At 31.3% G+C, this 131828-nt stretch overlaps 11 protein-coding genes across 26 annotated transcripts; 5 read left to right on the forward strand and 6 right to left on the reverse strand.

Moving 5' to 3' along the window:
* Window positions 1-18226: 18226 nt before the first annotated feature.
* On the forward strand, window positions 18227-23796 carry LOC103502610 (monosaccharide-sensing protein 2-like). Of its 5 annotated transcripts, none has more exons than XM_008466598.3 (6): window positions 18227-18555; window positions 19654-19797; window positions 19905-20465; window positions 21457-22373; window positions 22529-22716; window positions 22979-23796. In XM_008466598.3, the coding sequence occupies exons 2-6, from the start codon at window positions 19719-19721 to the stop codon at window positions 23421-23423; spliced, it is 2190 nt and encodes a 729-aa protein (XP_008464820.1). In that variant the 5' UTR covers window positions 18227-18555; window positions 19654-19718; the 3' UTR covers window positions 23424-23796. The 5 variants fall into 5 exon arrangements, with proteins under 5 accessions (XP_008464820.1, XP_008464819.1, XP_008464822.1 ...); XM_008466597.3 differs by lacking the exon at window positions 18227-18555 and adding an exon at window positions 19051-19399; XM_008466600.3 differs by lacking the exon at window positions 18227-18555 and adding an exon at window positions 19056-19490.
* A 1555-nt stretch (window positions 23797-25351) lies between these two features.
* Window positions 25352-28225, reverse strand: LOC103502611 (outer envelope pore protein 21, chloroplastic). Its single transcript, XM_008466602.3, has 5 exons — window positions 27948-28225; window positions 27695-27769; window positions 27467-27619; window positions 27248-27346; window positions 25352-25629 (listed from the first exon to the last, which is right to left on the reverse strand). Exons 1-5 carry the CDS (start codon window positions 28038-28040, stop codon window positions 25546-25548), a joined length of 504 nt encoding a protein of 167 aa, XP_008464824.1. The 5' UTR covers window positions 28041-28225; the 3' UTR covers window positions 25352-25545.
* A 2337-nt stretch (window positions 28226-30562) lies between these two features.
* LOC103502612 (dolichyl-diphosphooligosaccharide--protein glycosyltransferase subunit 1A) lies at window positions 30563-34990 on the reverse strand. The gene is made up of 10 exons (XM_008466603.3): window positions 34662-34990; window positions 34326-34370; window positions 33331-33965; window positions 33093-33240; window positions 32840-33016; window positions 32334-32402; window positions 32163-32252; window positions 31830-31988; window positions 31469-31693; window positions 30563-30971 (listed from the first exon to the last, which is right to left on the reverse strand). The coding sequence occupies exons 1-10, from the start codon at window positions 34752-34754 to the stop codon at window positions 30780-30782; spliced, it is 1833 nt and encodes a 610-aa protein (XP_008464825.1). The 5' UTR covers window positions 34755-34990; the 3' UTR covers window positions 30563-30779.
* A 2892-nt stretch (window positions 34991-37882) lies between these two features.
* LOC103502614 (MLO-like protein 9) lies at window positions 37883-43521 on the reverse strand. 4 transcript variants are annotated; one of them, XM_051082054.1, is made up of 16 exons: window positions 43333-43521; window positions 42217-42384; window positions 41939-41996; window positions 41313-41566; window positions 41060-41176; window positions 40800-40857; window positions 40602-40690; window positions 40095-40169; window positions 39913-40001; window positions 39738-39787; window positions 39575-39615; window positions 39278-39451; window positions 38989-39024; window positions 38809-38876; window positions 38603-38663; window positions 37883-38481 (listed from the first exon to the last, which is right to left on the reverse strand). In XM_051082054.1, exons 2-16 carry the CDS (start codon window positions 42349-42351, stop codon window positions 38158-38160), a joined length of 1629 nt encoding a protein of 542 aa, XP_050938011.1. In that variant the 5' UTR covers window positions 42352-42384; window positions 43333-43521; the 3' UTR covers window positions 37883-38157. The 4 variants fall into 4 exon arrangements, with proteins under 4 accessions (XP_050938011.1, XP_050938010.1, XP_050938012.1 ...); XM_051082053.1 differs by having other exon boundaries at window positions 42217-42403; XM_051082055.1 differs by lacking the exon at window positions 43333-43521 and adding an exon at window positions 42509-42656 and having other exon boundaries at window positions 42217-42403.
* Window positions 43522-46455: 2934 nt separating this feature from the next.
* LOC103502615 (F-box/kelch-repeat protein At5g42350) lies at window positions 46456-49486 on the forward strand. Its single transcript, XM_008466607.3, has 2 exons — window positions 46456-46705; window positions 47227-49486. Exon 2 carries the CDS (start codon window positions 47424-47426, stop codon window positions 49164-49166), a length of 1743 nt encoding a protein of 580 aa, XP_008464829.1. The 5' UTR covers window positions 46456-46705; window positions 47227-47423; the 3' UTR covers window positions 49167-49486.
* A 1623-nt stretch (window positions 49487-51109) lies between these two features.
* On the reverse strand, window positions 51110-64134 carry LOC103502616 (U-box domain-containing protein 44). Its single transcript, XM_008466608.3, has 4 exons — window positions 63734-64134; window positions 63010-63583; window positions 62620-62929; window positions 51110-53087 (listed from the first exon to the last, which is right to left on the reverse strand). The coding sequence occupies exons 2-4, from the start codon at window positions 63562-63564 to the stop codon at window positions 51490-51492; spliced, it is 2463 nt and encodes an 820-aa protein (XP_008464830.1). The 5' UTR covers window positions 63565-63583; window positions 63734-64134; the 3' UTR covers window positions 51110-51489.
* Window positions 64135-75080: 10946 nt separating this feature from the next.
* Window positions 75081-77280, reverse strand: LOC103502651 (glycosyltransferase family 92 protein At1g27200). Its single transcript, XM_008466670.2, has one exon. It carries the CDS (start codon window positions 77187-77189, stop codon window positions 75426-75428), a length of 1764 nt encoding a protein of 587 aa, XP_008464892.2. The 5' UTR covers window positions 77190-77280; the 3' UTR covers window positions 75081-75425.
* Window positions 77281-85663: 8383 nt separating this feature from the next.
* LOC103502617 (pentatricopeptide repeat-containing protein At5g65560) lies at window positions 85664-93822 on the forward strand. 8 transcript variants are annotated; one of them, XM_051082064.1, is made up of 8 exons: window positions 85664-88877; window positions 89801-89939; window positions 90404-90460; window positions 90531-90606; window positions 90828-90963; window positions 91052-91142; window positions 92827-92945; window positions 93478-93822. In XM_051082064.1, exon 1 carries the CDS (start codon window positions 85838-85840, stop codon window positions 88655-88657), a length of 2820 nt encoding a protein of 939 aa, XP_050938021.1. In that variant the 5' UTR covers window positions 85664-85837; the 3' UTR covers window positions 88658-88877; window positions 89801-89939; window positions 90404-90460; window positions 90531-90606; window positions 90828-90963; window positions 91052-91142; window positions 92827-92945; window positions 93478-93822. The 8 variants fall into 8 exon arrangements, with proteins under 8 accessions (XP_050938021.1, XP_050938020.1, XP_050938016.1 ...); XM_051082063.1 differs by lacking the exon at window positions 89801-89939 and having other exon boundaries at window positions 92827-92989; XM_051082059.1 differs by lacking the exon at window positions 89801-89939.
* Window positions 93823-98381: 4559 nt separating this feature from the next.
* Window positions 98382-103273, forward strand: LOC103502618 (probable serine/threonine-protein kinase PBL21). Of its 2 annotated transcripts, none has more exons than XM_008466615.3 (7): window positions 98382-98750; window positions 98852-99239; window positions 99417-99595; window positions 99696-99885; window positions 101203-101594; window positions 101976-102317; window positions 102714-103273. In XM_008466615.3, the coding sequence occupies exons 2-6, from the start codon at window positions 99137-99139 to the stop codon at window positions 102261-102263; spliced, it is 1152 nt and encodes a 383-aa protein (XP_008464837.2). In that variant the 5' UTR covers window positions 98382-98750; window positions 98852-99136; the 3' UTR covers window positions 102264-102317; window positions 102714-103273. The 2 variants fall into 2 exon arrangements, with proteins under 2 accessions (XP_008464837.2, XP_008464838.2); XM_008466616.3 differs by having other exon boundaries at window positions 98948-99239.
* Window positions 103274-116147: 12874 nt separating this feature from the next.
* On the forward strand, window positions 116148-118413 carry LOC103503292 (probable serine/threonine-protein kinase PIX13). The gene is made up of 6 exons (XM_051082065.1): window positions 116148-116349; window positions 116509-116750; window positions 117203-117338; window positions 117429-117565; window positions 117667-117790; window positions 117930-118413. The coding sequence occupies exons 1-6, from the start codon at window positions 116205-116207 to the stop codon at window positions 118286-118288; spliced, it is 1143 nt and encodes a 380-aa protein (XP_050938022.1). The 5' UTR covers window positions 116148-116204; the 3' UTR covers window positions 118289-118413.
* Window positions 118414-119297: 884 nt separating this feature from the next.
* LOC103502619 (catalase isozyme 3) lies at window positions 119298-123409 on the reverse strand. The gene is made up of 6 exons (XM_008466617.3): window positions 123165-123409; window positions 120464-121612; window positions 120299-120388; window positions 120134-120204; window positions 119913-120006; window positions 119298-119797 (listed from the first exon to the last, which is right to left on the reverse strand). The coding sequence occupies exons 1-6, from the start codon at window positions 123177-123179 to the stop codon at window positions 119738-119740; spliced, it is 1479 nt and encodes a 492-aa protein (XP_008464839.1). The 5' UTR covers window positions 123180-123409; the 3' UTR covers window positions 119298-119737.
* Between the last annotated feature and the right edge of the window lie 8419 nt (window positions 123410-131828).

Raw genomic sequence — 131828 nt, forward strand, 5'->3', positions numbered from 1 at the left:
TTGATCATACGTATCGATAGATACAACAGATGTTGTACAAGAGACTAGTGTGTACGTAATTAAATTGCACCTAATTATTTTCTTTCTTTCTCCTTCACTCCAAATCCTTTTCGTCTCATGATTGTCCAGCCACCTATCGGTGTTGGGAAAAAGGAAAGAAAGAAAAAAGGAAGAACAATCCAATAATGTCAAGCCGTGTGCATAACTACAACAATGGCGGTGGCGAGGTCGGAGATGACAACAATGACAACGGTTGAGAAACATGGAACCCAAAACAGAAGGTTCATCATTTCAGTAATATAAAATAATATATAACTGTATGTAGAGGTTGTAGCCTTGTAGGTGAGAAGAAAAACATATATCTGTGTGGGAAGAAGAAGAAGCAGTTGGGCAGTCGTAACGATTTTACTATTTGCCATTGCGGCTATTTTTGCTGAAGAAGACAATGAAAACCTCATTGTTTTTCTTGGTGTTATCTCTGGTTGTATTTGCTTTTCTTTCTATTAGAGGAGAGTTTGAACGTTATTGTAAAATTAAGTGATCCGTAAGCATTTTTCCTTTTAAAGAAAATTGATAGAAATTATTCTTCGACCATTGTAAACTCTTGAGTTCTTCTTGATCAAATCATTTTAGTAGAACCTGTATCGGTAGCGGGGAATTGGATATAGCTCACGTAGGGTGAACTAGTATGAACTGGTGTGTCATCTCTGTTTCCTTAAAACTTAGTTTAGTATTGTTCTTATTTGCTTGGAAGCTTATATAATTAATTAGTTTATTTAATCTTTTCAAGTCTACAAATTATTTCAAATTGTTTATTTCGCTGTACATTATATTTAAATTTAGAATTGGAATATGGTATACTGTCTCTAAATTGGGTCACTTAATTTGGATTCATATAGTATTAATTAGCTCCTATTAATAAGTGCTATTAATTGTGAAGAAAAAAGAAAAAAGAAAAAAAAAAAGATGCAAGGAAGAGAGGGAGAAAGATTTTGACAATGGGACCCAAACAAATTTCTAAGTGTATTTTGATCTCAACTTTTGTTCTTCTGGCAACGCTTTGTGATGTGGCTTCAACATGTTTATGGAACTTATTAAGAAGTTTTGGTATTTTGGTGTTTGTGAGTTTTTGCTTTTTAATCTTTTTTTAAAAATTATGCTAGTAATCGTTACTTTTTTTTTGCAAAGGATGAAAATGTTGTTTGTTGACAGGTGGATATATACAATCTATATATATGTTTGTAAATTGAGGGATCCAATATTGATATTAAATATTATCCCATAGATATTTCCAACATCTTTTGTAAATACTCGTAAAAGATGGATGATTGGCTTGCAAAATTATATTCAAACTAAGATTATCGAATAGATAAGCGAAAGAACTTTTGAAAAGAACAACATTTGTGTTGTTGCATTTTGGTCTTCAGCACAAAAACTCGTCCAGATCCGACAGTTAAGAAAACAAGGCAGCAAATGAACGGCGGCAAAACAGAAGCTCGGGGTAAAATGGATCTCTCCTTGCTCGACGGCATATCCTTCTTTGTCTCTCCTTCCTCCTTCCAAAACTTGGGTGTCCTAAGGGTTCAAACTCATTGGCCAACCAATAGGTATATGAATGAGTCTCTACATTCTAAATTTATCAATGTAGAAATGCTTTGGAGAGTGAAATAATGTAATTTTTTCCTTTTACAAATTTTTCATCCAATAATTTGTTATTTTTACGTATACCCTCGGTAAGAGTGAGTATAATTATTACAGGGTTACATAGACAAAAAAGCAAATATTAGCTATAGAAAAATATATTTGAGAGAGTGATATTAAAAGAGAAAATTGGTGAGGATACAATAAATTATAATATGGATAAAAATATAACTAAAAAAATAGTTGAAAAGTTCTTTTCCTTCTGAAAAATAATATTATTGGAATTATCTAATATATAATTAAAAAATAATATATTTTGTTTTTTACGTTTACTTATCTTGCATTTTAGTTTTGGATTGGTTCGAAAAAATTAGTAAGCCGACCAATTCGGATTATCCAACGAACTCAAACTTAAATAAGATTTAGTAATCCGATCAGTCAAATCTAACTCGATTTTATTATTATTATTATTGAATGATTTTGCATGTAGACTTAAATTTTTGCAATAAAATTGCTATTTTTGAATGCCTTTTTATATTCCTGTTTTGAATGAATTTGAATATGGACTTTGGAATTTTACATAAATTTAGGTTTCATGCATTTGAGAGAGTAAGTACGTTACTTGTTGTTTGTTTTATTATATATATATTTTAAAAATTGATGTAACATATTTTGGTCCTTTACAAAAATGACATTTTGCGTTCACTAACAAAATTTCAACTTTTAGTGGAAAGAAAAGAACGAAAAAAGAGTACTCTAAAATTATGGAAAAAGAAAGAAAAAGCAATCACCCAGCCAAATCCAACTTATGTACACCATATTACTATGTACATAAACATAAACATATTGTTGGGTAGGGTGTAAATGGATTGAATTCGAGAGATTCTTTGGCTGTCAAAATGACTCAAATAGGATCTTCAATCCAACCGGCCAACCCAATCCTTAAAATTCGTATGGTTGGAATGAGTTGAATTATCAAGTTATTTATTTATTTATTTATTAACATATTTCTTAGTAACTTAAAATACTTATATTTGTTTTAGAATACGTATTAACAACTAAAATTTCATAAAACTTAAATATTAAATATCAAAATTCAACCTATCTATTACAAACTTCATAACAAAATATATATATATATATATATATATATATATATATATATATATATATATATGAGTTATAACATTTATAAGGTATGATATATCTTTTAATAATATTCAAAATTTAGGTTGGGTCATGGGTCAAAAATTTTAAAATTGTAACCCAACCCAAACAAAAAAATAAAATAAAATAAAAAATTCAATCCAACCCAATTCAAATTAAAAATTAACTCGATACAATCAAACTCTTACAATTTAAGTTGAATAGTTTGAATTGTTTGAATTATCGAGTAATTATTTGAACATCCCTACTACTACTTAGGGGAGCACTCTCATTTTTGTTCGAGTGTTAAATAGGATAGAAAATGGTTTTATTTTTAATTTTAGAAATACATATGCATATTGTACAAACATATTTTCGTATATGTAAATAATCATTTTTTTTTCTTTTTACAATTTTATTTATTTATATTCAAAATGTTGCTCGTAAAAATACAATAATTATAATTTGAATAAAAGTACAATAAACAAAAAAACTGAATAGTCATTTTCGTTTAGGAAATAATATTATTGAAAATCTCTAACAAGGGTGGTTTCTTCATATTTCTCTCTACTTTCTTCGCTTTCTGTGAGTTTTTCTTTCTTTCTTTTTAAGTTTTATTATCTTACATAAACCCTTCGGATTGGATGGAATTCGGATTTGATTGGAAGGTTATTTATTTATTTATAATTAGTATGAATAACTCAAATGTTAAATATCAAAATTCGACCTATCTATTACAAATTTCATAACAATAAAATGAATCAATTATAATATTTGTAGGTTTGAATATTTTAATAATATTAAAAATTCGGATTGTGTTGGATTAACTTGAATTTTTTTAAAAAATTAACTCAATGCAATCCAAAATAAAAACTAATTCCATCATTAGGTAGTTCGAATTGGTTGGGTTATTTAAACACCCTACTTTCCAACCTTTACAATTTTGTTTATTTATTAACCGAATAATGTTTAGCATTTAATTGAACATCATTTTTTGAGAAACCACATCGTATATTCCAAATATATTTCTCGTTTGTCATAGACATTCTTTCTTTCTCTCGGACACCGTTGTTGATGATCATCTCATTGATGCTGTAGGTTTTGTAAAGTGAGCAAACACATCCACGTTTTAGTTGTTCGTTGCGTTTCTTCTTCGAAGTGATCTTGGGATATTTTAATTAGGTATATTTTCATTATAATTATTTTGTGAAATTAAGACTGACATTGACATATATTAAAACATTGCTTGTACCAAAATTTGAAAAATTGTGTCCGTATTTAAGCAGACCTATTTGGCAACTTCTTTTCTTTGTAAATTTATGGTTCAAGTGGGTAAAAATTAATATACATATCCAAGTTTAAATTACTAAATACTGTTGAAAAAGTTTCCTTCTTTCGTTAGAAAATAAAATTAGATCAATGTAAATTATCTAATTAAATGATACATGCAAAAGTTTACTAAATTAATTTTCGAAACGAAGATAATGATGGTGATATTAAGAGAAAGAAACTACACTGAGTTTAATTAATATCACAATATTACATGAACAAATTTAGATTTTTGATTTAAAAGATGTTGGTAATTTTCAGATTCTCTTTTCTACATTGTGTATGCATGATCATATAATAATTAACAAATTTGTTCAGACTATATAGATAATGAATTGAGATGTTGATATCAAAATGAGTAATAAATTAAAAATACAATAATTATAATTCGTATAAAAAAAAAACAGTTGATTATATATAACAATCTAAAGAGAGAAAATAATATTTTACAATTGACTGTGTGCATGTGAGTCTGACGGCCGGTGGTAAATATCAGGGAACGAAGTCTGATATAAGATCATAATTTCAAAATTCTTTCTCTAATTTCATCATAGTTTCATACCCTCCTCCCAATCATTTCTCCAATTAAGTTTTTCTTTATTTTTTCCTAAGTTTAATTATCTTGCATTATTTTTGTTTCAATATAACAATGCATCTAATAGTAATTATGAATTATATTTAGCTTGCTTCTCATTCTCTCTTCTCTCTTCGTGACGTTCTCTTTCAAGAAGCATTAAAAAAGATGAGGATGATGCAAACAAAACGAAGTTATATAGATTATCGTTTTCAAAACCTAAAGTTCTTTTAACCAAAGTTACAACCGCTGTGAAACCATATACCATTCACCAAACATAGAAATTCAATAGTAATCATGAATTAGCAAACTTCAAATCTCTATCACCAAAAAATAATAGTGGATTGTCGCCCAAAAATACAGACGCTACTATTGTAGTGTTGTCACCAAGATGAAGCTGTTCGGATTGAAATGCTAAGAACCAAATTTGGAAGTTCCATTTTGAACGATCAACAAAATCTTTCAAAGTCCAAGACTAATTCTAATATTTGTGAATATATTGTTGTTGACTCCAAAGATATGCTCCATACAAGAACAAAGATGAGCTTCCAAGGAAGCTCTTCACAAGATCAAGTCAGTCTTTGATTTCAATGAAAATTTGGATTCCATGAGAGAGTTTGAAAAAATATTAGAGCCGGTACGAGTAAATTAATAATTAGGTATGCAATTTATTTTTCTTTACATAACTAACTTTTTCAATCACGTCCATGAAATGTTGGAAACAATTAGGTATGCAGGAATGATTTGCATAGCTATAGGACATTTAAGAACATATAAGTTTCTTTCTTCAAGTCCTAAATATAAGTAAAACACTTCTTCAAGAATGTTTAGTGATTTTTAAATTGGCAATGAACATAACTTGTAGAAAGGGGACAAAAGAATAGTGTTTATTATAAATTTTTTGTTAGCTATGTGATCCAATCAATTGATTATTAAATGTAGAAAATCATTTGCTTGACAACACATCTTTTAGCTAACTATTTGCAAGCATACAAAATCTCTTTTGAGCAATTGTGTAATTAGTTGTATATATATATGTAAAGTGAGAATTGGTGCTAGCTATCACAATCACATAGAACTTTTTTCTCCTCAATTAGATACACTGTCAAATTTGATGTAACTGTTTATATGTGAACTTCATGGTAATATGATTATTATTTTTAAATAGTAGTATACATCTTAAATTTTGGTAAATAACTATTTTCTTGGGTGCTTTGACTTTCATTAATTAAAAATAAAATTTTATTTTAATTTGCTTATAGAATCAAAGAAATAATCATCAAAATATATCAAGTCGAGATTTAGAAGAATAGTTGTACGTGTTTAAATTTGAACATTGTTAGTATTTTAATTTTACTTTGTTAATAATATTGGACATATCCCGTATATGTTAGGTTTTATGCTATTAGCCCATAGTTTGTAATTAAACTACTTATTCATATTCAATAAAATTGAGTTGTTATTTTATTTTATATTTAATTTGCATAACTTAATCAAATATGAAGTAAAGTCAAGGCTCTATAATAACATATATAGATAATATGATTATATATATAATGCTTAAAACTTCACATTTTCAGGTGTTAGTTATATTACAATTTGCTTGGTTGTTTCCATTCAGGAGGGAAAGAGTTAAAATTAAATAAACTCTAAATACAAATACATGGACCAAAATAAAATTAATGTTGAGAGTGGGATTTGAACCCACACCCTTTGAAGAAAATCTTGATGATGTTGTACAAACACCATTGCTTTGGCGAATTGTGCACGATTCTTGTAGTTTGCTATTTATTTCTGTTTTACTTGAAGTCTTAATATAGTTTTGGTGTATCTCAACACTGATAAGATATATGCATGCATGCATAGTCGTAATATATATAGCATCGAAAATTTGAAACTACTTACTGTAATGCTTTGTTCTGTCAAATGGTCAGTCATTGTTCCTTGCTTTGATATTGTTCAGTAACGTAGAAACTGATATCACAAGAATTGGTTTTCAACTTTTAAGTATCTTTTTTAACATGTTCTAAAAATATTTTGCTTGTTTTTTCTAGATCAAGTTTTTGCTTGAGAGTTGTAACGTTAAAAGAATATTCTCCCTGCATAGCTGATGATTTGTATTTTTGCAAGTTTATTCTCTACTAAAGTAGGAGTATTGAGGAGAAAAATGGGTGAATCCGCAAAAAGATTGGATGAAAAGATTTACTATGGGCAATGTTGAAAAGATGGTCTTTGAAAAATTATCATCGCTAATGCACCTTATTGCAAGGAAAACATAGACCAATATTCACACAGGATCGACAAGATGTCTTGTATTTGTATCTATGGAAGAAACAGATGAAATGGAAAGCAGTTCAGAGCCATGTGCTTATGTGGAGGTTGGAATATTCATTTATGTGTAATTTTGATTGATTGAAATTTTCCTTTTGAAGTTTTTTCTTACTGTTGTTGGTGACAATGCTTGCCGATCGGATTTTTATTAAAATGCATGCATCAGTATTTTTGTTCGTCTTATTTTATTGTGATTGATTTAGATGCATAATTATGCACTAGAAATTTGTTAAGATATTAGACTCATCTCTTTTTTTTTTTTTTTTTTTTTCTTTTTAACAGGGTTGGAAGAACCTTGGGTACGTTTTGTTAAACATATTTTAGATCGATATGTTGAAGTTGTCAAAGTGCGTCACAAGGTATAATTAATGTTAATATTACTAAGTTTTTGTCTTAAGGTTTAAGATCGTTTTATATTAGTTTTTGGTTCTCTCAATTTTCACTTTGGTCATTTTAACGATGATCTCTTTCCAAGATTGAAACAAGTTTGCAACTCTTGAAACATGTTTTTACTAGGTTTTCCACAAACCAACTTATTACATGGTGAAGCTATCAAATAGGTGATTGGCGTTTTGGTTGGGGACAACTTGCTGTAATATTTAGTTACCTTGTAGCAAAACCTTTTTATTTTTTAGGTAATAAGTTATTGTTAGGATACTTTTGATGAAAGTTAATTTCCAGATTTAGTAAAAATAACTCATACATGAAGTTGTGCTAATAAAAACTTATCATTAACATATTTTCCATCGTACAATAGTAGACCGGGAACTAACACTCACTTTATCATTAAGTTTCACTATATAAACACATTGATTCAAACAAACAAATAAACCAAATACGTATACAATTTGTAGATTCAAATATTTTGTAGTTTTTAAACAATTAGTTAACCTATCTAACATTTACTACAAACACATTTTAAAAAATATAGTAAAATATTAAAAATTATTTACAAAATATAGCAAAATTCATCTAACTTTCTCTTATTCAATTTTGCCACATAGTGTATTGTAAATATGTATGTATATATATATATATAAACTAACAATGGTATATATCTTCTTAAGAGTAGAATTTTAAAAAATAGTAAAATATTAAAACTGTTTAAAAAATATAACAAAATCTATTAAACTCATTAATATATATATATATATATATATATTATAAATTAAATAGTTTTTTCTCTTTTTTTCCTCTCTCTCTTTCTCTCTTCTTTTTTTTTTTTTTTTTTTCTATTTATAGTGATTGTCCTTTATGAAAAGTTCAAAGAATGAAAGCAGAGGCTTTAAAAATACATAAACTACAATAGACAAAATCTAAAATTACATATAATATATATATATAAAGTGAAAATGAATAAATCAAACAAACACGTTATAATTAATAAGAATTTTATAAAAAGAGAAAATTTTCACAAACTATTTACATTCTCTATAATAAAATTACTAAAAAATAAATTTTTTGTTATTGATTTTTTTTTCAAATGTTATATCTTTAGCAATTTTCGTTTAAATAAAAAGCTTTAAAAATGAATAATATGTTACGAAATTATTAGGTTTCGTGGAAGAATATTGTGGATCTTTTCAAATATTGTTGGATGTGGAGAACCAAATTAAAATAGTATATTAAAATTGTGGAATTTCTATAACTAATAAAATTATTCTTTTTATTACTTTTCTGACTTTCTTTGTGTTCATTCCAAAAGGACTCTTCTTGGGATGGGCCGTTTACGTGTGACCAATTCAATTCATCTCTTTCTTCCTTAAAAAGAAGCAAAACACATTGATGTCTACCTCAAACAATATCTCAACATACTCCAATAATTTTTTGATATAATGAAAAAAAAAAAAAAGCCTTAAGAAACAATCAAATCAGAGTGAATGATAGAATGAAGAGTGGTCTTTAAGCCACACTGCCAAATAATCTTACAGAGTATATGTCTCGCTGTAAACATCCCTTTGAAATCAAGAACAACATTTACTTTAAGGAAAGAAGGAATTATTATAATAAATATTAATTAGATGGCCATACATAATGACTTTAGAAACAAGCGACCTTCACTCACAAACCCATTTGTATAATATATGTGTCTTACAATCATACATCTTCCTGTACTTGCCATGTGTCTTTCAAATATATACTCTACTCTCCACGTAATGCACCTCACCTCACTTCCCATTTAGTCTATGAATAATCATTTTTTTCTTTTGGGATTATCTTGTGAAGAAACACACATTACAGAAGAATATTCTAAAATCTTTAAATTAATAGAGAATTTAGGAGAGAATTTCCTTGGCTTTAGTGTTAAAATAGGGCCTTTTCGAAAAGAAAATTTACAGTAAAAAAAAAAAAAAAAAAAAAAAAAAAGATAAGTTATATAAAAACTATCGAAAAAAATAGAATAATATTTTTATTTTATTGAGTCAGTCTTTGCAACAAATAAAACTGAAATATAATTTTTTTTCATTAGATTTTGTAAGTTCAGTCTGTATAAAAGACTGAAACAATCATTTTTACTTTTCTGTTTTTATTATTTTATTGCAACTCAATAATTTTATATATACATGAAAACGTTTTTCCTTTTATTTTCATTTCATCTCTTTTTTTTTTTAATTATTTTTTGAATTATTTTTTTCATTTTTCTATGTTCATTTTTTTAGAAATATATAAAATTTTCTATTTTATATGTAGGGCATTGGAACTACATTTGATATTTAAATTAATAATAAAATGCTTAATTAATTTCCTAAATTTGTGTTAAATATTAAATATATATATTTTTCTTTTACGAAATTCAGGATTTAATAATTTTAGAAGTTTAAAAGACATTTGAATCACTCACCTACAATTTTGAAATTATAAACGGTTAATTTGACAGTAGTCAAAGTTTATAATGATAGAATCAAAAAAATTTATTATATTTTATGAATACTTAAATTTATTTTATTATATTTAAAAATGTTATTATTTAATTTGTTGAGTTGCAATAAAATAATACAAATATAAAATAAAAATTAATGTCATAGTTTTTTATAAAGACTAAACTTTGAAAGAATAATAAAAAAAATTCTGAATAGATGACAGCTCATGGAAGTCGTGGACGGGGTCTATTAACACTTCATTGACAACTCAATCAAGTCGTGGACCCTGTCTACGATTTTGCTATCATAATTTTGTCAATATTTTCTCTTCTAGTCCATTTTTGATAATATTTTTAAAAATAACATTATTAAAAAAAATTCTTTATTATCTAGTACATTCTTATAACATTTTGATGTACAATCAAACACATGTGTTTTTAATTCTCAACAATCTTATTCTGATCATTTCAATTCTCTTGATCCAAACCGTCCGTTATAGGTTGTTTTAGAGAAGTGAAGAGTCTTTTCCAAAAATGGGGTGAATTTAAAATTAAAATTGAAAAAAGTGGCGAGTTTAAAAGAAATGAAAAGGGTGTTTTTTTTTTTTTGCATAAATGAAATTTTCTCTCTCAAAGTGTATTTATTATTATTTTTTTAATTTTAATGATTTCTTAATCATTATATACTTAATGATTTTTTTTTAATTTTTCATAAATTGATATTATATGCTTAATTATTTTTTACTTAATGATTTTTTATGATTTTTGTAATAACATTCCTAGTCTTTTTATTATGCACATCCATATTTTTGTAATCTCTTGGACAATTTTTTCTTTTATTTTATTAATATGTTTTTCTCTTCGATCTATTTAATAACACAATATTTATAATGATGTGATAATTTTGTCAATAATTTAGGGTTTAGGAAATGATTTACAAATAATTATACTTAGGAATATATCAAGTGAACAAACCATTAGAGACTAAGAATAAAATTAATTTTGTGTATATGTAGTCATTCAAATAACAATAGAAATTACGTCGAGATTACATTGAAGTGAAACACAAAAACACTACAATAAATCCTAGTATTTATACATTAACTATGCTTCATTTCCACCTCATTTGGGGCATTTTCGTCGATTATATCCCTCTTGTCTGCAAACAGTGCAACGCGAGGAAGCGGTTGTGTCCTTCCTATCCATCTCGTTATGTATCTGAGAAGTGCATGGTCTGCCTGCAATTCGTATTGTTGTCTCATATGGATAAATGAATGGAAAGTTTGGATCAGGTCAAACTGAAGTGAATATAACAAGACATGTAAGTGGAAGTCTTATGGTGATGTTCTAGGTAGCCCAAATAGTCCATACCAAGAGTTTTATATGACTAGGTGAAGAAATATATTATTGAATACCTCAAACAAGTGACTAGGTGAAGAAATTAGAAGAAATGAGATGTTATAAAAGAGGAAGAAGGAGAGTAGATGGAAGAAAAGATTTTTTTTTAATCGAAGAAGTAAGATGGAAATTGTGAGAAAAGAAAAAAAGAAACAGTGCTTTTATAGAAGAACAAATGAAGGGAAAGGCATAGGTCTTTTTGTGCTCGGCAGTCTGTGAAATAGTTAGATAGGAAGAGAAGGGTACGGAAAGAAGTGAAATAATGGAAGAAGTTGGATGGAAAGAAGAGAATATGAGAAGAAGTGAAATAATGGAAGAAGTCAATGAGAAGAGGAGAGTTTAAAATGATAATAAAAAGAAAAATAGAATGATTCCACTCAATGCACAAGAAAAAAAATCTTTTTATTTAATTTTTTTCAAGTATATAATAAAAAATACGAATTCAAACAAATTACAAAAATACGAATTGCATAGTAAAAAAATTAAGAACAATAAATTATTATAAAAATCATAAAAAAATCATTAATTAAAAGGTAATTAAGCATATAATAATTAATATAAATTAAGTAAATATGAATTTGTGGAAATTAAAAAAAATCATTAAAATTAAAAAATAATAATAAATTCACCAAACGAGAAAATTTCATTTTGTAAAGGGGTCTTTTAAAAAATATAAAAAAAAGTGGCAAAATATTTACGCTCTGTAAAACAATTTCAAAAACGGAAAAAGTCTAGAGGTCTACCGTGTAAAATACAAAAAATGCCCCGTCAACCATGTCGTCAACAACGTGCACGTAATATATTTGTGATCGTTTAGATTTGGTTATCGATCGTTTAGATATGACTACAATTTATCTTTTCAATTCCATCATTTAATTTTTGTTACGCTATCATTTAACTTGATTGCGTTTAAATTTAGTTACACGATCGTTTAGATTTGATCGTTTAAATTTGATTTTTTTTTCAAAAATACACGATCGTTTAGATTTGGTTACTTCAATCCAAATGATTTTTTTTTCAAGATTCTTTATACACGATTTTTAATTTTTTTAGAGATCGCTTATTCTTTTTTTAAACCATCATTTACATTTGGCTACTCCAGTCTAAATAATATTTTTTCCAAGATTCTTTATACACAATCTTTTATTTTTTACATGATCGTTTACATTTGGCTAGTCCAATCTAAATGAATCTTTTTCAAGATTCTTTATACATAATCTTTTATTTTTTTCATACGATGCTACTCCAATCTAAATGATTTTTTTAAAGATTCTTTATACACGATCTTTTTTTTTTACTTGTTTACTTTTTTACACGATAGTTTACATTTGGTTACTCCAATCTAAATGATTTATTTCAAGATTCTTTATACATGATCTTTTAGATTTTGTTATTTTTTGTACACAACATAAAAAAATGAAAAAAAGAAAGACAATGGAAAAAAATCGCAGCGAAAAAAAAGAGAGCAGAAGTAGAAAGACGATGAAAAAGCAAAAAAAAAAAAAAACAATGGAAAGATTAAACGACGTAAATAAAGAATTGAAAAATAAGAAAAGATGATGGAAACAAATTGCAGAAAAAAAAATAGAAAAGAAGAAAGACGAAATCGTAGGAAGAAGACGATGAAAGAAATAGGAGAATGAAGACAAATCGCTAGGAAGAAAAAAAAGATGGAAAGACAAACATGAAATATTTAAAAAATAACTAACTTTATAGGCTTTGTTATACGGACCGTAAATAGTTTAGTGTTTTGTTACCTTTACAAGAGTTTCCCTTTTAGAAAATAAAAAAAGGGAAACTATCGTAAATGTAACAAAAGACCAAACTATTTACGGTCCGTGTAACAAAGCACATAAAGTTAGTCATTTTTTAAATATTCCAGATTTGCTCTTCCATCTTTCTTTCTTCCTCGCGATTGGTCTTCCTCCTCTATTTCGTCTTCTTCGTTTTTCCTTGCGATTTCTTCTTTCTTCTTTTTCTTTTCTGTGATTTCTTTCCATCATTTTTCTTATTTTTCAATTTTTTATTTACGTGGTTTAATCTTTCCATCGTTTTTCTTCTTTTCCTCTTTTTTTTTTCGCTTTGATTTTTTCCATCGTCTTTCTACTTTTCCTATTCTTTTTTTCGTTGCGATTTCTTTCCATCGTCTTTTTTTTTCCTTCTTTTTTTACGCGGTTGCATTTGGGTAACCAAATCTAAACAACTTTGTATAAAACTGTGTAAAAAAAAAAGCAACATCTAATGTGTATAAGACCGTGTACAAAAAAATAGCAAAATTTTAAAGATCGTGTATAAAGAATCTTGAAAAAAAAAATCATTTAGATTGGAGTAGCCAAATGTAAACGATTGTGTAAAAAAAAAATAAAAGATTATGTATAAAAAATCTTCAAAAAAAATCATTTAGATTGGAGTACTCAAATGTAAACGATCGTTAAAAAAAAGTAAACGATCGTGTAAAAAAAAAGTAAACGATCGTGTAAAGAAATCTAAACAATCGTGTAAAGAAATCTAAACAATCGTGTAACAAAAAAATAAAAAAAATCGTGTACCAAATTAAAAAAAAATCATTTAGATTTGGGTCCCCAAATCAAAATTAACCAAATCAAAATTAAACGATGGAATTGAAAAGATAAATTGTGTCATATCTAAACTATCGCGTATAAATTGTAGTCATATTTAAACGATTGCGTTGTAGTCATATCTAAATGATCGCGTATATATTAAACCATATGATCGTCTTGTAGCCATATCTAAACGATCTCGTATAAATCACAAATATATTACGTGCGTGTTATTGACTGCGTGGTTGACAGGGCATTTTTGGTATTTTATACAATGAGTCTCTGAGCTTTTTCTGTTTTTGAAATTGTTTTAGAATGTAAATATTTTATCGTTTTTTTATATTTTTGAAAAAATCCCTTTTTTTTTTTTAAAAAATGATTTAACATAATTTCTTTTAAACCTACTTTTTTTTTTTTAAATCTAATTTTAAATCCATCCCTTTTATTGAAAAGACCGGCTTCACTCCCATAATTTGATATTTTTCAAAAAGAGTAGCTTATCAAGCGTTGTCCAACTCCCTCGCTCGTGCTTCATTCTTTTTCAAATTAAATACTATTTATTACTAATTACTATATTTTTCTTAGTTATATAATTACTAATTACTATTGTAATAATGGAGTATATTTTGGTATAACATCATATTCCATATAAAAATACATTTGGCCTATTACCTCATTTTCCTTATGAGGATGCATTGCATGGCATGATATACACCCAATTTTGACAACAAAATCTAAACTACACATGATATGACACCATCTCACTTTTAATTTGAAGTTCAAGGTTATTCCATATTATTTTTTCATTTTTGTAACAGATTTTGAATTTAAATGAAATAATATAAGTAATATGTTGGTTGAGTTATGTAATTTATTTTGACTATTACTTTGATTTCTCATTGGATCTAGAAGATTTTCATTTAAAACGAGAGGAGACAAAAAAGAGACATCTTCTAAAATAAATTATCACTTGCCATTGGTAGCAAATAATATATACCATTTCTTTTTTTTTTTTTATCATACAACCCATTCAAGATCTTAACATCTAGTCTCTTAGTCCACGATGTGATTTCTTTTAAATTATGAACGGTCGTCTACCTATCCCACAAATTTGTATAATTTTAAATTTATTTCTTGATATTTGATTAAGATTTTTATTAAAATAAATATAAAATGAGAAAGAATCTGTATTAAACATTGAATTAAAAGAAAAAAAAAAAGAGAGAGAGAGGATATTTTTTTCCTAAACTCTAATCTCGATTCTGTAGAGATGGAACAAAATATAAGGAGATATGAAAAAGATTTGAACACGTTCAAATTACAAATAGTGCATCTCCAATCCAAACTTAATTAAAATTAATTCCACACCCCTAAATTCGGGCTATAGTGAAATTAATTAGAATTAATAATATCGTCATAAGATCTTTAAAAGATAATATATATCATTTAATATCTCAATCAGTATGAAACTTTGGAAGGTTGTGTGTGTTTGTGTGTATGTATATATTATATGTATTAGAATGCTTTTTCTTCTCCACTAACAAAGGTAGAGATCTTTTTTATTTTCAAAATAACAATGAAAAGGAGAATAAATGCATAGATCTGATTGATCACACATTACTAATTAAGTTAATGGAGTTTTATTTATTTATTTATTTTAAGATCAGTTTAGCACATAAATCTTCCACGAAAATGTCATAATATCTTTTACCTTCAAATGTTTGGGTTCGGCTCTTAAAGAGATTTAAAAAAATAAACTTAACCATATATAGTTTAATTTGTTAGAAAAATTATAATTAAGGTCAACAAAATTTATGGATTTGTACTTTTTAGTTTACTAATCTCAAACTTAGAAATATATATTACAACTAATTAACAACAAGATATCAAAACTAAACTCATATTTATATTACATTTATGTTGTCACCATAATTATAGGGTAGCAACATGTTCAATTGTCTTTGTAAGTTTATTATATTACAATAGAAAGATAGTTCATATATTATATTTCAATGTATTTTTCAAGGGTGGATTTATTAAGAAGTTGGGGTATGTGCTCCACTCACATTATCGGTTTTTGTATTTTAATATTAATTTATTAATTTTAAAGTGTCATATTAAAATATATATTAAATAAAATTTCACTAAAACTAAATTTTGGTTCTCCTATATTGGTTAGCCCCACGTTATAACCCTTAGGTTGAGGGTTCAATTTTTAACTTTTGTAACTATTTTCACAAAATAGTTTTTATTCCGATGTCAATAATTTTCTTTCCTCGAATATCAAAATTTTTTCTAAATTATTTCAAATATCAAATTTTCTTAAATCGTTACAAAATAGATTTTATTCAATAAAAATTAATAATTTTCTTTTCCCAAATTTCATTTTTCTTAGTAAATTTCAATGACTTCCTTAAAAAAGAAGATATATAGTTTTTTTAAAAATAAAAAAGACTTGACTAAGATAAAATTGAAATTTCAATAATTTTCTAAAATGAAAATAAATCTTTAAAAAGAATATTTAGAAAAAAAATAAAACAAAGTCGGTAATCTAAATTTCCACCCTCCAAACGATATTCTATGAAAAAAGTATTATTCCTTTTCTTTTCTTTTCTTTTTTTGATGCAATTTTTAAATTCAAATATTTACATAAAAAAAAATCATGTGAAAATTATTGGAGTATCAGTAAAATGTCGAGATATTTTTTTAACATTTTCTAGTATGTTTATTATATAGTGCTCGGTACCCCCCTTAAAAATTTCTAGATCCGTAACTGGTATCCCATGTAATTTTGAGAACACTTTCTTTAAACCCATCTAACTCAGCTTTCGTTTTTCTTTTTGATTTTGTAAATTAACGTCTTTAATACTTGTATCCTCCGTTGACACTTTTCGTGTGTAATAATTTATAAGGAAAAGGGATACCAATACATGATGGTGAACTATCAAGTCCTTGGTGATTTAGGTTATAGATATATCACTCTCTCTTTTATATAGTTGTTATTTTGGGTGGTAGACGTTGTATCAGCAAGAGAGGTAGTTGGATTTGAATCTCCCACTTATTTGTAAAGTTGAGAAGAAAAATGGGAATTAAAATTGATATATATATATATAATTTAAGAACATGTGAGCCTCAATATTCTCTCATGTTGAAGATTGTTTTTTGTCCAGAGAGGCATTTAGATATAACACCTCCCTTGTCTCTTTTTCTTTGTCTACTCTACGTGCATGCCACTTTTTTAAATAATTAAAATTAATAATTCCAAAGAAATCTCCCCTTTTCACTAATACTAAATAATTCTATATATATATATATATATATATATATCATATGCCCTTTTCACTGTGACATGGATACACTTGTAAGTAAATATTTTATTTAAAAAATAATAATAATAAAGACAAATTGCTATTATAAAATGTGGCTATTTAATTTGGGTAATTGGGTAACATAAACCCAACTCAATGAAGGAAGTATCAACGCCAAAAACTTTAACTAAAATGAGAGACAAATTTAGATGAAATATTAATTAGGAACTAATTTATAATATGTTTAGCTCACATTATTGGTAATTATTATTTGATTTTTAGGTTTTAAGAAGATGAAAGAAAATAGTCTTAATTTTTTAAAACTAAAAAAATAACAAAATAGTTAATCAAGTAAGGTATTGGTTTTTAGTTTCCAAAAAACAATTTATTTTTCATTGTTTACGATTTTTTCATCTTTCTTTATTAAGTAGAGAGTTGAACTCTTATAAAATTTCAAAAACTAAAAGCAAGTTCTTAGTAGAAGAATTCTTATGGATAACAACAAAATTAAAACTAATAAAAAACTTAAACAAGTTGCAGAGAATTTGATAAAATTTGTTATATTTTATTAATAGTTTTTCTTTTTTTTTTTTTTATTTGTAAATGTTGTTTTTAGTATATCTATTTTTTTTAGAACTAAAATAAAGACTTTCGAGGAAAGAGTGGTTATAAACTTGGTTTTCAAAACTTTGAAACAAAAAGTCATATACTTACTTTAGCTCAACCTCATGATTTGATTCACTGATAAAGTTTAGCCATTGAACTGAAAAAAGAATGAAACTTTAGATGCCAACTCAGAAGCACAGTTTTGAATGTTTAGGAACGAAGCAAACGATTTAACAAAGAGAAGGAAGAAGAAAAATAATTTTATAGAGTTGAAACGGCAAGTTCAAACTTCAAAGAAGTGGTGACATGGATCCACATGGAAGATGATGTGACTGTACATACACTATGAAATGATTCATATTCTGCATTTAATTTTAATGATGATTGATGACTGATTGATCAATCTCCCCGCCCTTATTTGTCCCGTTACCTAATTTATATATATACATTTTTCTCCCTTGATTTTGGTTCAAGAAAACCTCTGCCAAATCTGGATCCTCAACCACTTTCCTCTCTTTTAATCAGTTCAACTCTGTTTTCTTTTTTATTTTGCATGTTCTTTTTGTTCTCTTCTTTTTCTTTGGTGGGTTCCTCTGCATCCAAAACTTGAGGAGGAAAAAGAGAGACCCATTTTGGCAAAAAGGAAGAAAAGCTAATAAACTATAAGAAAAAAAATCAGAAAAGAAAGCTTTTGTTTGTCGATTCCGCATTATCAGTATAGCAAAACCCAGGTGCTGTTTTCACTAGAAAACATACTTTCCAACTTGGACTCTGGATCTTCATCTTCATCAAATCCTCAAGGTTCACCTCTCTTTCTACTTATTGTTTGAAATGATTCTCTGTAACCCATTTGTTTATTATTATCTTCAGTTTTTTAGGGGAATGATTGAGTATAGTGAAGTTGGAGGGTTTCGTTTTCTTTTCGATTTCAGAATTAGTTCGCACATGGGAATCAGAATCTTTTGCTATCTCTGTGTATGTACGAAATGGGGGAGGGGGATGAGAGATTTGACACATTTCAAACAAGCCCACTTCCCATCTTTGATTGAATTGGTATGAAGTTGGTCAAATCACTACGCATGTGTGTGGACCATGTAAGATAGAGCTGTAGAATGAGATAAAAGGGGTGAAGGAGAATTGGGAAGTGCTGTTCGTCATTGATTGATTATTTCTTTCCCGCTTTTACTTTTTTAATGTTATTTTCATAAAGTTGGTCGATCGGATCGATCCCACATCCCACCCTGTCTTTCAAATGTTAATTATTAGTATAATAATGATTAAAAATGGCATCTGAAGCTTGTTGACGAAAGACAAAGAGAAAATTAATAACAGAAAACAGGAAGAAAGAGAGAGTTTTGTCTATATTCTCAATAATCCGTCCAACTAGCCAGTTCATAGTGCTCTCAATTCACAGAAAGAAAGATTACTGAGCCTTTTTCACTGTCCATTCTCTCTCTTTCCAGACTATTCCCCATCTTCAACCCTTTTGTCATTATGCGTTTTTCTGCCTGCGATATGTTATCTTTCCTGTCTCTGTCCCATTCCCTCTCCTGGGTGTCTCCTTTTTCTCCCTTCTGAGCTCACCTTTTCGAGTAAACTATCTTAATTTTCGAGTTGTCCACTGTTTTTCCTTTACAATTGGGCGGTAATGACTACTGCTCTGGAGTTTACTGTTTCTAGCTTAGTTGGTCTTGCTTTTCAATTCATTCTTGAAGTTTTCATTTGAAGTTCAATAGGTTGGCAGAGTGTGTAGTTTTGTTGGTTTTTGGAGGTTCCTAGGCTTTAGGGGGATAAAGGGCTTGATGATTGATTCACTGAGATCTATTGTTCAATAGTTGCCTTCTCTTCTCTGAACTTCACATCTTTCTCTTCTTTCTTCTCTTTGCTTTGGAGTTGCAGGTTTTAGCTAGAGCTAGCTATTAGCTTGGAGACTGTCTGACCACATTGGAGCTTGAATTGAATAAATGAAGGGAGCTTTGCTAGTGGCTCTTGCTGCTTCCGTTGGAAACTTTCTGCAAGGATGGGATAATGCCACCATTGCTGGTACTCCTTCATTATAACTTCTTTCACTCTTTGTATTTCTCTAAGTTTCATGCCCTTGTTGCTTCTTCCTTTAACTGAAAACTTTATTCAATGGCTTTGTATATCAGGGGCTATGGTCTACATCAAGAAAGACATGGTCCTCAATTCTTCAGTGGAAGGTCTTATAGTGGCCATATCTCTCATTGGAGCTACAATCATCACAACGTGTTCAGGGCCGGTATCGGATTGGGTCGGTCGACGTCCGATGTTGATATTGTCATCACTGCTTTATATTCTAAGTGGTTTGATCATGTTGTGGTCCCCTAATGTGTTGGTACTCTGCATAGCAAGGTTGTTGGATGGATTTGGGATTGGCCTTGCCGTCACTCTTGTTCCTGTTTATATTTCAGAAACTGCCCCATCAGAAATAAGAGGATTGTTGAATACTCTCCCACAGTTTACTGGATCAGGTGGCATGTTCATATCCTACTGTATGGTATTTTACATGTCGTTGTCAGTCTCAACAAGCTGGAGATTAATGCTTGGAGTCCTCTCTATCCCATCCGTCCTCTATTTTATACTAACAGTGTTTTTCTTGCCTGAATCTCCTCGATGGCTGGTTAGTAAAGGGAAGATGCTTGAGGCAAAAAAGGTTCTCCAGCGACTCCGTGGCATAGAGGATGTTTCAGGTTCATATTTTTATTCTTTATTTAATTTCCGTTCTGATTTTCTATGGTCTTAGAGTGTTTTAGTCATACACACATGAGATGTTTTAGTCATACACACATGAGAACTAAGATTCTTTTATTGATTAAGTTTCATATTCCCATAGCATTCTTTTTGTTTCTGCTCTCAACAGTTGCTTGTGTTAATCCTTTTTGCTGTGAGTGCTTCATTTGCATGCCACACTATTATTCAAATGTTTACACCATGCCATTTTCCGGGTAGTTAATGGACAAATATTTTAGTATGCAAACCGTCGTAAGTTTACCTAGTGGTAAATAAGGTAATGTGACTTCTTAGTCCTAGGTCATAAGTTCAATCCATGGTGTTCAACTACCTAGGATTAATATCCTACGAGTTTTCTTGACATCCAAATGTTGTAAGGTTCGATAGGTTGTCCCACGAGATCAGTCAAAGTGCGGGTAAGCTTACCTGAAACTCTCGGATATAAAAAGTTATAATAATGAATGTGTATGATATCCAGGATGAGAAGAAAGTGATAAATGTTGAGTTCTGTCGAATTTCTTAGAAATGAAAACAAGACAGGCAGTAAATCCATAAACCGTCTACTTTAGGCTCCACATCACGTTACCAATTATATATTGAAGAGTGCATGACATGGAATGAGCTTATTAAGATATTTCTTTAGCTTTAGAGAACAACTCCTTTTTTTAAACTCTTTCTTAGCATGTTTATAATATTTCTGATTTGATTATCATTTGCTTTTCTGAATGGTATCAAGAACTTGAAAATTGATAAGTAAAGACATTTGAACATCTTGGTATTGGCCTTTTGAAAATTTTCCTCAGCCAGCTTGTACTACAGTGTTACTAGGAACTATGATGACTAGTTTAAGAAATGAATGTTCTGAGTTTGTATAATGACTGATGTAGTTTCATATACATTCAAAATGCCAAAGCCATTATTTTCTTACAAGGTCTTCGTCTTCATCAACAGGTGAGATGGCTTTGCTAGTTGAAGGTCTTGGGATTGGGGGTGAGACATCCATAGAAGAGTATATAATAGGTCCTGCTGAAGAAATTGATGGGGACATAGCTGATCAAAAAGATAAAATTAGATTATATGGACCTGGAGAAGGCCTATCTTGGGTTGCTAAGCCTGTCACAGGACAGAGTTCTCTCGTGCTTGCATCTCGGCAAGGAAGTTTGGTCAATAGAAGTATGCTTATGGACCCACTTGTCACCCTTTTTGGTAGTGTTCATGAGAAGCTCCCGGAGTCTGGAAGCATGGTTTTCCCAAACTTTGGCAGCATGTTCAGCACGGCTGAACCTCATGTGAAAAATGAGCAGTGGGACGAGGAGAGCCAGAGAGGAGATGACTATGCATCAGAGGCTGGTGGAGTGGACTCAGATGACAATCTGCATAGTCCACTGATTTCGCGCCAAACAACCAGCATGGATAAAGATATCGTTCCCCCTCCTTCCCATGGTAGTATCTTCAGTGTGAGGCGCCACAGCAGTCTCATGCAAGGAAATATTGAGGGGGTCGGTAATACTGGGATTGGTGGGGGCTGGCAGTTGGCATGGAAATGGTCTGAGAAAGGAGAGGATGGCAAGGAGGGCGGATTTAAACGTATTTATTTGCACCCAGAGGATGTTCCTGGGTCCCGACGTGGATCTATTCTTTCTCTTCCTGGAGAAGATGTCCATGCAGATGGTGAGGTCATCCAGGCTGCAGCATTGGTCAGCCAGCCTGCTCTTGTCTCTAAAGAACTTAAAGATCAGCGCCCAGTTGGCCCTGCAATGGTTCATCCATCTGAAACTGTTTCAAAGACTCCAATATGGTCTGCTTTACTCGAACCAGGCGTTAAGCATGCTCTAATTGTAGGAATTGGAATTCAGATTCTTCAACAGGTACTAAAATACTTGCTATTGGTTTTACATATTAGTGCACGTCATTTTCTTGCTGGTTTCAAGTGAGGCAAAAGCTGGTTCTCTCGCAGTTTGGTTTTATTGTGTTTAACGTCGAAGCAACTGAACCTTGGTCTGTTTTTCAAACTGATTCGCAGTTTTCTGGGATCAATGGAGTTCTTTACTATACTCCTCAAATTCTTGAAGAAGCAGGTGTTGAAGTTTTGCTTTCAAATATGGGGATTGGTTCTGAATCCGCATCATTCCTGATTAGTGCATTCACAACCTTCCTGATGCTTCCCTGTATTGGTGTGGCAATGAGGCTCATGGATATTTCAGGCAGAAGGTAGTTTTGATTTTTTCTTTCATATAATGTCTTTAGAGCCCATTTAATTTAGTATTGTTAAACTGTTTCTCTCCTTTATTTTTCTTTAAAAAAAGGGTCAAAAAAAAAATGAAATTGTTTAATTTTGTCTATTTATTAACACGTAAGTGTTGAATATTCACCATCGTAGAGCCTCAAGCATACTCGCTAGCAACATTTTGTTATCACTAAATATGCATTTCTGTTTACTTATCAAATTCTAGCTAACACAGTTTTTCTGTAGGCGGCTCTTACTCGCTACCATCCCTGTGCTAATAGTATCACTCCTCGTTCTCGTCGTGTTTGAGCTTATTACAGTGAGCACCATTGTCAATGCAGCAATCTCAACCATATGTGTGGTCGTTTACTTTTGCATCTTTGTCATGGGATATGGACCAATTCCAAACATCCTTTGCTCGGAAATTTTCCCGACAAGGGTCCGTGGCCTCTGCATTGCAATATGTGCAATGGTTTTCTGGACCGGCGATATAATTGTAACATATTCTCTGCCTGTGATGCTTAGTGCAATAGGTCTTGCAGGTGTCTTCGGCATTTATGCCGTTGTGTGTATAATTTCATGGATATTCGTCTACTTGAAAGTCCCAGAAACCAAAGGCATGCCTCTTGAGGTCATTGCGGAGTTCTTCTCTGTCGGTGCGAGACAAGCTGCGAAAGGTAGTATTAATTGAGTTGAGGATGATGCAAATTGGCAGTCTTGACTCTCTATAGAAACTCCATCTGTTCCTTCCCAGATTGGAAGCAAATCTGCTCCTTGCTGCTGCATTATGAAACGATGAACAAGAAGAAGACAGCAAGTCCAAATTCTTTTCCTATGTTGAATTTTGGTTTAAGTTTATGTAATTTGTATGCATCAATGTATTGGAGATTGTGATTGGTTTAGATTTTTAAAAGCTTCTTTTCTTTGCTCTTAAGTTTTCAAGGCTTTGGTTTGATTTTGGATTTAACACAAGTTGGAGTACATATATTTTGTATCATAGATGCCTCACCAGTGAACAATAGTTCTAACTAATAAAATGGCAGTCTGGCATCATAATTTTCTAACTCCCTACTATATTAATTTTATAATAATATATATACAGATATACATTTTTTGGAGAAAATATTTAAATTCTATTTAAAAAAAAAAAAAAAAAAAAAAAAAAAAAAAAAGAGAGAGAGAGAGAGAGAGAGAGCAATGAAACTAACCTCAAGGGTTTGCTTGTGATTTTTTCATAGTTCGACATCAGATGAGAGAGCCGAGTCCGCCCATGGAGGGATGACCTCAAGCCAAACAATAGAAAATTTATATCTTAGAGCATGGGTAGTTAAAACATGCACAAAACATTACACTTATGGTTGATCCAAAAATAACCATAGATAGATCCATTTCAATGGAGCTCTTGAATGATATGAACGAAAATCTGGATTTCATTAGTGTAATGACATTTTCCAATCAAAATATTCTAAAATGGTTTCGAATCACCATCCAAATTGGAAAAATACTAGCTTTAGTGGGTCACATGTGTCACGAACAATTATATCAATTCCCATGAGACATTTAGGAGGCATTTGGCCTTAGGATTACAGGAGAGTAAAGTGGGTTATGTTAACCCATTCCACGTTTTGGGAAGAATTATGGAAAACATACATAATCATTCATTTCTCTCTTTTTCGCTATTCCACTTCTTCCCTAATCTTTTCCTAATCATTCCCTTTCTCTAATCCTCCCCCAAACATATATTATCACCCAAACGCATACTATCATAATTAGGACTACTATAATACCAAAATTATTATAACACTAACCCTTTCATAAATCAACAATTCCCCCAAACGCCTCCTTAGTTTAATTTTAATGCGACTTTCTTCGATGCTTGTTTGTGATTTCAAATAGGTATTTAATACTTTTTGCTTATTCATAGAATTTCATATTTAGAACTTAGAATATTGTTATTTAGAGAACTTCCTAAGCTAACATTAGTTTTCTAGTGGAATTTTTATACCTAGATAGGAGATGGAAGTGCAAAGACCTAATTACTTCACAAATTAATATCGATTCATCTTTAGTATTGTTTTTAATTAATTATTAAATATAAATATATTATTTAAACAAAATAATATTAAGTATTAATATTCTAATTATTTAATATTTATTCGATTATTTTATAGTAATTAAATAAAGTAATTTAATTAGGTTCAGTTAAGAAAAATTGTTTTAAACAACAAAATTGCAAAAATATTTTTAAATATAGCAAATAAGGGAGATTTTAGTGGAGAAATTCTTTGCCATTTCTTTGATTAATGTTATCTAAAAATACTCATTTGTTTTATTTTAAGTGATTAAATAAATAATTAAAATATAACAATATATTTAATAATACTAAATTAAATTGCTTTTTTACAGTACACACTTAAAACATTAATTATTTGCATATTCGAACATAAAAATTAATCATCTTAGACATTTAAATCTCAAATATATAATATCCACACCTATCAAACAATATCCATCATCCAAACAAATAGACCATAAACATTTCATGTTACCAAGTCTATGTGATTTGCTTCGGTAGTTGAATAGTTTAGTCGCATGCCTTGCATAAGAGTTGCATGAAACTTAACATAAAACTAAGTTATAATAACAATGATTATAAAGGATTTGAAAAATGTATCAATTCGTTAAAAAATTGTTGAGACAATGCTTATCGGAATAGAATAGAAACAATGGAAATGAAGGTAAATACACATCTCAGAAAGGAATCCCGCAGCTGAAATTACTACTTATGAAGGAGAAAGTTCAACTTCTATTTCTCATAAGTCGAATCTCACATTCCATCTACCATTGATGTCAGCATTCAGTGTCCAGTTATTTTCCCTGATCTGAACGTATGGTATCTGTTACGAAAATGGTGAAATTAAGTGAGAGTTTCAATATACAACAATGCAAAACAGACCAGTAAAATTTCTTAATGATATGCAAGGGTAAAGCTGCCCTGCCATGTTATGAATGATATATAGCCCCAGGTTTAAACTAGAGAAATAAAGGGACTAAAAACTACACCAATCCGCATTGGTTAAAATTCTTTTGGAAGTAGACTCCAAAATGAAGCTACAAAAATAATCGGCACTACATATTTTTGGTTTCAAAATGGATACTTTTATGTCCCAAGCTTGGTAGTTTCTAAAACCTTGTGTGACCATTTGTGGATGGTTGTGTAGACACATTTTAAACCGATTTTATTAATTTATAATAAATTTTAGTTTATGTGGCATTTTCAAAATTTTGGTTTTCTTTTCCGCTTTCCTCCTCTTCTCCATTTCCCAATATTTTTCTTCTTCGACATCATTTGCAGCCGTCTTTTGCCAGACCATCCTCACTTGCTGAGAATGTGATTCAAGTCTTCATTGGCCTTCCGACAAAGAATATAGTAAACCAGACCAATCAACGAGGCATCTTCTTCACAAGGCGATTTATAGAGCAGAAAAAATTGACTCAACTAATAGAAAATGATCAATAGACCTACGGAAAAAAGGAGCTACTCGAGGAAGAGGATCTTTTTAAAGGATTAGGCCTCCACACCCAGAAATCCTTTCTCCCTGTCTAAAAGCACCTTTAGTCTTTTAAATTTTTTCCTTTTATCAGGTAAAGATAAAGCTCTGCATCTAATAAGCGACCGTCTCCTTATTTACCAGATGACAAATATTTGCTCTATTTGACAATCCGCAAGAAAGTCTCGGATGTGATGCTCGCTAATATTTTGAATAATTCCTTATTGTTATTTTTTTTTAAGGATTCATTTGAGAGGGCAACTCAAGCGAGGGTCAATCTACATTCTTTGAAGTTTGGAGAGTGGGCTGGTTAAATATCATCTCTAGCTCCAAATTTCAGCTCTGTTTAGTGTTTACATACGTGCCACGGGATGTCTAAGTTTATAGTGGGCAAGTTCCTGTAGTATGAAAGAGCTTCATTGTAACATACTTAATAGGCATTGAGTTTGAAACAGTCCTCAAGTTTCTTTTTATTTCTCATGCCGAAAAAGATTATGCCATTATTGTAAGCTTTTATATGAACAATGAACATGATGCCTCCCCGAATACTCGATTCTGTCTTTATTCAAATTGGAAGCCATGCCCCTGTCCAACAGGCAACAGCCATCTAAGTCCAATCAACAGCCAATGTGGAAAAAGAAAAAGGAGACAGAGGTTCCCTCGCCTCAAGGCCCCAGAAGCCAACATTTCATTCCTATGTTGACTACCAACTACCAAGAACAAGGAAGATGGGCTAAGATGTGGATGACATACAAAGAGATCTTCTAAGCTATTTTTTTTTTAATTGTTATATCGTTCTGACTTTTTCTTAACTAGAGCATATCTACAAGATAATAAATCATGAGATAACATAGAGACAATCAAATAACGTATAGTATAGAAAGAAAATATACTCAATTTATGTAAGATAAGACATAACACTTGAACTGACCACTAAAAAACAGAAAAGGGTAAATTACTCTACCTTTTCGAACACTTCATAACCTACTTTGACTCTTACATCTTGTTCCCTTTGAAAATTTAATACACCCAAAGAAAATTCAGCAGCTCCTTTGTACTTAATCTGCAAAGAAAACAATGGAACAAAGTTTGGTTGCAAAGGAAAACAAAAGAAATACCAAGTTCACGCCTTTTTTTTTTTTTTTTGTGTGTGTGTCCTGAGATATAATCATTCATCACTAACCTGCTTAAAATCCTTGTCAAGATGAGATTGCCCTTTAATAGTAAATCTCAACAAACCATCGGTAGTCACAGGAAAAGACATTTTCCCACGACCAACATAATGAAGTTTCTTATATTTATCATACTGCACTCCTAAACCCGCGCTTGCAGACAACTGCATTTGATTTACAATAATAAATAGAAAAACAAAGACTTGCAGAAAGTGAATTGGTTGCCAAGAAAACCTTACATCCTGGTTAAATTGTCTAACGGAAGCAGCGAGGAGACTCGGTTCTCCTATTCTTGTATCTAGCTCGCCACGAACCTTTAAACGAGGAAGAGAAAAGGGAAAATGTAACAATGTAAGAACAAAGGTTTGTAAAATCCAAAATTCTTCAAAATCAGCACAAGGGTTCCCAATCAATGTGATAGCAGAGCATAAATCCAACCAAAGACACAGTTAAAACGGTTAAGTGAGAAAGTTAGAGAAGGAAATGGTGTACCTGCAAGAAAATGTTGGAGTCGAGAGAAATCTTCTCCTTGGCGTGGATTCTTAAGGCTCTGGAGTCTCCGGCGTATCTGAAAGAAGTATCCATGGGAGAAGAAAGGAGAAGTGAAAAAGGAAAAGAGGAGATGGAAGTGCAAAGAAATTGAAAATGAAACGATATCCCTAAAACCTATAAACCCCAAGCTGCCATGGCTATGCCCGTTTGGGAGCTTCCTTCTAATCCTTATGAGCACAAAATTTTATCTTTTTCAACATTTTTTTTTCATTATTATTATTACAAATTTTAGTGTGTTTTTTATTTATTTATTTATTTGAGTTAAAGCAACCACTAAATTAAATTTATACAATTTATTAAAGTCCTAATTGTTATCAATTTCGTATTTCAGAAAAAATAGAATAAATCTACTTTATTTTTATGAAAGTTAACCAAAATTAAAATCAAAATTGTATATTTTGGATGTACAGTGGAGTATTTTTCTCACATTTAAAAATGGATTGGTTATTATACATTTTATGTTGGATTGTACTAACACGTGTTTGAGAGAAAAACTAAAAAAATATGAGCAAAGAATAAATAATTGAGAAATTATCCTAAATAGCAAAAATATATATATATATATATATATACAAAATTTAACGAAAAAGATTCATATAAAATTAAATGATTTTGTAAATAGCTCAAATTTACTTGCTATATTCGACGGTATCCCTAAAATAATTTATATTTAGGATTTTTAACTACCAAATTAAAGAAAAGTGGAATAAAATATTCCTAATTTAATTTTCTTTTTAGTTTAGTTATGAATGAAATAATTTATTTTTTAGATAAATCTTTACCAACTTAGGAAAACAAAAATTAATCCATTGAAGCTGCATAACATCGAGGATATTGCATCCTATCATTGAATTTGATGCGTGGATGAAATATTTTTTTTTCAAGATAGTGAGAATAAAACAGGCCAAATTACTCCTAGATTGACTGGAAGTAAGCGTTGAATAAGAAATTTTGGTCAATTAAATCACGTCACGGCATCGCAACATGATAATTATAATTTGATTAGATTTTGGTAGTCAAGTTTTCTCATATCCAATCTAGTTCAAGCCCCTAACGAAAAATTGGGTCAAAGAAATAATGGGTCTGAACCTGTGCAAACAAGTGAACCCGAACCCACCAAGTGAATAGGTTCGAGCCCAAGCCTATCAAGAAAAATGGGTCCAAGAAGCAGATATGCCCAAACCCAAACCAAGAGGCAGATAGGTCCAAGCTTAAGTCCAAGCCCAACAAGAAAATGGGTTCAAGTCCACCTAAAACTCATAGAGATTCTCTATAAATAGAGATCTTCCCATTTATTTTGAAGATGTTTGGATTAGAGAAAGAACTTAAGCTCTGAATAATTGAAGACTCAAACTTCTAAAAACCTCGATTCGAGAGAAAGAATCAAAGTAAATTTTATTTTGTATTCGAGAGAAAGAATCAAAGGAGTAAAAATTAGAGACTGTATCCACAATACCATATCAATCAATATACAAAGTTCAATTCTACGAATTATATTTCTTTGAAATCTTGTGTGAACAGTAGAGGAAGTATGAGTGATTAAATTGCAATTAAAAATCAAATTAGCGAATTGGTGGATGCAGATGGCAATGCGCGAGGATGGAAAGAATGTTAGGCAATTGGTATTTAGGATGAAGAAATTGAAGGAAACTAACTCAGGGTTGTTTTAAAATATTATAATATTTTTATTTTCGCCTGTAGTTAAACCCTTTTAATTATAATTATGTACCAATTAATCAAAAGATTCTTTTTTTCTTTTGGCAGATAGTTAAATGTGATAGACTCGTCATTTTATTCACGTCATAATTCAATGATCAAGTCTACATTTCTTTAATTTAAAGTTAAATTAGGGACTATTTAGAACTATTTTACAAACATGAGGGAGTAGAATGCATCGTTTGAAACTTCAATTATCAAATAGACATCGATTTAAATTTAATTTAAGTACATTTTGCCCTAAATAATATAACAAATTGAAGTAATTAAACAATGATAACCATGACAAAAGATAGCTATCATATTTGGGGAAGCGGGTGGGAAAAAGATTCCCATTGAACTAAACAGAAACAGAGAATGCGTCCCTGTCCCTCCCTCTAGGTTAGTCTATTTATTTATTAAGTTTGTATTATTATTTAAATTAAGATTGTACATGTAAATAATTACTGAGAAAACTTAGATTAGTTTTTAAACTAAAATGGATTAATTTCAAATCATAATAAAATAAATTAGTTATAGGGTTAATTATTTAATTAGAATTTGATTTAAATTAATTGGTTTAAAAAAATTCACACAATAACTCGATCCCCAAAGAGAATTCCCATCCCGTGGAGAAATTTTCACAGATAGCGAAAATGAAGACAGAATGACATCCCAACTCCATCGTGTAGACATCTCCACTTAAAGATAAAGCCTGCCCTAAACGCCTCTTAAAACTTTTGGGAGGAGTTTGCCAATCCCAACACATCCCCTCCTAATCAGGCCATTAGTCATCCCTTCAAAGTTCAAAATTTTGAAAATGCGAATTATCCAGCACTACTCGACCGACCCACCAAAAATAAATCAGAAAGCATCATCTCTATTCCGGGCCTACACTTTCTAATTGGATCAAAACTCAAAACCTTGCAAGTCATCAGTATACAGGTCTCATATAATTTAGAAGTTAACCACCAGACTCTCAGAAAGAGAAAAAAAAAATGGCAACAAGATTTTCTAAATGAGGCACAACAAAATTTGTTCCGAAACAGGCATTGACCGATCTCAACTCTCCATTCATTATATTTCATCAATGAACTCCAGAAGATCATCAACTTCCTGCCTTAATGTTGTAATTCTTTGCTGCTGTGAAGCAACCCTGTTCTCAATTTCACGTCCCCCGAGCTTCTTCTCATAGCAGTCCACCACCGTTGTATGTTTCGCAACCAACCTCTCTTGCAGCTCTCTCTCCTTGGCCACTAGCTCTTCCACCTGCACAAGCAGCACCACTTCATACTTAACATAGATTGTTCATGACAACCAGCATCCCACTTTTCAAATCCATTCACGTACATCAAAGTTTAGTTTGAGCCAACATGAGACATCACATTGTATGTATATATATATATATATATATCTTATATTCATGAGCGTCCAAACGCACCACCTCGACTAATCTTATGGAACAATATGTCTAATCCTACAATATTTGGGTATTAGGAAAACTCGTAAGATAATTTTTTTTTTTTTTGAACACATAGGACATTAAATCTTAGGTGGTGGTCACCAGACTCACCACGCATGGAACACATTTCCTTAGCCCTTTATTTACCACTAGGCCAAACTCACGATGGTTATACCACACTATATTTTGTAGATTGTTTATTTTTTCTTTCTTATTTTCTTTTTTTTCTTTAGTTCACTATATTTTCGTTGTCAGTGCATAATATATACGCTAATCTAAACGGGCAAACTAGAAGAAATTAAACCTTGGGCAACATTTGGTTGGTCTGCTGGGATGACTGCAAGAACGAAATCAAAGGCTTCAACTCTTTTGAAAGCTCTTTCAATGAAGCCTCAACTGTTTTGCGAGCTGCTTTACAAGCTTGGATGTCACCAGTTCGAGAAAGATCTCGCAATGATGCTTCCAGTTTATCATGTGTGGTTAAGCATCTGTTGATAACATTCTGAACTTGTTGAATCACAGTTTGCACCTGAAATGAGATGGACAACACAACAAGGCAGTGAGAATCCAGTTACAGAAATGCGTATGCAAGGCATCGTCTAGTAGACGGCTGCCAAAATTCTATACATTCTTAGAAAAATACCACAGAATGCTATCTTCCGTACCTCATCCCACTGTAGTTTTGCTAAATAAGAAGCAGAAGACTTCGAAATTGACATGTCAGAATGCATATAAATAATACATGAGACAAAAAGGATGAAGAATCCAAAAATCAACATCAAGGGCTCCCTAAGCATTGAAATGCTGTTGAACTTGTAGTAGACCTGCAGAAAGCATAAGATAGGCTAAGCAAACTTCATAGTTCAGATGTGAGAAACCTTTCATTACAGGTACAACACATAGCATGATTATTACTGCGTCCATGAATTTGCCAAATGGACAGAGATAATATAGAACATCCACAACAGATAAATTTCGATTTAAAAGACAATAGATACCTGGAAATGTTGATTATGCTCTGGCACAACATTTTCCTTCTCCAGTACAACCACTGGTCTACCATTAATGTCCAAGTGTGAAAATTTTGTCTGTAACATTCAAAAAAGAGGCTTTAGGAAAACCAAATTGACACATATTTATAAAAGAATTCTGTCAATATCCCATCATACCTCATACCACTGTTTATGAGAAAATGGAACAGAGACAGATATATCACTGGAGCCCTCGGGTAAAACAACCTGGAGCATGCAAAAAACCAGTCAATTATATGAAGGACAAAAAAAAGAAAAAAACCATTTGCTTAGGTTCTACATAAACTTAATATAGATCCATCGCTTGAACATTGGAATACAAATAAGAAAATAGAAGCGGAAAGAAAAACAGGGAGTTGGAACACTATCTTGGTACAAAACTTCATACAGCATAAAAGATGGGTACTCAACCCATAAATTCGCAGTTTCACATAGCCTTCTCTGAACGTTAACTAAGTTTTAGAAACACCAAATAAAAATTCAATAAAGTGTCACCGCCCACCAGAAGAGAAAGCCATCATTTATTTTCTTTCATCTAATAAATCCCAAAATTTAGGAGGCTGTGTTTGTGATGGCGGAAAGATGACCCTATAAATCACATTTCAGCAAATAAGATATAACCATAGAGGAAAAAAGGAAATTACCATGACAATGAGCCTATCAATCACAACTTCATTTATAGGAGAACCAAAAGAGATGTTAAGAAAACGTTTTCCCTGATCCTGAAATAGAAAATCCTGAAGTGGCAAACTATATCCAATAGTGAAAGAAGTTCTCCAACCACCAAACATTGGATATCTAGGTTCAATCTCCAGCTCTGTCTGAAATTTTAGAATTGAGAAAATAATTAGGTAACATAAATGAGGTCATCATATTGCCGAAACAATTTTTTTTTACCTTCTTAGAATCACCCCATAGATGAGATGTAGAGATGTTTCCAATTTCATCTCTATAGTATACTGAATGAGTTCTAGGTGGTAGTTTTGCAACAAGATTCCTAAATGCTGAAGCACCTTTTGCATAAGGTCTGGCCTGATAATCAAGCCTGCAGCAGAAATAAGCAACAAAGTTAAATGTCCTGCTAGAACGAAGACTTGCAAGAATTAATGTAAGGAAGAAAGAAAAAAATAAAAACCTGGAAAATTCTCCCCTACTTTGAGCACCACCGTGGACAAGATTATAATGCTCTGTTATTTGAATGCTGCCCCAGTGAGAAATTTCTATCTCACGGACAAGCTCTTGAGCAACAGGAAATGGCTTATTGTTTTCAAAATGAAAGCGTATGGGTGTAAATGAATATGGGGGAAGATTCTCATAAGGACCATATTTGATCTCAGAACCATGAATCTTCGTATTTTCCAATTTTGTGTAAGACTCAATTCTTGCTTCGGGCAATTTAACACTTAATGACTGGACCTTCACAGTATAAGGAGACAAAAAGTATGCACTGTCAAGAAACACTACAAACTGAACATCACCTTGAGTGATTGTCTCTGGGAATGGACGTAGAACATGAGTGAACACAGCTAACACATCAAAAGTCAAGCTGTCACCCTTGTTCAATCCCTTTGGCAGAGACACTGAGTAAAATTTCAATGCTGGAGGTATTTCCTTGGGATAAACAACATTGACAGGGAAATTTATAGCAGGTCCTTTGGTTTTTCCTTTTCCTTCATTAAGTGTTGCTTGGATATGAGCCAAGTATTTTGCTTGTTCCTCGGGAAAGGCTAAAAGTACCTCAGAGACCACATCAGTCCCCTCATTTTCCACCTGGAACAACACAAAGAAGTTATGAAACAAAGTTTTGGGAGAAAATGATATTACTCATACAAATCATTAATGATGTGATCTCCACAATATAAATTACAAGATGAATTAAACTGAAAACTTTAGCGGAAAGCTAAACAGTATGTAACTAAAATACAATTTATACTAATATAACCAATATTATAAACGCATAGATACTCAAACGCCCGTTCCTTTCCTACACTAATTCGTTTTATTCATTAAATCCTTCAAAATTTTCCACAATGTGTCCCATTACAAAGAATGTATGAAAAACTACGCTTTTCCAAGTTCATGTTAATATCGCGAAAAAAAAAAAAGAACTGGCAGCAAGAGATACCGTACCCTTATAGTGGAAGATACGCGAACGATTTGTGAAGTCAAATCAATCTGCAAGCGGGAAGCGAAATAGTGTCAATAACACCATGGCCAGGTAGATTAATTAAATCAAGAAATAGAGTTTCAGAATTCGCAAGTGTAGCCACCATATATTATTTAAGTGAAGAAAAAGTAAAAGCTAAGTGGATTCACAAAACAATTGAGAACCAAACCCTATCACAAAACAAAAATCCCTAAGCATTACGAAAAGGTATGAAACGCAAGAGGGAAGCTGCAGAGAGTAATCGAATGAGGTACTGAAAATGATAAAATATTACTAAGAAACCTACTAAGGAAACTTACCCGACGATCAACCTTGGTGAAGATCAGATCGGAAAGTACAGGCGAAAGGATCAGCGCGAGCGTGATAAGTAATAGATCTAACCTGAATGCCATTTTTAGTTTCTCCTTGATCCTTCAAAAGATGAAATCACTCTGGATCAGGAAGAGATCGCACCATAGGGCAAAGGCAATGGGCAGTGAATACTCTGAGTCTAGGACGAGTGTGGAACGACGAGAGAGTCGACGACTAAGAGGGAAACGAAATGGTTCAAGCAGTCGTGTTTTGGCGATAAAAGCACTGCGCAAAATTAACCCCTCCTTAACTTCCTTAGAAAAAGGCTATTTTTCGAGTAAATTTAAATTTAGGATTATTTTTCATTATGGGACTATTTGTACAAATTTCCCAATATTGTTCAATTTTTAGATTCTTTTTTTTTAAATGGAGGAGAAGAAAAACAAAGAAAGTCACTATCTGAGAGTGATCGAGTGGTTGGTCAACAACAGTCTCATACACATCCACATAGGGGTGTACGGTATGTTAGATCATCTCCTAAAAGATTGATAAAGTTTAAAACTTGTGTGGAGCAAGAAAAAATTGATTGCAAAGTTCTTGTTTGTTTAGATGTTCCAACAAGATGGAATTCTACATATCTTATGCTTGAGCATGCACTTAAATTTGAAAAAGCTTTTCAAATATTAGAGGAAAAAGAGTTAGATTATCAAGACTATTTTGCAGAAGATGAACATGGGAAGAAAAATATTGGGCCACCAAGTAATTATGATTGGAAAAATGTTAAAATGTTTGTCATGTTTTTTAAAGTGTTTTATAATGTCACTAATAAGATTAGTGGTTCCTTATATGTGACTGTCAATTCTTTCTTTCATGAGATGTGGGGGATTAATGATCTTTTAATTGGTTGGAGCAACGAACATAACTCTATTTTTCGTAATATGGCTATAAATATGAAGTCAAAATATGACAAGTATTCGGGTTCAATTGAGAAAATTAACAAGCTCGTATTTCTAGCTGTGGTGCTTGACCCTCGATATAAATTGGACTATGTTGGCTTTTGCTTTGGAAGTATACATGATGATGCTACGGTTAAAGTTCTTGCTGATGGGATTCAAGCTTATTTGATGTGTTTGTATAATTGTTACAAATCACAAATTGATGCCTTTGCCTTTCGTAATGATTTGAGTTGTCAAGTTGTTGTTTGTGAACAAGTTGAATCAAGTGATAGTTTAAAAGTATTGAGTTCGGGAACTACAATGGAAACTAACGCGAGTTGTAGAGTATTATCACGCTACAAGAGAAGAAGACAAGAACAAAATACTTTAGAATTGAGGAATGATGTTGATCGGTATTTATCAGACCATTGTGAGGAGCTAAATGATCAGTTTGATGTTATAACTTGGTGAAAATTAAACGCGGTCAAATATCGAATTTTATCAAAAATTGCTCAAGATATTTTTGTCGTTCCGATGTCTACTGTGGCTTCTGAATCTGCATTTAGTATTAGAGGAAGGATTCTTGATTCTTTTAGGAGTTCCTTATCACCGTTCTGATGTCTACTGTGGCTTCTGAATCTGCATTTAGTACTAGAGGAAAGATTCTTGATTCTTTTAGGAGTTCCTTATCACCTAAAACAGTGGAAGCTTTGATTTGTACACAAAATTGGATTCGTGGCAAAACAACCTTATTGGATCTTTGTACAGAGCTTGAAGAAATGGAGATTTGTGAAAAAATTGAGAACGGTAAGTGTTGTACTCTCCAACTTTTATTTTTATTGAACATTGTATTCTTATATAGTTCTATTACACTTTATAATTTTATTTTTTGTTTTTAGATAATATCAAGTCCTCCATCACATCACAAACGTGATCTAAACATGATTTATGGGTTGACAATTTTCATGGTAAGTTGAATACTTGTGTTTTCGTCATTTCGTTTATTTTATATATTTAAACTACTAACTTGGTATGTTTTTTTTTAAATTTTCAGGACAAATTTGATTGCTTAGGATGCTTATTGGATTTTAGAAATTTATATTTGGCTTCTTTTATGTTTAAAAACTTTTTTATTCCTTTATTATTAAAGTTGTACTTAATGTTCTTTTATGAGTAATTTGTTTGGATTTATGTATCTTTCAGAACTTTGAATTTATCTATGTTTGTAACTCTTGAAACCTTCGATTTATGTATGTTTAAGAACTTTGAATTTATCTATGTTTGTAACACTTGAAACTTCGAATTTATGTATGTATGCACTTTAAATTTATCTATGTTTGAAATTTGAATGTACAATTTTCAATTTTTTAAAAGAACAAGTTTGAGCTTTATAAACTTTGAAATTTATAAATTAAAAAAAAAAAAAAAAAACAACCCGTAAACCCAACCCAACCCATATTTTATGGGTTGGGTACGGTTGGATACTTAATTTGGGTTATTCTGGTTGGTAACCCACCCAACCCGAAAATATGGGTTAGGTTGATAATATCTCCCAACCCAACCCAACCCAACCCAACCCATTTACACCTCTACATCCACTTCTCGTTTTAAGCAATACATTTTCTAGATTTACTCTAGAGCTTCTTTCATCTGACTTATTCTTATGTTATTATCTCTCAATAAAGGTTCGTTCTTTGATTTGTATAGGGAAAAATGATCTTAGTATTGATTCAACAAATTTATCATTTGAATACTTAGCAAATACGAAGTTTGAAACATGAGATTCTCTAATCCTGGATAAATAGATGATTAGTAGTTATCTTAATTTTTTAAAACAATTACACTTTTTTTTCTTAAAATAGTTCTCTAAATTTACAATTTTTTATTTAATAGATTTTTGTCTGACCAAAGAATTTAATTCAACTAATATAGGTAAATATTAAAGACTAAAAGGTTTTTGGTTTAATTATTCGCTCCATCTGATTATATTAAAAATAATTACAAATAGAGTGTCATCAACCACAAAATTTAATTAAGTAAATAAAAGAGTAATCATTGCACTTGTTGATACAAGATTAAAATTAGTTAAAGGAAATTAGTACCGAACATTTTTTAAGTTTATAAGAAACTTATTAGAGAAAAAGATTGAAAAGTTAAGCTTAAACAATTTTAAAACTAAGAGAGAAACACATCACAACTGGAAAGTTTAGTATGAAATTTATAATTTTACCTTAAAAAAATATAAAAAATGGTATATAATAATTAAAAAAAAAATGAACAAAAGAAAGCAAAAGTTTAAAGAAAGGGTTCATTGTTGAGATATTATGAACAAATGACATAACAAAGAATACAAAAAATCGGGAGAGCCATGTCGATCAGCCACTTAAGCTCAAAATGATTTACAAAAGAGCATTACAAAAGCCAAATATTTTCAAAGGTGTAAGATGTATGCAATTTCTCCTTTGGATTTGTGTATAATTTACAAACCAAAACCCTCTAGCAAATTTCTTGGCTCATAGATTTTTCACAACAAAATGAACATTTTTTTTTTTTTTTTGTTTTCATCATCTCAACTCAACAAGTCACGATTAGCATAGTTTTGTTGGTGGTGGTGGAGATCAACGGTAGCCATTACGTCGGCTGAAGGAAGCTGGGCGGAGGCTTCGACGTCGGTTGGTGATGATAATTGATTGACCGATTGATGTTGGAACTGATCATGCGAAGGTTGTATCGGTGACTCGGGGGGGCTTCCTCCGACACCGCCTAAAGTTCGCATCGGCGTTGATTCAGGCTTTCCTCCTTCGTTCTTTTTCTTCAAAGCACTTCTATGCCATTGCTTCAATGCTTTCGAAGTTTGTTCATCAAATATGGATTTCTTCATTGTTGATCCCATCTAATCAAATTCAAACCAAATTTGTCTCATCAAGGTTGGCAAAGGATATATGATAGTTGAAATCTCACTTTGAAACATACTCTTTAATTCAAAGAAAATTGCACTTGTTATTGAGAAATACCTGAGTTACAAGAGCATATAATGGGAGTGTAATGTAACTGCACAAAATCTGGACTCCAACCCTGTCAAAATTTGCCATTTTTTTTTTTTTTTTTTGGTTTGGTAAAAATACATGTGTATGTCAATTATATATCCTAAGCTATTGAAAATATTTATAAAATTTTAGGTTAGATCAAGGAGAAATATCAATAGACATCGATAACTTACCCTAGGGCAACTCTCACGATAATAAGATCAAAGTTGTCATGAAAGCACGATCTCAACCCAAATTCATACTGTACAACAACGCAAATATTGGCACAATTAGAATATATATGTATGTTATAGAAAATAAACTCTAATGTCTGGAATGAAAATATGAAAATTTGATCAGTTTGTTCTTCTTACCCATATCCAAAAGAAATATGTAATCTCAAATGCATTCTGTAAAAGTAAACATTGAATAGTAAGCTTTGTTTTACTGAATAGAAAATAATATAAGAGCATAGCATTATATTTATGCATTGTCTTCGTGTATATATATTAACTCATTGATGTGAGTATACTTCAAAACTACGTCGATCAGTTGGACAGGTGTTATATCTATTTATTATTAGGTTAATTTACGATGGTTAACTATGAATTACTAAGATAATTATAATTTATTGAAGGATAATTGAAAAATGTAAAAATAAACCTGGAAAAGGACATAGTGGATGAGATAAAGAACCAAAACGGGCCAACTAAACCAAAAGTGTCTATCAGAGACTTGAACAAGGGGAATCCCTTGAACCACTGCATGTCTTTCTTTGATTTCAAGAGCCATTTGCGTTATAATTCCCTGCAACTTTGTTCCAACGGCTAAGATCACCTTTCAAACAAAAAAAAATACTTTTATACTCTTAGAATATGATCAATGAAAAACATAAAAAGCGAAAAACGATATCAAACAGACCAATAGATTTGATGAGGATTAAAGAGATAGTGTTGTTACCACTAGAGGAAATATGGACACCCAAAACATAACTTGCCACCCTGAAAAACAAAATTAATAACAAAAATAATGAATTGTCTTGCGAATTAAATAATGTTTGATAAAATAATAAAAATTAACCATGTATTACAAAGGAAGAAAATAACTTAAAGGTAATACTAACCACTAACATTGAGAAGCAGAAAAAGCACCATTGATGCCCATAGCAGAGGACTGCATCCCAAAACAAAATGATTGAATATCAAATACAAAGCTAGAGAATTTGAGTAAGAATTCAACGTTATTTTACTTAAAAACAAAATATGATATGGTTACTAAAAGGGGTTTAAGTTTCTTACGTGATTCCCACGACCACCTTAAAGTCATCTTCTAATGACCTTTTGATGTATTTCTGAAAGTCAAATTTACTCCCAGGGGCTAAATGAACCTGTAATATGTAGTCATAAAAAAGTTCTTCAATTACGTTGTGATCAATATAAACATTTCCATTTCATAAGTAGTAATTTAAGGAAGTACTCACGGTGACAAAACCATGTCTAAGGGACAAGTAATCTGGCCTACTAACGGACCTAAAGAATTGCCTCCAGAAGGATACCTGAAAAATAAATCTGAGTATCATATTAAAATTGAAACAACTATAACTCATCAAACAAACCAAACCACAGTCGATAAAATATTAAAATGGACATTGGAATGAGGTTGTGAATCGTGAAATCGGTAGAAAAGAGGATTAGACGAAGAGAATTATAAACCAGTGTCCAAAGCCCTCAATTCAAGAATGGGTTTAGATTACAAACATGCTAGTGTTTGGGGCATTGAGTTGGTTATAGTCACTGATCGTTATTATATTCATAATTAGGTTAGGATAGTCACCAACGTTTTCAGGACAACTTATTTTTAATTATACTGTTACTGTTATGCATATTGTTCTATATATGCTCTTTGCATAATTTCTCTCTAGAATCATATTTGAAGAGTCATGAGATAAAGTTTAGAAAGAAAAAGAAAAAAAGTGGAGAGTTCTTACAAAGTAAAAGGAGAGGGGTGTTTTAGTCCAAAAACTGCTATGGTCTCTTACAAAGGATGTCTCATGAGTAAGTCTAAACCTTGTAGGATCTGAAGAGATCAGAAAGAAAATGACAAAATTGTAATGCATAGTTGGAATTAATTACAAATAAAAAAAATAAAAAACAATGAATGTGAACCCTCATCTTTCTTACTATACCGTTCATGGCATCATGTTCTTGTTCGGTCTGTCTTTCCCATACCTTCCATCCACGAATCTTAAGAGAGAGAAAAAAGCATATTACGAAAATAACATTTCAAAAGTGATTACACTATTTTGAAGCAGGTATTAGACTGCTTAAATAAATACAAGACCTAAAAGACTCGTATATACATTGAAAACATCTGAAAGTATAAAAACTAAATAAATAAATAAAAAAGTTCAAAACTTTGACAAGTATCTGTATATATACTACTTACTTTCAATCTTCCGAGAGTCATCGTTATGGCGCTAAATACAACATGGAGAACGGCTAGAAAGAAGATGAAAATATGTATTTGATGCAAACCATTTAGAGATATAAGTTGTGTATACCCCTACATTCAACCAAAATTAAAAGTTTGTGAGAAATTATGTGATTACTGGGGTTGTTAAGGATCTATCATTCACAAATTGACGTTTCAATTCAGGAAAAGTAAAAAATTGAGAGACTAAATAGAAAGCATAACTTACTGGTTTGCAACCTTCTACAGGACCACCACCAGCTAGATGTCGATGCTCGTACCAAAGAAGCCTACGATGGTGATCTGTAGTCTCTTCATCATGATCTTCGGGCTCACCACCATGGGAGCTTTTAGGTGCAGTAGTACTCCCTCTATAAGGGCAAGGCAACATAGTATTTTCATACTTTGAGGGTATGCAAACTTTAGCAATATAATTTTGCCCAAATGTTAAGAGCAAAGAAATGAATCCTAAAACCATAAGCTCTGCATGTCAAAAAAAAGTTGTAGTCAATGATGGTTTCTATTTGGTTTATAAAACAATCAAATAATGTGAACTTTAATACTCAAACAAACAAAGAACAAAGTTTTGTCAAAAATAGATACCAAAAATGTTAAGTCTCTGGCAAACTATTGAATGAAACTATATTACAATGTATGTTCCTAATCATTCACCTTCAAATAATCGATTGATAGCAATTACAAATTTACATATTCGGGGTTTCCTAATAATCATTAAATATTACTTTCATTCAATGAAATTGCATCTAATAAAAATAAAAAGTGACAACCATATATTATACCAATTGTATTTATTCGTGTGTATAATTAAGAAGATAAAAAAGAAAGTAGCTTTACCTCCTTTAACTTTCTCAAGGGCTTCATACAAGGCTTTCTTTTTCCTTTTCTGAAATATCTGATACACATTAGAAAAAAGTAATTAGACCAACTAACTCAATTGTAAAGAGTACTAAAGAGTACTGAAGTATATGATCTAATTTGAAATGTATTATTCTATTAGAAATGATTCAATGAAAATATCAATTTATTTTTGTTAATTAAAGATCTAAATATCAAAAAGAGGTGAAATATTTGGAGGAAGAAAAGGCAAAAGAAGGAAGAAAAAGAAGTTGTACCTCTCCAACCATGTGAAGAACCTTTTCCAATATGATGGAAATAAGAATGATGACTGCACAAACAGCGGCAACGGCCCATGTCGGAGTTTGATCTAACTCCCTACTCGGAGCACCGCCACCACCACCGCCACCCATTTCTTAGAGCTCAAACAAGGTTTGGAGGGCAACCTTGTGAACAATAATCAATCTAAAACATTGTTAATCATTAATCAAAATAATGGGTTAATTAGCTAGATCAAAGATAATGATTAATAAGAAAACTAGGAAGAAGTTTGTGAAAGAGAATGTATACCAAGGTCGTACTTGCGGATATCAGTCAACTTTAGTTAGATAACGTTATTGTTTCTTATGATGGAGCATTTGGTAACAATTACCAAACGCAATTCTTTTTTTTTCCAATAAGACGTTATCAAATAAATTCTATATGGCTTAGCTTATATTCTAAAATCAGAAAAGCACCTTGAACTCTTATGGCAATAACCTTCTAGGGAAATCAAAACCCTAAATGTTTTCTTTTTCTTCCCTTCTAAAAATGTGTAAAAGATGAATACGATCCCTATTTATAGACCAAAGTCAAATTTCCCAAAGTTTTCTATAACTATATATAGGTATGTGTTCTAAGAATAGTTATTGTCCAAAAAGGTCATTCTTCCATTTTCAATCACTAGTTAATATGGTCAATAACTAATTACCTATTTTAATAACACATGCTAAACAATTCCAGGTAAAAACAAATTAAAAACTTATTTCTCACCTTTTTAATCTCAAATAAAATTTGAGTTTGTGATTCGAAATTAAGTCAACAATATTTCATTCAACAAACGAGAAGGCTTTGTATATCAATAAATCATGAATAAATCATGACTTTTCATGTAGGTAGTAAGAATTTGACTATATTATATCAACTATACTTTGCATTTGGAATTTTGAATAATTCTTAATAGTATTATGGAATTGATTTGCAAGTGAATTTAAATTGAAACTCGAGAAAATCATAATAAAGGTATTACCCAAACTCTCGTAATTCGTGTATACGAAAACTTGTTTTAGGTTTATATATATACATGGACTACATGAAATATGGTAAATTAAAGAAAAGGGAAAGAGAAATCGCACCATTATATAGTGGTCCGGCCATCGGCCTATTCCACTTTTCAGGTTTATTCTCGTTTTGATGCAACTATAGTAAATTTGAATGAGAATATACCCTGAAAAACTTGATAAATGGTTGAAGCTTGTCAACCTGTGTTTTCTGTGTATATAGATACTACCATAATAACCTTCTAACAAATAAAAATTCTTACGATTTTCGATCGAAACTTTATTTGGTAAAATCCAAGTTTATTGTGTTTTTCTTCTTTCTTAATAGGTCAAACCAAAATATTCGGCCTTTAGAACCGTAAATTAATACGAGGTCTTAATCTAAGTTAGTTCCAGCCATACAATTTGAATGGTTTAAGATACTACTCTATTCTTGACCATTGTCGGTCAAATTAACCTTCTCTTACTCCAATAGAGAAAGGATAAAAAGTTGGAAAAAGGGAAATTTTAAAAAGGAATGTGAATGCAAATAAACAAAAACAAAGAAAATACAATTAAAATTTGAATACACACCCTTCAAATGTATTAATTATGATTACAAACTTTGAAACCAAACGAGCTTAATTAGTTCAATAGTAAATAACATAATCTTTCATCCTAAAAGTAAAAGATTTCGAATCTCTCCCAACCCTCTCATTCGATAGTAAATAAATAAAGTCATAGTTTCCCACTTTTGATTTTTGGCAAAGAAAAATTCTGCTCTTTTATTCGCTTTATGTTCCTTCCTTTATCTCTTTTGCTACTTCTAATTCACCCATTAACCAAATCTTCTATTTTCACTCTCCATTGTGAAACAACCTTTTCCCTCTTGTTGAGTTCAATATAACCCAACTTTGAATGGGAAGATAACTCCGAATAATGGCATCTATGTTTCGATTTTTCACACAAAATTCAAGAAAACTCGAATAATATTAGACTAGATTGTGGTTAATCATCTAAAATTATTAAAGTTAACTGTTTGGTTCACTAACTTCTTAAGTTGTTGTAAACAATTAAGTTTCTATTGTTGCACATTTATCGAGTAACTTTAGCTTTCTATTATCTTTTATTAATTTTCTTATTTATCGAATAATCAACCTTAGTTTTTTCTCTCTTATTAATCTACTTTTGACATTTATTGAGAAACTCAATTTTACAACTCTACCTCCCCAAATAACTTTGTTTTGGATCCTATCCAAAAAATCTCTTACTATTGGAGATAGTGACCTTTCTTATAAAATTTTACTGGTTAGAGATATATGTGATGCACATCACTTAAAATGTTTACAATATAATGCCTACAATAAAATTCAAATATGTTTATAATTATTTTAAAAAGTGTAGTTACAAGGTGAAGAGATATGTCTACAAAATTTGTAGTGACAATATGAAAGGATATGTCTATTTAGTTATCAAGTGAATCAAATCGAAAAGAAGAAAAAAAGAAATCATTAGAAAATGTTGCAAAGATAAAAAGGTAAAAAAAAAAATTCTCTTATTCCTAATCTTATTCCTAATTTTATATAGTATACATACGTCAACAAAAACTTAGTTCAATAGAGACATTTGAAAGTAGCAATAACCCCAAGGTTTATATATATATATATATATATATATATATATATATATAGCATACTCCCAGTAATTCATAATTAATAATGTTTTCTTAAAAAGAAAAGCATTTAAATCTCATAAATTTCTCAATTTCAAAATTAAAACTAGACCAACTTTCTTTGAATGCATATGTCTACGTAAGCTACATAAGATTTACTCAAAGAAGTATTAGATAATAAGTATTAGGTGGTGGAATTATCATAAAAGCCAAATGTGATTATTTTTAAGACTAAATATATATAATAAAGTTGTTGAGTCTTAAATTATTATAATTATTTAAAAAGGTTTATATTCAATATCCTATAAATCTATTAGTCAAAATTAAAACTCTTTTGCAAATAGTAGACTTTTTAATGAGTTACTATATATAAATTCAAAATAATAATTATACCAATTTGAAAATATAAAAAGTAATTTAGATACCTAGGAAAAGAAAGTGTCCAATTACTTCTCTTAATTAATTTCCTACAATTTGCTAAAATTTTCAATTTTCTTCTCATGGTGACTTTACTCCTTTTTTTTTTTTTTTAATTTCGAGTTTAATATATGGTAAGAAAGATTAAATAAGAAGGAAAAAACATTAAAAAAAAAAAATCCTTAACACGTTATAAAATAATATATTATTTCATTTGTATATTTGGCAAACACTTCTCATTTATTTTAATCAGAGTCTATTATGTAACTATTTGGTTTTGTTTTTAAAATTATGCTAAAAAACAACTTTTTAGAGATTTTCTTAAAATATAAAAAATTGACAACCTATTTATATTTCATAGAATAAAATCATACAAAATTTACTAGTTTTTTATGAAATATAAATATGTTTTATTTTTAATAATTTTATTTCTTTTAGCATTAATTTTTTTTTTGTTTGTATAAGTTTCTATCGATTCATTTTGAAATTTAGCTAAAAATTAAACTCTTTTATGTGCAAGATGAGTATTATATTAAAAAGTTCGGGATGGATAAACTTAATTTTTAAAAACTAAAAATAAAAGGGATGAAAAAGCGTTCAAATTGAAAATAATTTAAATTTGAAATTGTTTTCAATTGCGATCGATCGTAATTAAAATGTAACATTTTGGTATTACATATTTTTTAAAAACGATTTTACGTTAATCTAAATATATTTTTAAAAATGTACCGAAAAAAACAATCAGACAATAATAATGAGCATTTATTCGTCAGTCGTTTTTTTTTAATGTAATGAATGAAGAAGATATTTAAAAAATATATATAATAGACGTTTTCTTTTTAAATAAAAACCGACGGATTAAAATAAAACTAAAAGCTTTAGAGAATAATAATAAAAAAAGGACGGAAATAGAATTTAAAATTTGAATAACTATATATATATATATATATAAAAGAATAAAAAAGAAATAAAAAGAAAGCAAAACGCTTTTGTTTTTTTTTTTTTTTTTTTTTCTTTTCTTCTTTGAATTTATTTCCGTAAGAGGGGCCCAGGGTAGCAGGTTAGCGATGAGGAAGAATCCAACGGATGAAAAGGCAGTAGCAGAGTAAAGTAGGCGTAGAGGATCATAACCGAGGAAATGGAAGAATAGAATTTAGGAGAGATGAAGGGAAGGTGATGATGATGGTGATGATGATGATGATGATGGAGGGCCTCGTCTTCTTTAGGCTTTGTTTAGGAACATCAAATCCTTTCCTTCTTCCTCGCCTTTACTAAATTTCTACAAATCTCTCACCAAACTCCAAGTTCCGCCATTGTTACACCACCTCTGTTCTTCGCATTTCTCACTTTCCTTTTCTCCTGGATTCCTCTTCTCCTAATGTAAGTTTCCCCTTTCCTTTTTTTTTTTTCTTTTGTTTCTTTTTGTTGTTGTTGTTGTTGTTTTTTCTTTTTTTCTTTTTTCTTTTTTTCTTTTTTCATCTTGCCTGCAGTGTTAGTAAACTGTGTTGTTCTCTAGGATTTTCTTGTTTTGTTGCTATTGAGTTGGTGTCGTTGTCATCGTCGTCGTCGTTTTACAGGGCTTTGAATCTTGATTTTTTTTCGGGTGGATTTAATTTAATATGTTGTAGTTACTGAATGTTGTGGATCTGGAGTGTGTGTTTTTTTTTTTCTTCGGCATTAGAATCTCTGAAATGATTGACTTGCTGCTGTTGGTAGTTATGTTCGGATTTTGTTGTGTGAATTTTTTGAAGTCTTAGTAGATCGTACTATCACCACAAGGGAATTCGTGATTCTGTTTTTGGATGATGTCTGTGAATGAGGATGTTTGGATGTTAGTAATTGAATTTTTCTCGTTTCCTCTTAATTTACTTAGCAAGTGAATGTGGTTTATTATTGTACAGGTGGTTCAAGTGAGTAAAGAAACAGTGTCGTATTGTTGGTGAGCGGCTATTTTTTTTTTTCTCTTGTGAGACTTTTCAGTTCTTCTTAGGGTTCACATCTTAGATAGAAAAATGAAGTGTGCTAAAGGATGAGTTTTGAAATATGGTTCATATGGTCATGGGAAGACTAACTTTTACTGCAAACATTTGGACAAGGAATGTTATCCAATTTACAAGCTGAATTGGAAGACCTTCATCAAGATTTTGAGGATTTGAGCATGTCGAAACGGCTCATGAGAAGTATGAGCCAGAAATTGAGGAGGAAGAATAACAAAGGTGTTGCTGAGGAAGAGGACATTTCAAGGGGAATATCTTTGAGATGTCTTACATTATATGGTAGAGGTGGAGGTTGCAAAGTTGGTGCTGACACTGGTGAAGAAATTGGTGACCCAGGTAGTAGAAGGAGATCCAGTGCCAGTGAGGAAGGTAAGGGATATAAATCGTTATTCGGTACTGAAGAAAATGGTGTGGATTGCTTCTCATATGGTGTAAAGGAAAGATTTCGTAAGAAACAAAGCCCAAAGCATTCTGAACTTCGGGACTCGGCGAGGAACAGCGACGTTCATATTTTTCTTCCGGATGACATTCTGGAAATGTGCTTGATGAGGCTTCCTCTTACAAGTCTCATGAATGCTCGCCTCGTATGCAAAAAGTGGAGATATTTAACTAGCACTCGTCGTTTTTTACAAATGAGACGGGAATGTTTATATCAGACTCCATGGATATTTTTATTTGGTGCTGTTAAAGAGGGCTATTGCTCTGGCGAGATACATGCACTGGATGTATCTCTAAAGCAATGGCATAGAATAGATGCTGATATTCTCAAGGGAAGATTTATGTTCTCTATAGCCAGTATCCAGGATGATATATATGTCATTGGTGGTTGTTCTAGCTTGACCAACTTTGGGAAAGTAGATAAGAGCTCCTTCAGGACCCATAAAGGGGTCTTAGTGTTTAGTCCTTTAACTAAATCTTGGCGCAAAATTGCGTCTATGAAGTATGCCAGATCAATGCCTATATTGGGAACTTCTGAGGTCAACTCAGATTTTTCAGTAGTTCAGAGCCATCATAATCGGCAAGATAGACGTTATATGAGATCACGTGCCGGTGGTTCATTGGATGTTTATGAGGATCCTCACAGGCTCTCCCTAAGACGTCAAGTCAGAAATCCTGTGGAAGACAACGATATTTCAATGTTGTCTAATAGGAAGTCATATAAGTTTATTCGACAAAAGAGTGATCAGTCTCGTGCAAAGGGACATCGTAGGTTTGTGATTATTGCTATAGGAGGCCTAGGATCTTGGGATGAGCCGATAGATTCAGGAGAGATTTATGATTCATCATCAAATAAATGGACAGAAATTCAGAGGCTCCCTGTGGATTTCGGTATTATATGTTCTGGGGTTGTCTGCAATGGGATCTTCTATGTTTATTCCGAGACAGACAGACTTGCAGGTTATGACATCGAAAGAGGCTTTTGGATTGGAATCCAAACATCCCCATTCCCACCTCGTGTTCATGAGTACTACCCCAAACTTGTATCCTCTAATGGTCGGCTGTTCATGCTTTCCGTCTCCTGGTGTGAAGGGGATGGACAAATAGGGCAGAGAAACAAGGCTGTGAGGAAACTGTGGGAGTTAGATCTTGTGTACCTTGCCTGGACAGAGGTATCAGTGCATCCCGATGCGCCAATGGACTGGAATGCTGCATTTGTTGCTGACAGAAACCTTATATTTGGAATTGAAATGTTCAAAATCTTCGGCCAGGTACTAGACTTTTTGACAGTGTGTGACATCTCCAACGTGGTATCGGACTGGAATCACATTTCAAGAACTCGTGTAACTCATGAAATGGATGCATCTTCCTGCTTGACCAAATCAATGGCAGTTCTCCATCTTTAAGATCCTCTCTCTCTATCCGCCTCAGTTGCCTTGAGCTTGAAGAAATTTGAAATAATGCTTTCTCATGTTGAAGATATATGGTGCAATCCAAAGGTAAAATTTCACATCTTGTATCAAAATTTTTTTGGACGCGATTAATTCATCTTAGTTTCTTCAACAGACATTAGGGGTTATATATTGGCCCTCACTGTGTAATTTTATGTCAAATCATCTTTCTCGTAATTGATTTTATATCTCAAGTAAATTCCGTTTTGTTTCATGATATTCCACGAACACAAGTTTTAGCATAATAAACTTTTTGTGCTGATTGATTATCGTTCCAAGTTGTCCATAATGTAGTACTCTTTGGAATTTCTGTCCTCTTTCTGTTCTAGCAGTCATTTCTGGAAGAGGACAGAGTTTTCTAGGAAATAATTTTCTTTCAAATGAAACAGGCCATCCATCCTTACATTATGGGTTTGGATTTGGTTTTTGGCTGATTGATCTTGCCCTCTGGATTATTATTGGGACTAAACTAGCTATTGAAGGATAGGACTCAACCGTTTTGATTCGATTAATTGCAAAGATGATGTTGCCTTTCTATTTCGTTTATTGCGGGGTTTCAACTTTCAACTTTAAGAAAATGGATGTGTCGGTGGGTTGGTAGACTATTTAGTCATATGATTGCTATTATTTTAAATCCACGAAAGTTTTCATTGTTTGTTATGTTCGTATTTGGCAACTTGTTAGACTATTGGAAGTGAAATTATAGCGTTTGTGAAACTATCCACTAAATTTAGTATAGTCAGCAAAGTATGGTCAGGGATCGGAATTTATGAGTCTGACGCTTATGTTATAGTTTTAAAGACTTTTGTTTGTAAATTATTAGTTGTCAATATTTGTTGTTTTTTATTGTACTCATTATTTTGTAACTGAAGGTGCTCACAATTTGTGCTTTTTGTAGTACTTTTTTTCTTTTTAAAATACTTGTTTGTTGGGTGCTGTGCAAATTTTCCATGAAATATGTTAAAATGTTTGATAAAATTTATGGAATAAAAAATATTTAAAAATATAACAAAAGATAACTATTTATCAACGATGAACAAAGATAAACTTTGATAGACACTATCATCTATCACCGATAGATATGGATAGTTGTTTTTCGATGTTTGTCAACTTGGTATTTAGCTATATTTGAAAACACTTCTAGCAGCTTTGTCATTTTAAACAATTATCTTGAAGATCAACTTACCATTATTTATTTGTCTGATGAATGATAATTGAGATTGATGGTTTATGTCATAAATGAGTTGTAGGCAACCATTATTCAAGGCAGAAGTTAGGATTTCAAAGTACCATATTTTCATACTTTACTTGGCTAATAAAATATATTTGAAGAATTAAAGTTTTTCGGAAAGAACCAACACAGAGTTAATGAGTAGTAAAGTTATCATCTCTACCTACATTCACCGTCCAGTTTTCCCTTTAACATAAATGTAACATCTTTTCATTATTTTACAAGTAAGTTGTTGATGAACTTGGAGAAGCTTATTATAGAAGGCATCATGAAATGAAACCAACTTGAAGAGAGGTGTTGAGATCTGTAAAGATGAATAAATGTGTAAATCTGTAAATATCAGTATTCAATGTGCGTGCATTTATATATTCCTAATTTCTCAAAATTGAGAATTATGGTTTCATTTTAAGTCACCAAGCTAATTTGATATCTTTGTAACTTTTAAGCTTACCAAATAAGAACCCATTACTCTACAACTTTAAAATTTCTTGTCTTGTTAGGTACTTTCTATCAATATTTTCAAAAACCAAAACCAAAGTTTTGAGACTAAGAATATAGTTTTTATTTTTAAAATACGGCTAAGAATCTTACTCACCTAAGAAATATGACAACCAAGGGAAGAAATTACTAAATGGAGCATTAAAGAGACTAAATTTAGGCAAGTGGGTCAAAGAAATAAAATCTAGCAAAGTATATTGATAAATACATTGAAAAGAAATCCACCAGAAAATTAAAAACTTAGAAAAACACCACCTTTCCCCAATATTGCCTTCCCGAACTTGATATTGACGTTTATTTGATTAACAACAAAAGAACTTACATGCTATAAGAACCACTCAACAAACCAAATTTCTGACAATAAGACTAAAGAACTGAAGACTTTATACATCCAAGACCTACCTTCAATACTTAGGCTCTCTCGCAAACCAAAAGAAGAAATAATGATAAGAAGAAAAAAGAAAAGAAAAGAAAAGGGAAAGAAAATTCCATTTGCAAAGGCAACCGAAGCCACAAATAATTGGACAAGAGCACATGTAGAAACAAGGTTTATCCCATATTACTAGGATTAGGAAATATATTGGAGAAGTTGGGTAACTTATCAACATGTCTTAAGGCACGCTCAGCAATTTGTCTTGTTTTGTAATCACCATGCTGGAAGGCATCAACAAGAGCTGTACTCACATTTGGATTATTTGAGAATTTGATTGCTATGTCGTCTGAGCGCAACAGCCTCTCGACCGTCCAAACAGCTCTTCTCATCAGGTTCTCTGTACGGTTTTCGAGCAACACATTAAATATAGGCTGAACACCGTCTGCGTCGTACAAAATGTTAACTCCCTTTTCAACATCGACCCCATCGTCCAACAGCGTAGATAGTGCTGCAAGCGCTGCCTCGACGACCTTCTCGTTTGTGTGATCTAATAGGGCTACTAATTTGTTCACTGCCCTATCCTCCAAAAGACAAAAACTTTCCCTCAAAGAACATGTACCTCGGTGGAGAGGACACAGCCCTGTTAGCACTGGTTGTGCGCTGAGACATGGAAAAATTGAGGCACAAAATCCAGGTTCGGGAAGCGTAGGTATCTGAGTCAAATTCTTGGATTCTAGAGATAAGTTTTCCAATGCCAAGGCTGAAACCATCTGCACATTGTCGAGTCCATTAGACTGAAGCAGTTCAATGAATAAAGCAGCAAGATTGTGCCTGCGACAAAATACAAGAGCATCAGGCTCACGATCAGCAGACGGTACAAGGCTTGTGATCCTTGCAAGAATTCGAACGAGGCCTTCAAGGAATGGTGTTAAAAATCGGCCACCTCTAGTCTCCCCTTGGCGGAGTTGAACAATTCTAAGGTAGACCAACTCAAAAGCTCCTTCATCAAGCATCTGCCTGGAGAGGCCAAAATCCATTTCTGGGAGATCAGCTAGAAGCCCCACAGCAGCTGCTTGTTCTTCGGTGATTCCAGTATTTTCCGCTATGATTCTAAATAAACTGCTCAGCTGGCCAACTGAACCACGTAGAGCATCTGCTAGCTCCTGGCTCAAGTGTGGGGAGATATTCTGGAGGAGCTTTATAGCAGAAACACGCAAGTCCAGCTGTGGGGCTTCAATAAATTGAACCAAGCTGATAACTGCACCAGAGCTTCTAATGGCGTTAACAATACTTGAAATCGTTGAAGGAGAACTTGTAAGTCCAACAAGAACCTGGAGAAGCTTGCATTCGATAGCTGGACCGGTATTGCTAATGAGTTGTAGCAGGTTATGGATAGTATCTTCAGAGACAAGTGTAGACTGATTATTAGGTTCTACTGGAATTGAATTGAAATCACAGCCTGAGCTCACAACATTGGCAAGAATTGTTGCAGATACTTCTTTTAGCTTCATGGGAAGTTGATTCGAACTAACTGTGAAAAGATCCTTAACGAGAGGTGGAAGTATCCCTTCCTGAACCAAAACTCTTGCACTAGCCTCAAACGATGATATCTGGTTCAAGGCTTTTAATGCAGCTTCTTTTGACTGCTTATCACCACTTCTCATGATATTAATTAGAGACGACCCCACAGTCTGAGCCACAAAGAGTTTTACATCGTTATTTAGAACTAGCTCGCCCAAATGTGCAGCCATGGATTGTTTAGTTTCTGGAGGGCCTGTAACAATCCCATCGAAACATTAAAATAAAAAAATAAAAACCATCGAAACAGTATGGATATTTCCACTCCAAACCTATCCAAAAGTTAAAAACAATATCTACGATAGAGTAACACATTCATCATTTTAATGTTGAAGAACTTCCTTTGCTGAGGCAGTAATAAAAGTTAGCAATTTACCCTGTGTAGAGAATCGATTTAGAGGACTGACAAGAATGATTGAACACACTAACACAGACACATCATGAAATAACACAATCGAATGCTTCATAATAATTTTTTTAGTACTTGAAAATAAAAATTAAAAGCTTAAACACATGTATTTCTATTGCAACAAATGTTATGAAACAAAAGAAAATTTAACCTTTTAAAGTTCTCTTAGAATACAGCAATCTTCAACAGATGTCATGTACAAAAGCAATATCCAAGAAAATAAATAACAAAGCTCAAATATCACTTCCCGTTTCTACATTTCAGTTTGTTTATCGCATTCTGTTTTCAACTATCCATTTTTTCATTTTTTACCCAGTAACTTTTTTTCTCTTTCCTATGTGTTTTTTTTTTAACTACATTTGCACATGCAGGTTTATCACGTTAGTGTTGAAATTGGAAAAGACCTATCAAATTCTGAAAAAGGGAAAAGACCTACTATTAGAACTCTAATTCATCAACTTAAAAGTTGTAAAGGAAGCTCTCTCACCCTTCGACCTGGAATTCTTTGTCTTAAATGCTGAAAAGCCCTTTGCCTAGTATATTAAAATTTTGGAGCATATTTGAATCACTAGCAGTTTTTAAATTAGAAAATGGAAGAAATATCTTCTTTTGGCTTGATTTATGGTGTCCGGATCTTCCTTTTAAATGGAGATATCCTTGACTTTTCCGCATTGCTTCACTACCTAATGGAAGTACAAATGATCATCAGGACTCGGCTACTGCTTTGTGGAATTCATTCCCTCGAAGGCAACTAAAAGAGGAATTCCCAGAACTCCAGCAACTACTTTGTAGCATAAAAGGCATAAGTCCATCTCAAGTGCCTGATTCTCAGCTATGGTCATTGGACTCAGTCTGGAAAATATTTGGCTAAATCCTTGTCAAAGCACTTGATTGCTTCATCCCCTCTTGACAAAGAAATTTTCCAAGTATAAGTCAATGAGCCCCAGTTAATATTCTGATTTGGATATTAATTTTTGGTTCCGTCTAGGTGTCAAGCGTTCAGATTCATTGCAACATAAATTGCAGTATCATTATTTAACTCCCTGCATACACGCCCTCTGTTTAGCCAACGGTGAAGATTTGCAGCACTTAATCTTCAATTGCTCGTTCTCAAGCAAATGTTGGTGGAAGCTTTTCTCCTACTTTAGTTTACAATGGGTGTTTTGGGCATTTATATCGTGACATTATCTACCAAATTTTGGTATGTCCATCATTAGCAGCTAAAGCACAATTGCTGTGGTCCAATGCAGTCAGAACTTTGATTTCAAAACTACGATTTGGATGTAACCAGCAGGTCTTCCATGACAAGTCTAATGATTGGTCAGATTGTTTTGACTCAACTCGTCTACTAGCTTCTTCTTTGTGTTCTCAAACTAAGTTTTCTATGGATTATTCCATTCATGATATTTGTCTGAATTTGGATGCTTTCATTTCCTCATTGTAATCCTGTCCATATGGCGAATTACACTCCAAATTATTAGCTGTTTGTTATAGGAATATGAGAAGGGTGCTACGGGCAGTCAACCTAGTTGAAATAGCCAGGCCCTAGCTTTCATGCTTACTTTCCATACCCAAAAAAGGCTTTCATGCTTACTTTGTATCCATTTATTTTGAACGTTAGTCTCTTTTCATTTTATCAATAAGTTTGTTTCCGTTTTAAAAAAATACAATGGTTGCTTAACCAAAGCACATATTCTTTAAGAACACAATACACTACAATCCAAGTGATGAACTTCATAATCCGAAAGCATGTCTTTTTTGGACCCCATTTCTAAAAAGAACGGTAAAATGTTAGCATCATGGCAGAAAGGTTTCTTCTCCAAAGCTGGTAGGCTAACTCTAATCAGATCAATGCTTAGCGGCATTCTCATTTATTGTCTTTCCTTTGCTCACTTTGTAAGAGCCTTGAGAAGCTTATGAGAGATTTTCTTTGAGAAGAGGTGGATGAAGGGAATAGTTCTCATTTGGTTAATTGAAGGTTGTTGGGCACCCTGTTAACCAAGAGGGTCAGAATTGATAATTTAAGGGTTCAAAATAGAGCTTTGTTGGCTAAGTGGCTTTCGAGTTTTGTCCTTGAGCTTGAATCCTTGTGACATAGAATCATTGTGATTTGTGAGTAAGCACGGCACTCATCCTTTTGATTGGGTGGCTAAAGGGGTCAAAGGCAAACACCAAAATCGTTGGAAAGATATATCGCTTGAGCTTCCCTCATTTTCTCATTTGGTTCATCGTACTGTGGAGGATGGTAAGGATATGTATTTCTAGGATGATTAGTGGGTGGGGGTTATAGCCTTCTTTGCTATGCATTTCCTCATCTTTATCATTTGTATTCCTTCAAAAAAGCGCATGGTCTCTAATTTCTTGGTTTGGTCCAAAAACTCTACGTCCTTTTCTTTCGGGTTTTGCCTTCATTTTTCCAAGAAAAAAACGGTGGAGGTTGCCTCTCTTCTTCCTTTATTGGAGGAGTACATTTTTAGGGTTGAGAGAAGGGATATTCGTGGTTGTTGGATCCCTCCCCTATTAATGAGTTGGCCATTGATGTGGTTTGGAGAATTAAGATTCCAAAGAAAATCAAGTTCATTACTTGACAAGTTTTGCTTGGTTGGGTGAACACTTGATAAACTTGCTAGAAAGATGACCTCGCTACTTGATCCTTTGTTGTATTCTTTATCGAAAGGGGAAAAATCCTTTTTGGGATTGTCAGTATGTGAGCTATGTGTGGGTTACAAGTTACTTCATGTAGGCGTTTGTCAGTTGGTCTTTGATGTGGTTTGGAGGATTAAGATTCCAAAGAAATTCAAAAATTCTTTCTTGGCAAGTTGACTCTAAAGCTGTCACAGCACAATCCAAAAGGATCGAGGCTTTTTCACTGAAATAGGACCCCAAAGCCTCCACCAAAAAATCCTCAATCTTATTGGGAGGTAAATCAACATCCAGAACTCCTTTTTTATAATCGGATTATAATGATTCGACCTGATTCATATGATTCAATATTCCAAGACATGCAGTTCCTCTCAAATTAGATTCAAAACACTTTTACCTCCATCTAGAGTTAATTCGTATGATACCAACTACTGTATCGTACAATTTTGGAATCACTAGTTGCATCTGCTCTAAGTAGGACCAATTGACTTTATTGTGGGTTTTTCCCAAGTCAGGTTTCATCAAAAAGAAAAAAACAAAAATCAAGCTTCATCAAGAAAACCTCCTTTTTTTTGCTTTGGAATCACCAAATATTTGTACGCAACCAAAAAAGCATCTAGAATTTGTCATCCCCAAAAAACAGCTTGCACATCATCAACAATGGGTGGGGGATCTTTCTAAGCCTTTTAGCCAATGCTTTTGCTATAATTTTGTAATGGGAAGTAATTAGGCTAAGTTTGTTATTTCAGTTTAAGTACTCTAAGTTATCTTTTCGTAACTCCAAGGTAAAATTTCTGAAGAGCTCTCCAAGCAAAACCCCTCTCAATCAATCCAACAAGAAGAGTGAGCTTTTCTTCGACTCTCCTTTCAATGTTAGTAGTGAGGAATTTGAGCATTTAGATAGGTCAACCGAACTTGAAAGTCAGAAACATTTTAAGCCTCTAAAAACCGATCTCAATGCGCTGTTTCAATGCGAGGAAGAGCCAGGATCCGCAAAGTTTCCGTCTGCTACTCATTTTTGTCCCCGGTTTTGCGAAATACCAGATCATTTAAAATCAATAGTAGCTGATTGTGGAATTACTTTAATTTGATTTTTCAACGGTTTATTGTATTTTTCCTTAATGTAAGACCAACATCAGTCATTCTTGGAATTTCCTTTATATGGGTGGCAAGTACATCCTTCACGTCAATGCTGAATAGTGGAAGACTTCTTCGAGCTTCCTCTGGATTATGGATTATTTTGGTTAGGCAGTTTCGAGGTAGCGGGTTGCATCTTCTTGAGAGTTTTTAGTTTCAATTTAGTTCTTCATGAGAGGATTTTGCATTACGCTTTGTAATTAGATTTATTTGGATATGATTTTGTTTAGCTTGATCTCTTCTATGTTTAGCTTGAATTTGTTTTGTAGCTTTCTTGTAGAGGTAGTTTGAATTTTGTCTTTTCTCTTGCTCTTAGTATAATACTCTTGTACTTTGAGCTGAAGGCTCTTTTATTAATAATAATTTAAGAGGTTTGTCTCCTTTAGCAAAAAAAAACAAATTTTGGCCACATTGCCTCTCTTAGGGCAAGGAAGCTGTGTGTCTCATTCGTGCATTTATTAATGCCTCCCTTTTCAAAAAAATTGTGGAACACCAAAAAGTAGGTTGTGCTTCACTATGTTTCACGTTTTTTCTAAAGTCACGTGCCATACCATTTGTGATTTTTTATTTCTCAAATATGAAATCGCCTCGAAAATCTCCAACTTATTAAACCGAGATTCAAGTTTCTTCTCCAACTCAAGTCTAAAGGAGTCTAATTCAAATTATCAAATGTGAATTCATGTCCAACCGCTCTCACATACAAATTAGAAAAGTAACTAACCACCTCAGTTTCTGTATCTTGCTATGTCTTTAGCAAGTGACCCTTTGCAGTTTCCATGGTTGGAATACAACTCCTTCATTTTCTAGTTGATGCCCCTTTTTCAACCATCTAAGCTTACAATTTCGAAGCCACATTTTTTGCTCTATCAAGATCATATTAGCCAGTTCTTTTAGATTGTTTATGTCCCTCCTGAATTTTCATTCCACTGCCTGTTAGCTTTTAACACATCTGAGCCATCATAGCGTCAGAGAGTCTTTTCTTAGAGTCTTGAATATTGTTGAAGACATCTTTATGCCATTAGGTAAGGAAACTCTTCAAGTTTTTTGATGATGTGCAAGTTGAATTTGAAAGGAGAGGGACCCAATTAAGCATCTCCATTTTCAACACGATGGGTAAATGATCAAAGATAATATGATTACTTTTTCTATCAAAATTTTCTTAAAAGCATCAATCCCTTTCTTAGAGACAGAATTTGCCCAGTAAACAAGGTCCATTTTCACATTAGATAAGGTAATTAAGCTTTTACTGAGCAGAATATACACAAAATCAAGATTAAGAAATAACTTCTTCATACTCTTTTGTGCTTCTCCCTCCCCAAATTTCTCTTCCAGCATCTATCAACACTAAAATCACCACATAGACACCACAGTCCTTGACATATCCCAAAAACAACTCTAAGTTCTTGCCAGAAGTGACCTTTCCCTCGAGTGGAAGAGGGGCTATAGGTGCTAGATAACCACCCCTTAAACAAATGATTAGAACTCAAGCAGACAGACAGAGATAGAGAAAACTCCAGACATTGGTAGAGACTTCAACTCTATTTTCCTTCCACATCACTAAAATGCCTCCATATGAGCCTTAAATGCCAAAGAACATCCAACCAATTTTTCTAGACCTCCAAAGCGGTTTGATAGTTTTCTACACAGAGTATCCTTGATAAAGGCTCTTTTAGGGGGAGGGGACCCACTACTTCTACCTCTAGTTCTTTTTATAGAAACAATAACTTTCATTTGAGAGAAAAAAAAAAAGAATACAAAGGCATACAAAAAAACAACTCACTAAAACTCCTTAACTACAAGAAGTGGGTCTAATTAAGTAAAATGTTGCCAATGGAATAGTTACAGAAGGCTTCTAAATTGAAGCCCACATGAAATCTAACGAAGGACCAACCCTTGCTAAGATCCCTTTCCCTACCACAAAACACCTCATCGTTCCTCTCCCCTCAAACATCCCAAATAATAGCACACACCCCAGCCAACCACAAAAAGCGCCCTTTCTCTTCGAAAGGTGGATGGAGGAGGAACTCCTTCATCATCACACGTACCCTCTGATGTCCAACATAGCTAACTCCAAACTCCGGCAAAAAAGAACTCCACAAAGCCTACACATACTGGCAAAAAAGACGATCAAGGTCTTTCACTGCCTTTAGATAAAGCAAACAACAAAAAGGCCTAACAACTGAGGTCCTTCTCCTAACAAGAATATTAACAATGTTAAACCGACCAAGCAAGACTTGCCAAATAAATAACCTGACTTTCTTGGAAACCTTATCCTCCAAAAGTAAACTTCCTTGGGGGGGAGGGATCTAACAACAAATAGAACGACGATTTACACGTATAACCCTGACTTGGATTAGAACTCCAAGCACGAACACTCTTCTCCCCTCCCTAAAACTTCACCCCCAAGCAAAGAAAGAAAAGAGGCGACCTCTGTCGTTTCCCAATTGGTCAAATTACGACAGAACCCGAAAGAAAAGACACAGGATTCTCATACCCAACTAAGAGATCCGACATCATATAGTTTTTGGAAAAGGATAAATGGTAAATATGTGAAAATAACAAGCAAAGAGACCTCTCCCTCACCCACTAATCTTCCAAAAGATATGTGTCCTTCCTATCCCCCACAAAATAACGTATATATCGAGAGAAGGTTGAAATCTCAAAAGAGATATCTTTCCAAGGATTTTTTCTCCATTCATTCATAAGGATATGTGTCATGCTTACTCACGACGATTCGATGCCATAGAGAGTTGGGTTCAAGGAGAAAGCGCCAGAGCCACTTAGCCAACAAAGCTTTGGTGCGAATTTTTAAGTTACCAATCTCTAAGCCCCCCTACTCACAAGGCACCCCATCACCTCCCAACTAACCAAATGAGATCCACTTCCTTCATCCACCTCTACTGACCAAAAAATATTCATATACTTTTCAATGCACTTATACACCAAGCAAGGATACTGAAAAGCAACAAATAATACACAAGAATTCCACCCAGCACTGACCTAATCAGGGTTAATTTGTCCGTTTTAGAAAAGAACCCTTCCTTCCACGTCGCCAATCCTTATAAATTTCTCACAAATAGGATCCCAAAAAGTCATGGCTCAGGTTTCCACCTAGAGGAAGCCCGAGATAGGAAGAAGAGAAAGAGCCAACCTCGCAATCAATACCAAAAATATTACGTTTGCTCCTATTGATCTTTAGCCCAGACATTTATTCAAAGAAAGCCACCATATGGTTAAGGATGAGAAAGGACTCCTCTTTCCCAGAGAAAAATAATACAGTATCACCCGCAAATTGAAGATGCTTTAAAGCAACTTTGTCCTTCCAATCCTAAAAAGATCAATGATGTTTCCTTCCACCCCTTAAAAACGAGCTGGCTTAAGACATCCACGACAATTAAGATCAAAAAAGGAGACAAAGGGTCCCCTTGTATTAAACTTTTAGAAGCTTGAATCAACGCTTTCGAGGTTGCATTGATGAGGATAGAACTCTTCAGATTCCTGATCAGACCCCCAAATCAACATTCTCCTTTTGTAGCCAAAACCTTTTCTTTATCAGCAGTCTATCCAAAAAATCCCAATCCATGTGGTCACTTTTGCCACTAGTTCAACCGTCAAATCCACTTGATCCTTTTTCACCCATGTCAACAAATCCACTTGATCCTTTTTCACCCATGTCAACAGAAGGCCTTTGTAACTCTCACTTTTCTGCTACTTGCACTACCTTGGGTCTGCTGCATAATTTCCTCTTCACCTAAGCATTGACTAAATCTTGCATGAAAGGATAGTTCAGGTCTCCTTTGCATTAGAATCTCCTTCCTCCTTGTTGCCCTCAAATTCCACTAACCCCATATTTCTTAAGGTTTGCTAGGAAAAACCTGGCGACAATCAATACCCCTAAATAAAGGTTGTGATAAATCAACTTTAGCATCCTCTCTTTTATCTTTTTCTTCAGCTAGCAGATCATCATCTGTCTTGCAAGGGATACTAGATACGGAGGATTCAGAAGTCATGTCCACTTCTTTTCCTTTTCTCTCTTCTATACGATGGTTTTGTTTTATAGAATTAAGTGAGAAAAAATGAAAGAATATAGGGCATACAAAAAAAAGCCCACAAAAGCACCCTTCTAAAAAAAGAGTTTGCAACCAAGTAAGATAATACGTAAGAAATAATACAAAATGACTTTGAAGTTGAAGCCCATAGCAAAACATGAAACCTCATAACCTTACTAGGGTCCTTACCCAAACCTTTGCACACTTTATTGTTCTTTTCCCCAAATATCCTACATCACAGCACAACAGTCTAGGAAACCACAAAAGGCGATCTTTCTCTTTGAAAAGTGTATCGAAGAGGAACTATTACTTTAATTCCATAGATTTGTCGATTTATGCCAACCATAAATTCTTTCCACGTTAGATTTGAAATAAGAGGACCCCCAAAACCGTTTCATATCCATAAGTTCTCTTTGAAAGGTATGTCCCTCTACATTTACTATTACTTTTAAGTCTTTAATTCTATAGATATGTAGACTTAAGTGGATCCCCAAAACCCTTTTATTGCCAAGGCTAGATTCATTTTCCTCAAATTACCAATGCCCTAGTTTCCTCCCTCTAGTGAATATGAAACTACTTTCCACTTGATTTCCCTTGCTTGCTGCCATTCAAAGAAAATCCATTATCTTCTTTCCTAAGGACAGTACATCTTCCCTGACCATTAGGAACACTTGACATAAATTAAATTGGCAAGCTTCAAAGACTAAGGTACTCAAGATTAAAGCACTCCTCGAGAGGCACAAATTTTCTCCAGTTCCCCAGTGTCCTTGTAAACTTTTCTTCAATTGGACTCCAAAACTCCGCTTTTCCAGGTATTTGGTTGTTATCTGTCTCCACTAAACAAGTCTCTTTCATGTCTAGATATCTCTAAAATCAAAATATAAAAACTCTTTTTCAGGGAAAAGAGAAAGAAAGAAAGAAAGAATATTAGATTAGACCTTGCAAATCACATGTCCAATGTGTCTCACCGTTGGCTACATATCTAACAAGCAATATAAATATTTTTCTCAAAATAGAGGCATGTTTTATTAAGAAAGTGCTATAACTTTTTCCACAGTGGACTTGATACCAGTATAAGAGGCAAAGGTGAAGTACAGCATTCAGGAAAATATTTCCTATTGGTAGGGTCTAGGAACCATAGTCACATAAATAAGGCAAGTGTGAGAATGCCCAGCAGATAGCCAGCAGAAATATGTTTCAATACAGGTTTGACATGCACATTCTAATGGGTCTTTCAAATATAACTTAGAACAAGGATACCGCAGGATGGGGTTTGGCATGTATTTATGCAACTGTATTTCATTATAAATTTGTTGAAGTATTGTACAGAAAGCATGGAAACAAATACTTTTTTAAGTGAATTGAACCTTCTCCTGCATACAAGCAACGACAAGAAATGTTTGCTTCCTGACTTTCTTCAAAAGAAGCACATACCAAACAATAACTATTGAGAACTACTGAGAACTTATAACTGGAGATCACGCACATACCTTCAAGAATCTGTGTCAGAAGAGGCCTCAGTCTACCATATTCAGCCATTTGTCGAATGTTATTCTCACACACCTCCAGGTTTTCTAATGTTCTATCAGCATTTTCAACTGTGGTGATGTTCTCAGATTTACTGCTCGACATTCCAACTAATATAAGAATTGCCCCATTAACTGAACCGATCTCTTCACACAAGGCTTCAGACTTGGAAAGCTCATACAGCAAAGCTACAGCTTCCTCCTTCTCCTTTGAACGCTCATGGCGCAGGAACTTTACTACTGTGTGAAGAGTGTCACCTTCAGCTAACATTTCCTGCCAAATGAAACAAGAGGTTCACAAAACCCCGAATTCGACATGCCAATGAAATCATACTATAACTCGCGAATGACAACCTTACACTCACTATCTTCTTGTGCCACAATTCTAAGGGTTTCCAAAGCTCTAAACTGGACTTTTCGACTTGTGCTCTTCAACAAGCTAACAATCATAGGTATTAACCCAGCATTTCGTGCGATGTGCCTTGACAAACCCTTTTGGCAGACATGTTGAACATACTTCAAAGATCCCAAAGTTTCATTTTCTGGACTTCCCAAGTTAAGTGACTTACGAGCCTTATCTAGCTGAACAGCTTCATTCCTAGCAGTCCACTCTTCAATAGTATTCCGCAAAGCAATACTGGGATTCAATTCCGTGCTTTTTAATTCCTTAAGTGTCATAGGACAAATTGGCCTCCTTCTACTTTCCTTACATTCGTTGAACCACATTTCAATGGCCGCACGTTCGAACGTTTGCCCACTTTCTATAGTAACAGGATCCCTCATTACTTGCTTCGTTAGAGGGCACAAAAACGAATCATAAATAGGTTCAATATGCAGTCTTGCATAATAACTACTCTCATCAGATACACTTCCAGAATCCTCATAACTTCCATCCCAACTCTCTGCCATCCGATCTATAAATCAAGCCCTGAGAAACAAAGCCACCACAAGATTAACCACACAGTAGCACAAGAAACCCGAATGAACTTAAAGAAAAACAATCCCAACAATCACAAAAACGTCTAAATAACATTTCAGAATTGAGCAAATCAAAAACAGCATAACCCAGAAATCAAACCTGCAATGGCTACGACCCAATCGTGATCACGCGTGGCAGGGGAAGCTAAAAGCAAGCACATTAAAAAAAATCCAAAAGCTTGGTGATTCCTTTCAGCAGGAAAGAATCAGGGCAAGACTAATTTCCTGGAAAAACAATCCAGGAGGGCTGGTTGACCAAAGTGGACTCCATTAGAGGGTAGTTGGCTGTCACCCATTAAAGAAGGAAGAAGGATAGGAGTGAAATTGTTGATGGTGGAGATGAAATTGGGACTTTTTCTGAGGTCGGAGTGAGATGCGATGGGGGAATACGAGGTAGAAAGGAAGGGATGTGATTAGGGGAAGCAACAGGAGCTTCCAAACAACCAAAAGAAGAGAGAGAGAGAGCGAGAGGAGGGGGGGGGGGGGGGGGTGAGTCTTTGACCGTAAGAGAGAGAGAGAAAGAGAAGGCGCAAGCCACAAGAGAGAAACTTGACGAGGATGGAAGTGAGACCCCACCATTTTTTCACAGACCCGAGCTCTTAGTTGTGTTGCGGCGAGTTCCAGCTCTAACCTCTAACCACCTGTTCCCTCACACACACACACACACACACTCGTTCTTGTTTTCTTTTTTTGAAAGGTTCCCTTTTTGTGTTTTTGTTCTTATCTTTTATAAAAAAATTCTCTTTTTTTTTTTCATTTTGTTGACTTGTCAACTTAAATCTTTTTACTCAAAAGGATATTTTACGTGATTCACTCAAAAAATATATATATAATACTACTTATGTGTAGCTTGTAATAAAAGAAATATGTATAGTAAAAAATATGTTTAATTTTTAAAAGTTTCGATGATATCTCTTAGCTTTAGAAAAACCAAAATATACTTGCATTCAATTTCAAAATAGTTGATACTTTGTGTTGGGATAACTTCAGAAGAAGTCAAACTACTGGGTAAATCCAATAAGGTTGTTTCATTCTAAATAGATACAATACATGTATAAAATAGACAAATGTCAATGAAAAGTACACTAAGCAATTGGATTGCTCAACTCAATTGGTCTACATTGGACCATGAGGTTGAGGTCGAAGCTAATTTGGCTCTCTTGCTTTGAAAAATGCCAACGACGAGGGATGAACCAATTGAATCACTCGATCTATAGGAGCATTGTTCCATGTAGCAAAAGTTGACCCGTTGATTGTTGGCACCTGCTTTTAAAGCTTGTTTATATCTAAATATTGTTTTATGAGTATGAATGTTACATAATTTGAATTTTAACATGTGGAATAATTATGATTCGTTGCAAATACTGCAAGTAGATTCAAACTATTAGCATATATATCAAAATTTAGTATTTTTTATTGTTGTTGTTGAGTTAACACTGCCTAAACATCGACTTAAACTTTTTATTTCCAAATTTAATACAAAAATTGAGAGAGAGAGACCTAAATTTTCATTTGAAATTACAGTAGGTTTTGAAACAATTGCTTACAACAATAGCTTTTGTAAAATTTATTTTAATTGACAAGGAATAAGTTTGTTACATGTGTATAGTTAATAAATACTGAATTATTGTATTTTAGATATGGTAACGTGGACTTAGTATTACAAATAATACGGTAATTATTAATAACGTGATGAGTTTAATATATAAAATAAATTTCAGTTTTAGTTTATCAATTTTAAATTTTTTTATTAAATATCCTATTTGAAAAAAAAAATCTCATCATATTTCAGAAGACAAAAGATCTTAAATTCAAATATTCAACTCAAAATGGTACTTGAAAAGATATTTTCTAAGTTTTAAAGAGGTTGGGAAAGAAAAGTGAGATTTTGGAGTGATTTCAGTACATTTAACCGCACAAAATTAACACCAAATGCAATTCTAATTATCTGATTGTAAATCTACAAACTAAATTGTGAAATTTAAAATATGACCGGTGATTAAATTCATCTATTCCTCTTGCTAAAAGTATATTTGTTTAAAACTTTACTATAAATGGTAAATTTGCTAAAATATTTATAAAATATAACATTTAGATGTTTATCGATGTGTATTATTGATAAAATCTAATTTTTTTTATTATATTTCGTAAATATTTTGATTTATTGTGCTATATTTGGAAATGTCTCCATGTTTTTTAATTAATTAATTAAATGTATGAGAACAATAAATGTAGTCAGAAATTAAATTGGAAAATTGTTAAAAATAAAAAATTGACCAAATATTTATAACATATAGTAAAATTTCAAATTCTATTAATAATAAACATTGATAGATAGTAGTATACTTCTATCAGTGGCATTGATGGATAGTTTCTATCATTGATAGAATCTAAAATTTTGCTATAAATAGTAAATATTTTAATTTATTTTACTATTTTAGAAAACGTCTCAATTAAATTTGACATTATTGAAAATAAAAATAAAGATAATTAGTAACTAAACTTAATTTGATGATTCAATATAGTTACGAGATAAATAAGATTTTAAATTAATTAATTTATATAATATATTTAATGTTATATTAAAGGTTAATTTTTATAAATATAGCAAGCGATAAAATAGATACGTATAACAAAATTAAAAAGCTCATATTTTTAAAAAGATATTTTAGATTTGCTTTTCATTTCCTTCTCTTTCTTCCCTTTCTCTTTCGCAAAATTTTGAGATAGAAATTGATATAAGATATTGAAAAAAATTATTAGGATATTGGTACAAATCTAAACGACTAAAATGAGCGGATATAACTTATTTTTATAAAATAATTATATGATATTTAAAAATTTTTAAAAATAATTTTAAAGAGAATATGATTCTTGAAACACTACAAGAAAATGGATCATTCCCGACGCACAACACGACGTCGGCATAAGGAACGTCGGGAATAAGGGTTTTCCCGACGCCGTGAACACCGCGTCGGGAAAGAAAACACTCTTTCCCGACGCACCAAGAACGCGTCGGCAAGAATTCGTCGGGAGAAGGGTAAATTAAATTTAAAAAACAAACTATTCCCGACGCCGTGCACAGTGCGTCGGGAACGGCGTCAGGAAAAGTGCGTCGGGAAAACCTTTTAATGAGCGTCGGGAATGCCACTTTTCCCGACGCTTTTAGGGGGATTTTCCGATGCCGCGGCACTGCGTCGGGAAATCCCCTTTTTAATCATTTCAGTTCTGTAATTTACAGAACCGAAATCGAGAGGAAAAACGAGAGGAGAAGCCGAGAGGGGAGAAGAGAGAATCGTCGTCGTCGTTCTGTTTCGCCGCTGTCCCTTGCCGCCGTCCTTGCCGCCATTCAGCCGCCGTCTGCCACTTTAGGTAAGTGGAAAATTAAATTTTATTTAGTTTAAATTTATGTTTTAGGGGTTTTTTTTAGGAAAATTATTTTAGGATTTTATTTTGGAATAGATTTTTGTTTGTTAAATGTATTTTTGTATAGAATGTGTGTAATTTGTGGTTGAATTGAAATTTGAATGGTTTAGGGTTTAGGGTTATTTAGAAAATTGAATTGAGGGAAGAGTTTATAGTTAAATGAAAATTGAATGGGGGTTGAATTGGGGGAGGGGGTTTATTGTTAAATTGAAAATTAAATTGGGAGGGGGGGGTTTATAGTTGAATTGAAAATTGAAATGGGAGGGGAGGGGGGGATTTATAGTTAAATTGAAAATTGAATTGGGGGGGGGGGGTCGAGGGAGGATTTATAGTTAAATTTAAAATTGAATTGGGGAGAGGGAGGTTTAAGTTAAATTGAAAATTGAAATTGGAGGGGATGGGGGTTAATAGTTAAATTGAAGCCCGGGGGGTGGGGATTTATAGTTTATGTTTTGAATTGAAAATGTAAATTAAGATTTGTTTTGGCTATCCTGTTTGTGTTCAATATTTGTATTGTTGATTTGAGATGGCTATCCTGCAGTTATGATAGCTTTTTTGTTTTGAATTTGTTTATGTTTTGGATGGCTATCCTGCAGTTATGGTAGCCTTTTTTGTTTTGAATTTGCTGGTTTGAATGGTAGCCTTTTTTGTTTTGAATTTGCTGATTTGAATGGGTGATAGTAGGATAGTTTGAAGTATTTTGTTGTTAATAATTAGGCTGTGTTGGCTATCCTGCAGTTATGGTAGCCTCTGTAGTTTGGAGGGGTTTGTAGGATGCGAAGATATGTTGTTAATATTTTGAAGTAGTAGTTTGTTTTCTACGTCCATAGCCATTATGTCATATCGACGATCAAATTTTATGGAGATGGACGATATGTTCCTCCAGTTTGAGGACGATTTAGATAATAACATCGCGGGAGGGTCGTCATCTGTGGGTGACAATACGGGTGAGTCTAAGAATTTTCTTCATTTTAACTTACAAATATTTCATGTTCTTTTTCCTAACTTTATATGTTATTATCGATTTATTGAGCAGAGTCTTCTTCTCAACAAGCGACTCCGACTCCTAGGAGACGTGCGCAGTCTCGACTCTTGGAGTTAGAGTGCCACGTTGCAATAAATGAGCGCATTCCGATGACGATCGCCCCTAGAGCGGAGAAGCCTATTTCTCCACACGTCGTTCGCTTCAGTCAGGCAATAGGCGTGTGCGTGCGAAAGACATTTCCCGTCTGCTGTCTTAAGTGAGCAGACATTGAGAGAGTATACATTGAGGTCATCAAGGGCGACCTCTAGGTAATTAAATGCACTACGCATTTATATATGATTTCATTTGAAATATATCTAACTTTAACCAATCTAATGTGTTATGTTTGTAATGTGTAGCGATTGTTTGTGCTTGATTTCAATGATCAAGCGATGAACAGGTTTGTTGAGCATTAGATGCTCACGACCTTTAAAGAGTTCCGGGCCGACTGTCATAGACATTTCCAAAAGTACAGCGACCCGGAGGAGGCTCGTGCTAACCCACCAAACACATTGGTTGGACGTGATGAGAATTGGCACTTCCTCTACGACCATTATATCAGCCGTGCATTCCAGGTATTTGTCATGATTAATTATGATAACAAGTTTTAATATGTATACGAAATAAACAATATAATTGTTTTAATGTAGGAGCAATCACGGACGAACAAGGATGCTAGACAGAAGCAGCCTTACAATCATAGTAGCGGGTCCAAGTCATTTCTACAACGACAGTATGAGCTCACTGAAAGAAAAGGGCAGTCAGTCGATTGTGTGGAATTGTTTCGGGAAACACACGTTCGAGCTGGGACATTCGTGTCGCAGGCCGCCGAGGATGCGCATGTAAGTTATGCCCTTATTAATTATCCACTTTCATTATATATTTTTGCACGTTACCTAACATAGTTTTAAATTTGTTGCAGAATCAAATGCTGGAACTCCAATCCCAGCCTACCCTAGAGGGTAGTCAGCCATTCTCTGAGGATGAGATATGCGATCAGGTGTTGGGTAGACGACCAGGCTACTCAAAAGGCCTTGGTTGGGGACCCAAGCCGAAGGCCCGCAGAACGGCGAGTGCAAGCAATTCGTCGACATCTTGTTCGCCGTCCACAGAAAAAGAGATTGAATTACAAGCTAAACTTCATGAAGCTTTGGAACGGATTGAAGTACAAGATAGAAATCACCAAGCATTAGCTTCACAAGTGGAAAGTATGAAAAAGATTAAGAAGAACTAACTCGTGCACAACAGGAACCACCACATGATCCCTAGCTCTGCGGTACATATATGTCTCTATTATTCTTAAGTTTTTGCAATATATGATTATGTACTAAACTTAGTTATTTTTATACCATTTTTAGGACCGAAGGTGTAGAATGACGTGCATACGCACCTCGTTGGGAGGCTTTTCATTGTGTTTATGTTTTTTCTATTTTGAGAACTATATTTTGTTGTAGTCAACTTATTCGTATTATTAATTTTAATTCAATTTTTTTAACTTGTGTTTTGTATATTTATTAATTTATTTTAATTTATATTTAGTTTTTTTTAATTTAATCCAAAACGTCGTGAAATTTTTTTGAGCAATCCGAACATCATTGTAAATGTTTGAGCAAAATATTATAAGGAAAAAAGTAGAAATAAAATATTTAAAAATATATATAAAAAGGATTTCCCGACGTTCTTTACGTTGGGAAAAAAACGACGGCAAAAGCGGTTTTCCCAACGTCGAGATATGCGTCGGCATAGACGGCGTCGAAAAAGCCTCTCGCGACGCATTTCTTCCGACGTTCTTCCCGACCCTGTTTTATACGTCGGGATATCTTTTCCCGACGATCTTTTCATTTTTGCCGACGTATTTGTGCGTTGGGAGTACCCCCGTCTCTTGTAGTGAAAGTTATTCTTATGATTTAAAATGTTATATAGTTATTTAAAATAAAAATATAAAATTATTTAATGAGTCTTTTAACCCTATTTTCAAAAATTCATAGACTAAAAATGTACATTTTAAAAACTTAAATATTAAACGAGTCTAATATTATAAACTTTAGAACTAAAAAAAGTCTATTTTTAAAACTCTAAAACCAAATGCACATATTCATCCAAACCTATGAACTAACAGTAATTTACTCGTAATAATATTAGGGCTTTTAAAAGGTTGTTAAAATATATAAGGATTTATGTCAAAATAAATTCTATATCAAGACGTGTAAAATATTACTTTTTTAGCGATGGTATAATAGTTTTTTTATGACCTAATTTATTAAGAATTTAAAAGCCAAGAAGATCATAATACTACTAATAATAATAATAATGCAATAATACACCAAAAAAGAGAGTGAATAATATTTATTTGAAGACAACTAAAGTGTAGGAAAAACAATGGCAAATGATTGTCTTTTTTTAAAAAAAGAAAAGGTAGTTAGCAACAATACAACATTATATATATGGAGACAGCCTAGCATGAATGTTTTATAATGACACCATATGCTCATAAATGAAATAATATTGTGTATACAACCTCAAAAAACCTAACATTCTACCAATATACCCAATTAATTAAATTTAATAGGGAATATTAAACAATAATAATTTGGAGGAAAAAGGATATTCAATTTCTTAATCTTAGCCATAGAAAGGATTTGGATTCCCATATTTGACCTAGCTTCTATTAATCATTTTTTTGCCACAAGTGTGCATGGAGATCATTAGAAATTTCCCACTTTTCTCCACCCCTCTTTGGGCAGCCTGGATTCTTTCTTTTCTTAATTTTCAATTTATTTTACATAATCGATCATGTTGATGTATTGGAAGAACAAATTCATAAAATTATCAACTATATATTTCAATGTGGAAGCAAAGTGTAGGTAGGGTCGATTAACATGAATCTTTTGTATTAAAATACTTCCATAAAGATTTGTATGGAGGTCAAAATTTCGAATCATTTTTATTGTAATTTTTGCCTAATTGTAATTCTTAAGAACTATTTTTTATTTATTTATTAAATACTTTTCTGAGTGAGTGTATTAAGTTGATTTTCGATCATGTGTGTAAAATATTAAATACTTTGAGTAAGAAGTTTGGGTCCATAACATTGTTTGATTGTGTAGGTGATGCATGCTCAAAACATAATTGGATCTCAAAATGGTATGGACCGAATATTATTGTTATAGTTCGTGGTTTGAGAATTACACCTTGAGTCAAATTGAACTAAGTTTAATTTAATTGTAGTACTTGTTGTTGATGATGAGTTGTATGACATAAACATACAAGCATCAGAATTCCACTCACTCACAAGTGGAGAAACACTTTTTTGAAGCTAGTTGCACACTAGAAGGGTTTTGGCTAGCTGTCCAAAAAACTTAAAAGGTACCGATTACCAAATGAATCTTTAGACAAACAAAAAATATGTAATGATTGGTTACTTCAAACCAAACACGTAAATAATACAAGAGGAATCGTGCACATAGAAGATACTATTCCAAGTTGAGTCTCTCCTTTAAATGTAGTTTATAGCACAAGAGAGCTAGCTAACACATAAGTTCATGACTAACTTTAAGTTAAAGATCGAAAACATAATTGGTCATTACAGATCAAGAAAGCATAAAAAGCGAATGAAATCGAACATCCAAATGGGCATGAGAGAGCCAAAAACCAATTCAATTCAACTTTGATCATACCATGATTTTGTGAGCTCTAGGTCAAACCTCCTATTAATACATTCTAATTATTATACCATGAATTATTATACCATGGAAGGTAACCTCAGTATATATAATCTACAAATTAAAAGTTATGTGTGTTAGTGTTACCAATATCCTATATAAATTTTAGTGTTAACATATACTTGTAAGATTATGGTAATTTAAACTATATGTAAACCATAGTTTTTTCTTTTCTTTTCTTTTCTCATTCACATTTTTATTTGTTGACGTGAAGTTATTGTTGTTTGCATTTTTTATCCAATTCATTATTCTTATGAAAATACTTAATTAAATGTGCACTTTTTTCTTTCAATTTTGTTGTTTGGTTTTGCTATATAAAACCTAATTTTTGTTTCTATTTTGGTCATCTCTTACCCATTTCTAATTTTAGAATTTTTTTTCCCCACCTTGATCCATTTTCCATTCAACAAAGTATCTTTAATTTTATTCTTTATTAGAAGATGATTTGTTTTTTCATATTGTCAAAATCGTCCTTGATAAATCATATATTGTCTATAATTAACCACACGACCCTACAAAACATGGTCTAACTTTCATCATAAAATATAGACCACAAATTGATAAGAAAAAATGAAACTTGTGATTGGTTGTATTATGAATATTAATTAAGTTTTTTAACTTGCAATCGTAAGAAAAAGCTCCCAAAATTAAGGTATAAAAGAATATATATATATATATATAATGAAAAATTTTATTGAAGATAACAAAATTACAAACAAGCAAAATTAGTCTATTTCATTGATAGAATCTAAATTTTTACTATATATTATAAATATTTTCATTAAATTTGTCATTTACAGTAACTTTTCAATTATAAAAAGATAAATATAATGGATTTTTTTTTTCTTTTCCAGAAAAATGAAAACAAATTAAAATACCATAAATAAATTTTCATATGGCTTTTTTTTTTTTGACGGTTTTTCTAAATCAAACAAAAATTGATTTTTTTTCTAAAAGTTAACAAAATTTTATAACAAAATATTTAAAAAATGTAAACTAAAATGATTTATAGTCTTCTCAGGCCGAAGTGTAAATTAAACCAAACAAAAGAAAATGTACATTCCATTTAATTAGAAAAATTGGTATGAATAAAAAAAAATATTTACAAAATATAGCAAAAATTTCAAATAAGCTACATGAATTTTACTATATTTTTATAAATAATTTTAATATTTTGCTAAGGTTGAAAACATCTCAATAACCATTGGTTTTAGGTTTGTTTTAATTGTCCTACATCAACAAAAAGAAAATTCATCCTTATTTATATACATCTTTTAAAAAAATAAAAATAATAATTGTATTGATTACTTCTTAGAAAAAACAATGTAGTAATATAAACCCACTCCAGAAGGTGACGTGAAAACGATATAAACAAAGAATACAGAGTCTAATAAAAAATTAATCATTTGTTTAATTATGTATAGCTTTCACGTATGTCATTGTTGCCTTCTTTTTTGTTTTAAACTTTGTTTCGTCATCTAAATAAGTGAGAAAGGGAGGGAAGTTTTTTGGTTTGTCATCTTTTGTTGTATAAATAATTCATTACAATAATTGTGTATATCATGATCTATCTATCTATCTATCTATCTATATATATATATATATATATATAATTTTAGTTTTATAGGTTTGGGTATAAAAGTGGCAATAACAATCCGCTGACCAAATAAAGAAAACAAATAATGGCATCATTCAAACTCAGTTGCTTTTCTCTTTTGATCATATTTTAGGCTTTCTGTGTCTATTTGTATTTGTGTGTGTTTTCTTTTCTTTTTCTTTTTATATGTTTTCCAGATTTTCTACTGTTGAAAATTTCAACTTATTGTTCCTCAAGTCGTTGTCAAATTCAATAGAAATGTCTATGAAAATATTAACATTTCATTTTAAGTGTGAATTTTGGTTTAATTTCTCTGCCACACAAATCGTAGAAAAACAAACAATAAATAAGTAAATAAATATACAAACACAACGTATCTTTTTTAAATTGAGTAATAATTAGGTACAAATTATAAATATTCATTCATGTAAATAAAAATTTAAAATAATATCTAAAAAATTAAGTGCATATATGCATACCCATTTATTTTATTTTTTTTAGTTTTTGAAAATTAATTTTCAAAAAATTGATAACTAATTCTCCATTTAATTATCAAACGCACGAAAACAAAAAATTAAAATGGATGTTAAACAGAACATAAATTGTTTGGCATTTCATTTTCATCCTCCCAATATTGTTCTACTTTAACAAAAATTGTTTTGGAACTTTACAGAATTAAAATATTAGAATTTGACACGACTTAATGAAAAAAAAAAAAAAACCCTATTTATTTAACAAACTTGACTCATTCAAAGAAATAATAACTCTATTTGTCAAACTTTGAAAATATAATATATATTTAATTTTGGTAAAAAACAACAGCAACCTTTCAATTTTGGTTAAACTTTCCCTCAGTTATTAATTGCAAAAAATAAAAAATTAACAAAAAGACGTTTCAATTTTAAGAAATTAAAACTTCAAAACTCGATTCCCTTCAACATTATAATTAAAAAAAACCCTTCAATCTCCTCATTCAACATAACATACAAAAAGGAAAATAAGTCTCTCATTATTATTAGATAATCCATTTGTTTTCTATTTTTTATTCTTCAAAATCAATTTTTAAAAAACATGTGTTTAATAACTCAACTTTTTTATTTGTATTAGGAAGGAAAATTGAAAATAGAAAAAATAAAAAAAATGCTTTTATAACAAAATTTTTATGTATGTTTGATAACTGATTTGATTTGTTTCCTGATGTTTAAAACCAAAATGTATTTTAAAGAAGTTTTTTTTTTTCTTCATCCTCATAATTTCTAAAATTTAACTTTCAGAAAGAAAAAAAACAAAAACTAATTTATTCTGATCGTATTGTAAGCAATAGAAAATAATAATATCGTTAAGAAAATGATTAATTTAAATACAATTTTAGGTTTGCCTAATTGATGAAGGAAAAAAAGGTTTCCAAAATTCGTTTGTTGAACAAACTTGACAGAGAAGCAAGTTTTGTTTTTGTTAATTTTGTTTTTTCTTTTAAAGGAGTTTCTATTTTGTACCATCTCCTTTGTATTTAAACATAAAATGGATCTTTCCATAACAAAATTGTATATATCGAAAATTATTTTTAAATTATCAAACAAAACATTCCATAAATTTACATTGTCAACTATTTGGAAAAACAAGTTGTTAATAAAATCAGTAAAGGAAAAGTACTACCAAGAACAAAGTCCATAGAAGATTATATTATATAAAAACTATAATTATTATTATTATATCATTATTAAAACAAACACTTTCAACATACGAAAACAACTCATGCACTAAGGTCTAAATCTACATTCTCAATATACTTAACAACAAGTCGAAATTAGAGGTCGAATGTTCTATACTCTATCTCGACATTGTTATTCTAAGAATACAAAATATATTGTGTGAAAAGAAAATAAATAAAATTAATTGTTAAAAAAAATTATGAGGTTTGTTTTTGTATTCTCTGTGTTGGTGAACCCTAAAAAGTTAAAATAATATACACAAGGGGAAAAAAAAAGCAATAAGGTAAGAAAATCTACGAGGAAACACTCAATCATAAGGACTGCCATGCCATTCTATACCCGTCCGCCGTCTCAAACCCGAACCATCTTTGCGTCAGCAATCTCAACCGATCATCTCTAACCTCACAGAATTTCCTTGGCCACTCCGGCGGCTCCACTGCCCTGTTCCCCAGCCCCGGCGCCCTGTCCTTCGACGTTGGATTCGCCGAATCTTTCCAATCCACCACGTAGGCCGACACGCGCCTTCGGAACTTCATTCGAAACTCCGGCCACGCTTGGTATTTGTAATGATTTACCACCGCCTCTTCCAGCCTCATCTGCTTCGATTGAAACTCTTTTCTCAATTTAAAATGGTGAATCACATTCAACAACGAACGATCCACGGCGTCCAATAACACAATCGATTTATGTCTTTCTTCTATTTTTCTCCTGCAATTGTAGCCCTGTGTTACTCCCTCCACCGGATGCGAGATACGATCGGACGGTCCATAGTCGTTGCACATGACTGTGATCATTCCGATTCCGCTGTTCTGCGTCGGGAGTAGAGATTTCAGCATGTTCTTCGACGGTTTCAATGAGTTTAACCACGAAGGGGAAAAGACGAATTCGTCGATGTCGACGAACATCATCCATTTGCATGATTTCTTCGAATACTCAACGCTGTGAGAAAATCCAGCCTCCTGCGTTTTAGGCCAAATCCAAAAAACGATCTCGATGTTGTATCCTTCTTGTTTCAATCCCTTCGCGACGGCGGAAATTTCATCGTCGCTGCCGTTGTCGTATAGAATGAACTTCTCAACGCCGATTCTCGAGTAGTACATCACCCACTCCCTCAAGAACTTTCCGACGTTGTACACCATCGTACAAGCACAAATCATTGATTGCGCCTCAGTCTTCACTAAGCCGCCACCGTCGCCGCTGCCACTGCCGCTGCGGCGCGGTGAGTAATACGCGACGGACGGCACGAGGATGTTTTTCCCTCTCGCGTCGAGAATTTCGAGAGTAACTTTGAATTTGTCGTGATCGTCTCTGGTCGTTAAATTCGGATGACGACATCGGAACACCTCCTGCACGGAGCTGGTAACGGCAGTTCGAACGGCGCCATCACCATCGCCAAACACGCAGTTTAAATCAGTCGGTTGCCGGTTACTTCCTTGACGATTGTTCACGCCTTTGACGAACAGAACGACATCGTCCTCTGTTTCAAAAGCTTCATAAGCGAAAAAAGTCCACCTCATCAATTCCGGCGCCGGAGAAGAAGAAGACAAAGACGACGAAAATTCCTTGTCCGGCGATTTGGTTAGCAACGGTTGAAGAAACGGCCGGAGACGACGGACGGACTCCGGCATAAGACACTTAAACGTGAGCCGACCAGTAAAATCCAAAACCCCAGAGAAATTAGCCGATGAAGTAGCATTGTTCTGAAACAAACAGAGAAAGTCCCGGAGAGAATCCGGAGAAGAAAGCGGCGTGTCGATTGAAGAAATCAGAAGAACTTCCCAATCGGGTAGAAGGAGCGAAACCGTCGGAATAGGATCGAGAATGGAAGAGACGTGGCGAGTCCGGTGAGTGAGTTGTTGAGGGAAGTCGGGATTAGTTTCATGGAGAGCGTAATGAACAACAGAATTAGCAGAGCGCGAAGGAAGAAGGTTAGACGAAGACGAAGATGAAGAAGAAGAAGAAGAAAAATTTAGATCGGAGCCAAAGAAGAAGGCCTTACGGGATAATTGAAAGACAAAGAGAAAAAAGAAGGCGACGGAGAAGAGGAGGCCGGTGAAGCGCGGCTTCCGCCGCATGGTTGTGGGAGGAATTTCAAAGGATTTGGAGAGGAGAGTTGGCGGTGATGGGAGTTGCGTCACAGGCGGCGGGGGAGGGGTGGAGTATGGAGGGGGGGTTATATATATATATATATATATACGTTATTATAAAAGAAAGGCGATATACGTGGAAGGTGTTGATTGGTGGTCGTGTTTGCCTGCTGGGTTTCCGTATATTGACTTAACTCACCCACATGGTAATTAAAAGGGGAGGGGGGGATTAAGAAGGAATTAATGTAGGGATTTGAGAGAAGTAAACGCTTAACAAATATATAGGGAAAATTTACCCGAATGTTTGCACTAATCACATCTTGTTTTTCCTATTTTGGTTTCTTTATTTCTCAATTAATTAGTATTATCATCATCATTTCAAATATATTTTCTGTCCCTAACAATTTGAGTTCTTTATTTATTTCCCATCTTAACTTTCAAATGGTTAATTCTAACGTTAATTCTTAATTAGTTTCATTTTTACTATTTCTTATTACTATTAAAACTAATTTTATTTTTTCAATTTCATAATTAAATAATAAACATAGACTAAAAATTAATGTGTTTACAATTGTTTGATTCAAACCTAACATACATCACAATTTTTAAATTTGTTCATTATTATCTCTCTCTCTCTCTCTCTCTTTTTAATTAATGGATGTCTTATCTTAAATTCTTAATTAATAGACAAATATTTGAGTCTTTAAGCTACCTATAATATCATATTATAACATTTCAGATGATTAGATTATCAAATGAGTTTAGGTTTAATGGCTAAATAAAATAGTTTAGAGACCAAAAATGTAATATAATTAAAACCTTGGCTTACTAATTATTTATTTTTTGAATATTTGACTTAATTGATAATATAAGTGAATGGGAGTTTTGAACCCTAAACCAAATTTCTTAAAATAGATTATAAAAAGTTTTAAATTTACAAGCTTGGTTTTGAGTTTGTTATACTGTCCCATAGTTTTAAAAAGTTTCTAACAAAGATTAAGACATCTAATTTATTTTTTACATGAAGTTTATTTTCTCTAAATATTTTACTATGTTTTGCATTTTCGGTTAAAAGAGTTGAATCGTTAGTTAAATTCTAATAACAAAAACAAGTTTTTGTTTTCTTTTAAATACTTTTTTAATTTTCAAGATGTTGTTTGGTTTATGAAAACATTGGTAGAAAAAATATACGACGTCGCAATAGACAAAATATCTAGAAATAAAAATGATGTTTATAAACTTAATTTTTCAAAACTAAAAAAAAAAAACCAATGATAATCAAACGGTGTCTAAAACTATAATATAAGTTTTCAAGTATACTCATTTATTATTTTTAATGTTCGTGTAAAACATTGTATTATTAATTCACACGAAAGTCGACTTTTAGTAAGTTTAAGTATTTGATAATATAAACATTAAACCTAACCGAGTCAAGAGGTGGAGCCACATAGGGCAAGGGGTGCATACATGTCACCCTATATATACATATATAGTTGTGTTCCAAAACGAAGCTTTGACAAGGAGTCATATGGTCCTTTTTATCGTAATTGTGCCTCCTCCGACTATATTTAGAAACATATTTTAAAGTACGCAAGCTAAACTTTTAACCTTCTTATATAAAATTGTGCCCTCAAACATGAGTTCTAGCTCCACCACTGATCAAATCAAGAATGAAGAAGATTAAGAAAAGTAGATAATGAGACGAGAGAGAGGAAAAAATGGAATAACGTGCGGAATGGACAAAGTTGACTTGTAAAGTTTCAATTAGCCAAGAAGGAAAAAGTTTACAATGCCAAAGGAATAATAACATTAACTTCCCCACAACACTGTCCTCTTTGGACAACGTTTCATTTTCACCCCCCCCAACATACTAAATATAATTAAACCATTAATTATTTTATTAAACAATTTTTAATTACTTAGAGGAGTCTTTCTGAGTGTAGTTTTAAAATTTTGGAATGAATGGGGTGTGAAATTAATAATATGTATGAATTTTGGAATATTAGGAATTTGATTTTTTGAATAAATATTGTCGTGAGGAAGAGGAAAAGGTTCAAAATAGAAATGATAAGGTTTTGTTTACTCATGTTATTTAATTATTTTAGGGAAGGGTGTTGTGATGTCTTATTTTTTCTATAGCTGTACAAACGTATAGAAGGATGATGATGATCATGTCTTAATAATTCAATTCAAAAACAAAACAATATACAAATACATTGTTTTTATATTTTAATTTTTATATCAACATTATCTTTAAAAGTCCAAATGTGATAGATATATGTACCCGTCTTAAAAATACTATTTAAATTGTCAAAATGAGTATGAATAAATCATATTTTTACCGTTAGAAAAATTTTATTTTTACGGTTCTCATTCGTGTATAAATTGACAGTACCTTGTTTCAAAATAATAAATTTTTTATTTTAAAAGTTTAGATAATAAATTTAGACACGAAACAAAAATTTTAGTCACAGTAACAATTTCAAATTTTTGTTTTTGTTTTCTGTTTTCTATTTGTTTGTTTAGTAAAAACAAAAATTATATATGGTAATTGGTTTTTTTTTTTTCTTTTGAAAACAAAAATGTATTTTTTAAAAGTTTGTTTTTTTCTTTTCATTTCCACTATTTCTTCGTAATTTTAAAAACAATTTTTTTTGCTTAAAAAACTGTAAACTGAATCAATTACCAAACATACTTATGTCTTAAAAATTAGTTTTAAAGAATAAATGGGTTGCTGGCAACCCAATAATTTTCAAAACTTGAGTTAATTCTTTTAAAACTTTCTTAAAAGTATGTTAACGAGGTGGAGGTAATGTTTATAATTAGGTTATCCTCATTTGTAGCCGAGTTTTTAAAGATTTGGCCACAACTGAGAGTTTTAGTGATATATATTTTTTAAGTCAACAAAATCTTAACTCAACTAACATCTCATTATACTATTAACCGTAAGGTTTGTAGTTAGAATAATCCTTCAACCCGAAATTATTATATTTAACAAAATAATATATTTGTAAAATAAAGCAGAATCCAAAATTTGTTAATGAATATAAAAAATAAAACAAAAAGTATTTTTAGGAAAATCTTTGGTCCTGATCAAATCAATTTCAGAGAAAAGAATTGTTAAAAATTGAAAAAAAGAGAGACTATAAACAATAACTTTGAACTTTGAATCTTATGAGAAACTTCATTGAAAAAAAGAAAAACAATAGTGTGTCAAATGCCTTGAACAATCTTCTACAAAAAAACAAAAAAAAGAGAATAAATAAGCTTTGGAAGCAAGTTTGTGAGAGGGATTGCTTCCTTCTCCTTCGTTGATAATGCATTAATCAAAAGTGAGTAGGAAAAACGAGTTTTTTTTTCTCTCTATGTTTTCTCTTTGTATTAGATGATATAGTTTTCTATACGGTCTTCGTTTGTTCATGTGTTGCAACAACCTTATTTTAAGTTAATTTAATTATATAGCATCATTCATGAGCTGCACGAAAATGATTGAAGGAAATTATAAAATAAAAATATGTTGGGTTAGCATGATTAGATTTTACATAAAGTTTTGCATAGTTCCCTATATATATATAATAGCTTTATGTCCTCCTTAAGAAATCAAATTCTAGTGTTCCAATATGCCTTGATTGTGTATTGAGATTCAACTCACATGATTAACCTTTATTTATATATATATCATCTCCATGTATAGTACTCTTCATATACCTCTACTTGCACACACAACCTCTCCTCTTAATTAGTTTTATAAGATTCAAAAGACTAAAAAAGATGACACATTTCGTTTAAAAAAGATGAAACATTTTGGTTGAGTAGAATGGATTAAGTGAAAAATAAAAAAAGCTTAAATTTAACTCAACTATATATTTAAATATATTGTTAGGAATAAAACATAAAAACCACAATTTTATCTTTTACTTTTAACGGTTTTATTTTGGTTGCTTTAGCTCTCTGTAAATGTACTTAACTAGCATAAGAGAATTATATAATATTCATGTTTATGGAATTTCACTATATATTAGTTTGTGAAAAAAAAAAGAGGTTAATTTTATGGCAAATTTCGACGATCAGATCATCTTCGACTACTAACTCCAACCATCCATTTTGTTGCTCATCTCCAACGATTAAACTCTATCGACCAATAGCTAATACACTATAAAAGGAAAACTTGGCGGGCAAAAATATGTTTAAATACAAAATTAAAATTATCGATTATAGTGTTTAATAGTCGTCGTCTCCCCATCACAATCTAGTATTAAGTATTGTTTTATATCTGTTTGGTAGGTCAATTAGACGAACAATATATATATGTATGTATGTATATGTATATGTATTTGCACGCATAATGTTGCCTCATTGACGATGGCCATGGTTTCTCTTTGTGTATGTGATAGAGATTTATTTTCTCTATTAACAAATAAGAAAACAACAAAAAAAAAAAAAAAAACCATAAAGTTAATATTTTTTTCTAAAATAATAGTGAAAACAATAGAGATATGTTATTGGCAATGATCATTTAAATGCGAAGAAATTGATCAATGTAATTTTTTTTTTCAGAAAATGAGATGACATTCTATTAGTTACAAAGATGACAGAAAAGGTTCAATTAAGTCAAATATATATCAACGAGTGACAAAATAAAGATAAATATTAATATCAATTATAAAGATATGTTTGATATTGAACATTTAGTTCAACTAATATATTAAGGTTATTGAGTACGTGAATAATGCAAACTAATAATTCCGATTCTCCTAAGTCAAAACCTATGTAATTAACCTTAATTACCTTAATTATTACTATTTTCTTTTAATAAACAATATTTTATGTTATAGATTTGGATCATAACAACTGTTTTCCTCTTTGAAAAAATCAACAAACACGACCTTACAATTTTAATTATATTCTTCCTATAATATTTTGATTAAACAAATAAATTATTATTGTAAAAGTTGGCGTAGGAAATCAATCATAATTTTCTAAACCCAATCATATTCCTCCACACATTCCTTCATTTATTTTATATTTGTAATCAAAACACTAATTTAATTTAATTTAATTTATTTGTTTAGAGAAAGTTGTAATCAAAGTATAGCTTCACATGTGATCCTGGAAAATAAAATTATGGAAAAAAATTCCATCCTTCATCTTCCCTTTATTCTACAATCTCTCACGTTTGATATTTCAACTTGGATTTGAGATTTTTTAAAATCTTATCATAATTCAATATTTTTCTTAACTTAGGGGAAAAAAATATATCTCTTAATCTTTTTTTAAGGATGTTTTTTAGCGCGCTTGTCACATACGTGATGGATGTGTCGATGGACACAAGGCGACATACATTAATACAATATCCTCTCGTCTTCGTCACCATTTTTATTTTAGCCTTTAGAAAAATCTTCTCGCTTTCTTTCTCGTAATTTTTTGCTTCCATTAGATGCAAAAGATAAGTAGGAGAAATGGACATTTCTAGCCATATGATCAAATTTTGATATATGAACGAAAAGAGAATGAGAAAGTGGTGAAAGAAAAGTAAAGTGGGGAGGAAAATAACAATGTATCTCAAAAATATAATCTATGCTTTATATATATTTTTGTTAGGTAAGTAATGGTTAACCCAACTCTAAATACCTATTTAATTTATCATTAAAAATGTAAGTTTCCATATATGTTTTTCTTCTTCGATCTCTACATACTTTTATTTTGGGGTCTTTTAAGAATAATAATAATAAAATAAACATGACAAAAAAATCACTAATGAGCAAAAATCTACTACACTTGATTTTTTTCACCAACGGCATATTTTGTCATTTCGGACAATCTCTTTCTTTTTTTTTTCCACACATAATATTTAAATGTGGTTGTGAGGTCAAATTTTTTTCATAATATACAATATATCAATCCACAAGAGCTATATTAGTTACAAATTATATATGTAGTTTTTAAATATCGTGTTGGATCGTCATGATTTGAGTTTGTTATTTAGAATTAAACAAAAAGTCTATGGTTAAACATCAAAGAAATATATACTTCAAACTCACACCAGAAGCATTGGATCATCGAATTGAGTTATTCATAATTTTTTTTAATAAAAAAGATAAGGCTAAAGTGAATAAATACCCTTTAACTATTATGGAAAAAATGTTTGGTGAGTTTTAATCTCTTCTTGTTCACCTCAAATTTGTTTGTATGAACTAGTTTAGAAGATCGTATCAATAAACTAACACAAAATTAGTTTTCGTTATTTATTAACGGTATGTCAGTCCACCGTAAATTTAGAGTTATACTAGTAAGTAACAATGAACCTAATCATTACATGCAAGTTGTTTGTAATTAAAGTTGGGTCAAAAGTTCATTTTACCCCTAAAATTAATAATTTGTCTATGGTCCAATCTAATAATAAACTAAGCCTTCTCGAATTAGTAAGATGGTAAGGTCTCATTTCATTTTACCACAATAGTATGGTTATTGAATCAGTTACAAAGACTTGTTTTCACTTGCACAAATCGAAGGTAATACTAAACACACATCCACGTCATACATTCACGATGGAGAGCAACACCAATTAGACAACAATCTTGCAGACTGCGTATCGAACGAAAACGGTCCACGACGAGCAAGGATAAACAATGTGTCTAGGGTTTTGAGAAACATATCATGATGTGGTAAGGCATGTGTGCCTAACTGCCTTGCCGTGTGTGTGTTTGCTTATCATTGTAGCCAAACTTTGTGTTATTAATTAATGGTATTCTCTCCAATGTAGGAAAAAGGGAAAAGATAATACATCTTTCCTACCTAAGTTTTGAGTTTAATTTCTATTAGGCATATTGTTTTTTTTTTTTTTTTTTTTTTGTAAATTTAATATATTTATTTATTTATTTTTTAGTTTGATTTCAATCTAGTTCGTAGGTTTTCAATTATATCAAAATTATCGTTTATACTTGAGTTTTGTTTTAATTTGGTTTATTGGGTTGGAGATTTGAAACGAAATACACGCTTTCTATCTTTATTATCGTTGACTATTGATTCTTTAATGTTAATGGCTATTAATTACTTTAAAATAATTAAAAATTTATAATAAATTAAGTTTCATATTTTTTGTGACTATTAAAAGTAAATTTAAAATTTTATTGCACAATTATTTTAAATTAATTAATAAACACTAATGCTACCCTCAAAGTGTATATTTAATGGAAAATGTGTAAATTTAGAACATATGAAACAAATTGAAAAACAACTAAAATCTCAATAGTAAAATTGTAACATTTTGAAACTAAAAAACTAATTAAAGAAAAATAGATTCAAATGATAGAGAAAAAGAGTACATAGGCATGAACGGTAAGCAATCAAGTTATGTTTTCTTTTATCAAATTCACCTGTTTGGTTAACGATCTTAATTAATTTTAAATTTTGTGATCTAAACGATATAAATTCTATTGTTTAAAATATAATTCCAATGTATTTAAATTTTTAATTCAAAATTTTAAAATGCAAAATCGAGATTTATTTTTTTAAAAAAGGAAAAACTACTTATACAAAATAGTCAAATCCCCTTCATCTTCGTTTGCTGGTGAGTCGATTTTTCTCTCTATGTTCGATTAAGACTCTATCTTACTCTAATTTGTAGATGAAAGATCATATCAATTACTAAACTTGTTTTGGCGGCAAACAATTATAATTAATATTTTATAAATACATTTTTTAGAAATTGGAGTTTAATTTTTGGGATGGGTTACAAAACATATAATTTAAAGGCTAAATTATAAAAAATGCCCGGCGTAAAAAATATCTATAAATTTTCAAAATTATAAAAAATTCTGAAACTCTAAATATTGATTTAAAAAAAAAATACTTTTACTATAGATTTGAATAAAAACCTTTAAAATTTTGTTTTAAAAATATTCATGAACTATTAAAATTTCATAAATACCATTAAACTTAATATAAAAAAAACTCTCATAAAATTTTACACCAAACTTCTCGACACCCAAAACAAAAAATTTAAGAGATCTTGGAAAGAAATAGTGGTCGTAAGGAAATTATTAGAACATTATGTAAATTTAAGACATCCGAATAGAAATCCTATAAAACAAAAACACTAACCAAAATATTTTCTAGATATCTACAAAAAAATATTCTTATAAAACACACCTAATATTGCTAGATGGGTATGAGTTATGATTTCATACCTCTATCTAAAATTTCGTTTATCTATATTTTCAAAAAATAAACATCATTCAAAATTTTCTTTTAAAATGATTTTTTCTTTTTCCCTGAAAATAGAAAGTTTGGAGACATTTAAAAACATAAATTTTTTTTTATTTGAATCGAAGATAGTGTGATTGGAATGGTCTACCAAACTTATACCTAAATTTTCCAAACAACAAATAGAGAGATACAAAAGTTTAGGCCTAACATTTGTATAAAAAAGAAAATTCCGATACGTTTAATTGAGTATTTATTCTCTTTCCCATTCATTTTGTCCGGCATTTTTCTTTTTCCCCCCATTCCTCCTCTCCTCTTCCTGGACCGGCGAGAAGGGTAAAAGCCATCGCTGACGAAAGACTATTGCGAAACCTCAGTCCGCCGATTCCTGAGACTTTCGAATCTGGGCTGTAAGGGTAGGTGATTGCTTGATGAATCTTTTTACTTCATTGCCAAACTCTTCATTTATGCATGGAGTCTTCACCCCCGTTCGATGCCCCACGATGATTAGAAATTCCACTGCCATTTTCAAATCAGGTCAGCTTCTCGTCGTCCTTGGATTCAGGCTTAGACTTACATTTCCACTCACGCATAGATTTTTTACATCAACTGCTTCTTTTCCTCAAAGCCTTTCTGTAGAACATGATATACCCGCTCAACTCTTCACCATTCTCTCTCGCCCCAATTGGCAGAAACATCCTTCTCTGAAAAATCTAATCCCTTCTATTGCTCCCTCCCATATTTCTGCTCTTTTCGCACTCAATCTCGATCCACAAACTGCTCTTGCGTTTTTCAATTGGATCGGACAGAAGCATGGATTCAAACACAATGTTCAATCCTATGTTTCTATGTTAAATATCCTTGTTCCCAATGGGTACCTCCGCATTGCTGAAAATATGCGAATTTTAATGATCAAGTCTACGGATTCATCAGAGAATGCGGTGTTCGTGTTGGAAATGCTGCGGAGTATGAACCGCCGGGTGGATGCTTTCAAATTTAAGCTCTCTCTTAGGTGCTATAACATGCTCTTGATGTTGTTGTCGAGGTTTCTCATGATTGATGAAATGAAAAGTGTGTATTTAGAGATGTTGGATGACATGGTTACACCAAATATTTTCACACTCAACACAATGGTCAATGGATATTGTAAATTGGGTAACGTAGTTGAAGCAGAGCTGTATGTCAGTAAGATAGTGCAAGCCGGTTTGAGTTTGGACACATTTACTTATACTTCTTTGATATTAGGATATTGTAGGAATAAGAATGTAGACGCTGCAAATGCCATTTTTCTATCAATGCCAAATAAAGGTTGCCGCAGAAACGAGGTTTCTTATACCAATCTGATTCATGGATTTTGTGAAGCCAGGAGGGTTGGTGAAGCTCTTAAATTGTTTTCACAAATGCATGAGGATAATTGTTGGCCTACTGTGCGTACCTACACAGTTCTCATATTTGCATTGTGTCAGTTGGGCAGGAAAACAGAAGCACTTAATATGTTCAAGGAGATGACTGAGAAGCGTTGTCAGCCAAATGTACATACCTATACGGTCCTTATTTGTAGTTTATGCGAGGACGGCAATTTTGATGATGCCAAGAAAATTCTAAATGGGATGCTTGAGAAAGGATTGATTCCAAGTGTAGTCACGTACAATGCCTTAATCGATGGTTATTGCAAGAAAGGATTGAGTGCGAGTGCCTTGGAAATTTTGAGTCTCATGGAATCAAATAATTGTAGCCCAAATGCTCGCACTTATAACGAATTGATACTTGGGTTTTGCAGGGCAAAGAATATCCACAAGGCCATGTCACTACTTCATAAAATGCTTGAGCGGAAGCTTCAACCAAATGTAGTTACCTACAACATATTGATCCATGGACAGTGCAAAGAAGGGGATCTGGGCAGTGCTTATAAGCTGCTTAGTTTGATGAATGAAAGTGGTTTGGTTCCTGATGAATGGACTTACGGCGTCTTCATAGATACACTCTGTAAAAGAGGGCTGGTTGAAGAAGCTCGTTCTCTCTTTGAGTCTCTTAAGGAGAAAGGCATAAAGGCAAATGAAGTAATGTACAGTACTTTGATTGATGGCTATTGCAAGGTTGGAAAAGTCAGTGATGGTCGTTTCTTGCTTGATAAAATGCTTAGTGCTGGATGTGTTCCAAATTCAATTACTTATAATTCCTTGATTGATGGATATTGCAAAGAGAAAAATTTTAAAGAAGCTCGTTTACTTGTGGAAGTAATGATAAAGAGGGACATTCAGCCTGCAGCTGATACTTACACCATTCTTATAGATAATTTATTAAAAGATGGTGAGATTGACCATGCCCATGATGTGTTTGATCAAATGCTTTCCACAGGTTCTCATCCTGATGTATTCATATATACTGCATTTATTCATGCATATTGTAGCCAGGGTAGACTAAAAGATGCAGAGGTTTTAATTTGTAAAATGAATGCAAAAGGAATAATGCCAGACACTATTCTTTATACATTATTCATTGATGCATATGGACGGTTTGGATCAATTGATGGTGCTTTTGGCATTCTGAAGCGTATGCATGATGTTGGTTGTGAGCCATCTTACCACACATATTCTTATTTAATTAAACATCTCTCAAATGCAAAGCCTAAAGAAGTAAGTAGCAGTTCAGAGTTGAGTGACTTGTCATCAGGGGTTGCATCAAATGATTTTTCCAACTGCTGGAGGAGAGTAGATTATGAATTCACTTTGGAGTTATTTGGCAAAATGGTCGAGCATGGGTGTGCACCCAATGCTAATACTTATGGCAAGTTTATTACAGGTCTTTGCAAGGTTGGATACTTGGAAGTAGCTGACAGATTGTTTGATCATATGAAAGAAAAGGGACTATCACCTAATGAAGACATTTATAACTCTCTTCTCGGTTGTTCTTGTCAATTGGGACTGTACGGGGAAGCAATTAGGTGGTTAGACATACTGATAGAGAATGGACATTTACCACGTTTAGATTCTTGCAAGCTGCTGCTTTGTGGTCTGTATGATGAAGGAAATGATGAGAAAGCAAAAAGAGTGTTTTGTAGTCTACTTCAGTGTGGGTATAATTGTGATGAAATGGCTTGGAAAGTACTCATCGATGGCTTACTTAAGAAGGGCCTTTCTGATAAATGCTCTGATCTATTTGGCATCATGGAGACACAAGGTTGCCATATTCATCCTAAGACGTACAGTATGTTGATTGAGGGATTTGATGGTGTTCAGGAAATTGATTAATCATTTACAGTTTCGAGGACAACCCTATTTTCTTCCAGTGGTGTATACTGATGAATGCAAAATCATTACCCACTAGATAATTTATCACCTTTGCTACTAACTCTCTAGTGATTGAAGGTTGATGTTGCTCAGGGAAGGGTACACATTTGAAATTTTTGAGTGGGTACCACACTATGGGCAATTGTGCTTGAACGAGTAGAACTTCTGTAATAGTGGGAAGGCAAGCTCTTCTACTCTTTTCATTTTGTATATTCTCTTATACATTTAAAATCCATACGATTGTTTTCTCTTTGAGCTTTCTTCTCTCAACAACTGCCGGACAACTTTTATTAATTGGAGAGCCCTTTTTAAATTTCTTGGTTTGTGGTGGTTCTTACCTTCTTTTTGTATATTTCATCAATAAAATGTTTCGTTAGGGAATTTATGTAATGGAGTTGACTTCTCATTTATTTGTTGATTATTAGATAGAGCTCAAGTGTCCTCTTTTCATTAGACAGTTTCCCGTGAAGATTAGCATTTCGGCAAGATATGATTTTTGGCATAACATTAAGGGTGCGTTTGGGAGAGGGAAAGAGTTATGGGGGAAAAGGATTATAATAATCCTAGGATTATGATAATCCTAGTGTTATGATAATATGTGTTTGGGGGAAAGAATATAAAAGGTAGTATTATAATAGTATGTGTTTGGGGAGAGATTATGATAGTAGTGTTATAGTAATATGTGTTTGGGGGAAGGATTATGATTGTAGTAATTTAAAAAATAATAATAGAATTTAGATTGAGTTATTTAGGTAGGGTAATGTAGGGTTGTAAGAAAGTAAAAATAGGATAAGATAGGGTTATTTAGGGATTAGGATTATTTATCATATTCCTTGGGCCAAACACGGTTTGGCCCAATTTCCTAATCCTTTTCCCTCTAAAACCCCACCCCAAACACGCCCTAAGATAATAACTCCTGTTCTTCTTTCTTGATGTAAATATTATTTTTGTTTATGAAGTGGATAATGTAAATTGGTTTCTGACTTCTTGTTTTCCTTCATTTATGAACTACCTTGACATTTTGACACTAGTCAAGAACTCTTAAACTAGATTGTCAGTTTCACATTCTTATTGATTAGATTAATCTTGAATATTTTATTGTAGGTACAGGGACTTTTAGAGTTAATATCTTGATGAAAGTTTAGACTTCAGTAGAAAGACTGCCCTCACTCTCTTAGCATGTTACTAAAAATTACACGTAAACCCCTCTAATCATAACCACCTCGTTCTAGTAAACTACCAGGTAATTACAATTTCCAATTATTATACATAAGTCCCAAATGTAACCTTATTATTACTATTTACTAACAAGTAGCACTTTTTTGGCTACTGGTTGAACTGACCGACCCTTTCTGCTAAAAGCTAGACTTGAGTGTTCTTGTGAAATATCCTTGATATAAAGGTTGGTTGGGGTAGGATCTTTAGCTTTCTTTCACCTTGTTTCTTTGCTATAAAGGTTGGTTTGACTCACATACCCATCAAGAATGTAAACGAGAAATTGTAAATCCCAGTAATTTTTAGTTCTTGTGCTTTTTCAATATGCTTTGGTTTGTTAATTGGATGCTGTAATCGAGCTTTACATTATTGAAGTTTATTTTGTAATTGGTTATATTTAAATAATAGGTAACCTTAGAGAAGTTACGTTTTTTGGTATAGCTGAGAACTATCACCACTATTTTGACTAAGCTTATTCTTCACTCTGTGCAGTTTTGAGCAATTATGCATCAATTACACAAATGTAAGCTGCCATAAACTTTCAACCAGGTATTACTCGTTTCTTTCTCTAATTCAATGTCAACTATGAATGGCGTAGTGATATTTAGCACCTCTTCAGGACAGAGCAAGAAGAAATTGATTGAAGCTAGCATACTCGTTGTGATAGTCAAACTCTCCTGTAGCTTATTTAGAAGGTTCATCTCTCATCCTAATAACTTTGATCTTTGGGTTATTAGTTTATCTACTCGGTCTTTTTCAGTTGATTTCTCTTCATTTTAAAAGCTTAAGGAACACTTGATTTTCCACATAAATATTCTACACATATCAGGTTCACTATGAGGTTCAGACTTCTGCCTAACCTATTTGTGTGGGATCAATCGATACTAACTTTATGTTCTTTCTTATCCTTCTCCAGAGAGTTGAAGTGATAATATCAAAGTAATTAGGTGGATAAAATTTATCCGACATGCTTTTTCTGAGAGAATAATATAATATATTGACAAGGCCAAGGGAAAAATACGATGAGATCTCCTATTGAAAGGGTAATAATGGTAGGTCCTTGACATTGCTATGGATATTGACAGAAATAGCTCAGAATTAATTTGTACTACAATATAAACAGTGAAATTGCATTTACAGGTTCCATGGAAATTTACAGTACTGAACCCCAAGCACTTTGAGAGGCTCCCAAAATTACTCTTCCAAATTCTTCCTATCCCTCTTCTCCATAGTACTTTCTTACCTTTGTATTTATCTATTTATTTATTATTGATTTTTGGATGAATTACCGAGCCCTTTTCATTGAGAAAAAAAAAGAGAAAAATATATGGGCAAGAAACTCACAAAAAGAGAAGTTCAACTACAAAAAAGGGCCTCCATCAAACAAAATAAGACTAACGGATAATTACAAAGAAAGTTGCTAGACCACCGAACATCTTACAATATCAGAGGAGGATTAAAGAGTGGGATCACTTATGTTAGTTGGACCGTGGCATCCACATCAAATGGGAATAGGATCCTATCAAAAGATTTTTTGCTGAACCGTGGCAACCCTAGGGCAAGTTCTTTCAATCAAATAAGACTTCCATATATCGATCCTATCAAAAGATTTGTTGCTGAACCCACAGAAAAATTTAAATTTAACAAGGGACCAAATATCACTGGGAGAACGCTCAAGCCTTTTAAAAGAAAATCTTTTGTGCCTAATAATTACTGTAGACCCCACGAAACGTCCCCCTACCATTATGTCACTGCTAATACCCTAATAATAAACCAAGGTTTTTCACGCTAGTACACTATCAAGAAGTTTTACTGTCAAAAGTACAAAAGCCTGAAAAATAACCCTTAAACATACAGTTTCTTGGTTGAAAGTTTATTATATTTGATATGAATTATAAAATATATGCCAAAGCTGTCATTAACAATTTGCAAACTGAACACAACTCCCTTAAGGAGATTTGCATTAAAACAAGTGCTACTGAGGAATTTGTTAACAAGAAGAATGCGGTGACGATGCTGTTTTATTGACTAATTGGATACCCTGAACATAAGCAGTAGGTTGAACCTGTTTGTATCCAATATACCCAACATAGCTATTAGCCCCCTTCATTCTATGGACGTAAATAGCCGGGTAAGCTTCTTTGCTGAAGTAAAAGCTGGCGCACTGTTGGACAATATTATTTGTAATTGAAGGGTCACGGAAAAGCATGCTGGAACTATGGTGCACTCATGGACAGTTTTGTTTGAAATTGAAGGGTGACAGTGAAAATCATGCTGGAACTTACAAAAGATCTGTTTGTGGTGGGTGGATAAAAATAAGTTGCATGTCATGTTGTGCAACGTGGAAAATGTTCAATATATAGGAATTGGAATGCGGGTGTTACATTAGATGTGCCGAGAAGGCCCTTTCAATGATGGATGGTATCATTCAAACCATTAGGCGAGTACTTATACCTGCTGTCACAATGAACGCCAAACAAGTAGTTGACTCATCCTGGTTGCAGTGGTGTGGTACAGTCAAGGTCTCACATTGTTTCAGGACCAATGTAAGAGGAGCACTAGGCACAGCTGTGGTTGAAGGAGCGGGCAAAATAGTTGCAGTAAACGAAGGCACTGATGATAAGAGCGATTTTAACATTCGAGCACTTGATATTAAATGTGTATGAGATTCATTGAACTACTGTAAACAATAAAATGACAGTGTCCTGGGACTAATTCTATAAATAAGATGGCATCGGTCATTTGTCAATTCGAACATTTGATATGTTTCTTTTTTTTAAAAAAAAATGTTTATTGTCATTTTAAGTGAGACTGGAATATAATCTTCTATTTTGATTGCAAGTTCCCTCCCCTGTAAAATAATAATGCAACTTAAAACTATTTAGAAGCTGGCTTAATATTATTTATGTGGACAGAATTGTTTCATGGTGACGGGCAAAGAGTCAACAAGGGAGAAAGGGCATGCTGAAATGGGGAAATTAAGAAGGGGAAAGTCAAAAGGATCTGATAAATGCGACTTCAGGGCTCCGTACAGGTAGTTACTACTACTACTGACATGGTGCCCTTTCGAAACATGTGGTTAGTCACCACTTCAGCATTTTTTAACGAAAATGATAATAGTCTGAACATTTCAATGTTCATACATTGAAATGTTTTGTTTTGTTTTCATTTTGACAGATGGGGTTATTTCTCTGCCCCATACATGGATAGATATATTTCAACATTCAAACACCATTACAAGGATTAGGAAACATATTTTAGTTTCATAGTTCTATCAATGGTATTAATATGATATACTTGTGTGGAGCCTGTTGGAAATTTAGAATTATATGCAATTTCATTCTACTGGGATAAAGTTGGTCAAAGTTTGATATCCTTTAGGCCAAAGCAACGAGTGTAACACAACTTTTTGATATCCAAAAGAGTAGAACAACGTTACTGCTCATGATAATCATTTACGTGGATGTAATGATTCGAACATATTTGACACTCGATCATGATGGTGATACATTTCGTAGGAATTTCTATTCTTTCCATGAACTAAGTCACACCTGAATTGTTTCCAGGACAAGGCTTCAGGAAGCTTTCAAGACCGAGTGAATTCTTTTATGCAAGGAAAATTCTCTTCTCAGAGATTTCAGTGGAGTTCAAAAAGAAACACTCTCGTCTCCAAAAGTACTTTGCGAAGGAAATGTTGGAGGAGATGGATACCTTCTCATCCACTCACTTATAAACTAAAGACCTTAATGTGAGCTTCTGAACTTTAGAGTTGTATGTTGCTTAAGAGTTCTAGGAACAATCTTCACCAACTGTTGTGGTGTACCCCCTTTGAGAAGGAGACATTGACTCTCTTGTTTAATGTACTCTTAAAAATTTGGTTGCTGAGTTTAAATCTTATCATTTAAGATGAAGATGAAGCGTATCACTTTTGGAGCACAAACTCTTGGCTTCTAGTTAAAAGATGTTTGAATATCTTAACCGTTGAGTTATACAAATGTTTGAGGATTAAAATTAGTTCTCAATAATACTTGATGTGTGCCTTCTAGTCAACCTAACTAGAATTTTGTGCTCCCGGTAGATTCAACAATGATGTTTAACTATGGTGGAGTTATTATGGGTTTGCTTATTTGTTTATCCAAAAACTCAAATATGTGGGGGAAAAAGCCTTTTTATCGCACTAAATTTAGTTGGTCTTACCAGTGATATATTATAAAATTTACCTTCAACCATTAGTTTAAGTTTTTGGTTGAATTGATGGTTTAATATGGTATGAGAGTAGGTGGTCCAGGGAGGTTTTATGTTCAAAACCCCTCCCCAATTAAAATTGATCTCTACTTGTTGGGTCTTTCAAATATTTCAAATCTACAAGTGAGTGGGAGTGTTATACGTGATTAAATTTATCTTCGACAACAAGCCTTAATCTTTTAACATGTCTATTTAGTTTATAAATTTAGGTTTCAATTACGTGTGTAGACATTAAATTGTGATTCTATGTGGTCTCCATCGAGAGTTTGAACGGTATTTATATTTACTTTTTATTAATAAAACTAGGTTGTTTTCGACCATTGTGTTTTTGGAGAAGTAATATTTACAATTTTGGGATAATAATCGTGTTTAGCAAATTTTAATAGAAATTGTAAATATATCAAAGTTTATCCGTGAAAGATTTATAATTGCTCTCAAATTCTTATGAGATAGATCCTTATTTGCAATATGGTCCGTTAGCGATCAATTTTTATTAATGATAGAATAATAAATTTTGTTAGTTGCAATATATATTAATATTTTGAATCTAATTACTGTATATTTACAAATATGTATATAGTTAACTGTTGTTTTAAATTCTCAATTGTGCAGAGATGGTTAGCTCTTGATACAAATTTTCAATTGTGCTTCATATATCAGGATATAATATGGATTGAAATTGAAAATTTAATACTAAGGACGACGTTTATTTGATAAGACCCATTATTATCAAATAGTAAATGAACAAAAGTGAAAATAATGAAATTTCACATTAAATAGTGAAATTCCAGGCTAAGCTACTTCATGTTTGAAAAATCAAAAGTCTCAATTTTTAAAACAATAACAGTGGTGGGGTGAAATTTCCAACTTTGATGTTATAGTGCTATAAGTATACATAGAAAAGAATAACACAAAAATGTACTAAGTTACACTAGCTCCATGAATTCAACTATATCTTTAATTTGGTGTCTTCATAATCTCATTTACATCTTAGTCTAATATATTAGTATAAAATCCAAGTTCACCCGGAGATGATCCAAATCTCAAATTGTTCAACAAAAAAGTTTCTTTTAGTCTTTATCTTAATCTATCTCCATTTTTCGAATCGATATAATTAAGCCAGTTGCTTAATTATATATATATATAAAAAGATTTGATGCGTGTAATAACTAAAATTCTTCGATTATACACTTGTACTTGTGCTAGGGTTTTCCAATCATTTGTGTTTGACAGACTTCGATAGTCAATTCTGCTATTGATGCTATTCTAACAATGTTTTTATTGACATTTTAGTACATTTGATATTCCACTTTTAATGTCGGCAGCTATATTTAAAACCTTATAATTAGATTTTATATTTCGACAAGATCTGTAGAGTTATCATTTCCTATAATGTTTTAATGAAAAATAGGTAAAGGTATTAGGTCAATGTGAAACGCAAACCCTAAATGTCAATCATTCAAATTTCTTCCACTATCATTCAAAACACCTCTTTTCCATTAAAAAAAAAAGCAAAAAACTAAATTTACTCCTCTTTTTTTCTTTACTCAATTGCTTGGTTTGGGGAATCTAACCATAGATTATCTTTTGTCTAATACTCAATCTCTATCTCTTTTATCTTTTATCTTTTTGTTTTGAATATAGTTTCATTTGTTGTTATATTATAATTTTTTAGAACTAAAATAACGATTATCGGAAAAATATAATCCTTTAGGGTTCGTTTTGTAATTATTGTGCTTTTTTTAAAAAAATTAACTCTGATTTTGAAAGTTTTTTAAAAATAGTTTTTAAGAGTTTCTTTTAATTTTTCAAATTTGACTGAGAATTTACATATTTATTTGAGAAATAAAAAATTCATCCTTGTATAAAAACAAGAATAAAATTGAAAAATAAAAAACGAAAGACTAAATGGTGTTATTAGAGAAGGTGTTAGTTAGATAAATATGTTACTAACTAATAATTTTCATGATTTGCAAATTCATCGTGTAAAGATAAAAGCAAAACTTGAGCAAGAAGAACGGTTCTTTAAACATCTCGACAATGATATAATATTATTTATTTTGAGCGTTTTTAACTCTTATGCTTACTTTTGGGATATGTTGCATACTAATAGAGATAGTTGTCATTACTTATATATTCGTGATCATCTTCTCGTCTAGTAGATGTGGAACTTTTGATTTCATCTAGAACTTTTAATTTCATCTAGAATTTTTGATTTCATCTCCAACACCAAGCAACCTGGTCTAGGCTTTATAGACCAAAACATTTACCAAAATACCAATCCAAGTGCCTCCAAGAAGTTTGAAAAATGATTATGAAATATGCAATAAAGTCAATTCCAACATTAATGATTTGAAGGAGATACATATGATCATAACTTGTAGAAATAATGTGTCCCTCAATAGTTTTTCAATAGCTACATAATCATCAAGTATCTAAATGTTAGCATATAATTAAATAATAAGCACTAACTAATAAAAGTAAAAAATATTTTATTTATCACATTTAGTTGACAAGTAATATTGCTGGTTTAGGGACCAAATATACCACTTTGGCCTAAACTGACAATAAACTACATTTTATCCACCTGGTTTATAATATGATTTGTTAGGTTTCATTGGCCTCAAAGTAACCACTAAGCTAATGATAAATATTAATAATTAAGTAATTTTCTTTATATATATTATATAAAAACAATAAGATTGAGGGCCCCTAAACCTATGCTAAATCCGCTGGTGGGTTAAGTGGCAGTTTACCAGAAAAACTCACCTCAATCAATGATTTTAGATTGAATTTTCTTAAAAGGTAAAACATATATTTGAAATGCATTACCATTTGAGTTTCTTGAATATTGGAAAATGAGGTAAATTAACTTTAATTTATAAATATATCAAAATGAACCAAAATATTTACAAAATATAACAAACTTTTGGATATTTTCAACCGTTGAATTATTAAAATCTAAAATTTTATTATATTTTGTAAATATTTTTAATAGTTTTGATCAATTGTAAATTTGTGTTTTTTATTAATCCAAAGTGCCTGCAAACATTGGTATGATGTTAATTTACACATTGCTCTAAGTCAATATAAGGTTTGTGACTAACTTAATAGTAGAAAATAGTACATGATCTTTTAGCATACTTTAAACCAATGACTTTAATCGTTTATATATGCTATTAACGTGTTGACACTCGAGCTCATATTTGACCCTTTTACATTTGTGGAATTGATGTCATTACTCATTGATCAATTACACTACCAAAATTAAAGGTTAAAAATGATGCTTAGTGCATCACCCACTCAATTCTTTAAACGTTCTTTTTACATATGACTCATGTGTCGATTTGGGTGGTTTCAAACTTAATCACTTTGAGGTCTTCCAAGGTCCTATGAGATCATCACTCGTGGATCTTCCAAGATTTTTCATGACTCTTAGGTTCTCTATACATCCCACGAAAGTCTTCCATGAATCCTCCAAAAGTCCTTCATGAATTTTGCATAAATCTTCCAATGGGGTTTTTAAAGATCTTTCATGAATCCTAAAAAAGTCTCCCATAGGTTCCTTTAGCTCACTATAGTCTAAATGGTGACATAACTTAAAATAAACCTCTAACAAACCCCAAAACTCAGAATAAATTCCATTTTTTTTCTATATTTTTAAATTTTCAATGTCAATCTCTTATATTATATTATATTATATTATGCATATATCTTAAACTTATTCTAACAATTAATTTTTATACCAATTTAATGTCATATATTTTTAGAAAAATGAAATAGCTATCTATATTAATATCCTAAAAAAATGGAAATTTTCATAAATATAACAAAATTTAACCGATAGAAGTTAGTCATTTTTTAAATATTGGTTTGATTGTCTTTCTTTTCTAAAAAAAATAATGACTATCTAAATCTAAGAACCAAACAGTCAAATCTAAACAATAATAGTACATTTTCTATGTGACATTTGCCCTTTCTACGTTTTGAAATTGGTTTGTAAACATTTTGGCCATTTTTTAAAGATCCAAAAAGAAAATTAAATACCTATTTATTTATTTTATTTTCTTCCATAAAAATTATTATTTTTAAAAAGTAAAATAAGAGATTTGAGATAAATTAATTAAAACTATAAACAGAAAAAAAAAGGGATAAAATGGTATTTTCATATCTTATTTTGTTATAAGAAAAAAGAAACAAAGAGTAAGAAAGTGAGGTTTGAGTGAGTGAGTGAGTGAGTGAGAGACAGAACATCACAGAATGAAAGACGGATGCTGACTTTCACAGAACAGTTTCCTTTGGCCTCCCGAAATGGAAACTCTCTAGTGGCATATCTCGTAGTTAACATCATTTGACAAGGGGAATTACGTAAAACTCACTTAACCGCCGGTCAGAATATTGGGAAATGAGAACGCGGCGGCGTGGCAGAACAGGCCCACCGCCACCGAACGCAATCCATTTCCTTCCGTATCCATTTTCTTCCTTTCTTTATTTCTCCCCAAAAAAAGAAAAAAAGAAAAAAGATGGGTATGATTCAGGAGCCACTCTCCGTTAACTGTGGCGCTAAATCGCTCCTTCCTCTTTCTATTTTTGGGTTTGTTGTTTTTTCCCATTGCAATTCATTCCTCTGTTTCCCTCTCTATTTCTAACCCCCCCCTTCCCTTTCTCAATATTTCTCATTCTTTCTCATTGCAGATTCTTGACGCCGTGTTCTTTGCTGCACTAATCTCCACCACCCCTTTTCTTCTTTTTCCATTTTCTTTTTGGGGGGGTGGGGAATTTTTGTTTCAGGGTTTTCTTCTCTTAATCTCTCCGATTCGGAGGGGGAAGGAGGAGGAAGGAGGAGGAGGAAATGATTCTCTGAAGCGAATGATTTGGGTTCTTCTGTTCTGTTAACAAACTGCCGATTTCGGTTGCGGTTTTTGATTCCTTGGTGGCTTTTTTTTTATAAAAGAAAAAATTATATTGGGTGCGGCCAATATGCCTTGCTTTTCTTCTTGTATTTCTCGTACTCAAGAAGGGAGCCGGGTCGAAACTGATAGTTGTATTCGATATGAATCCCGCCATTCTAATAATTCCTCAGGTTTGTTGTATCCCCCCCCCCCCCCCCCCCCCCCCTTGCTTTTTATATATCAGATTGATGAAATGTTGTAATGACTTGAAGGCATGTTGGTGTCGATAATCTTGCTCTTATTTGTGCTTCTTCTATGTGCATTTGGGTAATAATCTTATAATCAGGCTATGAACCATTGAAATTTAGGTACATGGAGGGGAAAAGAAGGTGAGAGCAAGCATGAAAGCTGTCCGAAGGGGAGCGCAGCTGCTCGTAGTTTTACGTTTCGTGAACTCGCCATGGCTACAAGAGGTTTCAAGGAAGTAAATTTGCTTGGAGAGGGTGGTTTTGGACGTGTATACAAAGGACGTTTGGAATCAGGACAGGTAATTTAAGGTTTCAATGTTTCATTGCATTTGTCAGCTTTGTTATGGCTAGAAACTATTAGCTTCTTTTACAGTTTTTACCATTTGTTATTGTGGGCAGATTGTCGCAGTTAAACAGCTTAATCGTGATGGGCTTCAAGGCTTTCAGGAATTTATTGTGGAGGTTCTCATGTTGAGTCTGTTGCACCATCCTAATCTCGTCACCTTGATTGGTTACTGTACTGATGGGGATCAAAGGCTTTTGGTTTATGAGTTCATGCCTATGGGAAGCCTGGAAGATCATCTTTTTGGTAAATGCTGTTCTTTTTGCACTTGAAAAATACTTAGGTGCATTCCACCCAATTGTCTGATCATAATTTATCTGCTAGCAAATTCACTTTCCTTCTTTTTTTTCTTTTTTCTTTTCTAATATTTGTCTGTGATAAGGGTGGGATGCATAAAGATTGGTAGATCGGGAATGTACCCAAATTGTTGCTCTTTGCACTCTGTTCTATTCCTTTTCAATTTGTTAAATTATATTTTAATTATATGAACTTTTTCATAGCAATTAAGAACTATTTTGTTTCTTATAAATATAATAAATTGTATGCTATCAGTTTCCGTCACGAATTATGTCTTCTTTTCTGCAAGTCTTATATTCTGTTTTTCCAAAGTTATAGTTGTATGATCATGTGAATATCCATATTATATCACACATGGGAAGATTCCTAGTACTACAATTGTACATACTTTTTTCATAGAACATTCATCCTTTTATGATATATTATTTTATTTTAGGGGTCCGACACAATTCTTAGATGCTTCTTTTATGGCAAACAATGAATGACCGATACTACTGCAGCACTAGAATTTTCTCCTGTATGGATCATGAGAGGAACTGGTTAGACTTGATCCTACTTGACCAATTTGGCCATCGACTTGGGTGAATCAGCCAAGTCAATTGATATGCTAGAGTCAGAAAAACATATTTATAATCTTTTTTATGTTAATTTATTATTTTATCTAACATAATTGACTTATTAATTACATTTTGTCAGAGTTTTTCAATTTTCATTCAAATACGTAAATGAAATGAAGCTATGGTACTATGTCCTCCTTAGACAGATAGCTGAGTCTCTTTGGAATAAATTGTGATGTAATGTTATCCTATATAATGTAAAAGATTTTTCAATTTTCTAACATTCGTTTTTGTTATCATGAAAATTTCAAGTTTTCTCTCAGTCTTTTTGGGTTACTAGTCCACACTAACGAAAGTTGCTATAGTATCCATCTTTGGGCCTCCAAGTCAATGACTGTTCTCTATAGCTTTGACCTATAGCTTTTTTTTCTCATCTCTTTTGAATGATAATTGAGATATGTCTTATGCTCGCAGATAAGGTAGATCTTACAACTTGAGAATCTTTTGTTTAATAAGAAACAGTTATAAATAGAAACTCAGATTATGTATGTGCAAATCTATTGTCCAATTTAGTTGATAGCCTCATTTTCATAGTAAATCCATTATGGTTTGATATTTGATAGTTTTACTGAATGATCCTGGGTTGATATAGATCTATTAAAGAAGCAAATAACATGGTACCTTCATGGTGAGTTTCTTTTTATTTCAGATTTAGGTACTGACAAAAAGCCTTTGAGTTGGAATACAAGGATGAAGATTGCAGTCTCCGCTGCTCGAGGCCTTGAGTATCTCCACTGCAAAGCAAATCCACCAGTCATATACCGTGACTTGAAATCAGCTAATATCTTATTGGACGATGACTTTAATCCTAAGCTTTCCGATTTCGGCCTGGCTAAACTGGGACCTGTTGGTGACAATACTCATGTTTCAACTAGAATAATGGGAACGTATGGATATTGTGCTCCAGAGTATGCCATGAGTGGCAAATTAACCGTTAAATCTGATATTTACAGCTTTGGTGTTGTTCTACTTGAGCTCATTACAGGGCGCAAGGTAATTGATATAAAAAGGAGACCAGGAGAGCAGAACCTAGTTGCTTGGGTCAGTACTTCAATAATTATTTTTTGTTCGAAGATTCTACACCCGTTTATACTTTGTAGTCCCATTTTTTTTTATTACTACTATAGGGTGGGGGCTTTGAATCACTGATTTTTTGGTCGTTAACACATACCTCATGCCCGTTAAGCTAAGCTTGCTTTAGAGTTGTAGTCTCACTTACTTTTGTTTAATGTGCATGTTTTCATTTGCCCTTCTTGCACTATCCATTTGACTTGCTGATTTGAAGTATTTGAGCTTGTTGCTTAGTTTTGTGGATTCTAGTCTTGTGTCATTCTCCATACAATGTATATTTTGAGAGTAAGAATATAGTTGCAGTTATTTTCCTGGGCTAATTTGTTTCATCACTTTCCATTGATTTTGCAGTCCCGCCCTCTACTTAAGGACCGGAGAAGGTTTATGGAACTAGTCGATCCTCTTTTGGAAGGACACTTCCCTCTTCGTTGTTTGCAACACGCAGTTGCAATTACTGCAATGTGTCTTCAGGAACAACCATCATTTCGCCCTCTTATTACTGATATTGTTGTAGCACTCGAGTATTTGGCCTCTCAAAGTTGTTTACGAGAACTACGCAGTCATAGGTTTAACAATTCATCTCAAACATCGCCCCCACAACAGAATAAAGACATCCATGCCGAGGAATCAGATCCTTAAGATTGCTAAACTTCTTCTTGGATGTTGCTGTATCGAAGTTGCTGAAAAAGCCATGTAAGTCGGACATTTCGAGTTCTTTCCGATAAAGCATTTTATTCTGCTTTTATTTGCATATGAGTTTCCTACTTTTTTTCAGCTAATACTTAGAGGGAAAATTTTTAGACCAAGGGTTATCAAACAAAAGCTTGATTTTAAACTTCAAGATATGAAACTGCTTTTCGAAATGTTAGTACACTCGGTATAACCAACTGCTGGATTTTTGGGCCCAAGGAGTTAAATGGCACAAAATTGCTTATTAACTCCTTACACTACGAGCCCAGGAGTTCACAGCTTCACACTTTTCCCCAACGCTCCCTAGCAGTTGGTACAAAGTTAACTATTATTGGTACTATTATCTGACTGTTTTATGAACTGATGTGAGTTTCCTTTCATATATATGCTTTCTTTCAGGTTCATACACATTTGTGAAGCGTGTAAGATAAAAGCAGAGTGAAGCATGTTTTGTAATGTAATAAATGCCGTTCAAAACGATTAGTTATATCATCTGTACAGAACCTACGTACTTAACTCAACAGAGAAGAGAATGTTTTGAAGAAACACGTGTTACACCCGACTTCATCCAAAAGCAGCTTGGTTAAAAGGTACATATCGACTACATGCTGTATTAACTTGAGTTAAGTTTTCAACGCCTCGGCTCAGGTCAGACGACCGGGAAAGCTACTTGGGATTGTTCCAAGGTACATATCTGTGTCTTTGCTCTGATATATCTTTGTACATGAATAACACTCCTAAATGAAAACTGTGTATGTAGTTTGTAAGATGGTCCCTGATTTTTTCCCCCACCTTATCATCTTTTTTTCTTTTATATATGTTTTAGAGAGGTGAAGAAAGTGCTCTCTTTCTTTTTCTGTGCAATGCATTACACTTCTATATATATACATATATATGTATAAATGAAAAAAAATATGAGTTATGTTATGAATAAAACAAACATTTCTCTCCTTTTGCAACATTATTATTATATGGAGTTTGTGTATGAATTAGGAAAGCTCCTAAAAGTTTCGTCACTAAGACTTTCCTTTGGGAGAGTTAGATGGATAGATTTAAGTGGTTTGAATGATCTAAGTTTCTTCCTTTGTCACCTCAAAATAGTCAATCCCCTGACCTAATAAATCTATGAAATGTTAGCCAATTCAGCAACCCCAAAGTCAAACCTCTTTACTAATTTTTTCAACTTTTTATTTTTGTTTATTTGGTTAGTTCCCATATTTTAATATTTGAATCATTTCTCGTTTTTGGTTTTGAGAACGAGGCTTATTCCTTTCCATTTTTTACTATACATCTTTCTAAATTCCAAAACAAAAACAAGTCGTTAAACGTTATCTTTTTTTTAGTTTTCAAGATTTGGCTTGGTTTTTTAAACCATTGGTAAAGAGTAAATGAAAAAGGAAACAATTTGAAGGCGGAAGTAGTGTTAACAGGCTTCAAACATATCTTGGTTTATTTAATTGTCATGATTGGTGTTTCCATTTTCTTAATTAACAAATCCATCCATAGTATTATGCATCTCGTGTTGTATCTATCTTTGCGTAGTTCGTTTAATTATAAGTTGTTACGTATTGTGTTTATCTTTGCGTAGTTCGTTGAATTATAAGTTGTTACGTGTTGTGAAGAATATTTTCTTTTACTTTTCTAAAGAAAATATGGAAGACGGGTGTAATCGAGGATTAGTGTTATGAATAATGTTAGGGATGGAAGGGGTTGACTGGGCTATACCCCCCTTTAAGGGGTCATTGGGTTTAATTAATTTATTGAAAATTTCTCAGTATTTATATAAGAAAATGACATCTTCACTACACATTTTCTATAAAAAAAAAAAAAAAAAAAAAAGTAAGAAAACGAAAGCCACTTCTCTTTTTTCCTTTTTTCCCTATCCTCTTTTCTGTGCATTTAATTTTGGATGAGTTTGCCAAAAGAGTCTTGGAATTGATTGTCTTTTGTCACTTTCTCTTTGCCTTCTTTTGTTTTTCTTTCTCTTTTTTCCATACCAAATTTGATGTCAAATGTTACATTCATAGTTCAAAAAATGGTGGAAAACAAATCGATATTTACTTTGACATTTTTTATAGAGAAATTTTCATAAATATAACAAACGACCAAAATATTTACGGTCCGTGTAACAAAATGAAAAAGTCTATGATGAAGGTGACCAATTTTTAGAAATATTTATCATTCTTTTTCATATCTTTCTCCTCTTCTTCTACTATTTCTTTTTGTTTCTTTTCATCGTTTTTCTTCTCTTTTTTCTTTAAACTGTTATTTGTTGTACTAAATATAAAATATCCATTTTTCTTAATTTTTTTGGTATAGAAAATGTTATCCAAATCTAGACGTGTACCAAACAATAGCTAAATTTTAAACGAACGTGTACAAAATATGTTATGCACGTTGTAGTTTACGGTGTTGTTTATAGAAGTATTTTTGGTACTTTTATTATGGATCTGTAGACTTTTTACGTTTTCGAAACTGTTTTATACATTGTAAATACTTTGTCGCTTTTTTTATAGATCTATTTTTGAATATTTTTGTTTTTTTTTAATTCAAAATTTTCTCCACCGAAGGATGTTCTAAGTGGTCTCTCTTCTCTCTCTTTTATTCCTTTTTCTTTTGCTTTAATGTGCAATCAAATGGACCATGTACATATGGATTTTATTCTAATTGTTCTTATCTTTCTTTACCCTAATTATTCATTCTACTTTTAATATAATAAAAAAAATGAAACCTAACTTTTCTCTTTTTGCCCAATCATCCAATATTTTTATTAACAATATCTAATTTTTGACAATAAGTGGAGTTCGGTGGAAAAGACAATCTTTTAACATCGAACAATCTTCTAACATCGAGTCAATGATAGTAGTTTTATGTTAATTAGGTATTAACGATCCAATAACCATTTTATAAAACTTGAAAGACTAAATGCAATAATTTTCTTTATTTAAATTTGGTCCTATTTAATTAACTGGTCTTAGATCATTATTAGATATTGAAGTTTAAGGAGTTATTAATTATAGAATAAGGTTGTTTTCAAATAAACTAAACCAATTTCTTTTCAATAAATGTAGCAAAATATTCATAATCTATTAAAAATAAACACTAGAATATATGTTTGATTTTTTTCTAAATAAGAGTCTTTAGTGTTCATGTTTATCAAAGTATTGAATATATTATAATTTAAATTTGTTTTCAGTAATTTTTTTTGTTACTATTGAAATCAATTCAACGATTTTACATTAAAAGAATATTTAACTAAAAGGTAATACCAAATAGCAAAGTGAGCATTGGTAGAACTCGGAGCGAAGTTTAAACTATTGAAACTTATGGTTCAAATCGAAACTAAAGATAAAAATGTTACATTATAAAGAATTGTACTAATTTTTTTTTTTTTTTTTTATGGTTAATGAAAAATAAATGTTAAAACTTAGGATAAAAATACAAAAGTTTAATGGTTAAATTAATTAAAAATTGGACTAACAATGTGGAATTTGGAAATTGGAACATTTCTTGAAATGGACAGTTTTTATTGCTTTCATGTGGTCTGAGCCATTTATGAATATGCTTATGAACGTAAATATTAAAATAATACCAATTCTTTTCTTTTAGAACACAAACAAATGAAGAAAATAGGGTTCCTTGTTGAACGCTCGACCAAGGAAGGAGAAATTGTTGGTACGACATGTTATTAGGCTAATTTAACTTTAACTAAATTAAGTCGATGAGGCTATAACATATCTAGAATATTGAATACTTTATCAATGAATATGATATTCAATAAAATATATGATTCCCACAACTTTTTACATTATAATCATAGACTTTGAAAAACCAATGTGAGATAATTAATTAATCCTTCGGTTAATACTAATTAAGCTAATGACTGTTGTAATAGCTAGAGGCACAGCAGAAGAGAAAAATACAAGAAACTTTGGTGATCCAATTCGGCCAATGATACTTACGTCTGGGGAGTTGCGCACAGCCCTGATGAATAATTTTTATTAATATTCACTGAAGACAATATACATCAATACATCATATAATCTCTGTTTAATTATATGACTAAGTAACATGCATTTTAGCTTCAGACTCCAGGTTCCCCCTAAATGCATGAATTACTCTTCTTCATGATGTCTGACTTCAGGCTCTCCTTAAACGCATGAGTGAATATCTTCGACGATATCTTTATATACATCTAAAGATTGCAGTGACCAAACATACCATTGTCTTGTCCTTTACGTTACTCATCTACAATCTCAACTTAGATCAACATACTGATCTTATTGACATAAGATCATAATACCTTTTTGTTCTGGCAGCTTCTGCAACCAGTTCTTCAAAGGTCTTCAGCCGTAGATAATTTTCTTAATCTTTATTTCGCACACGTGTGATCTTCGAAAGCCCTATTTATACATATATAATGTATATGCATAAATCTTGATTCTTTTAAAAATAATTAGCAAGATTCCTAAAATCAAGAAAAATCTTTTTATCCTTTAATTATCTTATCTTTTTGAAGAATAATCTAATAAAATGTTTTAGACAAACTCTTCAACAGAATTAGTTTTACCATAAGGATTTAATTATTAATTAAGGTTTTATTTTTAATGTGTTTGATTGATAATCATAATTAATATATATAGAGAAATGTGAAAGTTAAAAGTCTATCATTGATTTAAAAATGCTTAAAATAAATATGCATTTTAAGTCTAAAAATAGATTACACAATGCTAGTAACTAATCCGCTAGTTCTATAAAAATAACTAATAATAATCTCAGCTATTTTCCTAGAACCTAAGAATCGACTAGACCCACTCAACTCCATAAAAGTGTGGCAACAGAGGTTGAACTGCGGAAACCGAGGCCAGGGGTGGTGGGGCTAGCGACGGAATTGGGAATAAATTTTTGAAGATATACGAAATTTTAGGGCTTGGATAAGCCTTTCAAAGTTTCAGTACAGTAGACAGTTAATCATTCAAATTTCACAAATTACTTGTGTAAGGATGTTCGTTTGTACATCTATCATATAGAATATATACCACAAGCCTTGTGATAAGAAATCAAATTTCCGTTCAAATACGCTTGTGAAAGAGTCGAATGAATGAGAAACATAACAAAGTCTGAATTGCTAATGAACGGATAAATAATTAAAGAGGCCAACGGGTCTTTTTAGGGTTTTGGGAATAGAGAGACTTGAACCCTCACGATTTTTAAAGTCGACGGATTTTCCTCTTACTATAAATTCCATAGAGAAAACCCAAATTTAGAGCTGATTTTTCTGAGGCTACGGGAATTCATTAAAGTGCAAAACACTCTTTTCTTCTTCAACCCGTCATTGTAAAATGTTTATGGCGAATAATCTGGATGTGTTTCAAAAGCTAAAATGAAGCAATGGGCAAGGATGAAGACGAAGATGCTAAGATGGAGAGGGACAATGAGGTGGGGGAGAGGAGACCAGAGGAGAGGAGAGAGGATGGGATAACAAACTATAAGACCATAATTGTTCAAATTTGTAATTGTAACTAACAAGGTTGGTCTATCCAATTTTTTTTAGAATCTATTCAATTTCTATTACTCACATTAATAGACAATATAGAAAGTAATTTATCGACGTTTATCAATATCTATCTAAAAAATGATATATTTAAATTTTATTATATTTGTAAATATTTTCGGACAATAATTTTGGTTAGCTATTTTGTTATGTTTTTCTTTTAATACAACCATCTATTTTGCTAAACCTTATCAATTTAATTCTACATTTTGAAAATTTAATATTTTAAATTATACCTAAACATGAATATACAATTATTGATAATACAAAGGTAGAAAATTCAAACACTATAAACTTAGGTCAATGAACCAGTAGGTCAATGAATCAATCTAAATAAAGTTGGTGTCTTTTTCGTTAATTAATATGCAACATACATATACTAGTACGTAACTTATTTTAATGGGTTCATCTCACCAAATAAAAAATGAAATTCAAATATTTTGACTTTTTGGTTGAAGATATATGTCTTAATCAGGAATAAATTTAAGATTCTATATCACACGTGATAAATTTGTAGTTTTAAATGTCATAATCTATTAATACTTATATTAAGCTAATATAGATTACTTTAAAGTGAATCTTAACAGGTAAATCTTAAAATTAAAAAACCAAATTGAAACAAAATTCAAATCTCAAATGTAGATTTGTAACATTTTAGTTAAATCTAATTCAAAAGTTGTGAATTAAAAGAATAATATTTTGATAAAAAAAAAATTCATTGAATTTATTGTAAAAATGAAAATATTATAACCTGTTTGTTAGACCGTGAAAAAAAATTTGAAAAAAAAAAGTGTTTTAGTGAAAAGCTGTATTTCATCTTTCTGGTTTGTAGCATATATATTTAAAAGTTAGAATATCATTTAAACAATTATTTAAAATTTATTTGCATTATATTTATAACTCGTACAACTAATCATAGTTACCCATTAAATATTAGCTAATTATATATAAACTATGATTAATTTATTTAAAAAGCATAAACTATGTTAAAATTTTGGTTAGAAATCACTTTGAGTCTCCGATCTTTTATAGAAATAACAATTTAATCCTTAAATTTAATTTCTAACAATTAAGTCTATATACTATCGATTTTATAACAATTTATATTTTACTATCAATTTTGTAATAATTTAGATTTTATACTTAAAATTTATAACGTTTTAACTCCTATAGTAAAAATTAGTGTGGAAATTTAATATGTAATCAACATAATTTTATCAATGTTAATTAAAAATTCATTATTTTTATAAAATGCAAAGTTTACATTCAAAATAATAAAAATACAATTAACATCAAATCATTATTATTATTAATTGGGGAGTGAATTGTTACAAGTTTGAAAGTAAAATGACTATACTTTCCTATATTAAAATTTATTAACTAAATTGTTAGACAGTTAAAAATACATCGCTGTCATTAATAGTTTAGTTAAACTGAAATCTATATGTACCTGAAGTCCAAAAAGCTCTAGATCCAAGTGTTCACTTCCATTTTTATTTTTCTTTAAGAAAAACATATACTAAATTGTTACAAAATTGAAAGTATATGAATTAATAACTACAAACCAAAATTTAGGAAGTAAACTGTCATTTTCTTAGGACCAAAAAGTATTTTTTAACCTAATTTTTCTATAATGTTATATAATTTACTCCTACAAGATAATACAAGACAAGAATGAGAGAGCTACGTGAGAGAATGAGGATCGAATGAAATTCTAATTCCGATGACTTGTAAACACACTCAATTACGCCTAGCCTTCTCGTTCGTGATCCGATCGGTCCGAAGGTTATGAAATAACTTGACTCAAAATGAAATGATCAAACAGTAATACATATTTCAGTTAAAAAATAAATTATATTTATAACTTAATTTTATCTTTACTTAACATAACTTTACATTCAAAGTATATGAATACAATCAAAACATAGAATTGTTAGATTTCAAACTTTAAAACCCATAATCCGAAGAACCATTTTGAGAAAAAGTAAAATTAAGCTTCTTAAACAAATATTTTTTACCAAGTCGGGAATTTAAAAACATGAAAAAGAAGGAAATTTATTTCAATAGAAAATTGGTAAAAATATTATCAACCACCCGAATCTAAAATTTTACTAAATATTATTGTTCATTTTAATATATTTGAAAAACGCTTGAAAAATATATAACAATTAAAAAAAATTAAAAAAAAAAAAAAGGTTTGTAGAATTTGTGAAATTATTGCTGAAAATATTTAAATACAAGAAATTTAAACGTACAACGTTCATAAAATTTGAAATTTTGATATATATTTTGATTGATTTTTAAATGTCTCCCTCGATCTACGTTGGTGAATTAAAAATGTTTGAGGTAATGGAGCGTTGACCACAGATTATCCTCCTAATTCCTGACCTGACTCATCGACCAATTTTATTAAAATTGAATTTGACGACTTTTCGTCTGTTATATCTATGAATAAAAGTTTTCCAAAAGAATATTATAATAAAACTATAGTCAACATGACCACCTTATAATTAATGTTCAACTTTAGGATATCTATTTTACATTTCTATCACTTTATTAATTTAATCTAATCTAATCATTTTTTTCTTTTTCAAATTGCAATTCCAACTTACTTTTATTTTCTTTCTTCGAATTTTTAACACGTCGGCTATAATTAAAGAAAATAAAACATCAATACTATAAAAATTTTAGAATTTTTTTTTTTTAATCTTCAAATTGATAAATATGTGCGATTGATTTTTGAGTTTTAAAAATATATTTTCGTAACCCATGAATTTACGAGAATAGACTCAATTAGTTTCTAGATTTTCAAAATAGCTTTTACCGACTTCCTTAATAAACTATCTAGCCTCCTTTACATTATCTTCCTCGTAGAAGCCATGGTTGATCTCAACATCATTTACATGCTAGTTTGATTGGTGGAACTATTGTACGATGCTTGTATTGCTCTACTAGAACTTCGTTTTCACGATTTGGGATACCAACATGGGAAACATAACTTCCCTCTCTTTGACGCGTATTTATCATATCAGCTCCACTTTTTAGTCATGCTAGTTTCTAAAAATAATTCTAAAAGATCTAGAAATATATTTCTTGTTTTATTTTTTATAAATATTTATATAATATTTAAAATAAAAATTAAAGTATTTTCATAGATTCGAAAACTCAAAATATACACTTTGAAAATACAAAGATCAACTGAGTTTATTCTTATAAACCTAAAAACTAAAAAAGTATACTTTTAAAACTTAGGTACAAAACAAGTATATTTTTCCAAAACTCGGAACTAAATGCAACTTAGTACAATAAACAATATACAAATTATTAAATTAAACTTCATTGATGTAATAAAATTTGAAAAAGAAAAAAAAGACAATAAACATGAAATCATCTTCTACAAAACATTAAGAGCATCAAACATAAAGACAAATATTTCAATCTCACAGCTAATTAAAATCATATAACAAAGGAATAGAAAATCAATTTATTCAGTTTCAATACAACAAGACAGATGAAAATGTCAACTGCACAATCATACCGTCTAATAGAAAACATGAAAGTTTATTATTCAAAATCTAAGATTGAAATCAACACTAATTTTATCTAAATTGAATGTACATGTAATTCATTAAGCAATATATTATTAATAATTAATTTTTATAATATAATTAACTATTTATTTATTAAAAAAATATATATGAGTAGATATTTAAACCAATCAATAGACAAAAATCTAAATTAATATATAACATAGTCCTTGACTCCTTTTATTAGAATGTTTTGTTCAAGATGTTTCTTTGAAAAATCACCTAATATGGGATTTCTCCAAAAACCAATTAGAGTTAACTATATGGAAATTATTAATTGCTAGACAATAAATATTTAACAAATGAATAATAATATTAATCAAATTATTAATTACGAGTATTTTGTAAAATGAGTAATTCATTGAGACAAATTTGATGAATTATACCATTATGATGTATTAATCAATAAAATAATTAATAAGTAATAATCAGTTAATGATAAGCTAATTATAGTTATTAATAAGTAAATGAAAAATTACATCAAATGACAAAAAGAAAAATAATTAGAAAATGTAGTCCATAACACCTCTTTTTTTATATTGTAAATATGCCAAATATGACATGCTATTATAGGATTATCCGCTTTTAAGTTTACTATTTTTACAATTTAGAAAATATAGTGATATGAATTATATTATCATAATTTTTTACTGTTTTTGCAAATGCCCCTACATAAATTTGTATTATACTAATCATAATCATTAACTAACTTCAAATATAATTAATTAATCAATAATTTTATTACATCGGTTCTTTGCAATTTATTTAAAAATAAGTAGGAGTATATTTGTGTATAAACTAAATGAGAAATTGGTGTTAATTAAAATAAATATTATGTATTAAATGGTTTCAAAATATAAATATTTATTAAATTGGAGTACTTAAATTCATACATTACAGTATAAATTTTATAGTAATTTTATAAACCACAACTTTAATTTTTCATGTAATTAATTTGAATTAATTTATTTTAATAATATATAAATTAAAAGATCATTAAAAGGAAAAATAGATTTTATTATATTTATAAATTTTTTAAAATATTGTTATATGTTTAATTATTATTCTTAAAATTATACATAGTCCATGGGTAACTGATTATCATGTCTAAGCTACAAAATTTTGTACTCAAATAATTGACATGTTTTATCTCTTACTTATTTGTATTCTTATTCTCATTTCAATTCCTTCAATTCATTGTTTCTCTCGCAACGTTGAACTTCCTAATTTTAATTTACTTGACTTTGAAATGTTTAAAAGTAGAAGACTATTTTCTAAGCCAATACAAACCACATATATTTTCTGAAATAAAAATCTTCTGGGAGAGAAAAAATTGATCAAAGGTCAAAACTCATTTAACTTTAAAAACTTTTATGATTGTGTCATTGGAAAACAAAGTACATCCTATCTAACAATATACACCTACATAACTTTAAGATCTTATTTAAGACAATGTATGTTGATAGAGTCATTTTCCAAAATATTATTACTGTTTCTCTATTGACTAAGCAACCACGCACATAGAGAGTTGAATGCATATGCATATATATATATATATATATATATATAATTGACATAAATGCCAAAGGCTTTGGTGTGAGTTCCTCTTTCAACTTTACAAAAAAAAATCTTAGGGATATATACTTGTTTGTTTATCTTGACCAGAAAATAAATGGATATACTTTATTATAAAAATTTTAGTTAAAGTTAATAAATTTCGGTTACGAAACACTATTGAGTTCCTAACATTTCACAATAAACTAACTTTGGTTTGTTAAGATTTGTTCCTATACTTTCAATTTTTGTAACAATTAGTCACGAACATTAGTGTGTAACTTGGTTTTTATACTTCCAAACTTATAACAATTTAGTTTTCTAACGTGAAATAAAATTATAAAAAGTTAGATGTCAATTTCTATTTTTTTATGATATATATATATATATATATATATATAAACTTTGTATTGTATAAAAATATCGAGTTAATAATTTGTTTATTGATTTATTTATAAAACAATATCTCATTAAATCTTAACACAAATTTCGAAAATAAGGACTTCATCGTTACAAATTTTAAAATACAATGACTAAATTGTTACATAGTAAAGTTCATAGATCAAATTGTAGTATAATTGAAAATATATAGACTACATTGTTTCAAAACCATTTTTAAGGATTAAATGGTTACTTTTGTAAACGTTAGAAACAAAATATTTTTCAACCGTAAATTTATCATAATTTATTCGTTTAACTCGAGCAATTTAGTTGATAGACAGATCTAAAACAAATAATAATCTCAATTATTGTTTCCCTTCAATCTTCAAAGTCCTTTGTTAGAAAATTGAACTAAAAAAAAAAAGTTGTTAGAATATCGTTTCCTATTGAAAAGAAAAGAATGCCATCAAACTATAGATTATAAGTAAAACAGAAGGAAAACATATAGATAAAAGAATTACCACTTTGTAAAACCAATTGAAAGAAAAACAATGAAGAAATAGATGAAGAGTATAATTAAAATTAATTTGTAAGGATTCATTTTAATAAAATTTTTGTTTTCTTTTTTTTTTTTTTTATGATTAAAGAAAATGGTTTTATTATTTAGTAATATAGCTTGGCAATTATTTTCAATCACATGAAGACATATATATATATATAGGACACATAATCAATAATAGACACAATTTGGGTATGAACTCCTTAAATAACGCCACCATCATGCGCCCTAACTATAATCATTTCGCTTCGGTTTTTTAATTTCTTTTTATTTTTATTTTTACTTTTAAATATTAAACTTTCATTTCAATTTTAGTAAATGTTATAATTTTCATATTCATATCTCGGTTTTGATTCAATTTGATTTCTAAACATACTTTTAATTTTAATTTTAATTTTCTTTTGATAAATATTCATTTTTAATAATGCAGTTAGAAGAGTTATAATTAATTAAATTTTACTATTTTTTACTATTTAAATTAAATTTAAAATTCTCCTTTATTGATATTTTAATTTTTTTTGTATATTATTATTTTAAATTAATTAATCCATATTAATGCCACAAATTTGGAGTTAACGGTGTAATATTTAACAAAGAGAAAAAAAAAAAAAACTCAAATTTCAATAATAAAACTTTAACAATTTAAAATTTAGAATAAAGTAGAAAATAAAATAAAAAAATCTAAATCTAAAAGAAAAGAACAATTTTTTTTTTCAAAAGATCAGTAAATATCAAATTAAGAAACTCAGGTATGTGTTTTGAGGTAGGTTTTAAATGATGTTTTTTTTTTAAAAAAAAATCATAATAATAATATTAATTAATTAATTAATTAATTAATTAATTAATTAATTAATTAATTAAATGGTTATAAAAGAATGTCAAAGTTAAATAGGAGTTGAATACAATAAAATTCTCTTACAATCAGATATTACATGCAACAGTATTGACCAATTTGACACATTAACTTAATTTAGAAATTTATGGACTATTCATTAATTTATTATTATTGGTATTAAAATAAGAAAAAGAAAAATCAAAACTTGTTGAGGAATTAAGCATAGACATTAGCAAGGACTGAGCTGTCAAATGTCTCATTTGATAAAACTACTATTTCTTTTTTCACTCTCTTTTATACAAACTTACAAAGTTTCCAATTAAATTGCACCAATTTTCTTTTTAATATCATTTTTTATTTAAAATCAAAATCAAAACTGCAAATATCTTATCCCTTGACAAATACTAATGATTATTTGGGTAGATCTTTCCAAATATATGGACAATTGTCCCTATGAAAAAACACGTTAAAAAATTTATAAATATAACAAATTTCTCAAATGTAATTCTTAAAATCCATGAATGATGAGAGTTTATAAGAAACACAATCTACCACTAATGAATTTTTGTTTATATTTTCATAACAATCATCCTTAATTTAAATATGATAGTCTGTTTATATTTAGGATGTAAAGTATTTTAGTTTACTAACACTAAATTTCATATATGCTTGAGTGCAGGCTATTTTAGTCGGTCTATGTATAAAATAGTAAACTAGTTAAAAAGAGATGAAATATAGGAAATAGTAAACATGTATAGCAAGCGCGGTTTTGAAATCGTAATTTTATAATTAGTTATATGCTATAATAGTTGAAAAACACTGACTATTATAATTTAAAATCCAATATATAAAATAATTAATAATAACTCACTCCATTTAATTTAACTTGTTCTCTCCAATGCAATATTTTTTTTTCTCTTTACAATTACCTTTCTTTCGAATGCGGGGGAAAATTTGGACAAACATTACTATGTCTTCCGTCTTTTATATAGAGTAAAAAAAAAATTAGATAAAAAACGAAATTTCTTTAAATTATGACAAAAATATTATATTGCATCTTTTGGTAATACAGATTACAATATATTCGAGTAAAACAAAATAAATAATTACTTTGAAATATACTAAAATGAAGTTAAATAATTACAAATATAGAAAAACATGAATTAAATTGAAATGGATGAGTAAATACTTGTTTAGGTTTAAAAGAATTTAAAAGGAAGAAGGAAAAACAGTAGGCACGTGGGTGTGGGACTAAGAGAGGGAAGGAAGGGGAAGGGGAAGTGGAACAAACGGCCATGATATTCACACACACAAACTCACAAACACACAAGTAGAACAAGTCAAACTCCTTAACTTTTAATAATTGATAATTTCATGGGTCCTTCCAAGAACCCCTTCTCTAACTTCCTTCTTTATAATAATGTTACTCCATAACCAAACCAAATATCATTTCATCATTTCCCATCTCCTTCCCCAAAATCAGAGTCTCCCCATCCCCATGGGCAACCTCTGCGCCACTCCCGTCGATACCCACACCCCTCCCCCCACTATTCCTTCCTCCCCAGGTCATCACTCTCTCTCTTCTTTTTTTCATTTAACTTACCTACGACCTTAATTTTCCCCTTTTATATATATATATATATATATATATATATATATATATATATTAATTCATTCATTAACTTAGATCTATGTTTGTTGGTTTGTTTGGTTGGTTGGTGCAGTGTGTTCTCATCGACATGCTTGGACGCAGCCGCAGAATCTTAGAGTTTACAGTCTGACGGAGCTGAAAACGGCCACCAAGAATTTCCGGCCGGATACTATGCTGGGCGAGGGGGGATTTGGAAGGGTTTTTAAAGGATGGGTTGATGAGGCCACTTATGCTCCGTCTAAGGTCGGCGTCGGAATTCCTGTCGCCGTTAAAAAGTCAAACCCCGACAGCTCTCAGGGTCTACGCGAATGGAAGGTCATTTTTTCCACCCCCTCACTTAATTAATTTAATTTAGTTGGTTTCTCTTTTTTCTTCCTTTTCATACCATTAAAGTCATTCTAATAATCAAACCCTCCCCTTCTTTTTGGATTTTTTGTGTGCAGTTTAAGAAATGTGATGTATGCTTTTTTTTTTATTTATAAAAACAAAAATTATTATATTATTTAAAGGGTGGAGTTTTTAGAACTAAACTCTCCTTTAAATTAATTTAAAAATAAATAACAATAACAAATAGGGGAGAGATGAGAAATGTGTTTTCCATCTCCATTCTCTTTTATTTGTGACAAATTTTATCCAAACAGTCTTAAGTAAGTTAATCCAAACGAATTAATTATAAATGTTATGAGATCCAACTTTTATCGTGTTAATTGTTATTAATTTTTTTATGAAATAACAAATATCATTAGTGATTTTATTATTTAAAACAGGCAGAAGTGGAATTTTTGGGGAAATTCAGCCATCCCAATGTGGTGAGATTGATCGGATATTGTTGGGAAGAAAAGCAATTTCTTCTCGTCTATGAATACATGCAAAAGGGTAGTTTGGAAAACCACTTATTCCGAAGTAAGAATGAATTTCATTACCTCATCTCCAAGCTCTCATTCTACCTATCAAATCGTAAAATTAACCAAAAAATTTGATAACATTTTGTAGAAGGTGTAGAACCTCTATCATGGGAAACACGAATTAAAATAGCCACCGGGGCGGCTTGTGGTCTAACGTTCCTCCATACGTCTGAGAAGAGCGTTATTTATCGAGATTTTAAGGCCTCAAACATTCTTCTAGACGGGGTATGAAATTCAATTTAATTACAATCTCGTAATTAATATGATTAATGAATGAATGAATTATAGTTGATGTTTAATTAATTTAATTAAATGTTTTATTTCAGAATTTTAATCCGAAATTGTCAGATTTTGGGCTGGCAAAACTAGGCCCATCCAATGGTAACTCCCACGTAAGCACAAATCCAGTTGGCACCTACGGGTACGCTGCCCCCGAGTACATTGCAACCGGTACATTCTAACCTTATTTATTCTAAGATGTTGGAAATTTTGTGTTTTGTTTCGATCTAATTTTATTTAGTTATTAAAGATAATGTTTACTATCATAAGACTTGGGTTGCTGATCGTATTGAAATGACTAATTCCACAGGACATTTGTATATAAAAAGTGACGTGTATGGGTTCGGCGTGGTTCTCCTGGAGCTCTTGACGGGACTACGGGCAGTGGACCCAAACCGGCCGAGTGGTTCACACAACTTAGTGGGTTGGGCGGAGCCATCACTGAGCAGCAAGAAGAAGGTCAAGAAACTAATAGACCCAAGGCTTGGGGACGACTACTCGCCCAAAGGAGCCTGGGCCACAGCCGAACTGATCTTAAAATGTTTGGAATCGGACCCAAGGAAACGGCCCTCCATGGAAGAAGTTTTGGTCATTCTAGAAAAAGTTAGTTCTTTTAAAGACAGGCCCAAGGACCCCAAATCACGGGCTAGGACGCCCAGCCATTATTGACTTGTGGGCTCGCTCCTCCAACCACTCAAACCCCAATGTTATTCTAATTGAAGGCTCATTTAGACTGATATTCACTCTTATGTGGATTTGGCTCATTTTAAGTGGTTATTATGTATTATTATTTACACCTTTTTTTTTTTTTTTTTTTTTTTTTAAGTTTGTAGATGTGATAGTGTAGGTATCAATCAAAGTTAGTCTCCCCCACTTTTTCTTCTTCTTTTTTTGTGTTTTGTAAACATGTGAAAATGTTTAGAAAATATTTTTGATTCACATTGGGGAGATAGAAAGCATTTAATTTGGGTTCTATTTTGAAACCAAATAATGTAGCAATAATTTAGTTTCTAATGCTTACGTCCTAATCATTATCAAATTTCAATATCTTCTAACGTGTTTCAATTTTAGAACCCATTTTGATCCAAGTATAAAATTTAATTGTTTCTTATTTGATCTCTTAAAGTTTTAAAGATCGTTAAATGACAAATAAGTCTATTATCACTGTTTCTTTCGTACTTAGTCTTTTTTAGGAGTGTCATAAAACACAAACGATATTTTTCTTTAATATGAGAAATCCAAAATTTCCTCGATGTCTCAATTTGGTATATGGATTATAAAATAATGCAATTACATGCCTCAATTTTAGTAAATGTTAAGTTTTAGTAGAGAATAAGCATATTATGTATTCAACCGTACATTTCAAAAGATTTCTACTATTTTTATTTTAAAACCAATTTCATGTTTTATTAACTATCTAACAAACACTACTACTAATAAACTAATAAAGGGACTAAATTGAACTTTTTAAATGTTGGAGACTTTGATTGTCGATTTTCGAACCTTAAAACTAAATTTACAGTCTCAAATTAGTTCATACACTTCCTTGTTCTTAAAGTTGATAAATTGAACTCAAGAGTCGGACGCACAATTACAGTAATCAACAACCAAACCATACATACATATATATTTACAAATAATCAAAGGAAAGAAAAGAGAGATCAAAGGCAAAGAAAAGTTGGAGAGTAAAATGTGATTTATTACAATAACTCAAAGGAGAATATAATACATTGAAATTGGTTTTTGATATGGAAGTAGAAAGCAAAGGCGTTACAAGTAGAACTTTTCTCTCATCATCTTCCCACCAACACCAAAGGAGAGAAAAGAAAAGGAGAAATTAATTGACCCAAATTTATTCTTTAAGAAGCAACCAAAGTTGACAAAACACATCCAATTTGGCAGCCCTCATTCGAAAGACAACAACAAAGTTGAACAACCAAATTAAAAACATAAGAACTTTAGCATTTTTAACAGAGATGCATTTCATGATCATGATCATCATGTTCTTCCTCCTCCATAAGATATTAGTTCTAGTTTTGTAGATATATATGCCCTTAGATCTTCTTACAAATATAATTAACAACATACATGTTGGCCATAAACATCGTTGGGTCTTTCTTAGATGCTTGGCCTCACATTCATACGAGATGCTATTTTTTGGCCCAATGACCTGTCAGCCTGTCATGTACACATTACCATAATAATATTCATTAATTAACACAAACATAGCTTCATTAACTAAGTATATATATCCTAATTAACTTATTTTGGGTGGTTCATTTTATATATATACCTGACTCCAATATGAGATCCATATGTTGCGAACTTCGTGTGTGACACGGGGGTCCGATAACGCTTCCACAAACCGCCTCACGAATCGTTCTTGTCTGTATTACCACCATTGTGAAAACAAAAACTCTAAGTTACATTCTGTTTGATTGTCGAATCATAATTTAATATTTTGTGGTGAATTAAAGTAGTTTGAAAACCATATAAATAGTTGGTGTATGGTACCTGTCTGGTGCCCATGATCGGTATCTATCTCCAGCTTGCTTGAAGTTATGATTCTCTTTCGGAATCACACACTGAAAAAAAAAACGACAAAAGAGAAAAGATAAATCAATCAATCCCTTCCCCACCACTATCTTACTCACTCCATTATTATTTAAACACACTGACCCTTTCTCTTTTTCCGCTGAGCACATTGGGCGGCATCGGGAACTTCTCAGCATGACGACAAGGATCATATCTCGAAGGAAAGTAATTCACCTGATCATCATGATCATAAACAACAATTAAACAAAAAACAAACAAAAGTTAAATTAAGAGAATTAAACAAATTACCTCCTCATCTCTATGCATAAAGTTCATAAACCCCTCATGATGATTATTATGGTGAGGACACTTAGGAGCATTAACAGGCAACTGAAGATAGTTAGGACCAAGTCTATGCCTCTGTGTATCCGCATACGCAAAGCTCCTTGCTTGCAACATCTTATCATCCGAATAATGTATCCCCGGCACCAACGACATGGAGAAAGCCAACATCTCATTCTCCGCAAAGAAATTATCAATATTCTTATTCAACACCAATCTCCCCACCGGCTGTAACGGAATCACATCCTCCGGCCATTGTATCGTCGTATCCAACGGCTCAAAATCATAATTATTCTGATCCTCATAATCAATAGTCTGTATGTAAAGCTTCCACTCCGGAAAATTCCCTGCCGCAATCGACTCGTACAAATCCTGTGTGGCGTGACTGTGATTCGTCCCACCAATTCTAACCGCCTCCTCTTCCAACATGCTCTTTACCCCGCAAGTTGGTTTCCAGTGGAATTTCACGAGACGGGCTTTACCGGATTTGTTGATTAGGGAATATGCTTGTACGCCGAACCCTTCCATGTGACGGTAATTGATTGGAATGCCGACGTCGTCGTAAAACCAAGCAAAAGACAGAAGGCTTTCGGGATGGTAAGAGCAGAAATCCAGGAATCTCCATGGTTCTTGGATGTGGGATTTCGGGTTGGGTTTAAAGGCACGGATTACTTCAGGGAATTGCATGGCATCACGAACGAAGAAGACCGGGAAGTTGTTGCCGACTAAATCGAAGTTGCCTTCACGCGTGTAGAATTTGACGGCGAATCCACGGGGGTCACGGAGGGTTTCGGGGCTGCCCCGTTCGTGGATGACGGTGGAGAAACGGACGATGACGGGGGTTTGGACGCCTGGGGCACGGAGGAAGTCGGCGCAGGTTAAGTCGGAGATGTCGTGGGTTACTTCGAAGAAACCTTTGGCGCTGGCACCACGAGCGTGGACTACTCGTTCGGGGATTCTTTCGCGGGTGAAGGTGGCGATTTTCTCGATGAGTTGGTAATCTTCTAACAGGATTGGGCCGCGTTCTCCGACGGACATTACGGCGGTGTTGTTCCATATCGGTGCGCCGGAGTTTGTGGTGCAGAATGGGGTGTTGTACGCACTTGATGGGCGGTACTGTACAATTAAATCAACACCACAACACCAGAGATTAAATAATGCAACCAATTTTCACCAACAAATTAAACAACTTGTGAAGTTTTATCAAATAATAATCTTAAATTTTAGTTGCAATCTTGAAATACACTCTTAATTTGATACTCAAACTATATAGACCTTTGACCGTTAACATATCCATAAATTTGGACAGTTATACGCTCTTAATTATGGAATCCCACTCTCTCCCCAACTAAATTTGAACTTATTTTAGTGCCAATATTTTATTACAAATATTAGGAAATTGTGATTGTTTATTAAAAATAATGGAAACATTATTAAAACTGATTAAAACCTTTAGGAATATAACCAAATATTTCAATAAATTATAGACTACTATATAAATAGATATTTATAATAGACTATTGACATTTATCCTCTTCCTAGTAAAATTATGTTATATTTATAAGTATATTTATTTATTTTACTACATTTGAAAACGGTGTAATATGATACATTAATTTTATTTAATTAAGCTTATCGTCTAATTTTTTAAATATTTAACAATAATTTTTTAGGATTTTTTAAATAACTCTTTAAAATATTTATTTATATATTAAAATTTTATTTTTTTATCATTGATAAAAATCTTGATACACCTGGCTGGATAGACATGTATGAATTTGGTGATAGAAGTGACCAAATAATGGAAAGTTGCTTTTTCTTTTTTACTTTTTTTAAATATTATTTTTAATAATTACTTAATATATCATCAGAAATTGTCAAAATTAACAAAAAAAAAAAAAAAAAAAAACTTACCGTTCATAGCAAAATCAAATCTAATGAAATCATCTAAACCTCAACTTTTACCAATAACATTAATATGACATGGGCTGGAGGTCTATTATCGGATTTTGTTTAAGTTGATTCAAAATTAAAGTAAAAGGTTAAAATTATTAATAAAGATGACTTAGTAAATATCATAATTAGATCGAGTATATTAACAAATAACGTACATAACACAAATAAAAAGAAATGGATATAATTATCATAAAAATAATAATATTTACAAAACTCACTAATTTTTTATTTGAAATTTTGTAATTAAAATAAGGATGACCAATGAGTTAAGGCAGTCCAAGCCAACTCAATGATCCGAAGAACCTTAACCAAATCGAACTTAATTTTGTATTGATTCAATCCTTTTCGTAGATTCTCCAGTAATTTAAAAACACACATCAGATTGCATTAAGAATCAAAATATAAACAAAAATCTAAAGTTTCTTTTCAATTCTTCTTTCTCCTAAAATATATATACATCTTTAATACATTAGATCCCGATCCGGCTGAAGTCATAATTTGACCCGACTTGACCACGTTTTCAACACACACAAAATCAAAGCGACACCACACGACAAACGTCCGATCGGGTCGGTTCCGACCCGACCTGATTTCATAACCGGAATCTAACAATATCACTCGATCGCCGGCGGAAAAACCCTAAATATTAAGAGTAATTAAATGGGAAAAACGAGGGCAGGCGCATTGAAGAATAAATTAAAGGCAACAATACCTTGTAAGGATCCATGGCGGTGGAGAGAAGAGAGAAGAAAAGAGAAAAAAAGGAGTTACAATGGGGAAGAAAATGGAAGTAGTGTAGAAGGAAGTGAAGGAGAAGGTGGGGTTTTTGTACTTGAATTTCTACAGTTTATTCTTCAACTTTTTTACCGACAGTTGATTGAGCGTCGTTTCAAGGTAAAGAAAAGTCGACAAGTCGAAGCGTAGTTATCTATTTGTCTGATAAGTAGCGTAGGGCCCATTCTGTGATCGCAATCCAATGAAGGCCAATGAGAGGAGGTTTTAGTAGCGTGGAAAAATGGGAAGATATTTTTGGAGGGTATTTTTGTCCATGCACGGCTAATTTGTCATTTCTTAATCATAGGTGGCCCAATTTTCCAAATTAATCTTATCATGTGCTACTGCTACATAATTCATGTCTCGTGCGTATGGTTTTCTACTCTTATCATTCCTTTCTTATCTCACTTCAATCACTCTTCATATAGTAAAAGCTATCAATTTTACATCTTGAGATTTGATTCGTTTCTCGTAGAAAAGTATACATTAATTTTTGTGAACTATTCTTTTCTAGTACTGTTATGAATTGTTTCTTTCTTTCTTTTATTGATAATTGACCAGACATTATATGTCATGTCTGCTGTATATATCAGTTTTGTCTAAATCAAACCTAGGTTGCGTTCGATCAACTATTTGAAAATAAAAATTAGAGTTGTATTTCCTTTATTTTGTGTTTTTATATATGTGGTCGATACAATATTTAGAAATTGGATTACAATTTAAACATGTGGTTGAAAATTATGGTTTAATATAATGTGTTACATACAAATATTTGTAGTTACCAAACAACTTTTAGGTTGGATTGCAATATTGTTGCAGAGTTGTTATTTTACAATAGGTTAGTCTATACATGACATTTCTTTAAAATACTTTTAAATTTTAACAAAATTTAAATGAATTTACGGCAATAAATATTGTGTTTATTCAAATTTGCTTTTTAAACGTAGTTTTTGCACTTTGAATTTTAAATATAATTAGAAGGTTGTTTCTTTAATAATAATAATTAAAATAAGAACTTTAAACTCTTGAATCCATTTTAGACCATTAGATACATCATAAAGAAATTATAAACTAAAATTTAAATTTAATTAATAATTATTATTAATATATGCTAATTTCTAACCATCGTATTCAATCAACAAAATAATAATAGCTATATATATTTAGGCTAAAACGGGTAAATGCCTTCTTATTATTGTATATGAAAATTTAAAGAAAATGGTTTTTTTTTTTTTTTAATTTTATTGATGAGTAAATTTTTGTTTATAAACATATAATTTGAGTTACAGAGCTACTAAAATATTCTATAAATTTTGTTTAATGAAATCTAAAACAATTTTATGCATCGACTTAACCATTTTAATTAATTGGAATAAAAATTATAAAAAGATTTTTAAAAAAGTGAAATAATTATCTACCTGATTTAGACTTACATATGTTAGGAAAAATAATTTGTCTAAAGTTTTGAGAATATGAGTAATTTTATACTGATATGTTTAAAACTAATATGATATTTATAAATTTTAAAAAATAATTAAATAAGTTACATAGTTTGTTTCCTCTGTGAGCATGGAGATAAAGTAATATATAAATTTAAATACATAGAGTTGGTGAGGTGTCACTTGGGTAGTGGACCCACTCCCATCAACATTGACAGCCAAAATGGAACGGCTACCTTGGTCCAACCACTTATTTATTCAAGTGTCCAATAATCTAGAAATTCTATACAGCACATACATTAGCTACAAAAATTCAAATGTTATATTTAAAACTATTATCTTTTAATTATTCTAAATAATTTGAAACTTCAAAATTAATATTAAAATATAAAAATCGATAATGTGAGGGAGTACGTGTATCCCCATTAGTCCTTTAATAAATCTACCTCTATCAATAATCTACTACAAAATCAATATTTAATTAATTAATTATAACTTTTTAAAAGATTAAATTACAATTTTTCTTTCAAAAATATGATAAGTAAGGTAGGATGAAATAATCGAATTTCTAATCTCGACGTTAATAATATTATTACTATATCAATTTAGCTTAATTACCACCTTCCTATAATTATATTTATCTAGTTCCTCTAATAAGTTTTAAATTTTGTTTTCTTATTTCTGGTTGAATTTATTATGAACTTTAAAATGCGGGTATTTATATACACATGGTAGAATTATATAAACATAGATTTATAAGAAATTATTTTAAATGATAAATTTTTTAAATATAATAAAATATCATAATTAGGATTATAATAATAAATAAAAATAAATTATTATTATTTATTTTGATTCATTTTATTATATTTAAAAATAAACAAATACAATTGCAATTGAAACTAAGTTATTAATTTAAATTTATTAATCAAAAATTATCATAACCAAGTTTACTTATTATCATTTTACTTCTTTTCCGGATAAAAATCCGAACAAATTATCCAAATAATTAGACCAATCCAAATCTTTCATTATTATGTTTGGATTATTTAAGTGCAAGGAATCAATTTTTAAAATAATTATCAAGTATATAACAATATTTTAAAAAAATTGTAAATATAGCAAAGTCTATTGGTGATAGACTTATATTGTTGATAGACTCTTATGGTTTATCAGTGATAGATCAACATTTACTACATGATCTATCAGTGATAGACTCCTATTATTGATAGATTTTACTATATTTACAATTTTTTTATAATGTTACTATATACTTAATTATTTTATTATTTTGAATATAATTGTTACATTTGTAACTATCCCTTAATTGAAATCAATGTTTCATTCCATCCAACCCAGATCTTAGCAAAAGGCTGACAAAGGTATCCCAACCCATGAATAGTTGAACACTCTAAAAAGACTTGTGAGATTTTAAATTTTCTGCAAGACAAACACCCTAGCTGAGATTTACATTATCTTTTTTTGTCTATTAATGCAAATGGCTACAAAATGGAACAGAAATTTGAAATTATTTCACCTTCCGACGTGGAAGGTGGTAAAGAAACAATTTTTTTCTTATTTACTTTTATTTTTCAGATATTTAATGAGATAAAAAAAAAAAATGAACAACAAAGATTTTAATTGCTTGAAAGTCTAAATAGTTTTGAAATGGATCCCATTAATGTGGTATCATAATTTATAATTGTCTAAATATAGGATTAGGTATTAGCTTGTTTATATTCGAATATTCCAGGATCAATTTTATGTGGTAATTTTTCCTTTCTTACCTGTAATTCTTTTGCACAAAACTTCTTTAGATATAAAATTTAATTTCATGGATTGAAACATTGCTAAGATATTATTTTATATTTTGGTAGGTCCTTATAATTATCTACTCCAAAAATATTTCTGACGTTAAGTAATCATCATTTCATTTAAATCCATAAAATTGAAATTGGTGAGACGTTCCTTTCAACGGTGGACCTCAACCATATCTGTCTACATGTTGGACCCCATATCTTTATCTACACATTGACAATGTACACATCTACAGTACGATAATTGCAATGGATCACAAAATTAGTTGTCATAACTTTAATAATGCATTACATAAATAATTAATCTGTAAATATATGATACCTTTTTTATACCTATATATGTTTGGTCTATCACACATATATACCATTTATATTGTCTACTGGTGTTGCCATTTGTATGCATCACTAGCAAGCTATTTTCTATGTTTGTTATTGATTGATATCTATCTTTAATTATCAACTATTTCTATATTTACTGTTGATAAATGATTTTTGGGTATGTTATCCAAAAGCAATATTTTCATTGTTCAGTTCAGTTGATCATCGCATATATATCACACTAACACTTAAGTAATAATGTTAATTACGACGTACATATACTAGAATCAAAATTTTAAGTATGACATCATTTTTCATATATAATGAGAAATATATCCAGCCATTTTTATTCTCCTTTTCCATTGAGTATGTCACCTTAAATTGAAACAAGGAAACAGTTGTTAATCTAGTCGCCTCTGAGGAACAAGGAGGGGCCTGTCACGTCGGATGACCCAACCTCACCTCTACTATGCTGCTCAAACGTTGTATTTTCCTCTCTTAGGATTGGACTCAGGAAAGTGGTATAGGGCTAACCAGGGAGGGAGGAAGGAAACAGTCTTCTTTCTTGAGACCATCTCTTGTCGTTTAGACCTTTCTGGTGTTCCTCATGCACTTTCAGTTTCCGAGCTTCTTGAATATATTAATCACTATCTTACTCTAGTTCTAATTACCCTCATCATTTTTGAGTTTTCTCCATATATATTGTTCAAAATTACCTATCACAAAAGTGAAAATACACATAAAATTTACTTTGAACTTCTCTCTCCTTCCATACTTTTGTAAAAAATTTCCAAATCTGAGGCTATCGATCAAAACTAACCGATCAATACTTTTAAAATATTTTTGGGAGTTAAATATTATTTGTTTTATGACAGTAAAGGAAAAAACATGATAGTACGTAATAAAGTAGGAAAATAATTGAAAATGTCCAAAACTGGAAACGTCATCGTTTTTGACACATGGCTGGTCCACAATGACTAAGACCAGACTTAGGCACGTGTTGAAAACAATCCACATAAGCCAAAGTGAGAATATGCTTTACACACACCTCGTCCTCCCAAATTATGTAACCACAAAAATACTTTCTTTTTATTTTCAATAATTCAAATTTAATTCTTTTTTCTTTTCCCTCTTTTCAATTGAAAATGAGATTTTAAAAAAGAAAATTGATAAACTATATGCCCTCCTTGACACAAAATCAAATAAAAGTTTTACTTTTTATTTTTTTTATTTTACGATTTTTTAAAAAAGATTCCATCAATCATACATTTCATACCGAAAATTATATCAATTCAAACGGTTCAGTATTAATTAAATTGAATTATTCTTTATATTGTTATGAGCAACCATTTATTGAAAAATGGTTTAAATTTAAGTGACCACATGTTATTTTGTACTTGATATTATGTTTAACTTTAGAATTAAGGGTTAAACAAAGTATAGAAGATTGTATTCAAAGCGTAGTTATGATTAACGCTTGATATATGTATATATTGGTTGAGTTATATTCATTTTTATAATTAAATTAATGATTGAACTGGCAAAAATAATCGACATATATTATTTAATGAATTATTGTCATTGTTATAATGATATATACCTGAGATTTTTTATAAAAATTTCTCCATCGGACTTGCATGAATGTGAGATTTTGGACACACCATTACCTTCGAAAATATGTAAGAAGTTCTTTTGAAAAGGAAATATGCAACTTTCCATTAAAACATATCGTTATCATTAGATAGTGATGTTTCATATCTATGGTTTAGATCACACTCATATTCAAGAGTCAAAATATTACAATACCCTTTCGGTGTAACTATTTTAACTTGAAAAGTTGTAAAGATTTAAAGACAAAATAAACGATATAAATAGAATTCTTTTCTCAAGATCTGTTTTATATGTAGTATAGAAAATTTCATAGCGAAGACCCATATAAAATTTTGATGTTTTACCATTATATATATTAAGTTTTATTTTTCTTTGAGATCAACATGAATGTAGGATAGAGCAAAATTTACAACAATGACTGAATGAAAGAGAATAAAAATTATGGATAAGATAAAGTTGAAATGAAAGTGGAAGTTAATTTTGATTTATATTTCGTCTGATAATTAAGAAAGGAAAAGATTTAGTAGAGATTTGAAAGTTAAATAAATTTGTGACAAAAGGAATGTAATTGAAAATATTGGAATGATGATATTAGGGTCGTTTGTTTGTTTGTTTGTTTTTTGGGAAATACTTTGAACTTAAAAGAAAAAGACAAACAAGCTTTAGTAGTGAGATAGTCTTCAAACGATTTCTTAAGCAACTTGACTAAGGCGTGGGGCCTTTGGGTTTAACTTCTGTAGAGTCCAAACGAGGTTACGCCCAAATTCAAGCAACGTGCTTTGACTTGTTGACTATATATTAAACCTGGATAAGCGCCAAATTCCGTTCAACTTTATCCTATCCGTTATCATGTCTTCCGTTTGTGTTTTCTTTTTTAGTTTTTGTCATTAACATTTTTTTTTCATTTTTTTGGATAATTAAGTTATTCGTTGACATTTCTATACTTTTTATGTATAACACATACATTAATTTCAAACTTTAATCACTTAAATTCGATTTTTAACTTATGCCCGAGAGTTTTATTCTTTCTTTTTTTTTTTTTTTTTTTTTCTTTCTAGGGTGATAATTTAGATGGTTTGGCAATCCTTTTAATTTCTAAGTTTAGTTTGAAGATACTTCTTTTTCCATTTGGGTATAGAATTTCATAATGATTGTTTATTGGTTAAACAAAGAGTTTTTTGTTTTCTTTTTTTTTTTCTTTCTTGAGATTATTCATAATTTCAAAACTTTAATTTAAATAAAATATTTTTTTTTATCCTGACAAATAAAAATTTAGATTTCCAAGGATATTTTGAAAAGTCCGTCGTTTGAAAATGTTTATAAATAAACATTGTTCTCACGAGATTTTCGGATAAATTTGATTCATAGAGTTGAACTTGTGTTGATGTTGTATTTACATTGATTTAATTATCATATTTAATTTTGGGCTAAATTAAGTTTATTTTTTGACTCAATTGAATTTTAGCCAAAATAATATTTAATTGAACCAAAATAATTAATTTGATCCAATTGTTAGAGTAATTTAATTTAATTTGGAACACGTGTCAATTTTTAGTTAATTTCAAATACAATTATTTTAGTAAATGATGTGACAATTTGTAATTAGTTACAAAATTTCTTATTCAACACTAATATTTGTTATATTTTATTATTTTGATCTATTTTGTTATAGTTGAGAATAACCAAAACATATCTTTAATCTTAAAAAATATCGATCGGATTAAAATGGTCATAAATGAATTTGTGAATATTTACAATAAATTTAAAGGGTGTGAAAAAGAGGATAAATGATATAACTAATGGAGTTAGAAAAAGTATTTACAAAAATATTGTTATTTTCAAACTAATTACAAAAATAATGTTGTTTTCATCTCTCTTTCTTGATTGTTGTATTTTTATCTCTCCTTTTAACTTTCCTTTTTTTTTTCTCTCCCTCTCTCCTTGGGCGAGAGACTTTTTTTTTTTTCATTTTTCATTAATGTTTTATTTCTTTCTTTTGTTTGAATTTCATTTTTCTTTTCTAAAATTTAAATTTTTATTTTTTAAATGTAGTATTAGTTTATTTTTTCTTTCACGATAAATCTATTTTTAACAAAAAAAAAAAGACGTACTTTTACCTTGATGAAAGTATTTAAAATTTTCAAATTATGTTTATGTTAATTTTTCAATTTACGAAGATTTATCACTATAATTCATTTGTTCTGCATTAATTAAAGGTCGTAAATTGTTAGTAATCAACTAAGATTGGAAAATAATTAAATATAAAGTATAATGTCTAATATAATAATTAAACAATTTTCATTTAATGAAAAAAAACAATCAAAGTGTTCCACAATCAGAACGTCATCGATTTCTAGTTGGTTGTTGTCGTCGATTTTGTATCCTTTGTTGCTTTGGTTCTTCTTGATTATCTTGTTGCTGTTGCTCATTTGGTTGCTCGGGAACTGCTACAGGCACTTCGTAGTACAAATATTCATTATAAAGATAATGAGTTGGTTTTAAAAAAAACTAACACATTGATTGGTTGTATAGCTAAGTATTACCTAAAGTGGTTTGTGTATAGAATGACCAATTTCCCTTTTCTCGTTGTAGAGCATTGATTAGGATTTTAGATTGATGGATTAGATTAGATGTAAGATAAATTTGCATATATTCTAGCCGTCAATATTCTTTATTATATACTTTGTGTCTTTCTTATGGTATTGTCTATTTGGATGTTTCAATACCCTTTGTTACTTTTGTGAGACATCTTTAATTAAGATGATCTCGTCATATGTTCATGGTGATAATTTATTAATATCTAATATCCCGTTTGGTAACTATTTTGTTTTTTGTTTTTGTTTTTAAAATTAAGTCTATTTTGTTTATGTCTTACAATGATTTGTATATTTCTTAGATACAATGATTAAATTCAAAGCCAATTTAAAAAAATAAAAAACATTATTTGAAAGCTACTTTTTTTTTAGTTCTCAAAGTTTGGTTTGTTGTTTTAAATCATTGGTAGAATATAAATAACAAAAGAAGAAAGTTGAATGTGAAAGTAATGTATATATATTTAATTCTTCGTATGTATTTGTGTTTATACGCTTTGTATTTGTGTCACAGGAGCCACTTCTTCCAATTCATCGGGCTCTTGCACGTCTTCTTTGAACTGGTACAGGTACAATAGGTACATCATACATATAACATATGTTCTCCCTGTCCCCTTTGTTATTGTTGCATATATCTAGGACATGCTTGGATCATTGATATGTAGGAGTTGTAAAACCACTATTAGGAATTGTTTCAAATAATAATAATTATGATAATGATGATGCCAACAAAGGGTACAGAGTTGACGACGATAACCGACTAAAAATCGGCGACGTCCTTGTTGTGGAACACTTTGTTTTTTTTTTCTTCCATTGAATAAAAATT

The sequence above is a fragment of the Cucumis melo genome, chromosome 3 (assembly GCF_025177605.1).
Source record: "Cucumis melo cultivar AY chromosome 3, USDA_Cmelo_AY_1.0, whole genome shotgun sequence".
In the NCBI taxonomy this organism is placed as follows: domain Eukaryota; kingdom Viridiplantae; phylum Streptophyta; class Magnoliopsida; order Cucurbitales; family Cucurbitaceae; genus Cucumis; species Cucumis melo.

Coding starts and splice junctions, on each gene's coding strand:
- LOC103502610 (XM_008466598.3), top strand. CDS start 19,719: ATGAAGGGAGCTTTGCTAGTGGCTCTTGCTGCTTCCGTTGGAAACTTT. Junction 19,798..19,904: donor GGATAATGCCACCATTGCTG/GTACTCCTTCAT, acceptor TTTGTATATCAG/GGGCTATGGTCTACATCAAG. Junction 22,717..22,978: donor ATGGATATTTCAGGCAGAAG/GTAGTTTTGATT, acceptor GTTTTTCTGTAG/GCGGCTCTTACTCGCTACCA.
- LOC103502611 (XM_008466602.3), bottom strand. CDS start 28,040: ATGGATACTTCTTTCAGATACGCCGGAGACTCCAGAGCCTTAAGAATC. Junction 27,770..27,947: donor ACTCCAACATTTTCTTGCAG/GTACACCATTTC, acceptor CCTCGTTTAAAG/GTTCGTGGCGAGCTAGATAC. Junction 27,620..27,694: donor TTAGACAATTTAACCAGGAT/GTAAGGTTTTCT, acceptor AATCAAATGCAG/TTGTCTGCAAGCGCGGGTTT.
- LOC103502612 (XM_008466603.3), bottom strand. CDS start 34,754: ATGGCATTCAGGTTAGATCTATTACTTATCACGCTCGCGCTGATCCTT. Junction 33,241..33,330: donor AGTAGGGGAGAATTTTCCAG/GTTTTTATTTTT, acceptor TTTCTGCTGCAG/GCTTGATTATCAGGCCAGAC. Junction 30,972..31,468: donor CCAACCAAATGTTGCCCAAG/GTTTAATTTCTT, acceptor CTGCTTGTGCAG/GTGGAAGAGCTAGTGGCCAA.
- LOC103502614 (XM_051082054.1), bottom strand. CDS start 42,351: ATGGGTGGCGGTGGTGGTGGCGGTGCTCCGAGTAGGGAGTTAGATCAA. Junction 40,002..40,094: donor TTAGACATGGTTTTGTCACC/GTGAGTACTTCC, acceptor TACATATTACAG/GTTCATTTAGCCCCTGGGAG. Junction 39,025..39,277: donor TCCACTATGTCCTTTTCCAG/GTTTATTTTTAC, acceptor TTACTTTTACAG/AATGCATTTGAGATTACATA.
- LOC103502615 (XM_008466607.3), top strand. CDS start 47,424: ATGTTATCCAATTTACAAGCTGAATTGGAAGACCTTCATCAAGATTTT.
- LOC103502616 (XM_008466608.3), bottom strand. CDS start 63,564: ATGGCAGAGAGTTGGGATGGAAGTTATGAGGATTCTGGAAGTGTATCT. Junction 62,930..63,009: donor AAGAAGATAGTGAGTGTAAG/GTTGTCATTCGC, acceptor TTCATTTGGCAG/GAAATGTTAGCTGAAGGTGA. Junction 53,088..62,619: donor TCTGACACAGATTCTTGAAG/GTATGTGCGTGA, acceptor GGATTGTTACAG/GCCCTCCAGAAACTAAACAA.
- LOC103502651 (XM_008466670.2), bottom strand. CDS start 77,189: ATGCGGCGGAAGCCGCGCTTCACCGGCCTCCTCTTCTCCGTCGCCTTC.
- LOC103502617 (XM_051082064.1), top strand. CDS start 85,838: ATGAATCTTTTTACTTCATTGCCAAACTCTTCATTTATGCATGGAGTC.
- LOC103502618 (XM_008466615.3), top strand. CDS start 99,137: ATGCCTTGCTTTTCTTCTTGTATTTCTCGTACTCAAGAAGGGAGCCGG. Junction 99,596..99,695: donor GACGTTTGGAATCAGGACAG/GTAATTTAAGGT, acceptor TATTGTGGGCAG/ATTGTCGCAGTTAAACAGCT. Junction 101,595..101,975: donor AGCAGAACCTAGTTGCTTGG/GTCAGTACTTCA, acceptor TTGATTTTGCAG/TCCCGCCCTCTACTTAAGGA.
- LOC103503292 (XM_051082065.1), top strand. CDS start 116,205: ATGTTACTCCATAACCAAACCAAATATCATTTCATCATTTCCCATCTC. Junction 117,339..117,428: donor GGAAAACCACTTATTCCGAA/GTAAGAATGAAT, acceptor AACATTTTGTAG/AAGGTGTAGAACCTCTATCA. Junction 117,566..117,666: donor CAAACATTCTTCTAGACGGG/GTATGAAATTCA, acceptor GTTTTATTTCAG/AATTTTAATCCGAAATTGTC.
- LOC103502619 (XM_008466617.3), bottom strand. Junction 120,205..120,298: donor TCAGCGGAAAAAGAGAAAGG/GTCAGTGTGTTT, acceptor TTTTTTTTTCAG/TGTGTGATTCCGAAAGAGAA. Junction 120,007..120,133: donor CGATCATGGGCACCAGACAG/GTACCATACACC, acceptor GTGGTAATACAG/ACAAGAACGATTCGTGAGGC.